Raw genomic sequence first — 144179 nt, 5'->3', positions numbered from 1 at the left:
AGAAAAATTTCCCCAATCTCCCAGACCAGGTATAGTACCCTTCTCATTGCTCCTATGGCAACATGTACATACCTTTACCTTATTTGTTGGAATTTCTATTCATGTCTTTGTCCAACCCAGTAGATTCTTCCAAGGCAGCACAGCACAAAACTTGGCATATAACAGGTGCTTAACAAATGTTTGCTGAACTGAACTGAAGTTATTATAATAAATTCCATTGGGAGATGTAAGTATTAATCAGTGGTTAATTAATATATTTGATATAGACATTGTAAAATTATTAAATGATTTGTCCCTCAAATAAAAATGATTGGAGAGTCAAGTGGTTTGAACAGCATATTTCCCAGTCTATTTAATTGCTCTCCCAGCTAAGAATTCTAATATATTCTCTTCTTCTGAAGTGATTGATATAGTCACATAGTGGAAATTATGTGATTTCAAGAACAGCTATTATTATAACATTAAAAATACAAGACCTGATCTATTAAAAATTGTTCTGCTAGCAATATTAAAATTCAGAGTACTTAAAGATTCTGATAAATTCTAACATAGATAAAGTGATGGACTAGGTAGATGCCGGCAAAGAAAATTAAATTGAAGGGTTTTCCCTTTGCTGCCATCTTTTGGTTAAACAACAGTATATCTTAACAACAAAGCAAGGGAAGAAACTTAATCTTAATCAACACATATTTCATGCCAGGCACTGGCTTAGACTTCACACTTGTTATTTCATTTTATACTTATAGCAATATTCCACAAGTGATATCCTCCTTTTGGTAAGAGAAAAAACTGAGTGTACCAGACACTGTTGTCACTTTCCCAAACCAGATTATGTTCATCATGCAGACAAATCCTTCAGAGGAGTCTCAGCACCTTCTTAGACTAGGAGATAAATTTTAACTGGCCTGAGCAATCATGGAGTTGTCATCTTGCTTGCCAAGTTACTGGTTTGAGCAGGAACATGGAATGAAATTTTAGGCAATGAAGCTTCAGTGTGTGGGCTGGTGCTTTTAGAAAGGTTATCTTCTCTCTTTAAAAGAGAGTCAAGAAGACATATATCCTTTTTCCTGCCTCTGAACATTATTATTGATATGTGACCATGAAACTGTGGTGGCCATCTTGGGATTACATGGGAAGCCAGCCTAAGGCAGCAAACCAATATGTTGAGAATGGCACAGTGGAAAGATGGGAAGAACCTGGTTTCTGATGACATCACTGGGCAGCTGTTCTAATGGTAGACTTATTTTTAGTTGAGATATTAAAGGTAATTGTGTAAGTCATTTTTATTTTGGATTTTCTATCACTTGCAACCAAAAGCATCTTAACTGATTCACTGAGGTTTGGTAAAATTAAATAATTTACAAGTGTAAAGATTTGAATATAGCACATCATGCTATTATCTACCTGTTCTTGCATACAGAAAAAAAAAAAAAAGCAGAAACTCTGAGATTAAAAATGTAACCTTTTACCTAGCCAATGGAAGGTCCAAATTCCTAAAGAAGGAATGTATAATCCTTAATTGGATCTTGAAGCAAAAAGAAAAAAGAAAACCATAAAGGACATTATTAAGACTATTGGCAAATTTGAATACAGACCATATATTAGAAATTTAGGATAGCTTACTGTATAAATTCTATTTTTTTAAGTAATCTCTACACCCAGCATGGGTCTCAAACTCATGATCCCAAGATCAAAAGTCACATTCGCAATTGACTGAGCCAGCCAGGCATCCCTAAATTCTAAGTTTTCTGAGTCAGATAATTATATTTAGATGTGTAGAATGCCCTCATACTTAACATGTAAACTAAAATGTTTATTTAAAAAAAAGGTTAGAGAAAGGATTCATAATCACTAAGTTTTCTCACAGAAATGATCTTCTTTAAGAAGGGGAGAAGCAAAAGTTTTCTTTCCCTTCTGTCTTGGCCACTGGGGAAATTCATTTAAAAATTTTATCTTTACAAGGATGGATGGAGTGAGAGAAAGCTAACGCAAATGTAGTAAAAATTTAATGATTGAATCTAGTAAGTGGCATAAGGGTGTTCACGGTAGTATTACAACTTTCTAAAGGTGTGAATTTTTCTAGATAAAAAATTAAGAAATACAAAGGTATTCAAATACTTAAAAACATGACTCCCAGATGAATACAAAGTGAAAAAGTATTGAAGGTTAATCCAGGCTACAGGTTTACTTAACTTATTAATGAAGGGACCAAGAGGGTAGAAAAACTGGTTCAAAGGTGAATTTGAGAGACTAAATATATATAATCACTGGGGAAAAAAGAGAATGCCAGCATGTTTGCTAAATTACATACAAAACTGTTTAAAATAAAAAGAAAATTGTTACCCTTTGGGGTAATCATTTCTACTGGACAGAAAACATTTACATTGTACTGAAAAAAAGTATCATTTGAAAATTATCCATCCAGGGGCACCTGGGTCGTTCAGTTGTTTAAAAGTCAGACTTTGACTCAGGTCATGATCTTGAGGTTTGCAGGTTCAAGCCTTAGGCTCTCTGCTGTCAGTGAGGAGCCTGCTTCGGATCCTCTGTCTCCCTCTCTCTCTGTCCCTCTCTGGCTCATTCTCTCTCTCTCAAAAACAAATAAACATTAAAAAAAAGAAAAGTATTCATCCATTTAATATTTAACTTCAAAGTCTGGGTCCTATATTGATTGTACAAGCTCCTACTCTCAAAGTGTCATGTGGAAACCCTTGGGGATGGGGCAAGGGGACAGCTAAAATGCTTCTTAAGAGGTGAGCAAGGTCAAATTACTTTCATAATACTAAGATAAATATATACTTTTTAAGATAAATATACTTTTTCATTCTCATCCTCTCATGAGTACACAGTGGAGTTTTCCAGAGTCTACATGTGATATTGCAGTAGATTGACTACAGAAACAGATACGAGAATCTATGTGTCTTCTATTAAGCCAGAAATTAAAGAGATTTCTAAAACTGTACAACAATGCCATTCTACTCACTAATTTATTTTTGGAAAATATAGCTATATTTTAAAAATATATATAATTTATGTTCATATGTAATGAGTTATTTTTAAATGAGTTAATGAATATTTTTAAATATTTGTCAGAATTTTTGTTTGTTTTATTTTTTTATTTTAACTTGTTTTATTTTTTATTTTTTTAAATTTACATCCAAGTTAGTTAGCATATAGTGCAACAGTGATTTCAGGAGTAGATGCCTTAGTGTCCCTTGCCCATTTAACCCATCCCCCCTCCCACAACCCCTCCTGTAACCCTCAGTTTGTTCTCCATATTTATGAGTCTCTTATATTTTGTCCCCCTCCTTGTTTTTATATTATTTTTGTTTCCTTTCCCTTATGTTCATCTGTTTTGTCTCTTAAAGTCCTCATATGAGTGAAGTCATATGATTTTTGTCTTTCTCTGACTAATTTCACTTAGCATAATACCCTCCAGTTCCATCCACATAGTTGCAAATGGCAAGATTTCATTCTTTTTGATTGCCGAGTAATACTCCATTATGTATATATACCACATCTTTATCCATTCATCCATCAATGGACATTTGGGCTCTTTCCATACTTTGGCTATTGTCAATAGTGCTGCTATAAACATGAGGGTGCATGTGTCCCTTCAAAACAGCACACCTGTATCCCTTGGATAAATGCCTAGTAGTGCAATTGCTGAGTCATAGGGTAGTCCTATTTTCAGTTTTCTGAGGAACGTCCATACTGTTTTCCAGAGTGGCTGCACCAGCTTGCATTCCCATGTCAAAATTTTTAATACACTAAATACTGATTGATATTCCCCACCTAAACAAAAGTTCTTTGAAGTCCTGAATAATCTTTAGCATGTATGGGGGTTCTAAGGTCAACAAGTTTCAGAATCATTGCCCCCCAAAATTACAAAACACTTGACAGAACTTCTAGTATGACTTTGATAGTATACATGGTATAATTTTTCCTTATTTTCAAGTTGCAGATAATTCTTCTTGACAGAAAAAAGTTGTTAAATGAAATAGAAAAGAATTAATTGAATTTATTTTCACTGTAAAAAGTAAAACCTGGTAAAAAATAGTATCTAGACCTTGAATAGCCAAAGCAATCTTGAGAAAGAAAAAAGTTTGAGGCATCACGTTGCCTAATTTCAAACTATATTATAGAGGAATAGTGATCAAAACAGTATGGTATTGGCATAAAAGCTGGCACACAGACCAATAGAACAGAATAGAGAAATGAGAAATAAACTCATGCATACGGTCAATAAATTCACAACAAAGAAACCAAGCATACACAATGGGGAAAGGATAGTCTCTTCAATAAATGGTGTTGGGGAAACTGGACGGCCACATGCAAAAGAAGGAACTGGACCACTTTCTTACACCATACACAAAAATAAACTCAAAATGGGTTAAAGACTTGAATATAAAACCTGAAATTATAAAAGTCATAGAAGAAAACACAAGGGATAAGCTCCTTAACACCAGTCTTAGAAATGTGTTTTTGGATTTGACATCAAAAGAATAGGTGAAAAGGTGGCTCAGTCAGTTAAGCATCTGACTCTTGATTTCGACTCGGGTCATGATCTATCTCACGATTCCTAAGATCAAACCCCACATTGGGTTCTGGGTGGACAGTGTGAAGTTTGCTTGGGATTCTTTCTCTCCCTCTCTCTGCCCCTCCCCCGCTTGTGGGCTCTCTTGCTCGCTCATTCTTTCTTTCTCAAAAATAAATAAATAAACTTAAAAAAAAAGTATAGGCAACAAAAGCAAAAATAAACGGAACTACATCAAATTCAAAAACTTCCATACAGCAAAAGAAACCACAAACAAAATGAAAAGGCAAACTATAGAATGGGAGAATATATTTACAAATCATATGTCTGAAAAGGGGTTAATATCTGAAATACATAAGAACTTGTGCACCTGGGTGGCTCAGTTGGCTAAGCGTCCAACTTCAGCTCAGGTCATGATCTCACGGTTCATGAGTTCAAGCTCTGTGTTGGGCTCTGTGCTGACAGCTCAGAGCCTGGAGCCTGTTTCAGATTCTGTGTCTCCCTCTCCTGCCCCTCTCCTGCTCAGGCTCTCTTTCTCTCTCAAAGAATAAATAAACATTAAAAAAATTTTTTAATACACAAGAACTCATACAACTCAATAGTAAAAAAAAACCTAAATAATTCCATTAAAAATGGGCACAGTATATGGAATATTGTTTACCATTAAAAAAGAGAAGGAAATACTGCCATTTGTGGCAACATGGAAGGATCTTGAGGGCCTTATGTTAAGTGAAAGAAGTCAGACAGAGAAAGACGAATCAGACAAATACTGTATGATATCACTTATATGTGGAAACAAAGAGCAAAGCAAAATAAAAACAAAAACCCAAACCCAAACTCATAGCTACAGAGAATAGATTGGTGGTTGTCAGGAGCAGGGAGTAGGGTGGGGTGGGGAGTGAACTGATATAAACTTTTGTTGTAAAATTAATAAGTCAGGGGGCAGCCAAGATGGCGGAAGAGCATGGAAGTTTTTTGTGTGTCTTGTGCCCATAAGAAACAGCCAGATCAACATTAAACCATCCTGCACACCTAGAAAACTTGTCTGAGGATTAACACAACAATCTGCACAACCTGAACCACAGAATTCACTACGTACACAGTGTGGAGAGGTGAACTTGGGGAGAGAGAAGGCGTGGAGGGGAGGGAGTTGCTTTTTCATGTGGAGACAGGGGGTGGGGAGAGAATATGGGAAAGCACCCCTCCCCAAAAGCAGCTGGAGAGAAAGTAGAAAATTGGAAACAGCTGCAGGGACTGAACTAAAAAGAGATAAAGGAGAAAGGAGAGGATTTAAATTCCATTAAGACTATAAACAGGGGGAGTGCAGAGTCTGAAACTCCGCAGCTCGATATCTAGCGGTGCTCTGGTGGGAAGGGCAAACCCGAGGAACAGAGTGGGGTCCAGGAGGTTCTCAGGACCCATGGGGAGAAGCGGTTCCACTGCTGGAAGGACATTTGGTAGAGGTTGTGAGGCCACCTGGTCCCTGCAGACCTCAGAGAACAGCCACATTCACTGGTGCTGGAACAAGGTCATTAAGGGTGAAGCCTAGTGCCAGATGTGTGTTGTGATTTTGCATAATCCCTGAAACACTGCTGCTACACTATCTTGCAAACTTTTTCTAGGGAGGGCTGGCACCTGGCTGCAATCTCTGGGCATCGGCAGCAGCACAGTCCCACAAACTTTCCTGGGTGTGGCCAGCATTCAGCCATTGCTGAGATAAAAGGAGTAAAAACTAGTCAGGATGAAGTAAAAAAATGATATAACTGAGCTGCAATCACGAATGGATGCCACAGTGTCAAGGATGGATGAGGCAGAACAGATAATCAGCGATATAGGGGACAAATTTATGAAGAATAATGAAGTAGAAAAAAAGAAGGAGATTAAGGGAAAAGAGCACGATTTAAGAATTAGAGAAATCAGTCACTCATTAAAAAGGAACAACACCAGAATCATAGGGGTCCCAGAAGAGGAAGAGAGAGAAATAGGGGTAGAAGTGTTATGTGAGCAACTCATAGCGGAAAACTTTCCTAACCTGGGGGAAAACACAGACATCAAAATCCAGGAAGCACAGAGGACCCCCCATTAGATTCAACAAAAACCGACCATCAACAAGGCATATCATACTCAAATTCACAAAAAACTCAGGCAAGGAGAAAATCATGAAAGCAGCAAGGGAAAAAAAGTCCCTAACATACAAGGGAAGACAGATCAGGTTTGCAGCAGACCTATCCACAGAAACTTGTCAGGCCAGAAAGGAGTGGCAGGATATATTCAATGTGCTGAATCAGAAAAACATGCAGCCAAGAATTTTTTATCCAACAAGGCTGTCATTCAAAATAGAAGGAGAGATTAAAAGTTTCCCAGACAAACAAAAATTAAAGGAGTTTGTGACCACTAAACCAGCCCTGCAAGAAATTTTAGGGAGGACTTTCTGAGGGGAGAAAAGACAAAGACAAAAACAAAAACAAAAACAAAAACAAAAACAAAAACAACACAGATTAGAAAAGAACAGAGAACACCACCAGAAACTCCAACTCTACAAGCATCATAATGCAAATAAATTCATATCTTTCAGTACTCATTCTAAATGTCAATGGACTCAATGCTCCATTCAAAAGACATAGGGTAACAGAATGGATAAGAAAACAAGATCCATCTATATGCTATTTACAAGAGACCCACTTTATACCTAAAGACACTTTCAGATTGAAAGTAAGGGGATGGAGAACCATCTATTATGCTAATGGTCAACAAAAGAAAGCCGGAGTAGCCAAACTTATATCAGACAATCTAGACTTTAAAATAAAGACTGTATCAAGAGATGAAGAAGGGCATTATATCATAATTAAAGGGCCTATCCACCAAGAAGACCTAACAATTGTAAATATTTATATGTCAAATGTGAAAGCACCCAAATATATAAATCAGTTAATCACAAACATAAACTCATTGATAGTAATACCATAATAGTAGGAGACTTGAACACCCCACTCACAGCAATAGACAGATCATCTAATCAAAAAAATCAACAAGGAAACAATGGCTTTGAATGATACACTGGACCATATGGACTTAACAGATATATTCAGAACATTTCATCCTAAAGCAGCAGAATACACATTCTTCTCCAGTGCACATGGAACGTTCTCCAGAATAGACCATATACTGGGACACAAATCAGCCCTCAGCAAGTACAAAAAGATTGAGATCGTACCGTGCATATTTTCAGACCACAACCCTATGAAATTCGAAATCAACCACAAGAAAAAATTTGGAAAGGTAACAAATACTTGGAGACTGAAGAACATACTACTAAAGAATTAATGGGCTAACCCATTTATTAACAAGAAGTTAAAGAGGAAATTAAAAAGTTCACGGAAGCCAATGAAAATGATAACACAACAACCTAAAACCTCTGGGACGCAGGAAAGGCGGTCATAAGACAAAAGTATATAGCAATCCAGGCCTTCCTAAAGAAGGAAGAAACAACCTAAACTTATGCCTTAAAGAGCTGGAAAAAGAACAGCAGATAAAACCCAAAAACAGTAGAAGACAGGAAATAATAAAGATTAGAGCAGAAATTAATGCTATTGAAACCAAAAAAAACCAGTAGAACAGATCAATGAAACCAGAAGCTGGTTCTTTGAAAGAATTAACAAAATCAATAAACCACTAGCCAGTTTGATCAAAAAGAAAAAGGAAAGGACAGAAATAAATGATATCAGGAATGAAAGAAGGGAGATCCCAATCAACACAGCAGAAATAAAAACAATAATAAGAGAATATTATGAGCAATTTTATGCCAATAAAATGGGCAATCTGGAAGAAATGGACAAATTCCTAGAAACATATACTCTACCAAAACTGAAACAGGAAGAAATAGAAAATTTGAACAGACCCATAACCAGTAAAAAAAAATCGAATTAGTAATCAAAAATCTGCCAAAAACCAAGAGTCCAGGGCCAGATGGCTTTCCAGGGCAATTCTACCAAACACTCAAGGAAGAGTTAACACCTATTCTCTTGAAGCTCTTCCAAAAAATAGAAATGGAAGGAAAACTTGCAAACTCATTCTATGAAGCCAGCATTACCTTGATTCCAAAACCAGAGACCCCACTAAAAAGAAGAACTATAGACCTATTTCCCTGATGAACATGGACACAAAAATCCTCAACAAGATATTAGCCAACTGGATCCAACAATACATTAAAAAAATTATTCACCACAACAAGTGGGATTTATACCTGGGATGCAGGGCTGGTTCAATATCTGCAAAACAATTAACATGATTCATCACATCAATAAAAGAAAGGACAAGAACCTTATGGTCCTCTCAGTAGATGCAGAGAAAGCATTTGACAAAACACAGCATCCTTCTTGATAAAAACCCTCAAGAAAGTAGGGATTAAAGGAGCATACCTCAAGATCATAAAAGCCATATATGAACCACCCAACGCTAATATCATCCTCAATGGAGAAAAACTGAGAGCTAAGGCCTAAGGCCAGGAACAAGACAGGGATGTCCACTCTCGCCAGTGTTATTCAACATAGTATTGGAAATCTTAGCCTCTGCAATCAGACAACATAAAGAAATAAAGGCATCCAAATCGTCCAGGAGGAGGTCAAACTTTCACTCTTCGCAGATGACATGATAGTCTATATGGAAAACCTTAAAGATTCCACCAAAAACTGCTAGAACTGATTCATGAATTTAGCAAAGTTGTAGGATATAAAATCAATGCACAGAAATCGGTTGCACTCCTATACACCAACAATGAAGCAACAGAAAGTGAAATCAAGGGATCGATCCCATTTACAGTTGCACAAAAAAACCATAAAATACCTAGGAATAAATCTAACCAAAGAGGTGAAAAATCTATACACTGAAAACTATAGACAGCTTATAAAAGAAACTGAAGAAGACACAAAAAATTGGAAAAAGAGTCCATGCTCCTGGACAGGAAGAACAAATATTGTTAAAACGTTGATACTACCCAAAGCAATGTACATATTCAATATAATCCCTATCAAAATAACACCAGCATTCTGCACAGAGCTAGAACAAACAATCCTAAAGTTTGTATGGAACCAGAAAAGACCCCGAATAGCCAAAGCAATCTTGAAAAAGAAAACCAAAGCAGGAGGCATCACAATCCCAGACTTCAAGCTATACTACAAAGCTATAATCATCAAGACAGTATGGTACTGGCACAAGAACAGACACTCAGATCAATGGAACAGAATAGAGAACCCAGAAACGGACCCACAAACGTATGGCCAACTAATCTTTGACAAAGCAGGAAAGAATATCCAATGGAATAAGTCTCTTCAGCAAGTGGTGCTGGGAAAACTGGTCAGCAACATGCAGAAGAATGAACTTGGACTACTTTCTTACACCATACACAAAAATATACTCAAAATGGATGAAAGACCGAAATGTAAGACAGGAAGCCGTCAAAATCCTCAAGGAGAAAGCAGGCAAACACCTCTTTGATCTTGGCCGCAGCAACTTCTTATTCAACATGTCTCCAGAGGCAAGGGAAACAAAAGCAAAAATGAACTACTGGGACCTCATCAAAACAAAAAGCTTCTACACAGTGAAGGAAATAATCAGCAAAACCAAAAGGCAATCGACAGAATGGGAGAAGATATTTGCAAATGACATATCAGATAAAGGGTTAGCATCCAAAATCTATACAGAACTTCTCAAACTCAACACCCAAAAAACAAATAATCCAGTGAAGAAATGGGCAAAAGACATGAATAGACACTTCTCCAAAGAAGACATCCAGATGGCCAACTGATACATGAAAAAAATGCTCAACATCACTCATCATCAATGAAATACAAATCAAAACCACAATAAGATACCACCTGACACCTGTCAGAATGGCTAACATTAATAACTCAGGCAACAACAGATGTTGACGAGGATGTGGAGAAAGAGGATCTCTTTTGCACTGCTGGTGGGAATGCAAGCTGGTGCAGCCACTCTGGAAAACAGCATGGAGATTCCTCAAAAAACTAAAAATAGAACTATCCTACGACCCAGGAAATGCACTACTAGGTATTTATGCAAGGGATACAGGTGTGCTGTTTTGAAGGGACACATGCACCTCCATGTTTATAGGAGCATTATCAACAACAGCCAAAGTATGGAAAGAGCCCAAATGTCCATCAATGGATGAATGGATAAAGAGGTGTTATATATACACAATGGAGTATTACTTGGCAATCAAAAAGAATGAAATCTTGCCATTTGCAACTACGTGGAAGGAACTGGAGGGTATTACGCTAAGTGAAATTAGTCAGAGAAAGACAAAAATCATATGACTTCACTCCTATGAGGATTTAAGAGACAAAACATGAACATAAGAGAAGGGAAGCAAAAATAATATAAAAACTGGAAGGGGGACAAAACATAAGAGACTCTTAAATATGGAGAAAAAAACAGGGTTACTGGAGGGGGTGTGGGAGGGGGCATGGGCTAAAGTGGTAAGGGGCATTAAGGAATCTACTCCTGAAATCATTGTTCCACTATATGCTAACTAATTTGGATGTAAGTTAAAAAAATAAAGTTAATAAAATAAAGTAAATCAAATAAATAAAAAAATAAAAATGAAAGTAAAGTACTATTTAAAAAATAATAAAAAATAAAATTAATAAGTCATAGGGATGAGTGTTTAGCATGGTGACTATAGTTCACAATACTGTATTGTATTTTGAAAGTTGCTAAGAGACTAAATCTCAAAAATTGTTATCACAAGAAAATCTCAAAAATTCTCATCATAAGAAAAACTTTTCAACTTATATGGTGATGGATGTTAACTAAACTCACTGTGGTAATCATTTTACAATATATACATAAATCAAATTATTATGTCATACACCTAAAACTAATACAATGTTATATGTCAGTTATATCTCACTTCAAAAATCATAATAAAGAAAACAGCACTGGGGCACCTGGGTGGTTCAGTCGATTAAGTGGCCGCCTTCAGCTCGGGTCATTATCTCATGGTTCGTGGGTATGAGCCCTGCGGGAGGCCCCTTCTTATAAGAAGGGAGGCCCCTTCTTATGCTCTGTCTCTCCCTCAAAATAATAAATAAACATTTAAAAATTTTTAAAAAATAAAATTAATATTAAAAAAGAAAAGGAAACAGTAAAAGTAAATAAGTCTTTAAAAACTCATATAATAAATATACAGCATGGGACATTTACTAAATTGTAAAATTTTAAATTAGCATTTTCTTCACTCTGACAAAAAATAACGTAAGCCAAAATAATCATAACCCAGCTATCTAGTGGTAAAACATTTTAGTTATTCTTCTCTGATTAAGAAAGTAACCCAGGGGCACCTGGGTGGCTCAGTCGGTTAAGCATCCGACTTCAGCTCAGGTCATGATCTCGCAGTTGGTGAGTTCGAGCCCCGCGTCGGGCTCTGGGCTGATGGCTCAGAGCCTGGAGCCTGCTTCCGATTCTGTGTCTCCCTCTCTCTCTGACCCTCCCCCGTTCATGCTCTGTCTCTCTCTGTCTCAAAAATAAATAAACGTTAAAAAAAAAAAAAAAGAAAGTAACACATTTGGGGCACCTGGTTGGCTCAGTCAGTTGAGCATCTGGCTTCAGCTCAGGTCATGATCTCACGGTTTGTGAGTTCGAGCCCTGCATCGGGCTCTGTGCTGACAGCTCAGAGCCTGGAGCCTGCTTCGGATTCTGTGTCTGCTTCTCTCTCTGTTCCTCTCCTGCTTGCGCTCTCTTTCTCTCTCTCAAAAATAAACAAAAAAGAAAAAAGTTTTTTTTAAAGATTCTAGAAGTGAAATTACTAAGAAAAGAGGTATGAATATTTTCTAGTAGAGAACATTCTCCATTTTTTATTTGCTGTTCATCTAGATTCTTTTGTATTTTTTACTGTTATCATGAACATAATTTTTTAAGTTTCTCTGATTCTCTCCTTTAGATAAGATTCTAGGGCCACCTGGGTGGCTCAGTCAGGTAAGTGTCTTACTTCAGCTCAGGTCATGATCTCACAGCTCATGAGTTCAAGCCCTGTGTCGGTCTCTGTGGTGATAGCTCAGAGCCTGGAGCCTGCTTCGGATTCTGTGTCTGCTTCTCTCTCTGTTCCTCTCCTGCTTGCGCTCTGTCTCTTTCTCTCTCTCAAAAATAAACAAAAAAGAAAAAAGTTTTTTTTAAAGATTCTAGAAGTGAAATTACTAAGAAAAGAGGTATGAATATTTTCTAGTAGAGAACATTCTCCATTTTTTATTTGGTTAAGCCATTCATCATTTAAAAAATATTTATTGGCATGCCTGGATGGCTCAGTCAGTTAAGTGTCTGACCTTGGCTCAGGTCATGATCTCACAGTTTGTGGTGACAGCATCAGGCTCTGTGCTGACAGCTCAGAGCCCGGAGCCCGCTTCAGATTCTGTGTCTCCCTCTCTCTCTCTGCCCCTCCCACCGCCCACACTCTGTCTCTTTCTCAAAAATAAATAAATATTAAAAAAATATATTTATTGAGCATCTACCATATGCCAGATGTTGGAGACACAGAGGTGAAAGTGACACTAGTTGCTTCACAGAGATTACAGAATTTGGTGATGATACAGACAACCCAAACTGTGATAGTGTAGAGAGCAAAATGAAGTTATTCATGTCGGGCAGAGCCCCGTGTCAATCACTGACTCAAGCAGCCAAGGATAATGCAGCTACCAGATATGGCCAAGACCCGAGCCAGCTGATGACATCCCAGAACTGATAACTCACAGAAGCAAAGAGGTCTGCAGGGGTCCAAGACTGATAAAATCCCATTTAAAAGGGAGGATTTTTGCAGGAAATTGTCAGACTCTTCAGACACTGACCCCTCTGTGTCTGACCATTTCAAGAAGGCAGCTGCTGCTAAAGGTTTTGCCCAGTTCATCTCCAAACAGAACTGAGATAATTCATTGTTTGAGCATAATAAGCAGTAAGAGCTGCAAGCTGACCAGGCTGGACTGAGGCCTTACCTCAACTGCTTGCCCACAGGCTGACTTTGGGTTTGGTTTATTAACTTCCTACCCCCTCTTGTATTTTGTTGGTTGTGTGGCTGGTCTTGTGCTTCACTTTATGTACCGTGTAAGAAGCCAAGTTAAACACGTGGGTGAAATATCATTGAATTTGGAATTGTGAACCTGTGTTATAATTATGTTAACCTTGCTTTAAGATTGAATAAAGCTGACATTGTAGAAAGACACAATTCATGTGTGTACCTTCATAGCACGCTCATGACAGATAGGAAGTACAGGGTGCCTCCCGTGTGGAGGACTGGAGATACAGGAAAAGTTCCTGAGTATCTGAGATCTGGGGGTCAGAAAGCCTTCCTAAAGAAATTACCAGCCAACCTGGTGCCTGAAGAATGTACAGAAGTTAGCCAGAAATATGTGGGATTTGAGGGGAGGCAGTTTCAGGTAGAAAGAACAGCACGAGCAGAGGTTCTCCTGCTGGAACAAATGAAGGGGGTCTCTTTGGCAGAGAGAGTGTCTATGTATTGGAAGTGGGGAGGAAGCAAGAGATGAGATTGTGATGGGGTTTTGGGGTGATGGTGGGGTTCAGAGCTGATGGCCAAACAAGAATTCTTGAAGACACCTTTGTGCAAAAAGGTGATTTTATTAAAGCACGGGGACAGGGTGCCTGGGTGGCTCAATCAGTTAAGTGTCCCTTCAGCTCAGGCCGTGATCTCACGATTGGTGAGTTCAAGTCCCACAACCGGCTCTATGCTGATAGCTCAGAGCCTGGAGCCTGCTTCAGATTCTGTGTCTCCTCTCTGACTCTGCCCCGCTCACACACACTCTCTCTGTCTCTCTCTCTCTCTGTCTCTAAAACAAATAAACATTAAAAAAATAAATAAAAGTACCAGGACAGGACCCATGGGCAGAAAGAGCTGCATTGGGGTTGTGATGGGTAATTGATTTTATACTTTCAAATTAGGAGGGGTTTAGGGATAGAGTAAGTCTCTAAAGGTATTTTGGAAGCAAGGTTTCCAGGACCCTGAGGGGCTAGCTGTTGTTAGGAAAACACCATTTATTACCGTTTAGTAAAACCTCAGTCATGAGACCCTTCCGATGTGTATCAGGGGCCACAAGCTTGGAGTATGATTGCCAGCATATATCTTGGGAGAGCTGAGATAAAGGAAGTTTCCAAAGGAATTTTTATATGTGAAAGTAAACTTACAGGATCCTGAGGGGTCAGGATAATGTTAGGCCAAGATTCCCTTTTGCCCCTAGCACAGCTCACACAGGCAGCTGAGTAACTAGAGGACGATCACTCTGCCAGTTTCAAGGATGTCAATGGGCTGTAGACAGTAAAGGAATTTAATTTTTAATTTGCCTTTTTTCACACATCACCATGACAAGAACTTAAACCCCCTTACATCTTGATGAGGGTGATATTAGGTCTCTAGGAAACAGAATCTATAGGTTTTTAGAGATGAGGGTATGGATAAGATCGCCTTTTTCTTGCAGTTATACATGAACTGAAGGAGACTCCTGTCCTGCATAACTGTGATCTCTACCAAGTCAACCATTTGGTTTCTTTCCTTTCTTCTGTTCTTGGGCAGCCAGGAGTGTCTGAGGAATATCACACATACCCCACGTTGGGGTGGGGTGCTGTTAGCTTGTACTTTGCCCTCAGCTTGCCCTCCAGTTGTCCAGCCCTCAACTGGAACATAAAGACAGGCAAGATCATACACAGATTTGTAAGCAAAAGTAAGGGATTTCGGCTCTACCCTAAAAGTCTTGGAAGTTTTAAGAAATAAAGTGACTATACAGAAAGCAGGAAGACCAACTAGGATGGGGATATGAATTGAAGTGATTTAAGACTGACAAAATTCTCAGTTTTGCTAAGGTTACTGGATTGATAGAGAACAGTATCTGGATTGGCAGAAAACAGTAGTAAATTCATCTACCCAGCATACTTTGAGTTTGCCTGAGCATTTCTAGACTAGGTAGAGAAATAGATTGAATATCATCAGGTAGTGTAGATTCTAGAGCAAGACTATCCAGGTTCAAACCCCAGCTCTACCACTGAATAGTTTTATGAAGCTGGACGTAGGTAAGATCATGAGAACAACTCACCTCATAGACTTGCCATGAATATTAAGTGAGCGAATCCTTATAAAGCCCTAGAATGATGCCTGGAACATAATTAGAGCTCTCTGTGCCTGCCAGTATAATTTCACAAGAAAACTCACACACTTACATTTATCATGCTATCAGTTTCTTCAAATATCACTTTCTCTGAAAGGTAAATAGGGTTTCATGGTCACATAAGTTTAAACAATACTGAAGAAGAAAAAAAGAAAAAAAGATACCTAATTGAAACCTGATATCACACGTGGCTTTCTGTGGGTTGTGGTCATGACTTAGGAGGTCACCCTACTATGAAAGTCCCTATACCCCCTGTAATTTTCAGATTCCAGAATAACCACTAATAGTATTTCAGTTTATATTCTTTCAATTCTATTTCTGTACACATCAAATTTATAGTTATGTTGTTCTTAAGGACATTCTTCAAGGCCAATGAATTGATCTACTTCATTTTTTAAAAAATGTTTTTTTATTTTTGAGAGAGAGAGAGCACTTGAGAGCACCAGCGGGGGAGGGGCAGAGAAAGAGGGAGACAATCTGAAGCAGGCTCTGTGCTGACAGCAAAGAGCCCGATGGAGGGCTCATACTCACGAGTTTTGAGATCATGACCTGAGCTGAAGTTGGACAGTTAACTGACTGACACACCCAGGTGCCCCTGATTTATCTCATTTTTTAAAAATGGCTACAATGCTATTCCATTTTATGCAGGTGCCACAGGATTTTGTTTGTTTTTCTTTGTTTGTTTAATCTACTCTCCTCTTTGTGGACATTTATTTATTGCCTGTACTTTTTCTACAGTACAAACAACATGATGAATATGTGTGTGTATACATACGATATACATATCTGTACATTTACATACATACATGTCGATATACATGGATATCTCTGCATTTATTCTATCATATTTATAGGGAGGGGTTTTTGACTCCAGCTTTCTACAAGGAAAACTGATCAAGGAAATTTTAAAATGCATGAGAAATGTGTCAAAATTACCTACCCATTCATTTATGTAAAAGCCCTAGTATTGCAGTCTTCCCTGATGGCTAGCAAGAGGGAAAAATTGTTCCTTTGTTTCCACCACTCACCCCCACCCCAAGCCAGCCCCCCAGGCAACAGAATAATGCCACCCTACCTAACCTCACAGGCAAGTGGAAGAAAACAGAGATTTTCAAGTTGTGATTCTCCACAGGAATCAGACTGCCCCCTAGAGGTCAATTTGGAAGTTTCTGAAGCCTTTTTTTTTTTTTTTTTAACTTTTTAAAATGTTTATTTATTTTTGAGAGAGAGACAGAGAACATGAGCGGGGGAGGGGCAGAGAAAGAGAGGGAGACACAGAATCCGCAGCAGGGTCCAGGCTCTGAGCTGTCCACACAGAGCCAGATGTGGGGCTTGAACTCACAAACAGTGTGATCATGACCTGAGCTGAAGTCAGGTGCTTAACCAACTGAGTCACCCAGGCACCCCCTGAAAGTCTTTTTGATTGTCTCAGTTATTGGAATTTGGGATTGGAAGGACTCATATGGACTCTCATTTAGTTTAGTAGGGACCAGGCACACAACAATGTGTAGAATAGTCTCACAATGCAAAATTGTTTCTGAGTATGAATGTCTAGTCCCTCCAAACATTTATAGAGGTTAAAAACCTGTTCATAATTATTTGAGCTTAAACCTATTTTTTTTCACATATAAACAAAACACTTTGCATGCTTTTACTAGACACTGAATTTCCCACAAATGCAACCATTGTGCAAATCTAGGAAAGACTATACTTTACTTGGCCCAGGAGTTTACTGAGTTACTCACCATTTTGGAAAATCATTTCTCTGAAGCCACCTTGGGTTATAGTTTTTGAGTTGGTGATACATTGAAGTGGTTCAGAACAAGCCTCCACAAAATATGCCACTTTGGCCTGTGTACTATTTTGAGGTGAACATGACTGAGGCCCTGCAGGCTTAAGAAAAAGTTAAGAAAAAATTTGCCCTCCATTAACTACCTAGAAGAATCTACATAAGGAGCCTTTCCCACAAGGAGAGTTATTACCAGAGATAAATTTTAACTGAGTGACCAATCTCTATGGCAGGGCAAACATCTAATTATGAAACACCTGCTCTTCTCTTTGCCTGTGAACTGCCCTCCCACCCTCTGAAGCCCCAGTCCTCTAACCCATTTCTTAGCTCAGAATGGCACATATAACTCATTTTACTGCTCTTTTAAAAAAAAATTTTTTTTAATGTTTATTTATTTTTGAGACAGAAGGAGACAGCGAGTGGGGGAGGGGTAGAGAGCGAGGGAGGCACAGAATCTGAAACAGGCTCCAGGCTCTGAGCTGTCAGCACAGAGCCCGATGTGGGGCTTGAACCCACAAACTGTGAGATCATGACTTGAGCTGAAGTGGGATGCTTAACCTACTGAGCCACCCAGGTGCCCCTATTTTACTGCTTTTTGAACCTCTCATGTATGTGGGGTTCCTGTACATACAAAATTAAACTTGATTTTCTCCTGTTAATCTGTCTCATGTCAATTTAAATCTTAGCCAGAAGAAACTTTGAAAGATAGAGGAAAAAATTTCTGTCCAACAAGATTATAACTGTTTCTATATGCATTTGTACCTACTAGATTCTCATTTTTCTATATAGAGGCCCAAGCAACTCACTATTCATTATGCCTTCTAGTATGATCATACCAAACATTTACTTATTAGCTATATATTAATTTTATAGTAATTTTTTATCAATCATTTATATTTCAACTTGAGCATTAAAATTAAAATCATATTGTTTTTTTAAACTGTATATAAAAACAAGTGAATGGTAAAAATGATGTTACACCATATTTATTACTGAAAGGAGACAGATGAGAAGAAATTTTATAATAATGAGCAAAGCACCTATCTTCATCCCAAAATAGAACTTTATTTATTTATTTTTCTTCAGGTTTTCACTTAAATCCCACTTAATTAACATGCAGTGTAATATCAGTTCCAGGTGAAGGATTTAGTGACTCATCACTTACATACAAAACCCAGTGCTCACGTGGATGGAACTGGAGAGTGTGATGCTAAGTGAAATAAGCCATACAGAGAAAGACAGATACCATATGTTTTTACTCTTAGTGGATCCTGAGAAACTTACCAGAAGACCATGGGGGAGGGGAAGGAAAAAAAAAAAAAAAAGAAAGGTTAGAGTGGGAGAGAGCCAAAACATAAGAGACTCTTAAAAACTGAGAACAAGGGTTGATGGGGGGTGGGTGATGGGTATTGAGGAGGGCACCTGTTGGGATGAGCACTGGGTATTGTATGGAAACCAATTTGACAATAAATTTCATATTAAAAAAAAAACAACAACCCAGTGCTCATCACAACACCTGCCCTCCTTAATATCCATCACCTGTTTATCTCACCCCTCCCACACACACTTCCCCTCCAGTAACCCTGTTTGTTCTCTAGAGTCTATTTCCTGGTTTGCCTCTCTTTTTTTCCCCCCTCTCTTAAACTGTTTTGTTTCTTAAATTCCACATATGTGTGAAATCATATGGTATTTGTCTTTCTCTGACTTATTTCACTCAGCATAATAATCTGTAGCTCCATCCACGTTCATTGCAAATGGGAAGATTTCATTTTTTATGGCTGAGTAACATTCCATTGTATATACATATATACCACTTCTTCTTTATCCAACCATCAGTCCATGGACACTATTTCCATATTCCACATTTCCATATTTTGGCTGTTGTAGATAATGCTGTTATAAACATTGGGGTGCATACATCCCTCTGAATTAGTATTTTTGTGTTCTTTGGGTAAAAAGCTAGTAGTGCTATTGCTGGATCATAGGGTAGATTCACTTTAAACTTTTTGAGGAACCTCCATACTGTTTTCCAGAGTGGCTGCACCAGTTTGCATTCCCACCAACAGTGTAAGAGGGTTCCCCATTCTCTGCAGCCTCGCCAACACCTGTTTCCTGTTGTTGATTTTAGCCATTCTGATGGGTATAATATGGTGTGCATTTATATTCCCCTGATGATGAATGATGTTGAGCATCTTTTCACGTGTCTCTTAGCCATCTGTACATCTTCTTTGGAAAAAATGTCTATTCTTGTCTTCTACCCATTTTTAAACTGGATTGTTTTTTGGGTCTTGAGTTTTAGAAATTCTTTACAGGTTTTGGATACTAACCCTTTATCAGATATTTCATTTGCAAATATCTTCTCCCATTCCAAAGTTTGCCTTTTAGTTTTGTTGATTGTTTCCTTTGCTGTGCAGAAGATTTTATTTTGATGAAGTCCCAATTGTTTATTTTTGCTTTGTTTCCCTTGCCTCGAGACATATCTAGTAAGAAGTTGTTATGGCCCATGTCAAAGAGGTTACTGCCTGTGTTCTCCTCTAGAATTTTTGATGATTTTCTGTCTCCTCTAAGGTCTTTTATCCATTTTGAATTTGTTTTTGTGTATGGTGTAAGAAAGTGGTCCAGTTTTATTCTTTTGCATGTTGCTGTCCAGTTTTCCCAACAGCAACTGTTGAAGAGACTGTCTTTTTCCATTTGATATTCTTTCATGCTTTGTGAAAGATTAGTTAACCATATAGCTGTGGGTCCATTTCTAGGTTTTCTACTCTGTTCCATTGATCTATGTGTCTGTTTTTATGCCATTATTTTATTTTATTTTTTTGGTGTTTATTTATTTTTGAGAGAGAGAAAGACAGAGAGGGAGCAGGGGAGGGGCAGAGAGAGACACACACACAGAATATGAAGCAGGCTCCAGGCTCTGAGCCGGACAGCACAGAGCCTGACTCAGGGATCGAACCCAAGAACCGTGAGATCATGACCTGAGCCAAAGTCGGACGCTTAACTGGCTCAGCCACCCAGGTGCCCCTGTGCCCCTATTATACTGTCTTGATCACTACAGCTTTGTAGTGTAACTTGAAGTCCTGAATCGTGATGCCATGCCTCCAGTTTTGCTTTTCTTTTTCAAGAGTGCTTTAGCTACTTCAGGACTTTTGTGCCTCCATACAAATTTTAGGATTGTTTTTCGGAGCTCTGTGAAAAATGCTGGTGGTATTTTATAGGGGTTGCATTAAATGTGTAGATTGCTTTGGTAGTATAAACATTTTAACAATATTTCCTCTTCCAATCCACGAGCATGGAATGTTTTTCCATTTCTTTGTGTCCTCTTCGATTTCTTTCATCACTGTTTTTTTTTTTAATTTTTTAATGTTTCTTTATTTTTGAAAGAGAGAGAGAGACAGAGCATGAGCAGGGGAGGAACAGAGAGAGAAGGAGACACAGAATCCAAAGCAGGCTCCAGGCTCTGAGGTGTCAGCACAGAGCTTGATATGGGGCTCGAACCCACGGAGTATGAGATCATGACCTGAGCCGAAGTCGGACGCTCAACCAACTGAACCACCCAGGTGCCTCTCATCAGTGTTTTATAGTTTTCAGAATACAGATCTTTTACCTCTTTGGTTAGATTTATTCCTCTATATCCTATGGGTTTTGATGTAATCGTAAATGGGATTGATTCCTTAATTTCTCATTCTGCTACTTTATTATTGGTGTATAGAAATGCAACAGATTTCTGTACTTTGATTTTGTACCTGACGCTATTGAACTCATGTATCAGTTCCAGCAATTTTTTGGCGGAGTCTTTCAGGTTTTCTATATAAAGTATCATGTTGTCTGCAAATAGTGAAAGTTTTACTTCTTCCTTGCTGGTTTGGATGCCTTTCATTTCTTCTGTTGTCTGATTGCTGACACTGGGACTTCCGGTACTATGTTAAATAACAAAAGTGAGAGGGGCACCTGGATGGCTCAGTCAGTTAAGCGTCTTACTCTTGACTTCAGCTCAGGTCATGATCTCACAGTTCATGAGTCTGAGCCCCATATCAGGCTCTCCGCTGTCAGTGTAGAGCCCACTTTAGATCCTTGGTCCCTCTTCCCTTTTGCCTATCCCCTGCTGGTGCTATCGCTCTCTGTCTCTCAAAAATAAATACGCATTAAAAAAATTAAATAACAAAGGTGATAGTGGACATCCCTGTCTTGTTCCTGACTATACAGCAAAAGCTCTCAGTTTTTCCCCATTGAGAATGATATTAGTGGTGGGTTTCACTAATAATAAAGGGTGGCCTTTCACATAATGAAGGGTGGCCTTTATTATGTTGAGGTATGTTCCCTGTCTCCCTATTTTGTTGAGGGTTTTTATCATGAATAGATGTTGTGTTTTGTCAAATACTTTATCTGCATCTATGAGAGGATCACATGATTCTTATCCTTTCTTTTAATAATGTGGTGTATCACACTGATTTGTGATTATTGAACCAAACTTGCAACCCATGAATAAATCCCACTTGATCATGGTGAATGATTCTTTTAATGTACTGTTGGATTCGGTTTGCTAGTTTTTTGCTGAGAAGTTTTGCATCCATGTTCATCAGGAATATTGGCCTATAGTTCTGTTTTTTAGTGGAGTCTTTGTCTGATTTTGGAATCAGAGGAAGGCTGGCTTCATAGAATGAGTTTGGAAATTTTACTTTCATTTCTATTTTTTTGGAAAAGTTTGAGAAGAATAGGTACTAACTCTTCTTTAAATGTTTGGTAGAATTCCCCTGGGAATTCATCTGGCCCTGGACTTTTGTTTGTGGGAGATTTTTGATTAGTGATTCCATTTCTTTTGCTGCTTATTTTGTTTCTTCCTGCTTCAGTTTTGTTAGTTTATCTAGGAATTTGTCCATTTCTTCCAGATTATCTGATTTGTTGGCACATCATTTTTCATAATATTCTCATAATTGTTTGTGTTCTGTAGTGTTGATTATTATTTCTGTTCTCTTGTTTGTGATTTTATTTTTGGGTCCTTTCTCTTTTCTTTTTTGGTAAGTCTGGCTAAAGGTTTATCAATTTTATTGATTTTTTCAAAGAACTAGCTCCTGGTTTCATTGATCTGTTCTACTGTTTTTTTAGTTTCTATATCACTTATTTCTGCTCTAATCTTTATTATTTCCTTCCTTTTATTGACTTTAGGTTTCATTTGTTCTGTCTCTAGCTCCTTTAGGTGGAAACTTAGGTTATTTATTTGAGATTTTTCTAGCCTCTTGAAATTGGCCTGCATTGCTATATACTTCCCTCTTATGACCACTTTTGTTGATTCCTAAAAGTTTTGGACCATTGTGTTTTCATTTTTATTTGCTTCCTTGTATTTTTATATTTCTTCTTTAATTTCCTGGTTTACCCATTCATTCTTTAGTACCATGCTGTTTAACCTCCATATATTTGTGGTCTTTCCATATTTTTTCTATTGATTGATCTCAAGTTTCATAGCGTATCGTCAGAAAATATTCATGGCATGCTCTCAATCTTTTTGTACTTGTTGAGGCCTGATTTGTGACTTAATATGTGATCTATTCTGGATAATGTTCTATGTGCACTCTAAAACACTCTCAAAGTCTTTTGACTTCCATTTGCATGATAAATGTTTCTCCATCCCCTCACTTTCAATCTGCAGATACCTTTAGGTCTAAAATGCATCTCTTCTAGGCAGCATATAGATGGTTCTTGGGTTTTTTTTGTTTTTGTCTTTTACCCATCTGGCAAGCTATGTCTTTTGGTTGAGGCATTTAGTCCATTTACATTCAGAGTAATTATTGATAGATATGTATTTAGTGTCATTTTTTACTTGTTTTGTCATTGTTTCTGGAAATTTTCTCTGTTCCTCTTTAATCTTTGCCACTTTTAGTCTTCCCTTCTGACTCAGAGAGTCCCCTTTTATATTTCTTGCAGGGCTGGTTTAGTGGCCATGAACTTTTTTAGTTTTTGTTTGGGAAATTCTTTATCCCTCCTTTCTATTCTGAATGATAGCCTTCTTGGCAGAGTACTCTTGGCTACAGATTTTTCCCATTTAGCATATTGAATATATTACACCACTCTCTTCTGGCTTGCCAAGTTTCTGTGGACAGATCTGCAGCTAGCCTTATAGGTCTTCCTTTGTAAGTTATGGACTTCTTTCATCTTATTGCTTTTAGGGATTTTTCTTTATCACTATATTTTGCAAATTTACCTACAATATGTCTTGGTATTGGCCTGCCATTGTTGATTTTGATGGGAAATCTCTCAACCTCCTGGATTTGAATGTTTGTTTCCTTCCCCAAGTTTAGTGGGGTTTTCAGCTATTATTTCCTCAAATTAACCTCCTGCCCCCTTTTCTCTCTCTTCTTTTTTGGGGACTCCTATGATATGAATGTTATTACATTTGATGGAGTCACTGAGCTCCCTAAGTCTATTCTTGTGGTCCATAGTTCTGCTTTTTCTGTTTTGATCACCTTCATTATTTTCCATTATTCTATCTTCTATATCACTTATTTGTTCCTCTGCTTCTTCCCTCCTTGTGGTCATTACATCCAGATAGTTTTGAATCTCAGTTATTGCATTTTTAATTTCAGAATGGATATTTTTTTACTCTTGTATCTCTGTGGTAAGGGACTCCATAATCTCTTCCATGCTTTTCTCAAGCTCAGAGAGTATCCTTATGATTGCTGCTTTAAATTCTCCATCAGGTGTATTATATCTGTTTCACTTAGATCTCTGACCATAACCTTTTCTTCTTTCTTTTGGAATGAATTCCTCTATCTTTTTCTGTGTCTTAGAAAAGTCTATTATATTTCCTGCTCTTGAGAGTAATAGCTTTATGAAGAGGTCATATGATGTCAAGGGTCTGGTGTTTCAGGGAGTGTCTCTGGTGTGTGCTGTATGCATTGTGCTGCTGTATTGGCTGCTTTATCCCTCAGGTCAGTTGCCTGTGAAGTTCTCCTTGCCTATAGTGGGCTGTGTCTGGACCTTAGCCAGGGTGGGGCAAGTTTTGACTAGACATGCTCTGGTCTACTTGTTAAATGAGACCTGATGCTACTTCCACTAGAACAGAAGAATTGCAGAACTCCATGGTCAGTAGACATGGTATGTGCAGAGATTTCTGCTGGTCTTCTGGGGAAGGGGCCCACTGCACTACTCCTTAGGCACACTTGTCAGAGAAAAGCAGTACCAGCAGAGCACAGGGGGGTAGGACTTCCTATAAGGAGGTTAGGCAGCCAGTGTTGGCCTTGTGCTATGTACTGAAGTTGGTTTATGCTAAGGGGTGGGGGGAGGAAAATGGCACCAATCAGTTCCTTTGTCCTAGCAGAGAGGAGTCCATGCTTGCTGCTCTCAGGAAGGCCCTCCCAGAAGAGCAAATAATTTCCCCTTGTGTATCCCAGGTGTTTTTCAGAGCTCTGTTTTCATGCTATTGTCTCCGTCTCCGGGTTGCTTGCCTGCCTGAAACAGTGCGGTGCACTTTGGGCTCTATTCCAGCCAAGACTACTGACTTTTAAAACATCAAACATTAGGGATGTGCTGTGGCAAGGGCTTGCACTGGTCTTCTGGGGGGAGGGTCTCACTGCGCTGGGACCAATGCAGATTTGACTGAGAATGGCAGTCACAGCAGAATGCAGGGGCATGGGGTTTGGAACAAAGCAGGCTAGACAGCCAGTATCTGGGTCAGCTGCCCTCAGCAGGTTTCTGTGCACCTATGCTGAGGGCCACAGGAGGGAAATGGTGCCTGCCTGCTTTTTTGTCTCCAGAGAGGTGATTCTGTGAATGCCACCTCTCACAAATGCACCCCAAGAAGAGCAGTCTCTCCCCATGCACCTTAGGTAATTCTCAGATCACTCCCTCTGCTCCAGGGTTGCTTGCCTGCCTTCTCTCTATGAGTAGAGCAGTGCCCTCAGAACTCTGTCCCAGCCAAGCCCACAGACCTTTAACACTCCAGTCTCTAAGCCCCTTTGGTTGCAAGAACTCACAAAAATCAGCCCCTTCCCCCAGCCAATGGCTTTGGGGAAGTGTTCTCCTTGTGCTCATCCCTGCGTGCTCCACTCTCTCTCACCTTTCTCTCTGACTAGGGCTCCCTCCCCTCAGCAGCACCCATGATCCATTTCTCTTAAACCACATCTCCACATACTTCCTACCTTCCTCCTTCCTACCTTCTGTCCCTCTAGTTGTGCAGCTTGTTCTGTCAGTCCTCAGGTCAATTTCTTGGGTATTCAGAATGATTTGATAGTTATCTACCTGTTTGAGGGACAAGAATAGCCCAGGTTCCTCCTATTGCACTGCTATCTTAGCTTCCCCCAAATAGGACTTTAATCTTACTTTCCCTTAATCACAAGTTCCCTTCTAAAAACCAAGGAGATCCCAAAGTCCTTTAGCAACCATTAACTGTGTCTCATTTCCACCCCTGCTTTCAGGCTTCGCATACCTAGGACATCTTTCTCAGACAGGACTCAGATTTTACCTCTTAGAGAGAACACCTTTACCACTACACATCTGTGTTTCTCACTAAACTGAAAGTGACACAGCCAGGTTCTATTCATTGCAGTATCTGGCACATAGTGTGTGTTCAATAAACATTGGTTAGATTAAAACTTAGGGAATTTGGAGTTTCCAAGTTGGTGAACACGTGGAGATTTGGGGAGAATGGTGTGCCCAGAGAACATGACAGTCCTGCACTCTTTCCCAAAGACCTTGCCCTGTGCATCTCTTCCATCTGGCTATTCCTGAGTTATATACCCTTTTACATTTTACTAGTGACCTAGATCAAACATTAAAGAATACGTGGTGAGGCACCTGGGTGGCTCAGTCAGTTAAGCGTCCAACTTCAGCTCAGGTCATGATCTCACAGTTGGTGGGTCCGAGCCCCCCATCGGGCTCTGTGCTGACAGCTCAGAGCCTGGAGCCTTCTTCGGATTCTGTGTGTCTCTCTCTGTTCCTCCCCTGCTTGTGCTTGTGCTCTCTCTCTCTCTCTCTCTCTTGAAAATAAACAAACATTAAAAAATTTTTTTTAATAAAAAAATGTTAAAAAAGTACATGAATACAAATATTTGCTTAAGGATGAGTGAAGAGAACACAAGACAGAAAGAAAAAAAAGCTGGTGGAGCTAGGTATATAAATTAAGATAAAAGGGGTGCCTGGGTGGCTTAGTCCAGCTTTGGCTCAGGTCATGATCTCACGGTCTGTGGGTTTGAGACCTGCATCGCGCTCTGTGCTGACAGCTCAGAGCTTGGAGCCTGCTTCAGATTCTGGGTCTCCCTCTCTGTGCCCCTCTCCAACTCATGTTCTGTCTCTCTCTGTCTCTCAAAAATAAATGGTTAAATAAATAAATAAATAAATAAATAAAGTTAATGCTATCGCTGAACACATTTTGACTACCTAAATAAAAGTGACACTGTAAAAAAAAAAATAAACTGGGGAAGAGGCTTGTGGAAAGTACAATTACAAAAGAAATCCACATGGTGACTGAAGGAAAAATGAGAGAAATGAATGGTAGACCATGGAATACTTACAGACACATGATTAGAGTAAATTTGAGAAAGCATACCAAATGAAATGTTAAAGATAATATCAAATATGAAAGAAAATGTTACTGAAATGAAGACAGTGCAGATGGGTGGTCTCATTGTCCTCCAAGAAAATGACATTCACAACTACAACAATATATATCATGATGTGGTCAATTAAACTTCACAGTAAAAATGCAACACTTTATACTTTAAGAAATGCTGTAGTTAATTTACAAGGATAAAAATAAATGCCGTCTGAGTTACTTGTAATTAATAAAACAACATAAAAGAAAATAAATATCTAGAACATTCTGAAGGGAAAAATAAAATAAAACAGGAAATTTGCACCAAAAGACTTACCTGAAGATAACGAAAAGAGATAAACTATGTATTGAGGGTTTTCAAGTAGCTGTCAAGAAAGTTATCCAAAACTTGGAAATAAGGCAGAAAAGGTGAGTAGCCCATCCTTTCTGCATCATGTGGGGATAAAACCCACCCAAGTATTGACAAGGACAAGTTGCCAACAAATTGTTAAGGTCTAGATAGTAAATATGTTAGGCTTTGTGGGCGTTAGCACTCTTGAGTACTCAGGTCTTCCACTGTAACACAAAAGCAGTCATAGGCAGTAAGGAATGACCTTGCTGAGTTCTAATAAAACTTTATTTATAAAACACATGGGCTAGAGGTGCTTGGGTGGTTCAGTGATTAAGTGTCCGACTTCGGCTCAGGTCATGATCTCAGGGTTCATGGGTTCAACCTCCGTGTTGAGCTCTGAGCTGACAGCTCAGAACCTGGAGCCTGCTTCAGATTTGGTGTCTCCCTCTCTTTCTGCCCCTCCTCCTACCCCTGCTCATTTTCTGTCTCTGTCTGTCAAAAATAAACAAAACAAAACAAATCACATGGGCTAAATTTGGCCAGAGGATCATAGTAATGTAAAGTTTACCTCATTATTTACTATTGATTAAAGGTCCCAGAATTAGGATATTACTTGTGTTAAACAAGAAACATGACCAAAATGGAGTCACTTATGTTAAATCCCACCAAGCTTTACCGCCTAACCTAAATGCAGTTTGAGTCTCTCACAAGAGTGGAATTTTAAACCAATTGGTCTGGAAATTTCTGATCAGCACTAACGAGGTCATCTTATAAGAAGACCTGAAACAATCCTTTCTTTTCCCTCCCTAATAGCTTCCTTGCCCCACCCTCCTTCCTATAAAAACTTTCCATTTTGCACAATTCCTCAGAGCATCTACTTGCTAGAGGGGATGCTGCCCATCTATGAATCCTTGAGTAAAGCCAATTAGTTCTTCAAATTTACTCAGTTGAATATCTGTTCTTTAACACTTGTTAACTTGAAGATTTTTGTCTGCAAGAGATGCAAATAACTTCTGTCAGTGGAACTGATAATTCCAAAGATTTATGGCCAATTGAGTATTTTATATTTCATACATCTTATTCTATAAATGTCCTTGCTTCTTTAAATTTGTCATAATATCTTGGCTCGTTCCTTCATTAATTAATGCATTAAATGAAATCTTTGAAATGTGCTCATTTTGTATTTGCTAGACAGTCGTGACTTTACCTTTTTGAACATTATACTCTAACATATATCGTAAGGGGGCAAACAGTCACAGGTCTTTTCTGCTATAACAGGGAAAGGGCCAGTGGTTATACATGCTGCCTTTCCACAAGTTTTGAAAAGGCTGATTAACACTATAAAATAGAGATGTAAATAACTGGCTCTAACTTCAGTTTATTTCAAATCTTGATGGACAGGTAGCTGTAATAGCCAAAACAGATATCTTATGAAACCTCTTCATACACAACAATTGGGGTGAAGTTTGTTTTAACAATACTTGGGGCACCTGGGTGGCTCAGTCTGTTGAGCATCTGACTCTTGATTTCGGCTCAGGTCATGATCTCACAGATTGTGAGTTTGAGCCCAGCATAGGGCGTTGTTCTGACAGCTGAGCCTGCTTGAGATTCTGTCTCTCTCCCTGTCTCTCTGCCCCTCCCCTACTCATGCTCTCCTTCTCTCTCTCAAAATAAATAAACATTAAAAAATAGTTAAAGTAAATCCATATTTCAAATAGGGTTGATCATTTTGAATTTTTGACCAGCTTCTTGTAAAATATGCTATATTCTTGGGGTTTTTTCTTTTTAAGTAGCTGACAAAGATCTTCTAGCACTGTAAGAGTATTTGTCAGTGCTCCCATGGATTCCTATTTGATGGCACATACATTATTTTTTAAACCAACAATTTCTCAGTAGGAGTCTTTTAAAGTCACTTGTCCATGTGTAAGGACAAATTTAACTGAAACTAGATATTATCTGCCCTTTAATCAGGCACTCATAATCTGCACTATATTACTACACTCTAAAGAGGTTCAGAGAAGGAAGTTACCACTATGTGAAGCTTCTGTTCTTCCCCAAGAAAGTGACATGTGACATAAATTCAGGGTGAGAAACCCAGTGTAAAATAGTATGTTAAATCCTAGTACTAAGTTTAAATTCTTGCTTGCTTTTTTGATAAAAATAAAATGAAGCAGAAATTCTGTTTTTTAATTCCTGCATCCCAGTGGTTTTTCTTGCACTCTCCTAGGGTACACGTAGCCCCCGTAGAGTCTGAAAAAAGGATGTCATTACTTTGCAAGTCTGAGGTTTGGCAGTCACTAAGTGGGTACCACCACTTGGTGGCAGCAGTGTCCCACAACTGTGGGATCTGTTTTGCAAGGATAAACCTTTTCTTAAAAGATTAAGTGTAAATAATTAATAGCAAACAATGACAATGTGCATTCAGCCCTACACAGGCCCTTCCTCATGACTGTTGACAGTGCTGAAGTTTACCTAAGTCCTGTGCTTCTGGAAAGCAGTGATGGTAAAGAACACCTCCCCCAATATTTTGCTTTCCCGAAATCTCCCCCATTCCTTTGTGTTCTAGGAAAGGGCTTACTCAAACAGTCACCCTTACCCATTTGGCTTAGATAAACCTCACTGTCCACCCTTTCTTATGACCCCCTGAATTCTCACAGATGATTTCTCTGTTTAACTGTAACCAGGCCAAATGCAGATCTTTTCCTCCCTTTTCAGAACGTGATGACCAGAGCAGGCACAGATCTTCCAACTTCCCCTTCTTTGTTGTAATTGATGAGCTAAGATTAGAACTATTTGTTCTCCCTGAAACTAGCTAACCACAGAGAAAAATATTTCGTATTCAGCTACCTCACTGAGACTTCTGCTTACATAACAACCCAACTCTAAATCATCCCACTCATTGTCTGCTTACTCCTCCCTATATAAATCTAAGGCAATACCCCTCCCCCAGAGGCACCCTGATAGCCCAAATAAAAGCAATCTCCTTACTTGTCTGGTTTTGCTTTGACACATCCACCAACTCATCCTTAAAAAGCTTCACCCTCACCAAACCTAAGCCAATTACTACTTTTCCTGTACAATGTCTCTTAGATAAGTCTTCTCCCAAAAGAGATACCTCTTCATATTTAATACTGAGATAGGGAAACTGAAGGGACTCCATTTTAGAAAGGCTCTATTTCCACCATTTCTCTGCTAAATCCCATTTATTCATGTTCTATATTTTGCATCTGAGTAAACCAAAGAAGATATGTTCCTATTCTAGAGGGGAAGCAAGAAAGTTGATCATTCTCTGAGTTTCGTCTTAGGCCCCCAAACACCTGATAACATCTCAAAAGAACTGGATCCCAAACATGTTCCAGGAGATCAGCTTCAAACAAATCTTGATTGACACTGCATCAATACCTTTAGTGGTGCCTTTGGTGATTTATGGAATAACATCTATCGTTTACCTGACACTCACCTGTGATTGCACCCCATCCTAGATTCCTGAAGGAATACATACCCTGGACCTCTTTCCAGTATAAATCCTTCACCTCAAGCAAAGGAGAGATTCACTTCTCCTTTTCCAAGTCTTCCAGAGCTTCCATCTGCTATAGTCTATCACTTAACACTATTCAATAAACTCTCTTCTCACTTGCTCCTGGCTTGCATTTGATTTCTATCCTGCACAAAGCCAAGGACCTTCTTGGCTGGTCCTGCGGGACCCACTCTGGGCCCTTGGACCTGGTCTGCCTACATCAATACCCAAACTTCATAGAACATACTTATCTCTCAATATAACATTTCCAGCCAACATTTACATAGAAAAATCTTCTATTTGTGTCTTAACCATAATACAATATTTTTAACAAAATAATATAGAAAAATGTCTTTCATTCTAAATACTATTGATGTTTCTTCAGAGTCAGTTGTGGGTTGCATTATGTGTCCCTCCCCCCTCCCAGTATATTGTAATTCTAACCCCTGGTACTTGTGAATGTGACCTTATTTGGAAATAGGGTCTTTGCAGATGTAATTAAAATGTAAGTTTAGGGGCACCTGGGTGTCTCGGTCAGTTAAGCAACTGACTCTATGTTTTAGCTCAGGTCATGATCTCATGGTTTGTGGGTTCAGGCCCCACATTGGGCTCTGTGCTGGTGGTGTGGAGCCTCCTTAGGATTCTCTGTCTCTCTCTCTCTCTCTCTCAAAAAAAAATTTTTTTTTAAGTTAAAATGAGGTCATACTAAAGTGGTATGGGCCCATGATCCAATATGACTGGTTTCCTTTTAAGAAGAAAAGACACAGGGACAGACACACACAGGGAGAATGCAACGTGAACATGTAAGCAGTGATTGCAATGATGCATCTGCAAGTCAAGGAACATTAAGGATTACTGGCAACACCAAAAGCCAAGAGAAAGGCATGAAACTGATTCTTTCTTAGAGCCTTCACAAAGAGCCTGGCTGTTAACCACTTTGATTTGGGGCTTCTGGCTTCCAGATTAGTAAAAGAATAAACTTCTAGGTTTTTTTAAACTTTCCAATTTATGGTGATTTGTCATGGCAGCCCTAGGAAACTAACAAAGATCCTGTTCAAATTTTTGAAAATGGTGGAATTGAGTGTCTTGAAAAGGAGTGTAGTACAGGACCATTGGTGGTATGAAAGCAAAAATTTCACTGGAGAAAGTTAAACTGGTGCAGGAGACTTTATCTGAGGCTACTGCAATAGGAGAGAGGCCAGCACGAAGTCTGAACTCAACTCCACAGCAGCAGACTGGGCAGGGCTGTTTATGGGCTGGGGTGAGTTAGTGGAAAAGTACTGGAGGATGTTAGGGGGACATCACAGGCCATCTGTATTTGCTAATGGGCTTTATCCAAAGAAAAAATAAATGTCTCTTATCTTTACGACAAGAAATAGTTTTGTAACTTGGAGCAAGAAACCTTGGAGTTGGCTCCTATCCCGCCATGGAAGCTGAGAGATAGGGGTGTTATATCCTTTGCTAATTAAATTTCAAAGAGATGGTTCCTGAGATTTTCCTGGGTTGTAAAACTGATCAGAGGCTTTTAATAGATTTATATCTCAGAGGGGTAGAGAAAGAATTTACAAGTTTTCTAAAGTAAATATTCTAAGAAAAGGGAGTTGAGGCGCCTAGAGTCAGAAAGAAGCCTGTTTAAATGAAGTCAAGTTAAAGAAAACATTAAACCATCTTGGTCAGTGGCCTTTGTACAAAATCTGCTGTTACTGATTATATTAATTATTTGGTGAAAAAGAAATAATATCTTAAGCACTTCACACCTAAAAAGATGGTTTGGATTTTTAAACATTATATATAGGTATATTACCACACTTTAGTTGCCTGTTTAAGAAATTGGTTGAGGGCTTGGGGTTGACATAACATGTTTTCCTACCTAAATAAATGAGAAATAGGCTCCAGATTAGCATTTGCATGCAGAACACCTGGTTTTCAGTAACAGATTACTGATGGACAGCAGAAGATGACTACATTTCTGAATTATTTATTTTTTTAAGAAATTTTTGAATCATAGACCCAAATCTCTTTTAAAGCACCACCTCACATAGTGATTCAGTGCATACCCACCACATTCTAAATCCTAGAACAAGACCATGTTTAATGAGCTTTCTCCCTGTACCCCCCACTTCTGCCCCCACTCTCATCAAGATCCAGGACAGATGGGCCATCAACTCAAAGACCAACAGCAGGACAGGCCCACTGGCACATTGCCTAGAAAGCTTGGGAGGGAATAACAAACATCTGTTCTAAAATCCGCAACACAGATCCAAGAAGGAGACAGCTGCTAGCCATATTCCTTCTTTCCCAAGGCAATACTTTTAAATTGCTGTTGGAAGCTAAGAATTAAAAAACAAAAACATATACAATAGAAAATAACAATGCATTAGGTGTTATAAGGCTAAGTATTGGTTCAGTCAGGTAGGTATATATGTAAGTAGATATGTATGTATGTATATATGTCCTCGGTAATAATATAAGGTGCATTCCTTGGAGAACTCTTCTAGGAAGTCCCCAGTAGTTACTTGAAGGGAAGGGAAACCCAGTTAATACTAAATGTTGTAGACATCAATAGGCCAGGATTTGAGATCTTATCTCACACTTTCAACTCACCTACCAACTTATATTACTGGTAGCCCAAATCAGTCGAATTTTCAGCTGTCCTAAGTTTGGCATTTGAAACCCAAAGCTCATTGCATTACCACTGTCCTCTGGTTTCTCTAGCCTCCTGGCAAGCAGCTTCTTTCACGTGCTTCTGGTAGACCAGTAAAGAACAAAACCAGGCAGATAATTTTTTTTTTTAAAGTCAGGGCAATCTTATTTCTGTAAATAGATAGACAGATAAAGACAAAAATAATCTCAGAGGACTCTTGAAAACATCTTAAATCAAGCTCCATCATTTTTATAAATGAGAAATAGTTAATGCCATTGACATGAAGTGATGTACTTGAGATCACATAGCAACATGGCGATAGAGTGAGAACCTCGGTCTTCAAATTTCCCAACCAGGGTTCTCCCTGCTAACTCCATGCCTGCTGATGGAGAGGAGAGTACTCAGGTGTGGATAGGTGGCATTCTTCTCCATTCTTCCTGCATATACCTGGAGTAAAAATGCCTTGAGGGAGGACCCTGAATGCGTTAATTTGAGTTGAATGTCAATAACCATACAGCAGTTACTTAAGGTACTGGAGGATGGGACAACCAGGAGTCTTGTGAGTAGTGAGTTTCTGTATCTGTGGCTTACTGATGACTATTTATCTACAGTTTATTAAAACACCCAAAGAGAAAACAAAACTACAAATGGTTTGAAACTTAAAATTTTTCTAAATATATAAATAAATAAAATTTTCTAGTTATACCTCATTAAGGCAGAACTGACAAAAGAGGAATTTTCTTACCCTGACTTCGAAGACAAAATTCTATAAGGTGAAAGCTCTAATGAAAGTTTGGGAATATTTCTGCCATTTTTCATTGTTCAATAGATACAATCCTAATTCATTGCATTATTATTTTTTTTAATTGTGAAAGGATTCCCACCATCTAGTTAATTAATGCATCCATCCTTATATATACATTTTTAATGAGAACATTTAAATTCTACTTCCTTGGCTAATTACAGTTATATAATAAAGTGTCATCAACTATAGTCACCATGTTTTACATTAGATTCACAGACCTTATTCACCTTATAGCTGAAAGTTTGTACCTTTTACCAACCTCTTTATTTCTCCCACTCCTCAGCCCCTGGCAACCACCTTTCTACTGTCTTTTCCCATGAGTTTGACCTTTTTTTAAGATTCCATATAGAAGTGATATCATGTAGGGCACCTGGGTGGCTTAGTCAGTTAAACATCTGATTTCAGCTCAGGTCATGATCTCACAGTCCATGAGTTTGAGCCCCACATCGGGCTCTGTGCTGACAGCTCAGAGCCTGGAGTCTGCTTCAGATTCTTTGTCTCCCTCTCTCTCTGCCCCTCTCCCACTCATGTTCTGTCCCTCTCTCTCTCCAAAATAAACAAACACTAAAAAAATAAGTGATATCATGCAGTATGTCTTTCTCTCTTGGTTTATTTCACTTAGCATAATGCCCTCAAAGTCCATTCATGTTGTCACAAACGTTAGGATTGCCTTCTTTCTCACGGCCAAATAATATTCCATTGTATGTCTATACCACCTTTTTTTTTCTTTTTTTTTTCCATCTTTTTTTTTTCAATATATGAAATTTATTGTCAAATTGGTATACCAACTTCTTTATCATTCATCTGTTGATGGACACTTAGGTTGTTTCATACTTTGGCTATTGTGAACAGTTTGGTAATAAACATGGGAGTGCAGATATCTCTTCAGTATTCGGTTTTAATTTCCTTTGAATACATACCCAGAAATGGGATTGTTGGATTATACAGTAGTTCTATTTCTAATTTTTGGAAGAAGCTCCATACTGTTTCCCATAGTGGCTCTACCAATTGACATTCCCATCAAGAGTGCACAAGTGTTCCCTTTTCTCCACATCCTTGTCTTCTCTTGTCTTCTTTATAATAGCCATTATAACAAGCATGAGGTGCTATCATTGCAATTTTGATTTGCATTTCCCTGATGATTGGTATGTTGGGCACCTTTTCATGTACATGTTGGTCGTTTGTGTGTTTTCTCTGGAAAAATATCTATTCAGAACCTTTGCCCATTTTGACTGGATTAATAAATACATTATGTTATAAGATAATAAATAAATCTTAACTAATTTTAAAAGCGGTTTTTGAGAAAGAGAGCACAAGTCGGGGGAGAGGGGCAGAGGGAAAGACAGGGAATCTTAAGCAGGCTCCATGTTCAGTGCAAAGCCCAATGCAGGGCTCAATCCCACAACCCTGGAATCATGACCTGACCTGAAATCAAGAGTCAGATGCTCAAGTGACTGATCCATCCAGGCACCCCAATCTTAACAAATTTTAAATAAGCTATACATGTAATTTCTAACATTCCTTTTTTTGACCCAAGTCAAAAAAAGCATGACTGCACAGAGTTCAGATCCTAATATTTATGGCCAGCCCAATGTAAAGTTGGCAGGTGGCTCCTGTCAAAATCCAGAAACTGTTAAAAATAAAATCAATAATTTGTACTTAGTAAGAGTTTATAGTACACAGAAGAACAGTTTGCAAACTGGGAGTCTACAAACCAACAGTGACTTGAAGCCTAGAGACATGTTATAGGCAGCTTATATAGTAAACACATGGGAACTATTTCATCTTTATAATGACTGGTTACAGCATTGGGATTTTTCCAAGCAACAGGGAATTGGTTAAAAGTGGTCTTCTTGGGGCGCCTGGGTGGTGCAGTCGGTTAAGCGTCCGACTTCAGCCAGGTCACGATCTCGCGGTCCGTGAGTTCGAGCCCCGCGTCAGGCTATGGGCTGATGGCTCGGAGCCTGGAGCCTGTTTCCGATTCTGTGTCTCCCTCTCTCTCTGCCCCTCCCCCGTTCATGCTCTGTCTCTCTCTGTCCCAAAAATAAATAAAAAACGTTGAAAAAAAAAAAAATGGTCTTCTTATGCCATTTTTGGAAAAAAATTTCAGAGGCATTTCCAAGGAACAATCCAAGTTGTTTTGCTTATGTTGCAGAATAAGTTATATTAGGTTTTGCTTACATGGTGTAACTTGTTCTGTCCATTCAGGGAATTTTCAAGTTTGGTCTCCATTTTGTATTTATTTTAACTCATATAAAAAGGTGTTCACTTGAGATATTAACATAAGTTTTTCTCTTACGCAACAAGCAATTAAGATAAGACACTAATAGGTTCTGGGTAGACAAAAGAAACAAGACAGATAAGGTCCCAGTCCTTGCCAAACTTACAGACCAGTGGGAAAACAAACCACAAAAACTGAACAAGGAAAATTGGTCCTAACAAATTCCATTAAAAGCTATAAAAAAATAATAATAATAACAAGGTACTTTGCGTGAGAATAAAAGAACTACCTAAAACAGGTTGGGTGGTTAAGAAAGGTTTCTTAGAAGAGATGACATTTAAGTAGAAAACTAAATGAGAAAGCCTGCTATGGTTGGTTGAAGGAGAAACTTCAGGAAGACAGAGAGCATGTAAAATCTTGGGATAGGAAAGAACCTGTGTATTCCGGGACTGAAGAGAGGTCTGGATATTTGGAGTTTAGTGAGTAAAGGGTATAGTTTGCTTTGTCGTTAGCTTCAACCCTCTGTCCTAAAAGGAAAGTATATTGCACCCTGGTAAATAAAACAGATGAAGGCATAACTTCTTGGATCAAAAAGGTTAATAAAACACCATCTACATGAATGCCTTAGCATGTGAAATACTTAGAACTATGCTTGGCTCATAGTAAATGCTCAACAAATGTTGGCTTTTTTTTTTAAGTGTTTATTTTTGAGAGAGATAGAGTGTGAGCAGGAGAGGGGCAGAGAGAGAGAGAGGGAGACACAGAATCTGAAGCAGGCTCTAGGCTCTGACCTGTCAGCATAGCTAAAGTCAGACGCTTAGCCAGCTGGGCCACCCAGGCACTCCAAATGTTGGCTTTTTTAAAAGACAAGTGTAGAGAGTTTTATTCCTCGTTTTCCAACCTTCCAGGTGCCCCAGAAGGGCACTCAAAGAAATGCCTAGAATTCCAAGAACAGAATTTGATAATCATTACACTGTTGCTGCTGCATCACAGAGGAATAAGAATTTCTGAAACCATGTTGTTTATAAAATCAACTTAATACAAAGAGCCTTTCTGGACACTTGATTAGTGAGGAATTCTGATTAAAACTTACACCTGGTGCCGGAAGCTGCGCTGTCCAACCAGCCTGATGGCGGGGCCCAGGCGGTGGACGCATCGGGACTGCAGGGCAGCCCAACGACAGTGAAGCTTCTTGTACTCCCGCTTTTATGTAGTTTGGCCTTAATAAAAGTACCTGGGGAATTGTCTGTTGAGGAATCGCCCTTGACAGGCCCCCTGGGCAAAGAACCATTGGGGAAAGAAAATAAGGTTCCGCAAGGAAATTGTGCAGCCCTACATTAGCCCTTGCCACCCCCTATAAAGACTCCTCTACCTAAAGGAAGGATAGCCTCATACATTTGCCAGCAAAGGAGGAATAAATGGATTTGAAAGCCCCACTCCGGCGACAAAGGAGTGTATCTACAGGCACAAATTACTCCAAGCCCTAGGCCCACTTGGCCCCCAGGAGGCATTCCAGATGATGACTGAACCTAGTCGGTTAAGGTACAGAATGGTTCATTAGTTCCTAGGTGCATTGTCTCTCTGGGAATGCATAAGGTGTGGGTTCCTAAGGCCCTCTTGGCCCCCTCCTGGCACCTCAGACCGAGGCGAACACTTTTGTTCCTCAAGCCACAAGTGGTTCAGGGAAACAACCAAGAGGTCATGTCCCTGTAACTGTTCCACTTGAGGTGTTGAGAGATAGATGAACTTTCATGAAAACGGCAAAGCAAATGCTCTATAGATTGTAGATAAACGTAGATACATAATGAAAATAATGTAAGAAATTAATCAATAAGCAAAGGGCAGGAGGGAACGTTATGAGAAAATAACCATGTTATTCCTTAAAGGGTGATTACACATAGGAACATTTTTAGAATTAGATAATGCCAGAAAACGTAGATGACGTATGCTACAAGGAAATTGCTAACAAATATAATGCCACGTTTGCCACAATAAAGCGGCCAGTTCAACACACTGCTGTTGTCTGTGTCCATTTTTATTTTATTTTATTTTTTTTCACTTTTTTGCCGATACCATTCATCCTTCGGGAACCCCTGGAACTGCTGGAGCTGGACTCCAGAAACCTGGGTCTTGATTTATGGAGACTCTTTTACAAAACATAATACTAAGAAATAAACAATGTAGAGAGTTTCAGATAATTTATTCAGTCAATTGTGCTTTAAGTAGCAAAAGAGGGCCATCAAGAAAAGAGAGATGGCAAAATGTGATCTGGTCCAGTGCTTCTCAAACATTCACACTTAAGGATCATGTGAAAAATGTTAGAACAACACTAGGGCTTCTGATCTGGCAGTTTCAAGGTGGGTTTTGAGAATCTGCATTTCTAACAAGTTCCTAGAGGATGCTGGTGTTGCTATCTTGGCGACTGCACTTTGAGAACCCCTCTAGATCCTGCAAATCAGGAAAAAATTAAAAGGAGCCAGATTGAGGGGGCAGGTCATGCCCAAGTATGCAGTTCTTTTAGGCCAAAATAGTCATCTCTCATAGTTAGAGGTGGGTGAGGTTTAGCCGCTCATTGGCACCCTCCCTACCAGGTCATGGTGAAGGCAAGTCTGAAGCACACAGACATTCATTTGCAAATAGATACAAAACAATTCAGAAACCCTGTACTGTTCAACAAAGACCTGCTATCTGTCCCTTCAGGTTCTTGGAACACATCTAGCCTAACAAGTTCAGGCAGTTAATCAGGATGAGAGTCAGCCTTAGAGGCTCCAAATCCTCTGAACCCATGGCAGGATGCAAGATGTTTAGGGATTAAGATCTGGATGCCATCCTTAGGGCTATAGGCCTCCAGAACTCTGAATTCTTTGACAAGGTTCATGCAAGAATGGAAGCATTGCTAAAAATCTTTCAGCCAATCCATATTTCTTGATTTATCACTAATGTCATCCATAAACACTCATTTCTAATATTCATTTTGATAATTGTAAAGTTTCTGGGGTTCCAGAAATAAAGATAACTTGAACTTTGTGGTGGCTACTTCTAGACTGTGATCTTTCTAATTAATTAGCCCTGTTGGTACACCACTGAACTACCCCAACAAGACACCTGCTTGATAGAACACGGTTTATGCTAATATTTGTAAATCACAATTACTTTGCAAAAGTCACAAGATACAGTAAAACTTCAAAAGTGAAAAATGATTTTTGATAAATTTGAGGAAAGACATAACATTCACAGATTTACTAGAAAGTAGAGTGTACTCCGATTTGGGTTGGCACGTGGTTGTGGCTTAACAATGATCCAGAGAAGGGGCACCTGGGTGGTTCAGTTGGTTAAGCGTCCAAGTTCAGCTCAGATTATGATCTCACAGTTCGTGGGTTCAAGCCCTGCATTGGGCTCTGTGCTGACCACTCAGAGCCTGGAGTCTGCTTCGGATTCTGTGTCTCCCTCTCTCTCCTCTCGCTCTGCCATTCCCTGCTCATACTCTGTCTCTTTCTCTCTCAAAAATAAACATGAAAAGAAAGAAAGAAAGAAAGAAAGAAAGAAAGAAAAGAATTGTACCACAATAATGTCTGCTCCTATTCTTCTTCCCTCCTTTCTCATCCTCCTTGCTCCTCCTTTGTAAGACATCTTCTTTTAATGACTCATGATGTATTTGTTTGTGCTATTTTTGGTCCTTTATCCTGAGCCAGATAAGAGTGAAGAGCCAGTTAGGCAAAACCCCAGAGCACAAATCTGTGAATAGAGAGGATTATCATATAATTTATCTTCCAAATAGTGAAATTTTGGATCAAAAGGAGGTGCCAAAAGTAATCATAATCCTAGAATTTTTGATATATTTGTTTATTGACCAACAAATTGGTTTTGTTATTTTGGTGGATTTATAAAATAATTTAATTGCAAAACTATTTAAAAAATAATGTTCTAAGAAAATAAAAATAAGATCGATCTACATCTCTTAAACCAAAATTTAAAACCTTTATGTTTTGGGAAGATGGCGGCGTAGGAGGACGCTGGGCTCCCCACGCATCCTGCTGATCACTTAGATTCCACCTACACCTGCCTAAATAACCCAGAAAACTGCCAGAGGATTAGCAGAACGGAGTCTCCAGAGCCAAGCGAAGATGAGAGGCCCACGGAAGAGGGTAGGAAGGGCGGCGAGGCAGTGCGCGCTCCACGGACTGGCGGGAGGGAGCCGGGGCGGAGGGGCGGCTCGCCGGCCAAGCAGAGCCCCCGAGTCTGGCTGGCAAAAGCGGAGGGGCTGGATGGAGTGTGTTCCGACAGCAAGCACGACTTAGCATCTGGGAGGTCATAAGCTAACAGCTCTGCTCAGAAAGTGGGAAGGCTGGAGGACAAAGGGAGGGAGAGTTGCTGAGCCCCCGGATGACAGAGCTCAGTTTGGTAGGGAACAAAGGTGCTCGCCAGCGCCATCTCCCTTGCCCATCCCCCAGCCAAAATCCCAAAGGGAACCAGTTCCTGCCAGGGAACTTGCTCCCTCCGCGCAAACACCCAACTCTGTGCTTCTGCGGAGCCAAACCTCCGGCAGCGGATCTGACTCCCTCCCGCTGCCACAGGGCCCTTCCTGAAGTGGATCACTTAAGGAGAAGCGAGCTAAGCCTGCCCCTCCTGCCCCCGTGCACCTTGCCTACGCACCCCAGCTAATACGCCAGATCCCCAGCACCACAAGCCTGGCAGTGTGCAAGTAGCCCAGACGGGCCACGCCAACCCACAGGGAATCCCGCCCCTAGGAGAGGGGAAGAGAAGGCACACACCAGTCTGACTGTGGCCCCAGCGGTGGGCTGGGGGCAGACATCAGGACTGACTGCGGCCCCGCCCACCAACTCCAGTTATACACCACAGCACAGGGGAAGTGCCCTGCAGGTCCCCACCACTCCAGGGACTATCCAAAATGACAAACGGAAGAATTCCCCTCAGAAGAATCTCCAGGAAATAACAACAGCTAATGAACTGATCAAAAAGGATTTAAATAATATAACAGAAAGTGAATTTAGAATAATAGTCATAAAATTAATCACTGGGCTTGAAAACAGTATAGAGGACAGCAGAGAATCTACTGCTACAGAGATCAAGGGACTAAGGAACAGTCAGGAGGAGCTGAAAAACGCTTTAAACGAGATGCAAAATAAAATGGAAACGACCACGGCTCGGATTGAAGAGGCAGAGGAGAGAATAGGTGAACTAGAAGATAAAATTATGGAAAAAGAGGAAGCTGAGAGAAAGAGAGATAAAAAAATCCAGGAGTATGAGGGGAAAATTAGAGAACTAAGTGATACACTAAAAAGAAATAATATACGCATAATTGGTATCCCAGAGGAGGAAGAGAGAGGGAAAGGTGCTGAAGGTGTACTTGAAGAAATAATAGCTGAGAACTTCCCTGAACTGGGGAAGGAAAAAGGCATTGAAATCCAAGAGGCACAGAGAACTCCCTTCAGACGTAACTTGAATCGATCTTCTGCACGACATATCATAGTGAAACTGGCAAAATACAAGGATAAAGAGAAAATTCTGAAAGCAGCAAGGGATAAACGTGCCCTCACATATAAAGGGAGGCCTATAAGACTTGTGACTGATCTCTCTTTTGAAACTTGGCAGGCCAGAAAGGATTGGCAGGAGATCTTCAATGTGTTGAACAGAAAAAATATGCAGCCGAGAATCCTTTATCCAGCAAGTCTGTCATTTAGAATAGAAGGAGAGATAAAGGTCTTCCCAAACAAACAAAAACTGAAGGAATTCGTCACCACTAAACCAGCCCTACAAGAGATCCTAAGGGGGACCCTGTGAGACAAAGTACCAGAGACATCACTACAAGCATAAAACATACAGACATCACAATGACTCTAAACCCGTATCTTTCTATAATAACACTGAATGTAAATGGATTAAATGCGCCAACCAAAAGACATAGGGTATCAGAATGGATAAAAAAACAAGACCCATCTATTTGCTGTCTACAAGAGACTCATTTTAGATCTGAGGACACCTTTAGATTGAGAGTGAGGGGATGGAGAACTATTTATCATGCTACTGGAAGCCAAAAGAAAGCTGGAGCAGCCATACTTATATCAGACAAACTAGACTTTAAATTAAAGGCTGTAACAAGAGATGAAGAAGGGCATTATATAATAATTACAGGGTCTTTCCATCAGGAAGAGCTAACAATTATAAATGTCTATGCGCCGAATACCGGAGCCCCCAAATATATAAAACAATTACTCATAAACATAAACAACCTTATTGATAAGAATGTGGTCATTGCAGGGGACTTTAACACTCCACTTACAGAAATGGATAGATCATCTAGACACACAGTCAATAAAGAAACAAGGGCCTTGAATGATACATTGGATCAGATGGACTTGACAGATGTATTTAGAACTCTGCATCCCAAAGCAACAGAATATACTTTCTTCTCGAGTGCACATGGAACATTCTCCAAGATAGATCATATACTGGGTCACAAAACAGCCCTTCATAAGTATACAAGAATTGAAATTATACCATGCATACTTTCAGACCACAATGCTATGAAGCTTGAAATCAACCACAGGAAAAAGTCTGGAAAACCTCCAAAAGCATTGAGGTTAAAGAACACCCTACTAAAGAATGAGTGGGTCAACCAGGCAATTAGAGAAGAAATTAAAAAATATATGGAAACAAACGAAAATGAAAATACAACAATCCAAACGCTTTGGGATGCAGCGAAGGCAGTCCTGAGAGGAAAATACATTGCAATCCAGGCCTATCTCAAGAAACAAGAAATAGCCCAAATACAAAATCTAACAGCACACCTAAAGGAAATAGAAGCAGAATAGCAAAGGCAGCCTAAACCCAGCAGAGGAAGAGAAATAATAAAGAGCAGAGCAGAAATAAACAATATAGAATCTAAAAAAATGGTAGAACCGATCAATGAAACCAAGAGTTGGTTTTTTGAGAAAATAAACAAAATTGACAAACCTCTAGCCAGGCTTCTCAAAAAGAAAAGGGAGATGACCCAAATAGATAAAATCATGAATGAAAATGGAATTATTACAACCAATCCCTCAGAGATACAAGCAATTATCAGGGAACACTATGAAAAATTATATGCCAACAAATTGGACAACGTGGAAGAGATAGACAAATTCCTAAACACCCACACTCTTCCAAAACTCAATCAGGAGGAAATAGAAAGCTTGAACAGACCCATAACCAGTGAAGAAATTGAATCGGTTATCAAAAATCTCCCAACAAATAAGAGTCCAGGACCAGATGGCTTCCCAGGGGAGTTCTACCAGACGTTTAAAGCAGAGATAATACCTATCCTTCTCAAGCTATTCCAAGAAATAGAAAGGGAAGGAAAACTTCCAGACTCATTCTATGAAGCCAGTATAACTTTGATTCCTAAACCAGACAGAGACCCAGTAAAAAAAGAGAACTACAGGCCAATATCCCTGATGAATATGGATGCAAAAATTCTCAATAAGATACTAGCAAATCGAATTCAACGGCATATAAAAAGAATTATTCACCATGATCAAGTGGGATTCATTTCTGGGATGCAGGGCAGGTTCAACATTCGCAAATCAATCAACGTGATACATCACATTAATAAAAAAAAAAGAGAAGAACCATAGGAACCTGTCAATCGATGCAGAAAAGGCCTTTGACAAAATCCAGCACCCTTTCTTAATAAAAACCCTTGAGAAAGTCGGGATAGAAGGAACATACTTAAAGATCATAAAAGCCATTTATGAAAAGCCCACAGCTAACATCATCTTCAATGGGGAAAAACTGAGAGCTTTTTCCCTGAGATCAGGAACACGACAGGGATGCCCACTCTCACCGCTGTTGTTTAACATAGTGCTGGAAGTTCTAGCATCAGCAATCAGACAACAAAAGGAAATCAAAGGCATCCACATTGGCAACGATGAAGTCAAGCTTTCGCTTTGTGCAGATGACATGATATTATACATGGAAAACCCGATAGACTCCACCAAAAGTCTGCTAGAACTGATACATGAATTCAGCAAAGTCGCAGGATACAAAATCAATGTACAGAAATCAGTTGCATTCTTACACACTAACAATGAAGCAAAAGAAAGACAAATAAAGAAACTGATCCCATTCAGAATTGCACCAAGAAGCATAAAATACTTAGGAATAAATCTAACCAAAGATGTAAAAGATCTGTATGCTGAAAACTATAGAAAGCTTATGAAGGACATTGAAGAAGATACAAAGAAATGGAAAGACATTCCCTGCTCATGGGTTGGAAGAATAAATATTGTCAAAATGTCAATACTACCCAAAGCTATCTACACATTCAATGCAATCCCAATCAAAATTGCACCAGCATTCTTCTCGAAACTAGAACAAGCAATCCTAAAATTCATATGGAACCACAAAAGGCCCCGAATAGCCAAAGTAATTTTGAAGAAGAAGACCAAAGCAGGAGGCATCACAATCCCAGACTTTAGCCTCTACTACAAAGCTGTCATCATCAAGACAGCATGGTATTGGCACAAAAACAGACACATAGACCAATGGAATAGAATGGAAACCCCAGAACTAGACCCACAAACGTATGGCCAACTCATCTTTGACAAAGCAGGAAAGAACATCCAATGGAAAAAGGACAGTCTCTTTAACAAATGGTGCTGGGAGAACTGGACAGCAACATGCAGAAGGTTGAAACTAGACCACTTTCTCACACCATTCACAAAAATAAACTCAAAATGGATAAAGGACCTGAATGTGAGACAGGAAACCATCAAAACCTTAGAGGAGGAAGCAGGAAAAGACCTCTCTGACCTCAGCCGTAGCAATCTCTTACTCGACACATCCCCAAAGGCAAGGGAATTAAAAGCAAAAGTGAATTACTGGGACTTTATGAAGATAAAAAGCTTCTGCACAGCAAAGGAAACAACCAACAAAACTAAAAGGCAACCAACAGAATGAGAAAAGATATTTGCAAATGACATATCGGACAAAGGGCTACTATCCAAAATCTATAAAGAGCTCACCAAACTCCACACCCAAAAAACAAATAATCCAGTGAAGAAATGGGCAGAAAACATGAATAGACACTTCTCTAAAAAAGACATCCGGATGGCAAATAGGCACATGAAAAGATGCTCAATGTCGCTCCTTATCAGGGAAATACAAATCAAAACCACACTCAGATATCACCTCTCGCCAGTCAAAGTGGCCAAAATGAACAAATCAGGAGACTATAGATGCTGGAGAGGATGTGGAGAAATGGGAACCCTCTTGCACTGTTGGCGGGAATGCAAATTGGTGCAGCCGCTCTGGAAAGCAGTGTGGAGGTTCCTCAGAAAATTAAAAATAGACCTACCCTATGACCCAGCAATAGCACTGCTAGGAATTTACCCAAGGGATACAAGAGTACCGATGCATAGGGGCACTTGTACCCCAATGTTTATAGCAGCACTCTCAACAATAGCCAAATTATGGAAAGAGCCTAAATGTCCATCAACTGATGAATGGATAAAGAAATTGTGGTTTATATACACAATGGAATACTACGTGGCAATAAGAATGAAATATGGCCTTTTGTAGCAACGTGGATGGAACTGGAGAGTGTGATGCTAAGTGAAATAAGCCATACAGAGAAAGACAGATACCATATGGTTTCACTCTTATGTGGATCCTGAGAAACTTAACAGAAACCCATGGGGGAGGGGAAAGAAAAAAAAAAAAAGAGGTTAGAGTGGGAGAGAGCCAAAGCATAAGAGACTGTTAAAAACTGAGAACAAACTGAGGGTTGATGGGTGGTGGGAAGGAGAGGAGGGTGGGTGATGGGTATTGAGGAGGGCACCTTTTGGGATGAGCACTGGGTGTTGTATGGAAACCAATTTGACAATAAATTTCATATATTGAAAAAAATAAAAAATAAAAAATAAAACCAGGAAAGCCCTGAGCAAGCACTGGTGATAGGTGGCCACCCTCTACATAGCTGTTATAACAATTATCATTAGACATTAGGCATAGAGAGACATAGGCAGAAATACATAAGTATGTGTATATAGTAGTTCAGTATATGCATATTTTCTGTATACTGTAGATATGTTATAATGTTGAGAACAGTTTAGAGACTTTCCTGTTATAGGCACATCTTTGTCAGTTCCCATTGCCTGTAATACAAAGTACTATCATCCTGATAGACAAAATGTGAGATTTGTATTTTTGAGCTTGAACGATTTTTCTTATGTTTTTGATTATGTGTCTTTCTTTATTTTTTATTAAATTGACTATTCCCATTTTTTAAGTTTATTTATTTAAGTATTGACTACAACTCAACCTGAGGCTCAACCTCACAACCCCGAGATCAAGAGTCACATGTTATACCAACTGAGCAAGGTGCCTCTACTCCTTCCCATTTTTTAAAAATTTGTATTGGTCCAGCTGTCTTACTAATAAGAACTCTTTTCATAATAATACTATTAGCCTGTCTTCTAGCAGACATTGAACTTTTTTCTCCCAGATAGTGCTTTGTCTGGCTTGCCATGTAGAAGATTTTATTTGAGGAATTTTTGTTCCTTTCTAGTAGTAAAAAGAATTTAGGATTTATTTATCAAAAAAATAAAAAAAAATAAAACCTTTATGTTTTTATACCAATATTAAAAAACAACATAGAAAAATTATTTTAGGTACATATTCACATACTTTTTTTTTTCCACCAGTATCGAGGTGTAGCTGACAAATAAAATTTACATTTAAAGTGTACATATGCTTTGTGAAATGATTACCACAATGAGGTTATTTAACACTTCCATTACCTCTGGTAGTTACAATATGATGTCAAACACATAAATTGTTGGTTAAGGAGAGAGAGATTAACAATACAGAGTGTGTTCAAACTAAAGCAATCATCAACTTAAAATAGACTGCTATATGAATAGAATGTTACATATGAACCTCGTGGTAACCACAAACCAAAAAACTATAATAGCTACACAAAAAATAAAGAGAAAGGAATGTAAGCTTAACACTAAAGAAAGTCATCAAATCACAAGGGAAGAGAGTGAGAGAAGAAAACAAGAGAACAATAAAACAAACAAGAATAATGAACAAAACGGCAATAAGTACATACCTGTCAATAATTCTTTTAATTTTTTTTTTTTTCAACGTTTTTAATTTTATTTTTGGGACAGAGAGAGACAGAGCATGAATGGGGGAGGGGCAGAGAGAGAGGGAGACACAGAATCGGAAACAGGCTCCGAGCCATCAGCCCAGAGCCTGACGCGGGGCTCAAACTCACGGACCGCGAGATCGTGACCTGGCTGAAGTCGGACGCTTAACCGACTGCGCCACCCAGGCGCCCCTCAATAATTCTTTTAAATGTAAATGGACTGAAGGCTTAACTCAAAAGACATAGGGTAACTGAAATAAAACAAGACACATCTATATGCCCCCTACAAAAGGCTCACTTCAGACTTAAGGACACATGCAGTCTGCAAGTGAAGGGATAGAAAAATATATTCCATACAAACAGAAACAGAAAGAAAGCTGGGGTAACAATATTTACATCAGACAAAATACTTTAAAACAAACACTGTAATAAGAGAAAAAGAAGGATATTACCTAATGATAAAAGGACCAATCCGACAAGAGGATATAATAATTGTATACATATTCATGCACCCAAAAAGAAGCACCTAAATATATAAAGCAAATATGAATAGACATAAAAGGAGAAATTGACAATAATAGAATAAAAATAGAGAACTTCAACACCCCGTTTACATCAGTGGATAGATCATCCAGACAGAAAATCAATAGGAAACACTGGCTTTGAATGACACATTAGACCAGATGGACTTAACAGATACATATAGAACAATCCATCCAAAAACAACAGATTATCCTCTCTTTTCAAATGCACATGGAACATTCTCCAGAATATATTAAGCCACAGAACACATCTCAATAGATTTAAGAAGAATGAAATAATATCAAGCATCTTTTCTGACCACAACACTATGAAACTAGAAATTAATTACAAGGAAAAACCAAAGCACACAAAGTCTAAACAACATGCTACTAAACAACCAATAGGTTAACAACAACAACAAAAAATACCTTGAGACAAATGGAAATGGAAACACAATGTCCCAAAATTTGGGGGACACAGCAAAAGTAGTTCTAAAAAGGAAATTCATTCTAACATAGGCCTATCTCAAAACAAGAAAAATCTCAAACAAAAAAATCTAACTTTATACCTAAATTAAAAAGAAAAAAGAGAACAAGTAAAGCTCAAAACTAGTAAAAGGAAGGAAATAATAAAGATCAGAGCAGAAATAAGTGAAATAGAAAGTGAAAAAGCAATAGAAGAGATCAAAAAAACTAGGAGCTTGTTCTTTGAAAAGATTAACAAAATTGATAAACCTTTAGCCAGACTTATCAAGAAAAAAAGATGAGGACTCAAATAAAATCAGAAATGTTAGTTACAACTAACACCACAGAAATACAAAAGATTATGAGATTACCATGAAAAATGTTATGCCCACAAACTGGACAACCTAGAAGAAACTAATAAATTCTTAGAAACATACAATCTTCCAAGACTAATTCAGGAATAAATAGAAAGCCAGACAGATTACTGGTAATGAAACTTAATCAGTAATCAAAAAACTCCCAACAAACAGAAGTCCAGGACCATATGGCTTCACAGGTGAATTCTAAGCAACATTCAAAGAGGAGTTAATATCTGTCCTTCCCAAACTATTTCAAAAATTGAAGAGGAAGTAAGGCTTCCAAATTTATTCTATGAGGTAATTCATTACACTGACACCAAAACCAAAGACACTACAAAAAATAAAATTATACACCAATATCCCTGAGAAACATAGATACAAAAATCTTGAAGAAAATTTTAGCAAGCTGAATTCTTTATTTTAAAAGGATCATTCACTATGACAAGTAAAATTTATTCCAGGGAAGCAAGGATGGTTCAATATCTGCAAATCAATCAAAGTGATACACCACTTGAACAGAATAAAGGGTTAAAATCACATGATTATCTTAATAGATCAAAAAAAGTATTTGTCAAATTCAGTATCTATTCATGATAAAAACTCTCAATAGAGCAGGTATGAGGGAACATACATCAACATAATAAAGGCCACATATTACAAACCTACAGCTAACACCATACTCAACTAAAAAGTTGAAAGCCTTTCTCTGAGATCAGGAACAAAACAAAGATGTTCACTTTTATTCAACATAATACTGGGTATATGAGCTACAGCAATCAGAAAAGAAAAAGAAATAAAAGATATCCAAGTTTGGTAAGAATGAAGTAAAATTATCACTATTTGCAGCTGATGACACTATACGTGGAAAACCCTAAAGACGCCACAAAAAAAAACCTATTAGAATAAATAAATTCAGTAAGTTGCAGGATACAAAAATCAGAAAATTTGTAAATTATAGAAATCTGTTGCATATCTGTACACTAATAATGAACCAGCAGAAAGAGAAATTAAGAAAACAATCTCATTTACAATTCCATCAAAAGGAATAAAATACCTAGGAATAAACTTAACCAAGGAGGTGAAAGACTTGTATTCTGAAAACGGTAATACATTGATGAAAGAAATTGAAGACACAAATAAATGGAAAGATATTTCATGCTCATGGATTAGGAGAATTAATTTCAAATGTTCATACTACCCAAGGCAATCTATAGATTTAATGCAATCCCTATCAAAATGCCAACAGCATTTTTCACAAAACTGGGACAAATAATACTAGAATTTATGTGGAACTACAAAAGACCCCAAATAGTCAAAGCAATGTTGAGAAAGAAGAATCAAGCTGGAGGTATTTCACTCCCAGATTTCAACAAATTTACTACAAAGCTATAGTAATTAAAACAGTATGGTCCTGGCACAAAAATAGATCTATAGATCAAGAGAACAGAATAGAGAAATAAATCCATGCTTATATGGTGACTAAGTCTGTCAAAAAGAAAGCAAGAATATATCATGGAGAAAAGGCAGTAATACATGGTGCTGGGAAAATTGGACAGCTACCTGCAAAATAATAAAACTCGACTACTTTCTCACATTACACATAAAATAAACTCAAAATGAATTAAAGACCTAAGTGTAAGTCTTTAAACCATAAAACTCTTAAAACATAGGTAGTAATCTCTTAGATGTCAGTCTTAGCAAGATGTTGTTGGATCCGTTTCCTCAGGTAAGGGCAACAAAAGCAAAAATAAACAATTGGGACCACATTGAAATAAAAACCTTTTACACAGTGAAGGAAACCACCAATAAAACAAACAGGCAATCTACTGAATGAAGGAAGATATTTGTAAGTGGCATATCTGATAAAGAGTTAATACCCAATATATATAAAGATCTTATACAACTCAACACACAAAAACAAAAAACAACTTATTAAAAAATGAGAAGAGGGGCGCCTGGGTGGCTCAGTCGGTTAAGCGGCCAACTTCGGCTCAGGTCATGATCTTGCGGTCCGTGAGTTCGAGCCCCGCATCGGGCTCTGTGCTGACAGCTCAGAGACTGGAGCCTGTTTCAGATTCTGTGTCTCCCTCTCTCTGACCCTCCCCCGTTCATGCTCTGTCTCTCTCTGTCTCAAAAATAAATAAACGTTAAAAAAAATTTTTTTTAAAAAATGAGCAGGGACCTGAATAGACATTTTTCCAAAGAAGGCATGCAGATGGCCAACAGGCACATAAGAAGATGCTCAACATCACTCATCAACAGCAAAATGCATATCAAAAAAAAAAAAAAATGAGATATCACCTCACATGTGTGAGAATGGCTAGCATCAAAAAGATAAGAAATGACAAATATTGGTGAGGATATGGAAAAAAAGAAACCCTCATGTACTGTTGGGAATGTAAATTGGTACAGCCACTATGGAAAACAGTTTAGAGGTTCCTCAAAAAATTAAAGATAGAAATACCATGTAATACAGTAATTCTACTTCTAGGTTTTATCTGAGGAAAATGAAAATGAAAACACTAATTCAGAAAGATATATGCACCCCTATGTTCACTGTGTCACTGTGGTTCACTGTGCCAAGATAATGGATAATGCAACCTAAGTGTCCATCATATTTATAGGAGTAAATTTCAGTATCTTCCTATTTGCAAATTTTGAATTCAATAATTACAAGTTGCTAAAACCTTTGGTAGCTGGATTTCGCGGGGTACTTCATTTCTTAAATACTTTGATTAAAGGTTTCTATCTCATTTTATACCCAATGCATTCATACAGGACTTCCTGACCAAAAGGCTCACTGCTATTATAGGACACTTGGGTTTACTTGCTTCTTTTTGAGTCTCAGATACTTAAAGAATTTAATTAATAATAGTTCTTATTTAAATTCAAATTAGCTTCACTAAAATTTGGTACTTTAATGAATCTGTGTATATTAAAAAATTATAAATTTTTATAATTATAGCTTTTATTTACATTAGTAAATTATTACTACACTTTTTTAAATGATTATGAATTATGCATGCATCTCAATCAATCCCAAGAATATTTTTGGATCCATGGGTTTCTTAATTTAATAAGAACATTGTTTTTCCATAAAGCTGTACTCCTTCAAAATTTACATTTCTATTATCAAAGAAAACCAAATCCTTTTACTTTGATGTGGAACTTTTTAAACTGAAACTACAATAGTATTCACAAATGAAGTTAGATTCTTTGACGGAATGAGCTTCTAAAAACTTGAATCGGATGAAAAGAAATCAAACCATTATTGTAATTAATTTATTTGATGACACCAATATAAAACCAACATTATCGAACTGGGTGCAAAGTTTAAAAAGCCAACACATTAACAGATATCATTTTACTTTTCACCTGTGCACAAGAAAATTTAGACTTGAAAGTGAACAAAAGTACTTTAGAAAAGCCATCATTTGCTCTAAGTGAGAATCATGCTTCTCAGCTAAGAAAATACACCTATGCATCTGCATGTGTTACACAGTCATTTTCAGGCACAGTCTTCTTTAAAAAATTCCTAACTAGGGGCTCCTGGGTGGCTTAGTCAGTTGGGTGTCCGACTTCGGTTCAGGTCTTGATCTCACGGTTGGTGAGTTCGAGCCCCGCATTGGGTTCTGTGCTGACTGCTTTGGATTCTGTGTCTCCCTCTGTCTCTGCCCCTCCCCAACTCGCATTCTGTCTTGCTCTCAAAAAAATAGACATTAAAAAAAAAATTCCTAACGAACGTTTGAAGTAGATGCGGATTTTTCTTCAGCAAATTTGAATCTTCTACTTTTCACTTAGTGATATCACTAGAGACTCCTTACTACTAGAGCCAGCCTTATTACTGGCCGTGGTAAATGTTGATAATTACTCTGTGCAATTTACACATTCATCATGAACTTCATTGAGAAACCAAAATTTGGATTTAATTTTTCATTCTATAAGAACTTTTAAAAGCTTATTCTTGCTGAAAGAGACGATGGGGGGAAACTAACTAGGGTATAAGAAGTAGTTGTAGATTTACACTATATATGCATATATATTACACATATATTTACACATATCTATTTATATAATATATAATAAAACCACTAAAGCAAGAGTAACCAGACACAGTGTGGCAGGACTGCTTGGTCTATTTTCTCCACTTATTTCATACACAACTTACCCATAATTAGGTGGCCTGGAAGTTCGTGCAGTTCTTCCCCGGAAGCATGGGCCATGGCATATATATATAGCAAGTGGTCAGCCCCAGCTGCATCCAATCCTTCCACCATCACCAGACCTGAGTTAGTTGCCCCTAGCCACCTGTGTGGGAGCATACTTCATTTGACAGTAAGCACTCTGCCTCTGCCTGCGTTTCTTGAAGAGGAAGGTATTGCTTAGAGAAGGTGTGATGAGACCTGAAAAGAGCAAGAGACATTGTCCTTCCCATTGAAAATGAGATCCCTGCTTGTGGCACATGTGCCTCACATGCTGCTTCATGAGACCATCGCAGAAGTTACAAGTGCAAGGAGCAAGTCAACCAAACCCAGCCCCTGCTTATTTTAATAAGTCTATTCATAAAGATGTTTTAATATTTTTTATTATTTTTTACTGTTTTTTTTTTTAATTTTTTTTATTAACGTTTATTTATTTTTGAGACAGAGACAGAGCATGAACGGGGGAGAGTCAGAGAGAGAGGGAGACACAGAATCCGAAACAGGCTCCAGGCTCTGAGCTGTCAGCACGGAGCCCGATGTGGGGCTCGAACTCACAGACTATGAGATCATGACCTGAGCCCAAGTCGGACATCAACCGACTGAGCCACCCAGGCGCCCCTTTTACTGTTTTTTTTTTTTAATGTTTTACTGTTATTTTTTTAATGAGAGAGAGAGTGTGTGTGTGTGAGTAGGGAGGGGCTGAGAGAGAGGGAGACAGAGAATCTGAAGCAGCCTCCAGGCTCTCAGCTGTCAGCATAGAGCCCAACGCGGGGCTCAACCCACCAACCATGAGATCACAACCTGAGCTGAAGTCAGGTGCTTAACCGAATGACCCACACAGGTGCCCTTAAATATGTTTTTTTAAATGGGACAAGGGTGAGCCGTGGCTGTTCGGTGCAAATTTCTAGGGACCTATGTAAAAGAACTTGGAGGACAATTTATTTATCAGTTCTTTTAAGGATAACCTGTTTGGTTAGAAGCTGTCTTCTCTGAACTGCTTGAGGTAGCCCAGTAATAAGGTCCCCTAGAGGTCATACTCAAATGACCCTAACTAGTCTCAAAGGAGCAAAAATTTGGTAACTAGGAGCCACCTGTTTAGCTGAGTTTGGGGTCTCCGAGGAACACATCTCCTTCTAGACAAATGTTGAACACATATTTAAACAATATTGGTTTGATGATGGACTAAATAACCACAGTGTTGTGTTTCTGCCTCCATCTCTGGTATTAACACTAAATGAATCTCAAAATATTTACCTCTCCCTTTGGCATATCTGATAATTTCTTCCTTAATACCTCAGTCATGAAAGGGAAGGCAGCTGATTTTCAGTATTCTTTGTGTGTGTTAGGAGAAGGGAATTTATATGTTATTATATTGGATTGTCTCAACAATGATTTTAAATGTATTTTACTCGGGGCACCTGGGTGGCAGAGTCGGTTGAGTGTCCGACTTCGGCTCAGGTCATGATCTTGTGGTTTGTGAGTTCGGCCCCGCGTTGGGCTCTGTGCTGACAGCTCAGAGCCTGCAGCCTGCTACAAATTCTGTGTCTCCCTCTCTCTCTGCCCCTCCCTTGCTCACACTTTGCCTCTCTCTGTCTCTCAAAAATAAATAAATGTTTAAAAAAACATTAAAAAAAATGTATTTTACTCTTCGCTTAATTCTCTCCCCACCCCCCCGCCCACCAGCTTTATTGAGGTATGATTGACAAATAAAACTGTACATATTTAAGGTGTACAACATAATGGTTTTAAAAAAGTAATCTCTCTGACCAGTGTGGGGCTTGAACTCATGACCCTGAAATCAAGAGTCACATGTTCTGGGGTGCCTGGGTAATTCAGTCATTTAACCATCCTACTCTTGATTTTGGCTCAGGTCATGATCTCATGGTTTGTGAGACTGAGCCACAAGTCAGGCTTTGTGCTGACGTGCAGAGCCTGCTTAGGATTCTCTCCTGCTTGCTCTCTCTCTCTGTTGCACTCAAAACAAACAAACAAACAAACAAAAAGATCTTGCTCTAAAAAAAAAAAAAAGTCACATGTTCCACTGACTGAGCCAGCCAGGTGCCCCCACAATGTTTTGACATATGTAGACATTGTGAAATGATGAGTACTAACAAAGTAATTAATATATTACATCATATAGTCGCTTTTGTTTTTGTATGTGGTGAGAAACCTGAGCTCTACACTGTTAGCAAATTTCAAGTATAGAATACCTTGCTCTTAACTATAGTCACCATGGTGCACTTTATGTCTCCAGAACTTATTGATCTTATAATTGAAGGGTTGTATCCTTTGACCAGCATTTCCCTTTTTCACCTACCCTCCGGCCTCTGGTAATGATCATTCTACTCTCTGTTACTATGAGATGTCTTTTTTTTTTTTAATTTTTATTTAAATTCTAGTTGGTTAACATAGTGTAGTATTGGTCTCATAAGTAGAATTTAGTGAATTATCACTTACATACAACACCCAGTGCTCATCACAATAAGTGCCCTCCTTAATGCCCATAACCTATTGAGCCCAAACCCCCACCCACCTCTCTCCATCAACCCTCAGTTTGTTCTCTATTGTTAAGAGCCTCTTATGGTTTGTTCCACTCTTTTTTCTTTCCCTTCCCATATGTTCATCTGTTTTGTTTCTTAAATTACACCTATGAGTAAAACCATATGTATTTGTCTTTCTTTGACTGACTTATTTCACCTAACATAATGCTCTCTAGCTCCATCCACATCATTGCAAATGACAAGATTTCTTTTTTTGATGGCTGAGTAATATTCCATTGTGTATATATACCATATCTTCTTTTTTTTTTTAATGTTTATTTTTGAGAGAGAGAGAGAGAATGTAAGCGGGGAGGGGCAGAGAGAGAGGGAGAGAGAGAGAATCCCAACCAGGCTCTGTGCTAGTCAGCACAGAGCCCAATGTGGGGCTCAAACCCATGAATTGTGAGATCATGACCTGAGCCAAAATCAAGAGTCAGACACTTAACTGACTGAGCCACCCAGGCACCCCTACCACATCGTCTCTATCCATTGATCAGTCCATGGACATTTGGGCCTTTTTCATAATTTGGCTATTGTTGATAATGCTTCTGTAAACATCAGGGTGTGTGTATCCCTTCAAATCAGTATTTTTGTGTCCTTTGGGTAAATATCTATTCATGAAATTGCTGGATTATAGGATAATTCTATTTTAAGCTCTTTGAGGTACCTCCATACTGTTTTCCAGAGTGGCTGCACCAGTTTGCATTTCCACCAACAGTGCAATAGAGTTCCCCCTTGGGGCGCCTGCATGGCCCAGTCAGTTAAGTGTCTGACTTCGGCTCAGGTCATGATCTCATAGTTCATGAGTTCAAGCTCCACATCGGGCTCTTGCTGACAGCTTAGAGTCTAGACCCTGCTTCAGATTCTGTATCTCCCTCTCTCTGTGCTCCTGTCCTGCTCACACTCTTTCTCTCTCTAAAAAATAAACATTAGAAAAAAAAAGAGTTCTCCCTTCACTACATCCTCACCAACATCTATTGTTTCCTGTATTATTAATTTTAGTCATTCTGAAAGGTGTGAGATGGTATCTCATCATGGTTTTGATTTGTATTTCCTACTGATGAGTGATGTTGGGCATCTTTTTGTGTGCCTATTAGCTGTCTGTATGTCTTTTTGGAAAAATGTCTATTCATGTCTTCTTCCCATTTCTTAATTGGATTATTATTATTAATTTTTTGGGTGTTGAGTTGATAAGTTCTTTATAGATTTTGGATACTAACTTTATCAGATACGTCATTTGCAAAAATCTTCTCCCATTCTGTAGGCTGCCTTTTAGTTTTGTTGATTGTTTCCTTCACTTTGCAGAAGGTTTTTATCTTGATGAAGCCCCAATAGTTCATTTTTGCTTTTGCTTCCATTGTCTCTGACAACATGTCTAGTAAGAAGTTGCTATGGCAGAGGTCCAAGAGGTGGCTAACATTGTTCTCCTCTAGGATTTTGATGATTTTCTGTCTCACATTTAGATCTTTCAACCATTTTGAATCTATTTTTGTATATGGTGTAAGAAAGTAATCCAGTTTCATTCTTCTGCATGTTGCTGTCCATTTTATCCAACATCTTTTGTTGAAGAGACTATCTTCCTTCCGTTGGATATTCTTTCCTGCTTTGTCGAAGATTAGTTGACCATATAGTAATGGTTCATTTCTGGGTTTTTTATTCTGTTCTACTGATCTATGTGTCTGTTTCTGTGCCAGTACATACTGTCTTGATCACTACAGCTTTGTAATACAGCTTGAAGTCTGGAATTGTGATGCCTCCAGCTTTGCTTTTCTTTTTCAAGATTGCTTGGCTATTTGAGGATTTTTGTGGTTCCTTACAAATTTTAGGATTGTTTGTTCTAGCTCTGTGAAACATGGTGGTGGTATTTTGATGGGGATTTATATTAATGTGAAGTTTGCTTTGGTAGTGTAGACATTTTAACAATATTTGTTCTTCCAATCCATGAGCATGGAATGTTTTTCCATTTCTTAGTGTCCTCTTCAATTTCTTTCATTAAGTGTTCTATAGTTTTGAGAGTACAGTTCATTTACCTCTTTGGTTAGGCTTATTCCTAGATTTCATTTTCTGCTACTTCATTATTGGTGCATAGAAATGCAACAGATTTCTTTTTTTTTAATTTTTTTAATGTTTGTTCACTTTTTGAGAGACAGAGACAGAGTGTGAGCAGGGCAGGGGGCAGAGAGAGAGGGAGACACAAAATTGGAAGCAGGCTCCAGGCTCTGAGCTGTCAGCACAGAGCCTGATGTGGGGCTTGAACTCACAGACTGTGAGATCATGACCTTAGCTGAAGTTGGACGCTCAACCAACTGAGCCACCCAGGTGCCCCTCTTTTTTTTTAATGTTTTATTTTTTGAGAGAGAGAGAGAGAGAGTGCATGCGCATGTGTGAGCAGGGTAGGGGCGGGGGGGGGGGGTAGAGGATCCAAATAGGACTCAGTGCTGACAGCAAAGAGCCCAACGTGGGGCTCGAACCCACAAACTGTGAGACCATGACCTGAGCCAATGTCAGATGTTTAACTGACTGAGCCACCCAGGTACCCTGACACAGATTTCTGTACATTGATTTGATATTCTGTGACTTTGCTGAATTTATGTATTAGTTCTAGAAATTTTTTGGTGAAGTCTTTTGGGTTTTCTACATAGAATATCATGTCGTCTGCAAACAGTGAAAGTTTGACTTCTTCCTTGACAATTTGATACCTTTTATTTCTTTTTATTGTCTGATTGCTGAAGCTAAGACTTCCAGTACTATGTAAAATAGTAATGGTGAGAGTGGACATCCCTGTCTTGTTCCTGACCATACAGCAAAAGCTCTCAGTTTTTCCCCATTGAGGATGATATTAGCTGTGGGTCTTTCACATATGGCCTTTATGATGTTGAGCAATGATCTATCTATACCTACTTCGTTGAGGTTTTTTATAAAGAATATATGATGTACTTTGTCAAATGCTTTTTCTGCCACTATTGAGAGTATCATATGGTTTTTATACTTTCTTTTATCAATGTGGTATATCACATTGATTGATTTGTGAATAGTGAACCACCCCTCAAGCCCAGGAATAAATCCCACTTGATCCTGGTGAATGATTTTTTTAACGTACTGTTGGATTCGATTTACTAGTATCTTGCTGAGAATTTTTGCATCCATGTTCATCAGGGATATTGACCTATAATTCTCCTTTTTAGTGGGGTCTTTGGTTTTGGAATCACAGTAAGCTGGCCTCGTAGAACAATTTGGAAGTTTTCCTTCCATTTCTTTTCTTTCTTTCTTTCTTTTTTTCTTTGAAAAATACTGAGAAGAATTGGTATTTTTTTAAGTTTATTTATTTATTGTGAAAGAGAGAGAGAGAATGAGCAGGGGAGGAGCAGAGAGAGAATCCCAAGCAGGTTTACTGTCAGTGCAGAGCCCGATGTGGGGCTCGAACTCACAAACTGAGATCATGACCTGACCTGAAAGCAAGAGTCAGATGTTTAACTGATTGAACCTCCCAGGCACCCTGAGAAGAATAGATATAAATTCTTCTTTAAATGTCTGGTAGCATTCCCTTGTGAAGCCATCTGGCACTGGACTTTGTTGAGAGATTTTTGATTATTGATTCAATTTCTTGGCTGATTATGGATCTGTTCACATTTTCTATTTCTTCCTGTGTCAGTTTTGGTAGTTTGTATGTTTCTAGGAATTTGTCCATTTCTTCCAGATTGCCCAGTTTGTTGGAATCTAATTTTTCATAATATTCTCTTGTAATTGTTTGTATTCCTGTGATGTTGATTATTATTTCTCCTTTCTCATTTGTAATTTTATTTATTTGCATCCTTTCTCTTTTCTTTTTGATAAGTCTGACTAGGGGCTTATCAATTTTATTAATTCTTTTAAAGAACCAGCTCTTAGTTTTGTTGATCTGCTCTACTGGGTTTTTGTTTGTTTCTATATTGTCGACCTCAATGGGCCGTGGACCTGGAGCAGTGAAGGAACTGAGAAAAAGAGATGATAGTAGAGTGAGGCACAGGACACCCCGAGCCAACAGCCCAAGGTACTGAGGTTTACTGTACATCTTCTTATACACGTTTTCAGGAAAAACAGATCAGCAATGATTAACAACAGAAGCTTAGCAAAGCCTGTAAACAATGTACATCTGATTCAGCTATTGTATGTGTCTTGTGTATGAGAGCAGATGCATATGTTCCAATAAGAATCTTTATGATAGAAGCAAAGACAAAGGGAGTGAATGCACTGTGCTATATACAGCTGGCTTCCTTTAAGCAAAACATCTCTATCTGTGGTACTAAAGAACAGACCACATTTCCCAAGGGCATTTCACTCAAGTCCTTTCAGGTTATTTTTAACCCTATGATCTTGAGTTTTCTCAGAGGTCTTGGAGCCTGAACAAATATGCGCCTGTGGTCATTGTGGTGTTCTGTTTCCCACACTATATCATTTATTTCTGCTCTAATCTTTTTAGAAATTTTTTTCAACGTTTATTTTTAAGAGAGAGAGACAGAGCATGAGCAAGAGAGGGGCAAAGAGTGAGGGAGACACAGAATCCGAAGCAGGCTCCAGGCTCTGAGCTGTCAGCACAGAGCCTGACACAGGGCTAGAACTCGTGAACCATGAGATCATGACCTGAGCAGAAGTTGGACACTTAACCGACTCAGCCACCCAGGCGCCCTTCTGCTCTAATCTTTACTATTTCCCTTCTTCTGCTGGCTTTAGGCTTTATTTGCTGTTCTCTTTCTAGCTCCTTTAGGTGTAAAGGTATGTTGTATAATTGAGACTTTTCTTGCTTCTTAAGGTAGACCTGTATTGCAATATACTTCCCTCTTAGGATCACCTTTACTGCATCCCAAAGGTTTTGAACCATCATGTTTTCATTTTCATTTGTTTCCATGTATTTTTATTTTTTTAATTTCCTGGTTAACCCAGGAAATTCTTCAGTAGTATGTTCTTTAGCCTCCATGTATTTGGAAAATTAAAAAAATTTCCAAATTTTTTCTTGTGATGTACTTCAAGTTTCTAGTGTTGTAGTCAGAAAATATGCATGGTATGATCTCAGTCTTTTTGTACTTGTTGAGGGCTGATTTGTGACCCAGTATGTGATCTATTCTGAAGAATGTCCCATGTGCACTACTGTGAACCTTTTGGTTTGTTTGTTTTCAGATTCCACATGTAAGTGAGATCATAAATATTTGTCTTTCCACAAGAACCATATGATCCTCCCAAAAGATGCAGAGAAAGCATTTGACAAAATACAGCATCCTTTCTTGATAAAAACCCTCAAGAAAGTAGGGATAGAAGGAGCATACCTCAAGTTCATAAAAGCCATATATGAACCACCCAACGCTAATATCATCCTCAATGGGGGAAGATCTGAGAGCTTTCCCCCTAAGGTCAGGAACAAGGCAGGGATGTCCACTCTCGCCACTGTTCTTCAACATAGTATTGGAAGTCTTAGCCTCCAATCAGACAACACAAAGACATAAAAGGCATCCAAATCGGCCAGGAGGAAGTCAAACTTTCACTCTTCACAGATGATATGATACTCTATATGGAAAACCCAAAAGATTCCACCAAAAAACTGCTAGAATTGATTCATGAATTTAGCAAAGATGCAGGATATAAAATCAATGCACAGAAATCGGTTGCATTCCTATACATCAACAATGATGCAACAGAAAGAGAAATCAAGGGATCGATCCCATTTACAGTTGCACAAAAAAACCATAAAATACCTAGGAATAAATCTAACCAAAGAGGTGAAAAATCTATACACTGAAAACTATAGAAAGCTTATGAAAGAAATTGAAGAAGACACACAAAAAAGGAAAAGGATTCCATGCTCCTGGACAGGAAGAACAAATATTGTTAAAACGCTGATACTACCCAAAGCAATGTACATATTCAATATAATCCCTATCAAAATAACACCAGCATTCTGCACAGAGCTAGAACAAACAATCCTAAAGTTTGTATGGAACCAGAAAAGACCCTGAATAGCCAAAGCAATCTTGAAAAAGAAAACCAAAGCAGGAGGCATCACAATCCCGGACTTCAAGCTATACTACAAAGCTATAATCATCAAGACAGTATGGTACTGGCACAAGAACAGACACTCAGATCAATGGAACAGAGTAGAGAATCCAGAAATGGACCCACAAACATATGGCCAACTAATCTTTGACAAAGCAGGAAAGAATATCCAGTGGAATAAAGACAGTCTCTTCAGCAAGTGGTGCTGGGAAAACTGGACAGCAACATGCAGAAGAATGAACCTGGACTACTTTCTCACACCATACACAAAAATAAACTCAAAATGGATGAAAGACCTCAATGTAAGACAGGAAGCCATCAAAATCCTCTAGGAGAAAGCAGGCAAAACTTCTTTGATCTTGGCCGCAGCAACTTCTTACTCAACATATCTCCAGAGGCAAGGGAAACAAAAGCAAAAATGAACTACTAGGACCTCATCAAAATAAAAAACTACTGACAGCAAAGGAAACAATCAGCAAAACTAAAAGGCAACCGACAGAGTGGGAGAAGATATCTGCAAACAACATATCAGATAAAGGGGTAGTATCCAAAATCTATACAGAACTTCTCAAACTCAACACCCAAAAAACAAATAATCCAGTGAAGAAATGGGCAAAAGACATGAATAGACACTTCTACAAAGAAGACATCCAGATGGCCAACCGACACATGAAAACATGCTCAACATCACTCATCATCAGGGAAATACAAATCAAAAACAGAATGAGATACCACTTTTCACCTGTCAGAATGGCTAACATTAACAACTCAGGCAACAACAGATGTTGGTGAGGATGTGGAGAAAGAGGATCTCTTTTGCATTGTTGGTGGGAATGCACGCTGATACAGCCACTCTGGAAAACAGTATGGACGTTCCTCAAAAAAATTAAAAATAAAACTACCCTACGACCCAGCAATTGCACTATTAGGCATTTAGCCACGGGATACAGGTGTGCTGTTTCAAAGGGACACATGCACCCCCATGTTTATAGGATCATTATCAACAACAGCCAAAGTATGGAAAGAGCCCAAATGTCTATCGATGGATGAATGGATAAAGAAGATGTGGTATATATATACTATGGAGTATTACTCGGCAATCAAAAAGAATGAAATCTTGCCATTTGCAACTATGTGGATGGAACTGAAGGGTATTATGCTAAGCGAAATTAGAGAAAGACAAAAATCATATGACTTCACTCATATGAGTACTTTAAGAGACAAAACTTTAAGAGACAAAACAGATGAACATATAAGGGAAGGGAAACAAAAACAATATAAAAACAGGAAGGGGGACAAAGCATAAGAGACTCATAAATATGGAGAACAAACTGAGGGTTATGGGAGGGGTTATGGGAGGGGGGATGGGCTAAATGGGTAAGGAGCACTAAGGAATCTACTCCTGAAATCATTGTTGCACTATATGCTAACTATTTTGGATGTAAATTTAAAAACATAAAAAATAAGTTAATAAAAAAAATATTTGTCTTTCCATGTTTGGCTTATTTTATTTAGCACAATGTCCTCCAGTTATTGCAAATGGCAGTGTTTCCTCCTTTTCTTTTTTATGTTTATTTATTTTAGAGAGAGAGCACATGCAAGGTGGGGAGGAGCAGAGACAGAAGGAAAGAGACAGAATCCCAAGAATGCTCTCCACAGTCCACACAGAACCCAATGCAGGGCTTAAACCCACAAACCATGAGATCATGACCTGAGCCGAAATCAAGAGTCATATGCTAAACAGACTGAGCCACGCAGGTGTGCCAGCATTTCCTCATTTTCTTCTTTTTAAAGAGTGTGTGTGTGTGTGTATCACATCTTCTTTATCCATTCATCTGTTGATTAACACTTAGGTTGTTTCCGTATCTTGGCTATTGTGAATATGCTGCAGTGAACATGGGAATGCAGATATCTTTTCAAGATACTGATTTCATTTTCTTTGACTATATACCCAGAAGTAGAATTGCTGGATCATATAGCAGTTCCATTTTTAATTTTTTGATAAACAGCCACACTATTTTCCATGGTGGCTATACCAATTTATATCCCACCAACAGTGTACAATGGTTCCCTTTTATCCACAGCCTTCCCAGCACTTGTTACCTGTTTACTTCTTTTTTAGCCTTCCATTTTTTCTTTTTAAGTAAGCTCTATGGGGGTTGAACTCATGACCCTGAGATCAAGATTCAGAGGCTCTACTGACTGAGACAGCCAGGCTCCCCCGTTGACTTTTTGATAATAGCCCTCCTAACAAGTGTGAGATGATAGCTCATTATGGTTTTGATTTAAATTTCTTTTTGCTTTCTTTCTTTCTTTCTTTCTTTCTTTCTTTCTTTCTTTCTTTCTTCTTTAGAGAGAGAGAGAGAGAGAATGTGCATGAGCAGGGGAGGGGAAAAGAGGGACAGAGAAAAAGAGAGGTGGGGGAGGGAGAGAGAGGGAGGGAGAGAATCTTAAGCAGGCTCCACAGTCAGCACAGACCCCAATGGAGGGCTCAATTCCATGATCCTGGGGTCATGACCTGAGCTAAAATCAAGTCAGACCCTCAACTGACTGAGCCACTCAGGTGCCCCTGATCTACATTTCTTGATGATTAGTGATGTGGAGCATCTTTTCATGTACCTGTTGGCTTCTTGCATGTTTTCTTTAGACAAATGTCCATTCATATCTTCTACTCACTTTTTAATTTAGTGATTTGGTTTCTTGCTATTGATTTGTATGAATTCCTTATATGTTTTGGAAGTTAACTTCCTGTCAGATATTTACTTTACTCAAAGTGATATACAGATACAATGCAATCCCTCTCAAAATGCCAATGGAATTTTCACCAAAATAGAAAAAATAATCCTAAAATTCATACAGAGCCACAAAAGACCCAGACTTCAAACTTCCTGACTTCAAACTATATTACAAATCTATAGTAATCAAAAGCAGCATGGTACTGGCATAAAAACAGACATACAGAATACTGGGACAGAATAGACAGCCCAGAAATAAACCAATTCACATATATAGAGTGAACTAATTTTCAACAAAGGCACCAAAAATACCTAATGGGGAAAGGATAGTGTCTTCAAAAAATGCTGTTGAGAAAACTGGATATCCACATCCACCATATACGAAAATCAACTCAAAATATATTAAAGACCTAAACATAAGACCCAAATCTGTAAAACTCCTAGAGGAAGATGTAGAGGAGGCCTCCTTGACATTAGTCTTGGCAATGATTTTTTGGATTTGACACCAAAAGCTCAGGCAACAAAAGCAGAAATAAACAAGTGAGACTACATCAAACTACATCAAAAGGTTTTGCACAGCAAAAGACATAATCAGCAAAATGAAAAGGTAACCTACAGGATGGGAGAAAACATATATGAACCAAATGAATTCTTTTTAAATGAAAAAGGACCTTGAAAGGGGAAGATGGCAATAACAGATTTGTTGAGTTTAAATATGTTTTCAATGAGGTAGATTAAAAGCTAAATAAAATACATATTTTGAGGTTCAAAGGAATTGGTTAGCTAGTAAAATTAATTAGACGGCAACCAATCAATCACCCCCTTCCCTTTACCTTTGGTTTGGAGTAGAAATTTAATTCAACTTCATTTCACAAACATTTACTGCGCATTTTCTAAGTGTGAAGAGCCACATAAAGAGAGAAACTGATGCACCCTAATCTAAAGGAGTTCCCACTTTCTCAGGGGATACAGACACTGCCTGAAAATCTATGGCTATAACAGGGTTTGAAAGGTTATGCTAATAGCATGAATAAAGTGTAATAAGATCTCAGAAGTGGAGGGGCGCCTGGGTGGCTCAGTCCATTAAGCAGCTAACTTCAGCTCAGGTCATGGTCTCAAGGTTCACAAGTTCGAGCCCCACATCAGGCTCTGTGCTGACAGTTCAGAGCCTGGAACCTGCTTCATGTTCTGTGTTTCTGTTTCTTTCTGCCCCTCCCCTGCTCTGTCTCTCTCAAACATAAATTTTAAAAACGTTAAAAAATTTTATAAAAAAGATCTCAGAAGTGGAGCTCAACTGATTCTCCCTGAAAGGGTTAGGAAATGCTTTATAAAGCATGAAGTGATTTTGAGATGGGATTAGGAGTAGGAGTAGGATCTGTTCCATCAACTGGAGAACCAGTGAAAGGATTTTCTAGATAGAGGAGTATAGAAGTGGTGACACCATTGACTCCATCTTTGGCCCTCCATCTTGTTCATGCCCACAGAATGACCTCCCTTGGGGCTACATATTCCAGGCTCCATGGAAGTTAATGTGTGCCCTGACTGGAACGTAGGAAGGCTTGCTCTGATCTTCCCTAATGTGGCACACAGAAGACGCCACTTTATATTTTTTAAGTTTATTTTGAGAGACAGAAAGAGAGAGAGAGAGAGAGAGAGCGAGCAACTGTGGGGGGGGGGGGGCGGGGAGCAGAGAGAGAAGGGGAGACAGAATCTCAAGCAGCCTCCATACTGTCAGCGCAGAGCCTGACACGGGGCTCAAACTCACAAACCATGAGATCATGCCTGGAGCTGAAATCAAGAGTCAGATGCCTAACGACTGAGCCACCCAGGAGCCCCAGAGGGTACCACTTTAGCTAATTAGTAGAGATGACTGGCACACAGATGGTGCCATTTTAGACAACTACCCTTTGACTGCAACATAATGATCTCCTTGCTCTATAGAAGCTGTGAATTAAGGTCCAAACTTAATTCAGAGAACAAAGACAAACACAGAGAATAGCTGTGTAGTGAATTATTGCCCATCCAATTCCTCCCCCATCAGTAAGATACCCTGAATAAAAACTCTGCAAATGGTATGGAGTGACTTGCTTTGTTTTTCGGTCTCAAAGTGCATTCTCAGTCTGGAGGATACTTTTACTATCCCTCCTCTGCCTTCTAGAAAGGAGACATAACAATATGAGCAATGGCAGGCAGCTCCTACATGCCAAAGTCTGGTGCATTTATCTGGGGAAAGTGGGATGTTTAATATGGCTGGCACAAAGAAAATATAAGATAGGAATATGGGCCTAAAGTAAAAATAGTTTGGTCTGTGGAAATACAGATAAACCAAAAGACCAACCATATGCCCCAATGTCCAAGCTTTGGTTAATAACTGCAAGCTTCCCTAAATTTTGCCCTGGTTTCCAACTAGGGACCAACTGAGAAAGCCAAATATGTTCCCCTAACCAAGACACAGGATGTTCCATTTCCAGTTAGCCTACCAGCTTCCCCATGCCAACAACCTCTAATCAGACATATCCAAAGACTTCCATTTTCCCACTACCAAGTTTTCCCACTCTTCTGCCTGCCTTAAGTCTCCATTAAAATATAAAGGACAGCAGCTGTCTCCCTTGCCATAGCATACTCTGAACAAATAGCCTTTGTTTTCATTCAGGTGGTCTTTAATTCCACACAATCAAGTCTACACTGCCATCTAGATCACCTCAAGTCTTCCTATTCTACTCATACCTTTTCCAATGATATTAACTGATACCAACTATCGAAATCTTCCAAAACACACAAAATAATAAAGTGTTTATGATGAAAAGCTTTGCATCATGTTTGTAGCTGCCACTGTCAGTGCCCCATCCATGCTCCTGACTCTGTAGTATGCTCAGCTGATTTCCAACCCTGAGGGTTTTCTCCAGTGGCCTGAATATAAGCATTCCCCCAGCTGTACATAACCAATGACTGAAGACAGCTGGTATATAAATACCCCAGTTTCTTCACTTCTCTGGTAGGATGATGGGAGGCTTGCTTTCTACACTGACTCCCAGAGTTCTCCAGCAGGATTAAGCTACAGTTGCTCACAATTTCCTTACCACCTTCCTTCCCATTCTTGTGTTCTCCATCCCCAACCAGTGTTTCCTAGGATGACCCTCAAATAAATAACTTGCTGTCAAATTCTTTCCTCAGGGTCTGCTTCAGTGGGAACTCAAATGAGTACAGTGTTAGAATTGGAAATAACCCAAACCACATTTATTATAATAACTAGCCACTGCAGAGAGTAGACCAGCCTGTCCCATAGGTTTTTCACTGATAAATATGTTTTAGAAAAATAAAGAAAAGAAAAAGAAAAAAAAGTAATGCCATTTACAATTTAAAGAATAACAGGCATCTGGTTCATTAGCAAACAATTTTTAGTAATAAATTATATCAGTCTACATAATAATTTAAAACTTTTGAATTAACAGAAAACTAGATGTAAAAGATTTCAATGCAAAAGGTTAGAGCAAAATCAATAGTAAAATCATATGATAAAAGAGTCTAATTTTTTATCATGAAATGAAAGAAAACCCAACCAGAAATCTCTCATTTATGGTAGATGGGGGAATTTTACCATTAGTTAAACAAGCAAATGTTTTAGCAGCAGTTCTCAAATGTTTTGGGCTCAGGACACATTTATACTCTTTAAAATTATTGGGGCGCCTGGGTGGCTCAGTTTGGCATCCAGCTTTGGGTCGGGTCATGAACTCACGGTTCATGACTTTCAGCTCCGCATCAGTCTCTGTGCTGACAGCTCAGAGCCTGGAGACTGCTTCAGATTCTGTGTCTCCCGCTCTTTCTGCCCCTCCCCCACTCACACTTTGTCTCTCAAAAATAAATAAACATCAAAAAAATTTTTTTTAATTATTGAAACTCCAATGACCTTTTATTTATGCATAGTTGGCCACTGAACAATGTAAAGGTTAGAGGCACCAACCCTGGCCACAGTCAAAAATCTGCATATAACTTTTGACTCCCCAAAAACTCAGTTACTAAAAGCCTACTGTTGACATTTACAGTTGATTGACATATATTTTGTATGTTATATGCATTATATACTGCATTCTTATAATAAAGTAAGCTAGAGAAAATAACATATTAAGAAAATCATTAGAAAAAATACATTTACAGTACTATACTGTAAAAAATCAGCATACAAATGGACCCATGCAGTTCAGACCCATGTTGTTCAAGAATCATCTGTAGTTTAATTTATCAATATTTACTGCATTACAAATTAAAACTAAGAACTTAAAAATATGTATTAATTACTTTTTAAAATAGCAGTCATAATCATGAATAACACATTTTAAAAAATCTAAGACAATTTTCTCCGAGAGGCATTGTTTTACATTTTTGCAAATCTCTTCGGTATGTAGCCAACTAGAAGACAGCTGGGTTCTCATATCTGCTATAGATTCAATCTGTTATGATACCACGTGCCATGTAGTCTCTAGAAAATTCCATTTTACATTTGTGAGAGAATGAAAGTGGAATAAAAAATGATGGCTTAGTATTTTTGAAAAGTTTTGACCTTGTGGAATCCCTGAAAGGATTCTGGGGATCCCCAGGGTTTCTGGACTACACTGGAGAAATTGTTGCATTAAAGGATATACAAATCATGTAGCAGACAGTACACATTCCACTGAACGTGGGCTACAACATAGGTAGATGTTGAGGCACCTAGTCTTTTTGATCTTGGCCTTAGGCATCTTTCTAACCTGGGGCACCATGTCATGATATCCTTATATGGAAGTAACACTCTGTCGCTAATTGACAAGTCTCCAGCACCTGTTGCCCATATTCTTCATATTGCTATTTATTGCTGCTGTACACGCACCCAGTGCCCAAGGATAGGGACTTTCCAGCTTCTAAAGCACAGAGGCTTGGGGGAAGGTGGAAGGGGAGATATGCTAGCAATCGGCACAGACCTGACCTAGACACAATCTTCAGAGCATAACCAATTTTCACGTGACTTAGCACTTAGCTGCACCTTGATCAGTCAGTTGACCACATTCTTTGTTTGGAGCACTGAAGGAGAGCCAAGCTTCTTTATCAGCTCAGAACAAGACTTTGGGCACAGCATACATGCAAAGCACAGGCATATTAAATCCAGGGAGCACTCCTCTTTGTCAGGCACTTCATCTATTGTTCTTTTTAATCCAGGCTGGACAATAGGGAAGCGATTCTGTTTATATTCCATATTTTTTCACTACAAAAGAGAGACTTTCTTTTCTTTTTCTTTTTCAAATAAACATTGTATATATTTAAGGCATATGAGATGATTTGATATACATAATAAAAGCACCACTACAGTCAAGCTAATTAAAATACCATCTCCTCATAGTTATCTTCTTTGTGTGTAATAAGAGCACCTGAAATCTACTCTCTTAGCAGTTTTCCAGTATTCAATAAATATTAACTATATTCACTGCACTAGATCTCTAGGTTTATTCATTCTATATACTGCAACATTGTATCCATAGATCAACATCTCCTTTTTCCCCCTACCTCTCTGCCCCTCATAAAACTAAAACTACAGCTACCAGATGATCCAACAATCCATCTTCTGGATATATATCCAAAGAAAATAAAATCAGCGCACCCATAGTCATTGCAGCATGACTCACAACAGCCAAGATATGTAAAAAACCTAAGTATCTGTTGACGGATGGAAGGATAAAGAGCATGTGGTGTGTATATCCAGTGGAATATTATTCAGCCTTAAAAATGAAGGAAATACTGCCATTTGCAACAACATGATGACCCTGGTGACAGTATGCTAAGTGAAAGAGGCTAGACACAGAAGGAAAAATACTTCATTATCTCACTTATATGTGGAATCTAAAAAAGCCAAACAGATAGAAGCAGCACGTAAAAGAGGCATTTTCTAATTACAAATTGTAAAAGTAAACAAAGCGCTATTACCACAATTGGAAGGAAGCACACCAAATATAGAGTAGTGGCGGCTTCAAAGGAGAGAGCAAGAGAGATGGAGGGTGGGGAAGGCACAGAAAGAATTTTAGCCTCCATATTTTTTCTTTTATTAAAAAAAATGTGGAATGCCTGGGTGGCTCAGTCACTTAAGCATCCAACTTCAGCTCAGGTCATGATCTCGTAGTTTGTGAGTTCGAGCCCTGCATCAGGCTCTGTGCCGACAGCTTGGAACCTGGAACCTGCTTCAGATTCTGTGTCTCCCTCTCCCTCTGCCCTTCCCCTGCTCCCACTCTGTCTCTCTCAATAATAAAAAACGTCAAAAAATTTTTTATAAAAAAAATGTGAAGCAAACATAATTAACTGTTAGTACTTATTACTTGTATGTGGTGGGCATTTGGGTGTGTAAGGGAAAATAAAAATTAAAACTTAAAGGCTTAATTCTGTTAAAAATGAAGGAAGAGACTCCTCCCTTTTCTTAGAGCATTTTCTTTAGAAAACTTTTATGTTTGAGATGTAAATCCTTTTTAAGGCTTTTTTGCCAGATTTATAACCCAGGAATATTTTTCTCAAGGAGCTGGGGGCCATCTCCTTGAAATGTAAATGTCAAGGGAGATAGCACCCACCCCTACTTGCCAGTTCCCATGGGAGACTAGGAGAGTAATTTTGGTGGGCATCTGGCTCCAAACTGCAAAACTACCTGCTCTCATAAAGATATGAAAATTGGTTTTTCCTTCATTGTAAAGCCAACCAGGGGTGCCTGGTGGCTCCGTTGGTTAAGTGTCGACTTCCGTTCAGGTTGTGTGAGTTCGAGCCCCACATCGGGCTCTGTGCTGACAGCTCAGAGCCTGGAACCTACTTCAGATTCTGCGTCTCCCTCACTTTCTGCCCCTCCCCTGCTCGCACTCTGTCTCTGTCTCTGTCTTGAAAATAAATAAACATTAAAAATAAATAAATAAAGCCAACTAACACACATGGTTACTCCAAATTCCAAGTGAATTTAGGAGGAACTATATGTGACAAATGATGTTCTCAAATTCTCCTACTTGAGAACTAGTTTTGTTGTTTATCTTGAGAACATATATACAGTGGGTTGTATCTGCCTGGCTATATAAAAACTGTGAGATTTATTTCTGTGTAATTTGTTAGCAGAATACCTGTAATGAATATCAAGTTCTAGTTTAATTTTTATGCAAATGATAAAAACTATTCTCTTTCTCTTCTACCTTTGTGGAGAGGTTTATTGGGTTGGGAGATTTTTGTTTTTAATTATATTTCCCCATCAGGTGTTTGTTATACTATTCTTTGTAATGAAACGCCCAGAGTCCAAGAGACCCCAAAAACGAACCACCAGAGTCCAGAGTCAAAGCTAAGCAGCAAGGGTCATTTATTGCAGGTTCGAACCTGGACCTCTGCGCACTCGTTGCCGGTGATGCTAAGAGGCCGTGAGAGAGGTTTTTACAGCCCTTTTATAGACGGGTACAAACAAGTCATGGGGAAATCAGGGATTTTCCACAATTACAGAGCTGCGATTGGTTGATGTTTAAAGTTGGACACTTAGCAGTATTCGATTGGTTCCTGCCTTTAGGTCAGACCACAACTGGGGGTACAGGTATCTCAATGATTGATCAGGAATACACGGGTGCGCCAAGCAACGATTGATCAGGAATACACGGGCGCGCCAACCAATTGTACAGAAGCGGAACAAGCTGGTTAGGCTTGGTTAGGTTTCAGTTTCCCATAACTTAAGCTTTTAAGTTTCAGTTTTCTCAGGCCTCTCATTCCCCCCTTTCTCAAGTACCTGAGGAACCAATCTTGGGTCCTACAGTGTTACCTAATCAAGCCCGCTTTCCATGTCTAGGAGCTGATACTGTGGCCTAAGGACCATAACCTGAATGGTGTTTAGTCTGTCCCTGATAAAGTTCATTATTTTGTTGATTATAATAGGGCCGAAGGTAAAAAGGAGGAGGAGGCATAGTAGGGGGCCCAAAAGGGGAAGAAGGTAAGGGAGAAACCTGTGGAGTGCTGACCACAGTGGGTTTTCGGCTAGTTCTTTTCGTCGGCGTGCGAGATCCTCTTGGAGCTGTTTAATTTTGGTCCGAACTATTCCTGATTTATTGGCATAAAAGCAACATTTTTCCTGTAGGGCTAAGCATATGCCGCCTTGTTCTGCGGTTAGTAGATCTAACCCTCTTCTATTCTGTAACACCACTTCTGCTAGGGAATCTAGCTGATCTTGCAGATCCTGGATTGTCCCTGACAAGGCCTCAACATTGTTAATTAGTTGCCGAGAGAGTCGCAGATAGGAGTGTATGGAGACTCCTAATCCTGCTGTCCCGGTAGTTAATGCGCCTGTAATTCCTAGGCCTGCCAGGAGGGGGATAACAGCCACAGCTCGTTTGGATCTGCCAGTTGCAAAATCTAGACTAGGGATGGGCATGGGGGTTTTTCCTGCAACTAAGTCAATATCTGGCAGTAAGGTGGCCAGGATACATACTCCAGTCCAATTATGAGGTAGATAAGTGTAGGCTAGGTTATCCAGCGGACGGCTTCTCCAACTGAGCCACGGCAGCCAGCTTGAAGTTGCATATTATTATCAGTAGCTTTTGCTGCCCTGTTACTCTGTAGGATAGCTGTAAAGTAGGTAGTGGAGTTGTCTGGCCCTATACATTGCTGATAGGAGTCATAACAAGAGCTATGCATCGACTCCTGGAAAGTAGAGCAAGGGCATTCTGCTGTTGGGGGGCAGGGGCTTAGGTTTGTCAACACATAACCACTGCTGTTTTTGGAGTCCTGTGATGTCATAGGTCTGGGTTAAGTGAGCAATTGTGGTCCCACAGTCTTGGGTTTGAGTGTATCTTCACTGATAGTGACCACCCCTTCCTACAGAGCTGGCTACTAGTCTGTTACCATGTGGCAGGGTAAGGGTTCTAACTGCACCACCTCTGCAATCACAGGGCCTTCCATACAGAGCTTCGTACAATTTCTGTTTGTCAACGGGGGCATTTAGTCCTCCCTCCAGGAGTTTGAGGTTGAGGGCTAGTAGGACAAGGGTCACTATCCTGTACATGTTTAGGGGAGGCACGGTGCAAGGTTAGTTTGAGGGGGTTTTTCTTACTCTGGTCTACAGTCCAAGTAGTATTTTATCAGTGTGTCCCACGAGGTCAGACAGCGGGTCGACAGGCTTCACGTGGGTGTGGTGTATCCAGGTGGGGAGGTTATCTACCTTGATGGCGGTGGGAGTCGTCAGGATGATTTGGTAAGGTCCTTTCCACCTGGGTTCAAGGTTCTCCTGCCGGTGTCGCTTGACGAGGACCCAGTCTCCTGGATGATACTGATGAGGAGTGGGTGGGGGCCCCGTCTCATACACTTCTTTTAGTTTAGGCCACACGGCCTCATGAACCCGCTGTAGAGCCCTGAGAGAAGACAAGAGGCTGTTATCTTGGTCTAATTGAATGAGGTTTGACTTAAGATTAGGTATGATAGATGTGGGTCTGCCAAACATGATTTCATGGGGTGTAAGGCCCAACTTGTATGGGGAGTTGCGAACCCTGTACAGAGCATAGGGGAGTAACTCTACCCAATTAGCACCAGTCTCCATAGTCAATTTAGTAAGGGTCTCTTTTAATGTTCTATTCATTCTTTCTACTTGTCCTGAGCTTTGGGGCTGGTAGGCACAATGTAATTTCCAATCTGCCCCAAGTACGGAAGCCAATCCCTGACTTACCTTAGAGACGAATGCAGGTCCATTGTCTGACCCTATCATGACTGGAAAACCATACCTGGGCAGGATTTCTTCTAGGATCTTTTTGGCTACTATCTGCGCCGTTTCCTTCTTGGTTGGAAAGGCTTCAGTCCATCCTGAAAAAGTGTCTACGAACACTAGTAAGTATTTATAGCCGTATTTGCCGGGCTTTACCTCGGTGAAGTCCACTTCCTAGTGGGCTCCTGGTATGGTTCCTCTTTTTCGGTGGCCTTGGGCTGTGGCGTGTGGGTGCGCGTTTTGGAGTTGACATGCAGTACAGGCTGTCACAACCCTTTCCGTCTGGTCAGAGATGTTTCTTAATACCAGTTTGGATTGTCTGAGGAGATCCTGAAGTCTTCGGGGCCCCAAATGGGTAGAGTGGTGTATTTTTGTCAGGATTGCGTGGCCCAATTTTTCGGGAAGGATAAGGCGGTCTCTGGAGTCCCTCCACCATCCATCTGTAACTTGGGTCATGGGGAGCTTGCGCATCCAGATAAGATCATCTTCTGAGTATTCAGGCTGTGGGGGTAAATCTTGGGGCCCTGGGTCTGGTAGCTGCGCAGGTAGTACTTGGATGGGTTTTTGCGCTACCTGGCGTGCAGTTTGGTCAGCTAGATTATTTCCTCGAGAGATTGGATCAGTTATTTTTTGGTGACCTGGGCAATGTACTATGGCCAGTTTCTTAGGGGCCCAAATAGCGGTCAATAGGGCCAGAATTTCATCTTTATTTTTGATGTCTTTGCCTTCAGCAGTGAGTAGTCCCCTCTCACGGTATATTGCCCCATGTATGTGGGCCGTGGCAAAGGCATACCGGCTGTCTGTATATACAGTCACTTTGCGGTCCCGCCCCATTCTTAATGCTTGGGTCAATGCAATTAGTTCTGCCCTTTGGGCAGAAGTCCCTGGGGGCAGAGCCTCTGCCCCCTCACTGCTGCCCCCGCATACCTCTGTCCTTGATGGACGAAGCTGCTTCCATCAGTGAACCAGGTGACCTCAGCATCAGGTAACGGCCGGTCCTGTAGGTCTTCCCTTGTTCCATGAGGGCTAGTGAGTACTGAATGCTGTGCTCCTGTGTCCACGAGGAATTGCACAGGGGTCCCCTCCACTTGTAGGATTACCCTGGGCTCGGGGAGGGGGTCCGAACCCCATCTCCCCTATTCTGAGTTCTGGGTAAATAGGATGGGGGCCGCTTTGGTTTGCCATGGCTCTGACCCCGAGCGCAGTTGCTTTTTTTTTGGGACAGTCATGAATCCTTTTTCTTTACAGTAGGCACATTGGTCTTTGTCTAGGGGGCGCCTAGGGGGGTGAGTTTTCTGTTCTCCTGTGGGCCCTTGATTTTTCTGAACTATGGCGGCTAAGACTTTAGTCATTTCCCTGGTAGCTTTGAGCTGCTTATCCTCTGGAGCGTCCCAATTATTATATACCCGCTGAGCAATGCGGAGTAAATCCTGGATCTGTTTTCCTTCTAAATCCTCTAATTTTTGGAGTTTCTTTTTGATGTCAGGGGCAGCCTGGTTTACAAAAGACATTATAACAGCGGCCTGATTTTCAGGGGCCTCAGGGTCCATGGGAGTGTACTGCCTAAAGGCTTCCATTAATCTTTCTAAAAAGTTGGCAGGGCTCTCTGTCTTACCTTGTATTACCGAGTACACCTTGGCCAAATTGGTGGGCTTGCGTGCTGCAGCCCGGAGACCCGCCATTAGAGTCTGGCGATATATGAGCAGTCGTCCCCTACCTTCTGCCGTGTTGTAGTCCCAATTAGGCCGAGTCAGGGGAAAGGCAGCATTAATGAGGTCAGGGTTAACAGTGGGTCGACCATCTTCCCCGGGGACCAGCTTCCGCGCTTCAAGTTGAATTCTCTCCCTTTCTTCCGTGGTGAACAGGATTCGCAAAAGCTGTTGGCAGTCATCCCAGGTAGGCTGGTGGGTGAACATTATGCTCTCTAGGAGGGCTATAAGATTTCTAGGGTTATCAGAAAACCGAGCATTTTGGGTTTTCTAATTATATAGGTCACTGGTGGAGAAGGGCCAATACTGGAGTCGGGGAGGCGAGAGCTTGGCTCACGCTGGGTGCGCCCTCGAGTTTGGCCAGCTGGCCCTTCACGGTTGGTTTCATTTTCAATAGGGCTTGGCGAGGCTGCTGCCTGTAGCCTCCCTAGTTCTGGCACAGCTGCTGCTTCCCGCCCCCCCAGTTCCCCTTGAGGGGCAACCAGCGGGGCAACTGGTGGGGCGGCCGCTGCAGGCAGGGCCTGGGGTGCAAGGGGAGGGGGAAGATAGGATGGAGGGTCCAGGGATAGTAGGTCCTGACTATTGGGCAATATGGGACTTAGGGGTGCTGAGGGGGTTCGCGGCTTGGTTGGGTCAGTGGAGCGGGCCGCGAGAATCTTACAGGACCCTGAGGAAAGAAAGGGGGACATCCAGGGTGGAGGGTTTTCAACAAGATCTTGCCAGACAAGGATGTAGGGAACCTGGTCTGGGTGGCCCTCTTCTCCTGGCAGGAGGGTTTTGGCCCTGACCTTGGCAACTATAGGCAAACAAAAAGTGCCCTCAGTAGGCCAGCCCACCCCGAAAGTGGGCCACTCAGACCGGCAGAAAGTGATGAGTCTCGACCGGCGGATGTCCAGGCTTAGGTTATGGCCTCTAGCCTGGACATCCTTGAAATTAGCTAGAAGAAGGGAGAGAGGTGTACTCTGGTTCTGTCCCATAGTCTGTATAGGAAAAAATAAATGGGCCAAGTTAGTTTATGTTCCGGGAGCGAGCCGGATATACCTGCAGAGGAGAGGAGACAAGTTAAATCGCAAGCGCGGCGGCAAACAGAAAGTGCCTTGGAGAAGAGACCAGATACAGGACGGGTGTCCGTAACCCGAACAAAGAGTTCTTATGGGCCAAAATGGTGCCCCAGACGGGTGCCAGAGGACGTCTCCTACTGGTCCTGACTGACTGCCCTATAGGGCGTCCGCCAGGGCTAGGTCAGTCACTGATACAGATCCTGCGCTGGAGAGCCAGAAACGAACAGACAAACAGAAACAGACAGAGCCGGCTCACTTACCGATCGGTCTCAGAAATGACCTGTTGACTTGGGGTCTGGTGGGTTTGGGGGGCTATCCCGGACGAGCCCCCAGTGAAATGCCCAGAGTCCAAGAGACCCCAAAAACGAACCACCAGAGTCCAGAGTCAAAGCTAAGCAGCAAGGGTCATTTATTGCAGGTTCGAACCTGGACCTCTGCGCACTCGTTGCCGGTGACGCTAAGAGGCCCCAAGAGAGGTTTTTACAGCCCTTTTATAGACGGGTACAAACAAGTCATGGGGAAATCAGGGATTTTTCCACAGTTACAGAGCTGCGATTGGTTGATGTTTAAAGTTGGACACTTAGCAGTATTCGATTGGTTCCTGCCTTTAGGTCAGACCACAACTGGGGGTACGGGTATCTCAATGATTGATCAGGAATACACAGGCACGCCAAGCAACAATGATTGATCAGGAATACACGGGCACGCCAAGCAATTGTACAGAAGCGGAACAAGCTGGTTAGGCTTGGTTAGGTTTCAGTTTCCTGTAACTTAAGCTTTTAAGTTTCAGTTTTCTCAGTCCTCTCAGTAATTTCTGTATTTTTCAAATTAGGAAGAAAAGATATGATTCATGGACAATTTCTCAAAAAAATTGTCTACTTTCCTATACTGCTTTTACCTATAAGCAAACTTCATTATTTTAGTAAATAAGCCATTTTTCACCCTGGCCTTCACTTATGACAGGGGTTTTTGTATTTAAATGTCTGGAAAACTGTATTGAAATCTCAGTATTGAATGCATTAAAAAAAAATAAGAGGTTGGGGCGCCTGGGTGGCTCAGTCGGTTGAGCGTCCGACTTCAGCCCGGGTCACGATCTCGCGGTCCGTGAGTTCGAGCCCCGCGTCGAGCTCTGGGCTGATGGCTCAGAGCCTGGAGCCTGCTTCCGATTCTGTGTCTCCCTCTCTCCCTGCCCCTCCCCCATTCATGCTCTATCTCTGTCTCAAAAATAAATAAACGTTAAAAAAAAATTAAAAAAAAAATAAGAGGCTTCAGAAAAAGAGTTTATTTTTTTAAGTAATCCCTACATGCAACGTGGGGCTCAAACTCACAACCCTGAGATCAAGAGTTGCATATTCTTCTGACTGAGCCAGCCAGAAGAGTTTAAAATCTAAAACACTAAAATGGAATTCATAGAGGATTTGCATTTTCCCATAAAAATATCTTTAAAATATAATATGATTTATTTTTTCTAGCTTTATTGAGGTATAATTGACAAATAAAAAGTGTATATATTTAAAGTATACAATGTCATGCTTTGATATATATGCATTATGAAATAATTACTGCAGTCAAGCCAATTAACATACCTATCACCTCACATTGCCACCTTCTGTGTGTGTGTGTGTGTGTGTGTGTGTGTGTGTGTGTGTTGTGAGAATGATGTGATTTAAATTTTTTAAAAAACACCACCTGTCGGGGGCGCCTGGGTGGCTCAGTCGGTTAAGCGGCCGACTTCAACTCAGGTCACGATCTCGCGGTCCGTGAGTTCAAGCCCCGCGTCGGGCTCTGGGCTGATGGCTCAGAGCCTGGAGCCTGCTTCCGATTCTGTGTCTCCCTCTCTCTCTGCCCCTCCCCCGTTCATGCTCTGTCTCTCTCTGTCTCAAAAATAAATAAAACGTTAAAAAAAAAATTAAAAAAAAAAAAAAACACCACCTGTCTCTCCTGACAAATTTTAACTTCTCTAAGATCAGGGTCATTGTCTTATTTGCTGTTGTCCTTTAATACAGTGCTCCTAAAACAGTGATAAGTACATACAAGATGTCTACTAGGGGCACCTGGCTGGCTTAGTCAATTGAGTATCTGACTCTTAATTTCAGCTCAGGTCATGATCTCACAGCCATCAGACTGAGCCCCACATCGGGCTCCTCTCTGGGTGTGGAGCCTGCTTAGAGTCTCTCTCTCCCTCTCCCTCTGCCTCTCTCCTGCTCATGAGCTCTCTCTCATTCTGGCTCACTTAAAAAAAAAAATAGTAAAGACTTCTAGGTTCTGGTTCTGCATGTTAGGAGACTGGAAGTCTCCGCTCTGTCCCAGCAAGAAGTAAAAACCTTAAAAGACTGAAGAATCAATTACTCTTCTTGGATCCAACTCTTCTTGGACAGCAACCCGCTGTTCCCAAGATTGGAGAGACCTACAGGTAAATACAGGGAGCAGAGACTCAAATGGAAACCACCATGAGAAACTTCCAGGATTGGAAACCCAATCTGCAACTGACAAATTGTTAGAGGCTCAACATGGACAAATATGAGAGTTAAAAACTCCAGAAGAACTCAGACATACAAAGGCCACTATACTTTTGTGAGTTATACCTCCAGGAGCTCTACATATCTCAGTTCTCACTGAGATCTACATATTACAGTTCTCACTGTAAATATTGGGAAAAAATCTCTTTGTGCTTCTGGTAGGAGGAGATGAAAAGGAACCAATTTGAAATATACCAGAGCACTGTGTTAAGAACAAGGTCTGCCTTCAGGGGTAACTGTTAACCAGAGCCTAACTAGTTAACCAGAGCCTAACTGAATTGCAAGATGGAAAATATCCAACTCCAGCCCACTCTAGCCATCCTGTCCCACCTAAGCTGGGAGAAAAAAACACAAAAATACTTGTAAATTTCAAAATCCAGAGAAATAGGTTCACCAAGATTGAGACCTAATCACAGGACTATAGAACGCTTCCCCTACTGCCACACTTTTTCACCACATTACTAAAGGCACCACATTACAGCAGGTTTTGTTTTTTTTTTTTAACCTGGTACATCCTGTCAAACTATCAAGAAAAATTGTAAGGCACAATAAAAGGCAAAAAACACAATTTGAAGAGATAGAGCAAGCATCAGAATCAGACATGGCAGGGATGTTGACATTATCAAACTGGAACTTAAAATAACTATGATTATATTTGCTGATGGCATGATACTGTATAGAGAAAACCCAAAGACTCCACCAAAAAACTACCAGAACTGCTAAATGAATTCAGTAAAATAGCAGGATACAAAATTGATAGGCAGAAATCTGCAGCATATCTATACTCTAATACTGAAGTAGCAGAAAGAGAAATTAAGGAAACAGTCCCACTTACAATTGCATCAAAAAGAATAAAACGTCTAGGTAAAGACTTAATCAAGGACTTTCTGCTGATGGACAGTGCCGAGGAAGCATCGTTAAAGTCTCCCCTCCCACCACCAGCATGTCTAAGTCAGAGTCTCCCAAAGAGCCTTCATCAGAGTTTTGAGCTTTGAGACAACCCATGAGAGTCTAAGGAGTCATTTTGAGCAATGGGGAATGCTCAAACAAGGGATCCAAACACCAAGCACTCCAGAGACTTTGGGTTTGTCACATGTGCCACTGTGGAGGAGGTGGATGCAGCATGAATGCAGGGTCACACAAGGTGGATGGAAGAGTTGTGCCCAAGAGGGCTGTTTCAAGAGAAGATTCTCAAAGACCTGGTGCCCACTTAACTGTGAAAAAGATGTCGGTGGCATTAAAGAAGACACTGAAGAACATCATCTAAGAGATTATTTTGAAAAGTATGGGGAAACTGAAGTGATTGAAATCATGACTGACCGAGGCAGTGGCAAAAAGAGAGGCTTTGCTTTTGTAACATTTGATGACCATGATCTAGACAAGATGTCATTCAAAAATGCCATACTGTGAATGGCCACAACTGTGAAGTAAGGAAAGTCCTATCTAAGCAAGAAATGGCCAGTTGTTCATCCAGCCAAAGAGGTCAAAGTGGTTCTTTCTGGAAATTGGAGGTGGTTTTGGTGGGAATGACAACTTTGGTCGTGGAGGAAACTTCAGTGGGCAAAGTGGCTTTGGTGGCAGTTCAGGTGGTGGTGGATATGGTGGCCGTGGGGATGGCTATAACAGATTTGGTGGATGGAAGCAACTTTGGAGGTGGTGGAAAAGCTATAATGATTTTGGCAATTACAACAATCAATCTTCATATTTTGGACCCATGAAAGGAGGAAATTTTGGAGGCAGAAGCTTTAGCCCCTATGGTGGTAGAGGCCAATACTTTGCTAAACCATGAAACCAAGGTGGCTATGGAGGTTTCAGCAGCAGCAGCAGTAGCTATGGCAATGGCAGAAGGTTTTAATCACTGCCAGAAAACAAAGGTTAGCAGGAGAGAAGATCCAGAGAAGTGACAGGGAAGCTACAGGTTACAACAGATTTGTGAACTCAGCCACGCACAGTAGTGGCAGGGCCTAGCTCCTACAAAGACATGTTTTAGACAATACTCATGTGTATGGGCAAAAAACTTGAGGACTGTATTTGTGACTAATTGTATAAGATATTATTGTAGTTTCTGTTCGTGGAAAGTGTAAAGCATGCCAACAAAGGGTTTTAATGTAGATTTTTTTTTTGCACCCATGCTGTTGATTGCTAAATGTAATAGTCTCATCATGATGCTGAATAAATGTGTCTTAAAAAAAAAAAAAAACTTAATCAAGGAAGTGAAAGACCTATACTTCAAAAACTATAAAATACTAATGAAAGAAACTGAAGATGACACAAGCAAATGGAAATATATTTCATGTTCATGGGTTGGGAGAACCAATGTTAAAATGTCTATACTACCCAAAGCAATCTACAGATTTAATGCAATCCCTATCAAAATACCAACAGCACTGTTCACAAAACCAGAAAAAATAATCCTAAAATTTGTATGGAACCACCAAAGACCCCGAAGAGCCAAAGTTATCTTGAGAAAGAAGAACAAAGCTAGAAGTATCACATTCCCAGATTTCAAGATATATTACACAACTATAGTAATCAAGACAATATGTGGTACTAGAATGAAAATAGACACATAGGTCAATTGAATAGAATAGAGAGTTCATAAATAAACCCACACTTACATGGTTAACAAATCTATGACAAAGGAGGTAAGAATATGCATTGGGAAAAAGACAGCCTCTTCAACAAATGGTGCTAGAAAACTGGAAAGCTACATGGAAAAGAATGAAACTGAACCACTTTCTTACATCACACACACACACACACACACACACACACACACACACACACACACAAACTTAAAATGGATTAGGAGCTAAATGTGAGAGCTGCAACCATAAAACTCTTAGAAGAAAACATAGGCAGTAATTTCTTTAGCACTAGCTGTAGAAACATTTTTCTAGATGTGTCTCCTCAGGCAAGGGCAATAAGAGCAAACATAAACTGTTGGGACTGCACCAAAATAAAAAGCTTTGCACAGCAAAGGAAACCACAAACAAAACAAATAAGCAATAGGGGGGCCTAGGTGGCTCAGTTGGTTAACCACCCAACTCTTGTTTTCAGCTCAGGTCATGATCTCACAGTTTGTGAGTTCGAGCCTCACATCTGGCTCTGTGCTGACAGCACGGAGCCTGCTTGGGATCCTCTGTCTCCCTCTCTCTCTTCCCCTCCCCCACTTGCTCTCTCTCTCTCTCTCTCTCTCTCTCTTAAAATAAATAAACTTTAAAAAAATATTTTAAAAAATAGGCAATATACTGAATGGGAGAAGATATTTGCAAATGACATATTTAACAGGGGATTAATATCCAAAATATATAAAGAACTTACACAGTTCAACACCAAAAAACCAAACAATCTGATTAAAAAATGAGCAGAGGACTTTAATAGACATTTCTTCAAAAAATCATACAGATGGCCAACAGACACATGAGAAGATGCATAACATTACTCATCATCAGGGAAATGCAAATCAAAACCACCAAGAAATATCACTTCACACCTGTCAGAAAGGCTAAAATAAAAAACATAAGAAACAACACGTGTTGGTGAGGATTTGGAGAAAAACGAAACCTTGAGCACTGTTGATGCGAATGCAAATTGGTGTAGCCACTGTGGAAAACAGTACGGAGTTTCCTCAAAAAAAATTAGAAATAGAAACACCACATGGGGGTGCCTGGATGGCTCAGTTGGTTGAGCATCTGACTCTTGATTTTGGCTCAGGTCATGATCTCACGATTTGTGAGATTGAATCCTGCATTGGGCTCTCACTGACAGCATGGAGCCTGCTTGGGATTCTCTCTCTCATCTCTCTCTGCCCCTCCCCCAACTTGTGCACTCTCTCTCTCTCTCAAAAATAAATAAATAAACTTAAAAAAAAAGAATGTCTAAATTTGACACCAAGAAACACCATATGATCTAGTAATTTCACTACTGGCTATTTATCCAAAGAAAACAAAAACACTAATTCAAAAAAGATATATGCAACACTATGGTTATTGCAGCATTATTTACAATAACCAAAATATGGAAGCATCAGTGTCTATCAATACATGAATGGATAAAGAAGATGTGAGATACACACACACACACACACACACACACACACACACATATATATGTATACATACATACACACAATGGAATATTACTCAGCCATAGAAAATAAGATCTTGCCATTGGGAACAACATGGATGGTGTGGGGCACTCCGATCAGGTGGGGGCCAGCAGCATGGGCAGTGAAAGAATTCACTCAAGGCAAAACAAAAGAGATAAAGCTTATTGAATATACTGCAAGGGGGCACCAGGCAGGGACAGCAAGGCAGTGCCTGCTATCTGCCACAAGGCAGTGGTAAGGGGTCACAGTTATAGAGTGGACTAAGGGAGTATGGGGGCATATGGGATTTTCCCTTTTTTGGTAATCTTAGGAACTGTGCCTGGTTGTAAGTAGCTCATTGGTCATTTAGGGCCTGTGGCCATTTCAAGGTGGGTCACTTAATGAGCCTGCTTGTATTTAGCTTGGTGGTCACTATGGGCCTTTTTGCCTTGCTCAGGTTTCCATTGCTCAAGCCTATTGCCTAAAAACAGCCCTGACATTGCCCCACCCCTGACAGATCAATAATGACAGATCTTTGGCATGTGGGAGGAGGTCTCATCTTCAGTAGCTTCTTCCTGCTCAATGAGGGGCATAGAGATATCCCTACCTTTGGGTCAACATTGGTCAGTTGGGAATTTATATGTAAGAATTACAAAGGACAGAGGCAGCCAAATCCAAGGTAGACAGCATGCATGAATCTCCCTGATTAAGAAAGGATCATCTGTCAGCTTGAATATATGACAGTGAAGGAATCTTGGAACCAGGCAGAGAGACTTCAGAAAAGACAGTAAGATTATTACTATTATGAGAAAGAATAGCCCGAATAAAAGACCTTTGGTGGTTGACAAAAATCTTCCTCCAGTCCAGAAGTTTAACCAAGTAAAGGAGAGAGATAATTTAAAATGCCAATTTGAGTATTCATGTCTTTTAGTATCCCTGTCACAATTTTGTGGGAATCTAGAGTATATAACTAACACTGCTTTACTAGAGTTTCCTCCTTGAGCTACAGTCAGGATATCAAGGGCCATTTGGTTTTAGAGGGCCACCTTTTGAATTTGTAGGTGACTATGTGTTGGGCTTGGTGAAAGGTTAAAGGTTTGGCAAAAAACTCTATTTGTAACTTTGCATCAACAGAGGCCGTTCCTAAGACAGATACAGCTAAGGGATGACACCACCAAGAAGCCCTTTTTGTCTGATGTCTAACCTTAACAAATATCCTAATTATGAGGAATCACTGGCAAGTGGGAGAAGACTTCTCTGGGGATATGGGCATCCCCAAGTGTATCCTCTATTTAATCATAAGGAAAGTGGGGCCATCCACTATTTCTATCATAAGCCCATAATTAACCTTATGGAGTGGGGTACATTCCAGCTTTTGAGGAACAATTTTGTCATTTCAGCCACACAGAATTGGCCAAGGTGATATCTGAGTTATACAGCTGTTGGGCAGTCCATCCCATTTTATAGCTGTTCAAATAATCATATGTCCATGGGGTTCTGTTATTATCAAGAACGAAGATTGTCTATACATGAGCTATTGTGGCAAATTCTCTGAAGGCTACTTAAGCCTTGTCTAGCTTAAGCAAACAACAAACATTCAAAGACAATCAGAAATTGAATTTAACATCCACAAAGGTGTGTTATTGAAACACAATTGTTCTCTCTAAAATCATCCTCATTTCAAATCAAGACTGATTCATTTGAAAAACAAGTTCAATTTCAACAAACTTGGCCTAATTATTTACATAAGCTTAGTAAGAATAGTGATTGACCATATGGATTCTTTAAAACCTGTTTTGCTGGAACTTTTCAAAAGGAATCTCTAGATTGAACTTTTAATAGACTCTCGAGGTCAGAAGTCAAGCCAAATACTTGCCATCAGACATGCCTGCAATACCTGGAGATTTGGCTGAATTTCTCTTCTCGAGGTTCCCAAAATATCCTCAGTTTCCTGCACCTGCCAGAAAGTGATATTCTTTACTCACCTGGTAACACTGCTGGGAACTCTGTAAGAAAGGTATCAGGCCAACATTTCCAAGGAGCTTCATTGGCTCCATAAAGTCAACCATAGTTCCTTAATGCTGTCTGGTCATATCTGAATCTAGGCATGTCTCTCTCAAACATGATATTTCAGTCAAAGCCCTGGTAATATAGCCAATATTTCCAATGGTGTCCTGTTGCAAGGAGAACAGATTCTCATTGAACTTATGCAAATAATTACAATTGCCATGGAAGAAAGAATACTCACTAAGAATTTCTGAATATCAGAGGGTTCAACTAGGGAGAAAAGTAAAATATGTTTCAATTTGTTCACAAAAAGGATATTTAATCACATTTCTGTAAGTCATACATATTTTATTTAATTTTTATTTTTTTTCAATATATGAAATTTATTGTCAAATTGGTTTCCATACAACACCCAGTGCTTTTCCCGACAGGTGCCCTCCTCAATACCCATCACCCACCCTCCCCCCCCTCCCTCCCCCCATCAACCCTCAGTTTGTTCTCAGTTTTTAAGAGTCTCTTATGCTTTGTCTCTCTCCCACTCTAACCTCTTTTTTTTTTCCTACCCCTCCCCCATGGGTTTCTGTTAAGTTTCTCAGGATCCAAAAAAGAGTGAAAACATATGGTATCTGTCTTTCTCTGTATGGCTTATTTCACTTAGCATAACACTCTCCACTTCCATTCATGTTGCTACAAAGGGCCATATTTCATTCTTTCTCATTGCCATGTAGTGCTCCATTGTGTATATAAACCACAATTTTTTATCCATTCATCAGTTGATGGACATTTAGGCTCTTTCCATAATTTGGCTATTGTTGAGAGTGCCGCTATAAACATTGGGGTACAAGTGCCCCTGTGCATCAGAACTCCTGTATCCCTTGGGTAAATTCTTATCAGTGCTACTGCTGGGTCATAGGGTAGGTCTATTTTTAATTTTTTGAGGAACCTCCACACTGTTTTCCAGAGTGGCTGCACCAGTTTGCATTCCCACCAACAGTGCAAGAGTGCAAGACTGTTTCTCCACATCCTCTCCAGCATCTATAGCCTCCTGATTTGTTCATTTTGGCCACTCTGGCGTGAGGTGATATCTCAGTGTGGTTTGGATTTCTATTTCCCTGATGAGGAATGACATTGAGCATCTTTTCATGTGCCTATTTGCCATCCGGATGTCTTCTTTAGAGAAGTGTCTATTCATGTTTTCTGCCCATTTCTTCACTGGGTTATTTGTTTTTCAGGTGTGGAGTTTGGTGAGCTCTTTATAGATTTTGGATAGTAGCCCTTTGTCCGATATGTCATTTGCAAATATCTTTTCGCATTCTGTTGGTTGCCTTTTAGTTTTGTTGGTTGTTTCCTTTGCTGTGCAGAAGCTTTTTATCTTCATAAGGTCCCAGTAGTTCATTTTTGCTTTTAATTCCCTTGCCTTTGGGGACGTGTCAAGTAAGAAATTGCTGCGGCTGAGGTCAGAGAGGTCTTTTCCTGCTTTCTCCTCTAGGGTTTTGATGGTTTCCTGTCTCACATTCAGGTCCTTTATCCATTTTGAGTTTATTTTTGTGAATGGTGTGAGAAAGTGGTCTAGTTTCAACCTTCTGCATGTTGCTGTCCAGTTCTCCCAGCACCATTTGTTAAAGAGACTGTCCTTTTTCCATTGGATGTTCTGTCCTGCTTTGTCAAAGATGAGTTGGCCATACCTTTGTGGGTCTAGTTCTGGGGTTTCTATTCTATTCCATTGGTCTATGTGTCTGTTTTTGTGCCAATACCATGCTGTCTTGATGATGACAGCTTTGTAGTAGAGGCTAAAGTCTGGGATTGTGATGCCTCCTGCTTTGGTCTTCTTCTTCAAAATTACTTTGGCTATTCGGGGCCTTTTGTGGTTCCATATGAATTTTAGGATTGCTTGTTCTAGCTTCGAGAAGAATGCTGGTGCAATTTTGATTGGGATTGCATTGAATGTGTAGATAGCTTTGGGTAGTATTGACATTTTGGCAATATTTATTCTTCCAACCCATGAGCACGGAATGTTTTTCCATTTCTTAATATCTTCTTCAATGTCCTTCATAAGCTTTCTATAGTTTTCAGCATACCGATCTTTTACATCTTTGTTTAGATTTATCCCTAGGTATTTTATGCTTCTTGGTGCAATTGTGAATGGGATCAGTTTCTTTATTTGTCTTTCTGTTGCTTCATTGTTAGTGTATAAGAATGCAACTGATTTCTGTACATTGATTTTGTATCCTGCGACTTTGCTAAATTCATGTATCAGTTCTAGCAGACTTTTGGTGGAGTCTATCGGATTTTCCATGTATAATATCATGTCATCTGCAAAAAGTGAAAGCTTGACTTCATCTTCGCCAATTTTGATGCCTTTGATTTCCTTTTGTTGTTTGATTGCTGATGCTAGAACTTCCAACACTATGTTAAACAACAGCGGTGAGAGTGGGCACCCCTGTCATGTTCCTGATCTCAGGGAAAAAGCTCTCAGTTTTTCCCCATTGAGGATGATGTTAGCTGTGGGCTTTTCAGAAATGGCTTTTATGATGTTTAAGTATGTTCCTTCTATCCCGACTTTCTCGAGGGTTTTTATTAAGAAAAGTTGCTGAATTTTGTCAAATGCCTTTTCTGCATCGATTGACAGGATCCTATGGTTCTTATCTTTTCTTTTATTAATGTGATGTATCATGTTGATTGATTTGCGAATGTTGAACCAGCCCTTCCTCCCAGGAATGGATCCCACTTGATCATGGTGAATAATTCTTTTTGTATGCTGTTGAATTCGATTTGCTAGTACCTTATTGAGAATTTTTGCATCCATATTCATCAAGGATATTGGCCTGTAGTTCTCTTTTTTTACTGGGTCTCTGTCTGGTTTAGGAATCAAAGTAATACTGGCTTCATAGAATGAGTCTGGAAGTTTTCCTTCCCTTTCTATTTTTTGGAATAGCTTGAGAAGGATAGGTATTATTTCTGCTTTAAACGTCTGGTAGAACTCCCCTGGGAAGCCATCTGGTCCTGGACTCTTATTTGTCAGGAGATTTTTGATTACTGATTCAATTTCTTCGCTGGATATGGGTCTGTTCAAGCTTTCTATTGCCTCCTGATTGAGTTTTGGAAGTGTGTGGGTGTTTAGGAATTTGTCCATTTCTTCCAGGTTGTCCAGTTTGTTGGCATATAGTTTTTCATAGTATTCCCTGATAATTGTTTGTATCTCTGAGGGATTGGTTGTAATAATTCCATTTTCATTCATGATTTTATCTATTTGGATCATCTCCCTTTTCTTTTTGAGAAGCCTGGCTAGAGGTTTGTTAATTTTGTTTATTTTCTCAAAAAACCAACTCTTGGTTTCATTGATCTGCTCTACAGTTTTTTTAGATTCTATATTGTTTATTTCTGCTCTAATCTTTATTATTGCTCTTCTTCTGCTGGGTTTGGGGTGTCTTTGCTGTTCTGCTTCTATTTCCTTTAGGTGTGCTGTTAGATTTTGTATTTGGGCTATTTCTTGTTTCTTGAGATAGGCCTGGATTACAATGTATTTTCCTCTCAGGACTGCCTTCGCTGTATCCCAAAGCGTTTGGATTGTTGTATTTTCATTTTCTTTTGTTTCCATATATTTTTTAATTTCTTCTCTAATTGCCTGGTTGACCCACTCATTCTTTAGTAGGGTGTTCTTTAACCTCCATGCTTTTGGAGGCTTTCCAGACTTTTTCCTGTGGTTGATTTCAAGCTTCATAGCATTGTGGTCTGAAAATATGCATGGTATGATCTCAATTCTTGTATACTTATGAAGGGTTTTTTTGTGACCCAGTATGTGATCTATCTTGGAGAATGTTCCATGTGCACTCGAGAAGAAAGTATATTCTGTTGCTTTGGGATGCAGAGTTCTAAATACATCTGTCAAGTCCATCTGATCCAATGTATCATTCAGGGCCCTTGTTTCTTTATTGACTGTGTGTCTAGATGATCTATCCATTTCTGTAAGTGGAGTGTTAAAGTCCCCTGCAATTACCCCATTCTTATCAATAAGGTTGCTTATGTTTGTGAGTAATTGTTTTATATATTTAGGGGCTCCCGTATTTGGTGCACAGACATTTATAATTGTTAGCTCTTCCTGATGGATAGACCCTGTAATTATTATATAATGCCCTTCTTCATCTCTTGTTACAGCCTTTAATTTAAAGTCTAGTTTGTCTAAGTATGGCTACTACAGCTTTTTTTTTACTTCCAGTAGCATGATAGATAGTTCTCCATCCCCTCATTTTCAATCTGAAGGTGTCCTCCAGTCTAAAATGAGTCTCTTGTAGACAGCAAATAGACGGGTCTTGTTTTTTTATCCATTCTGATACCCTATGTCTTTTGGTTGGCACATTTAGTCCATTTACGTTCAGTGTTATTATAGAAAGATATGGGTTTAGAGTCATTGTGATGTCTGTAGGTTTCATGCTTGTAGCGATGTCTCTGGTACTTTGTCTCACAGGATCCCCTTTAGGATCTCTTGTAGGGCTGGTTTAGTGGTGATGAATTCCTTCAGCTTTTGTTTGTTTGGGAAGACCTTTATCTCTCCTTCTATTCTAAATGACAGATTTGCTGGATAAAGGATTCTCGGCTGCATATTTTTTCTGTTCATCACATGGAAGATTTCCTGCCATTCCTTTCTGGCCTGCCAAGTTTCAGTAGAGAATCGGTCACGAGTCTTATAGGTCTCCCTTTACATGTTAGAGCACGTTTATCCCTAGCTGCTTTCAGAATTTCCTCCTTATCCTTGTATTTTGCCAGTTTCACTATGATATGTCATGCAAAAGATCGATTCAAGTTACGTCTAAAGGGAGTTCTCTGTGCCTCTTGGATTTCAATGCCTTTTTCCTTCCCCAGATCAGGGAAGTTCTCAGGTATGATTTATTCAAGTATAGCTTCAGCATATTTCCCTCTCTCTTCCTCCTCTGGAATACCAATTATGTGTAGATTATTTCTCTTTAGTGCATCACTTAGTGTTCTCTAATTTTCCCCTCATACTCCTGGAATTTTTAATCTTTTTCTCAGTTTCCTCTTTTTCCATAATTTTATCTTCTAGATCACCTATTCTCTCCTCTGCCTCTTCAATCTGTGCCATGGTTGTCTCCATTTGATTTTGCAGCTCGTTTATAGCATTTTTTAGCTCCTTCTGACTGTTCCTTAGTCCCTTGATCTCTGTAGCAATAGATTTTCTGCTGTCCTCTATACTGTTTTCAAGCTGAGCGATTAATTTTATGACTATTATTCTAAATTCACTTTCTGTTATATTATTTAAATCCTTTTTGATCAGTTCGTTAGCTGTTGTTATTTCCTGGAGATTCTTTTGAGGGGAATTCTTCCGTTTTGTCATTTTGGATAGTCCCTGGAGTGGTGCTGAACTGCAGGGCACCTCCCCTGTGCTGTCTTGAATAACTTGCGTTGGTGGGGGGGGGCCACAGTCAGACCTGATGTCTGCCCCCAGCCAGACCTGATGTCTGCCCCCAGCCCACCTCTGGGGCCACAGTCAGACTGGTGTGTGCCTTCTCTTCCCCCCTCCTAGGGGCGGGGTTCACTGTGGGGTGGCGTGGCCTGTCTGGGCTACTAGCACACTGCCAGGCTTTGGTGCTGGGGATCTGAGGTATTAGCTGGAGTCGATTGGCAAGGTGCACAGGGGTGGGAGGGGCAGACTCAGCTCACTTATCCTTGGGTGATCCTCTTCGGGAGGGGCCCTGTGGCCCCGGGAGAGAGTCAGACCCGCTGCCAGAGGGATGGATCCGCAGAAGCACAGTGCTGGGTGTTTGCGCGGTGCAAGCAAGTTCCCTGGGAGGAACTGGTTCCCTTTGAGATTTTGGCTGGGGGATGGGCGAGGGAGATGGTGCTGGTGAGCGCCTTTGTTCCCCACCAAACTGAGCTCTGTCGTCTGGGGGCTCAACAACTCTCCCTCCCTTTGTCCTCCAGCCTTCCCGCTTTCTGAGCAGAGCTGTTAACTTATAACCTTCCAGATGTTAAGTCCCGCTTGCTGTCTGAACACATTCCATCCGGCCCCTTCGTTTTTGCAAGCCAGACTCGGGGTCTCCCCTTGGCCAGCGGGCTGCCCCTCTGTCCCGGCTCCCTCCCGCCAGTCCGTGGAGCGTGTACTGCCTCTCCGCCCTTCCTACCCTCTTCCATGGGCCTCTCGTCTGCGCTTGGCTCTGGAGACTCCGTTCTGCTAGTCTTCTGGCAGTTTTCTGGGTTATTTAGGCAGGTGTAGGTGGAATCTAAGTGATCAGCAGGACGCGGTGAGCCCAGCGTCCTCTTACACCGCCATCTTCTCTCTGACCAGTCACAGATATTTTAACAGAAAATTTTCTCAATCTAGAAGAGCGAACATTATAGAACCTGTAATGTTTCAACCAAGAGTCACAAAAACTATAATCATCTTTCTCAATTCATTCAGACCCACATTACCAATTCTAATTGTTTGGTTGCAGCTTTTTTGCTAGTTCTGGAAATTCTCACCAGTTCAATTTTATGATCTTAAAGACATCAAATACCTGTATTAATTAAAAAAAAGAAAAAAGTCCTTTTCATGACTTTCCTTGATGACAAAACTCATTTGCAAAAGCATCAGACATGGAAATCTGGTTATTTCTGTGACACATAACACCTCAATAATCAGAATATCAAGCAATGACCTTATACCAGAACATAAGATACCAAATAAACAAGACTAATTAGTCAAAAAAAAAAAAAAAAAAAGGACTTCATTTATAATTAAAATCTCAGGGAAGTTTGTTAACAACCTTAGAAAATTAAAAAAAATAATAATGTTTATTTTTGAGAGAGAGTGCAAGTGGGGCAGGGGCAGAGAGAGAGGGACAGCAGTGAGCCCAATGCAGGGTTCATACTCCTGAGCTGAGAAGTTATGCCCTGAGCCGACGTCACTCAACCAACTGAGCCACCCAGGCGCCTCAAAAACCTTAGAAATTTTAAAAGCACATGCCTAAATAGGATTACTTACACATAATGAAGGTGGCAATAAGAGATTCTCCAGGAAGCCACACAATTCTTACCAAAACTTAGCTCCTTTAACATTGAGAGGTTTTAACTGTCTTAAGTAATCAAAGGCCTGATAAAGACAAAGCATAGAAGCTTTGGTTTTCTGCACAGATAAATAAACCCCTTTGTTTACATTTTCTTATCAAGAGCAGACCAACAATCCAAGAAAACATTGTCTTTTGAACAGAGGGTAAAGAGTTTCAATCTTATACCAGTGTATGTTTTTTAAAATATTTTATTTATTAATTTTAATGTTTATTTATTTTTGAGAGAGAGAGAGAGACACACACACAGAGTGTGAGCGGGGGAGGGGCAGAGAAAGAGAGGGAGACGGAAATCTGAAGCAGGCTCCAGGCTCTGAGCTGTCAGCACAGAACCCAACACGGGGCTAGAAACCACGAGCCATGAGATCTTGACCTGATCACGACCTAAGTCGGACACTTAACCGACTGAGCCAACCAAGTGCCTCACCAGTGTATTTTTAAAATCCACTCATTTCAATCTTAGTCTGTCCTGACCACACATAAAATTCTTTTCTAAAGATTTCCATTCACAAACCTACAACTTTCTTTTGCATTCCGATTTTGTCCTAAGCCTTTTCTCTCTAAATAACCCACCTCATTTTAGGACAAAATTGTCTTCTTCCCTCAACACAAATGTATTCACATTCCTTCTATCCTCCTTATACATCTCCTGCTTTCCCACCTACAGAGTTGCTTTCCTTATCATCTCCATCAGTCTTAATGACATTTAGCAGGAGTTTAACTCTTAGAAACCTTCGTCTCCACTGAAAAGTAAGTAGTAACCAACTGTGAACTGTCTATTACATTAGGATTGTACACTAGCATATTACACTAGGTAGATTTTTGAATACATTTCATAATTTTTAGGAACATACATTTATCATAGTACAAATTTTCAGTAAGGCACAAAGCACATTTTCCAATACATCCAAGTATCTTTAGTTTCTCTGAAATAAGAAGTCAAAAGTAGATCAACCTTATGTTTAGTAATTAATGTTTCAGTATATTATCTTACTTGGAAAAGACTTAGATTTCCAATGAATCCAACCCAATTTATCATTTAACTTAGCAAAACCTCAAAGTTTCAGGTTACCAAAGATTTTGAAAGCTATCTTAACAATTACCCATGAGAACTTTGAGACAGACAAAATTAACCATTATTTTAAGCCATTTTTTTTTTGCTAACAAATTGCAACAGAGATAACATGAGCTCATTTAACCTTTAGTAAACCCTGGTACAATAGAAGTTTTATATTTAATGTCGATAACTCTAAAGACCGATCTATTTTAGTTAAACCAACAAACTATAGTTTGCTTTAAATATCAACTATGTTGCATCTGTGTCCACTAAAATCCATCAGTTTGTTCTCCATTGGCAATTTTTACCTAGGAAACCTATAGGGAAATCTAATGTGGGTGGTTTGAGTCCATGTGCCTTCAGGGGAGGGGAAAGATGGTGGAGTAAAAGAGAGGTCATCTAGAAGGTCTGCAGTGTCAGATGAGCCATGAAACCAAGCAAGACACATTCTGCATGTTTTGCGAAGGTTGGGATTTGGGGGACAAAGCCATAAAGGTCTGAATATGTGGGAACTCTGACCATCTAGAGGAGTTCCAGCAAAAGAGGTCAAGCTGGAAAGTAAATTATAAGAAAGGTTTCCATGAATGTCCACACCTCTTGATCTGGGAGTTTGTATTGAGGCCAGGAAACATTATATTAAAAGATGAGACATTTTTCCTTAAAACTTGGGGGTCAAATGTGTTCCCATTTTTAAGAATACAGCCCAAGGGCAGGTCCAAGGAATACACATACAGAATCTGAAATAGAGGGGGTGTGCTCATAGTGGGAAAGTCTGGCTGCTGGTTTCCAAAGGGGTGGCCCACCAAAGGGAACAGAGCTCCAACTTGTGGTCACGATTTCAGTCAGGGCATCCCACTGATCTGAAAAAGGACCAGACCTTATACAGGACAACTGACTCTACTAGGGTGTCCCAAGGAGAGGGTCAGAGTAAAGGGCAATTTTAATCCTTGCTGGGGCATCCCCTGCAACACAGAAAGCTGAACACCAGGTGGCCAAATTGGGTTGGAGAAAGGATGGGGAGGACTTACCATTCAGACACGTCAGAATGTGTTTTGCCTATAGATCAAGATGGCAGCTGGATCTCCAGGAAGGAAGGAAATGTGGGGGGCGTGGTGAAAGAAACACAGCAGTTGAGAGTCAGCCAGTGTCATGAAAGTGTCCCAACTGGGTCCGTAGAGTGTGCAGACTCACCCTAAACAAGTTACAGATGGAGTGTCAGAGGAGGGGAAAGCAGTCCTTTGCCCTCACACGCCTGGGCAGTCTGACCTGTTGCCTCAGACTTTGGACCACATGAGGGAGATGACCCGGCCAGAACTTCAGAAGTCTGAGGAATACTAGGGTTACACTGTGGAAATGCCAAAGAAAGAAAGGAGAGGGAGGGAAGAATCCCTCTGAAGGGCAAAGAGGGAAATCCCTCACCCTTCTAGGAAAGAATGGTCTGGTGGGTTCCCCCTGGATCTTCGGATCCTTACTGAGGGGTAACCTCACTGGAGTTTGTCAGTTCCCCAAAGAGTACTAGAGTCGGTTCACTGAGGGAAAGTCCCAAGATATTCCTGGAGAATCTGGGGACAGTCCCAGGCTAACAAAGGGTCCCAATACGGGCCACCAAATGTGGGGCGCTCTGATTGGGTGGGGGCTGGCAGCACGGGTAGTGAAAGAATTCATCCAAGACAGAATGAAAGAGACACAAGTTTATTGAATACACTGCAAGAAAGTAGCGGGCAGGACAGCAAAGGAGAGATTGTCTGCCACAAGGCAGTGGCGAGGGTCCATAGTTAAAGAGCTGAGTAAGGGAGTATGGGGACATATGGAATCTTCCCTTTTTTGGTAATCTTAGGAACTGTGACTAGTTGTAAGCAGTCCATTGGTCATTTAGGGCCTGTGGCCATTTCAAGGTGGGTCACTTAATAAGCCTGTTTGTATTCAGCTTGGTGGTCACCATGGGCCCTTTGCCTTGCTCACCTCTCCTTTGTTCAAGCCTGTTGCCTACCAGTGGCCCTCACAGATAGACCTAGAGGGTATAGAGCTAAATGAAATAATTCATGTGGGACCCAAGGAATTTAACAAAAATCCCCTACCCCTGGACAAGCAGAGCAAGACTAACTCCATTTTGTGCTACACCCACCATCTCATATATAACCCCCACATGACCTACTTGTTGCTCAAGACACTTCCCCACCCTAGTTAAGCCACTGAGCACACCCTTACTGGAGACCGGCTCATATAGGAATACGGAACCACTAACCACCAAAGAATGTAAACCCCGCCTTTTGCCCGCCAAACTTGCGCGCCAATTCTGACCAGAGTGATAGGCTAGTTCAAACAGTTACTATAGGGTAAATTGTAATTCAATTGGCCACCTGTGTGTGGACTAACATGATTATGCAACTTTCTGTGTGTGTTACAATCTCATTGGCCACCGGCCCCTATAAAACTGCTACGCCTTTTAACGTAGGGGTCCAAGTCCCTGCTCTGCTGTGTCGGGTATACTTGGGCCCAAGCTCAAGCTTGCAAATAAACCCTCGTGCGTTTGCATCAGTATCGGCTCCTTGGTGGTCTCTTGGATTTGAAATCGGGGGCATTACAATTCAGAGAAAGACAAAGGCTGTATGATTTCATTCATATGTGGAATTTAAGAAGCAAATGAACAAAGACAAAAAAGAGACAAACAAAAAAATATACTCTTAAACACAGAGAACACACTTGTGGTTGCCAGAGCAGTGGTGGGTGGAAGGATGAACCTAACAGATAAAGAGGATTAAGCACAACAGATAAATAAACTGTGAATAACATTTTAAACAGCTTTATTGAAGTATAATTCACATATCATCCAATTTACCCTTTTAAAGTGTGCAATTCAGGGGTGCCGGGCCGGTTCAGTCAGTAGTAGAGCATGGGATTTGTAATCTCAGGGTCGTGAGTTCACAACCCACGTCAGATGTGGAGCCTACTTTAAAAAAAAATTAAATTAAATTAAAAAGTAAAGTGTGCAATTCAATGGTTTTAGTGTATTCAATTATGCTCCCATCATCACAATCAATTTTAGAACATTTTCATCACCTCAAATAGAAACCACGTAGTCTTTACCTATGACCCCCCCCTCCCCTGCCCCAATCCCTCCACACTTTGTGGAGTACTTTGTGACTGGCTTCTTTCATTTAGCATAATCTTTTCAAGGTTCTTTCAGGTTATATAAGCACTTCATTACTTTTTACTGATGAATAACATTCCATAGTACAAATTTACCACAAGTTGTTTGTTTTGCTTTGTCTATTCACCAGATGAAGAACATTTGCGTTGTTCCTCCAGTTCTATTTAGCATATGAAAGCCTAGTCCTCTGAGATTACCTTTCAATTCCCAAGCAGTTTTTGAGCACAGGTATTTTTATCATTTTTATCACAGCTCCAAATTACTTCTTGGTTGGCTCATGAATGCAATCCTTGCTGAAATATATTCTGAAAACCCATAATAAAATTAAAGGATTTTGTTTTGTTTTAAAATCAGTTTATAAGACTTTTCAGAAATGTTTCTGGCAATATAGTTGCTCTTTTATTTTCTTTTGTAAAATTATATGAATAAAATATTTTTTAACATCAAGAGTAAACTGACTCACAAACACGGGGAAAAGAAATCAAAAGCCATATTCGGATGAAAAGGAACTTTTTTCCAGGAGACATAACAATGCAGCTTATGGAATTAGAACATTCTTGCCTCTCTTTTGAATCCTTCCTCAGTATAAAATTGCTGAAGAATGGGGCATCCAACTTTAGCTCAGGTTCATGATCTCGTAGTTCATGAGTTCCAGCCCCATGTCCTGCTCTGTGCTGACAGCTGGGAGCCTGGAGCCCGCTTTGGATTCTGTCTTCCTCTCCCTGCCCATCTGCCACTTGCGTTCTGTTTCTCTCTCAAATATAAACGTTAAAAAAAAGAAGAAGAAGAAGAAGTAGAAGAGTAAAAAGAAGAAGAGTGAAAAAGAGTAGAAGAGTAAAAAAGAGAAGAGTAAAAAAAAGAAGTAAAGAGTAAAAAGTTAATCAAGTTAGGAGGCATCTATCTTTACTCATGACTCGAAAATACAAAGCAGCAGTGTAGGGCAGTGTTCATCTTGATGCCCGTGTTCATGTTCTGTTGCTGCCATTTGCCATCCATGTGTTTTCGGGACAAATTACACACCCCCTCGTCATCTCAAGAGTCCTCATCTGTAACTAAGGATTATAAGACAAGTTTTCTGTGGGAATCTTACTGCGCAATGGAATGTTTCACAAAATATGGGTATAAATATGAGGGGAAAAAAAAGAAATCACACTGCGCGACAGTATCTTTCAATTTTCTTCAACTTCATGCAATTAACTTAAGAAGAGTCTTGGTTTGAGCCAGTAGGGCTCTTCCTTAACACCTGTCTAAAACATTTGCAAGACAGAGAGAGCAGGTAGTTACCTAACTAAAATTTTAAAATGTTGTTGGCTTTAGCATTTAGTAATTTGAGTAAAGTATTTATTAATGCCACCCTCCTGAAGGCCCTTAACCCTGAAATTTGCTCCACTGTCTAGACTTCATGCCAGGCTCAAGGACAAGGAGTCACTTACATTTTCTTATCTTCTGCCTCTTTAAACAAATGGAATTGTCCTTGGCCCCAGGGTAAACAAAATCAAGCTATAAAGTGAGTACAGCTCACTAATAAAAGATTCCCAGTGATTTGGTAGAAAACTTAAAGAAGGGAATAGGGAAAGGACAGGGAATGTAAAAGCCACATATTTTTCATTTTCTGTAAGTGTGAAATCATCCAAAACGGGGCAACCGTTTGGTTGAGTGTTTACAATGTCCTCTCCATTGCCGCCACTGGGGAAGCAGAACAAGGTAAGACTCACACTGTGAACTGTAACAGCTCAAACTCTTGGTTTTGTGGCTCAGGTTATTTATTCTTTCTTGTTTTCTCCCTGGCTGTCCCCTGTGGGTCCTCCACCTTCCAGAATTCCCAGTGAAGTACCTTCTCCTTAGGGTCTTACTTCTAGGACAGTAAATGTGCTTCTCTTGACTGGCAGGAGTATTGCTAACGGGGAGCACCCCAGGCAAAACGTTGTTTTATATGTTCCAGTTTTACTTTAAATTTTTGTGTTGGTTTGCATTGTGTGCCAACATTCACTCCTGCTTGTTTTCATTTTATATTTATTTACCTTCAGAAGAGAAAACTTAAACTTTTTTTTCCAAATCTTTTGATCTGATTCATATGCTAGAATGATGCCCCCGCCAATGGTCTGTGATCCCAGATTTAGTAGGAGTCAAAGAATACACTAGGATTTAGAATCAGAGAGCAGTGATTTCATCCTGACCTTCCAACTAGCTGATAGTCAGGTTGTGACTATCTGAGAGAGACAATGTCGGCCCTGAAATACAGAATTCAGAGATGCAGTTTTTGCCTTGAAACAAAATACTAGCCTGAACCTGTGCAAAGAAAAATCATAGGAAAGCATTTTTCATCCAACTAGCATTTATTGAATACCTACTATAATGCCTGGCACTGTTCTACATAGCATACAATCATGGTCAAAAGTACAGACTCTAGAATCAGACTTAATCAGTTCAAATCTCAGTTCTGCCACTTACTAGTCGTGTGACCTTGGACTATGTACTTTACTAATCTGTGCTTCCATTTCTCCATCTATAAAAGGAGGATAGTGAGAAGTACCTACCCCAGAACATTATTATGAGGACAAAATGAGTTCATATTTTTAAAGCACTCATGGTAGTGCATTTTAAAGCACTTATTTCCTAGCATATAGAAAATGGTATATAAGTTTTTGTTAAAGAAATAAAAATAGGCACCAAGAAACAAGGCAAAGCCCTGTTTGCAGAGATTTAAATTCTAGCAGGGAGAGAAACAATAAGCTAATAAACATATCATATAACAAAACACTGTGATAGACACTAGGAGGAAAAATAAATCAGCCCCAAGGATGAGGGTGTACTTTGGATAGTGTGGCCTAGGAAAGTGTCTCTGAAAAGTGACTGTAATAGTCAGGGTTTTCCAGAGAAACAGAAGCAGGATGGATGGATGGATGGATGGATGGATGGATGGATAGGAAGAGAGAGAGAATGAGAGAGAGATTTATTATACGGTATTAATTAGCTCATATGATTGTGGAGGCCGAGAAGTCCCAAGATCTGATGTGTACAATCTGGAGATGCACAAAAGCTAATGGTACAGCTCTATAGCCTGACAGCCAACACACGATGGTAGATTCCAGTCCAAGTCTGAAGACCTGAGAACTAAGGAGCAGCAGAGGCAGGAGATCAATGTCCCAGCTCATGAAGTCAGGCAGAAAGCTAATTCAACTTTCCTTCTACTTTTTGTTTTAATAAGGCCCTTCACAGATTAGATAATACTCACCTACACTGAGAAGGGCAAACCACTTTACTCAGTTCCCCAATTCAAATGCTAATCTCTCCTGGAAACACCCTCACAGACATACCCAAAAATAGTTTAATCAGATATCTGAGCATCCCATGATCTAGTCAAACCGACATAAATTTTAACTATCGCAGTGACATCTGAGTGCCTATACAAAGAGGGTCGGGGAATGTACCATGTAGCTATCTGAGGAGATATTTTTCCAGGCAGAAAGAACAGTAAGTACAAAGGCCCTGGGGTAGAGTATTTCTAACATTCAAGGAGCTACAAAAAAGCCACTGAGACTGGAGTGAAGTAAACTTATAAGGATGTTCACTGAGCCCAAAACTGCATCTTAGAGCTCTGGAAGTAGCCCTACACACAAGCTATTTGAAATAACCCAAGAATTGATCATTGTCACCTATAGATAGTGGGATTTGAGGTCATTTTAAATTTCTTTTGAATTTTCCCAATTTGCCTCTATAGACTTACTCTCTTTAGAATCAGGGAATAAAAAAAAAAAACTTTAAAACTTATGGAGTTAAATCTGTCGTTTTGTTTTTTTTTTTTTTTTTTTAATAGTTGAAGAAACTGAAGGAAGAGAACTTATATCTCCAGATGCTGCAGAAACTTAAATCTTGGTTGTTTTATTCCTACTTCTGGGAGTCTTGGCACCAGCATGCTCAAACTGATAAGCCTCCCTTACTTCATGAAGGTTCTAACTGGTGAAGTACTGGACTCTTACCATGAGCAGGCAGCCAGGAACTAGAGGACATTGGTTAGGGGAGCAAGTCACCAAAAGTGATAACCCAAGAAAACAGGAAGCCACTCAATCTTCTCACCCAGCGGGACTTCCAGACTTTGATCTTGTATGAAAGGTCCACAAAAGTGGAACTCCTTCAAGTCATTCTACCTAATATAGTCATAGCTAAGTTGTAACTATAATTTGCCTAAAATTTAGCAAAAAAAAACTTAGCAAAAAAAAATTATTTTACTTAGCATACTTTCCCATATTGAAAGAATAATTATGTAGAAAAGTGAGTTTTAAAAATTGATTCATCAGGGCGCCTGGGTGGCACAGTTAGTTGAGCATTCAACTCTTTTTTTTTTAATATTGTATTTATTTTTGAGAGAGAAGACACCAGTGGGGGAGGGGCAGAGGGGGTAGGAGGGGATAGAGGATCTGAAGTGGGCTCCTCGCTGACAGCAGAGAACCCGATGCGGGGCTTGAACCCACAAACCATGAGATCATGACCTGAGCTGAAGTCGGATGCTCAACCAACTGAGCCACCCAGGCACCCAAGCATTCAACTCTTGATTTCAGCTCAGGTCATGATCTCATGGTCATGAGATCAAGCTCTGAGAGTTTATTGTTTCTCTCCCATGCCCAGTGTGGAGCCTGCTTAAGATTCTCTCTCCCTCTCTTCTTTCTGCCCCTCTCTTGCTTGCGCTCTCTCTCTAAAAAACATAAAAATAAAAATTGATTCATCTGTTCCACAAGCATCTATGGAGGGACTCCTAGGAGAAAGGCACTGTGCTGTACAGTAAACAAAGTGCCTCAGAGAACTTAGAGCCCAGTGGGAGACACAACATGGAATAAGCATGCAAATGGTTATATCCTTACAGCTGAGGTTTGCGCTAGGAAGGAAAAGGTGGATTGCAAAGAAGACTATGACTAAGACTATCCCATCTAGACTGGGATGCCTTGGGATGCATCCCAGGAAGTGCTATTTAAGTTGACATCTAAAAGATGAGACCTAGAGGAGCAGAAAGAAATGTTGAAGACAAGGGGAATGTTCCAGGAAATAGAACTGCAAATGTGATGGCCTTGAATGTCAGAGGAATTGGGGGTGTTCAAAGAAAGGAGGGAACCTTGGGTGTTGGGAAACAGTGAGAGAGATGGGGAGTGTTGAGACCTGAAAATTGACACTACAGCAAGAGCCAATGCAGTGCCTTTCACTTGGATGAAGAACATTGAAATTACCTTCGGAGCAATGCCAAGTCAATGAAGACTTTATGCAGAGGGTTGATAATATTTTAACTCTAATATTTTATCTAAAGATATCACTCTGTGGCACCTGAGTGGCTCCGTTGGTTAAGCACCCAACTTTGGCTCAGGTCATGATCTCGAGGTTTGTTAGTTTGAGCCCCACATCAGCCTATCTGATGTCAGCGTGGAGCCCACTTTGGATCCTCTGTCCCCCTCTTTCTCTGCCCCTCGCCTGTTCACTTATTCTTTCTCCCTCAAAAATAAATCAATATTGGGGTGCCTGGGTGGCTCAGTTGGTTAAACGTCTGACTTTGGCTCAGATCATGATCTCTAGTTTGTAAGTTCGAGCCCCACATTGGGCTCCGTGCTGACAGCTTGGAAACTGAAGCCTGCTTTGAATTCTGTCTGTCTGTCTGTCTGTCTCTCTCTCTCTCTTCCCTTCCCCCACTCACACACTCTCTCTCTCAAAAATAAACATTAAAAAAATATTTTAAAACACCACTCTGAAGATTCAAAGTGTAACAAACACAACCACATTTTATTTCCCATAAATTACCACATTAAGCTAAAGGAACTAGATATACTGTAGATGCAAAATCAGAGGTAACTGCGTAGCTTCTGTACTTAGAAGATACAAGTCTTAATATTGATTAAAAATATTTACCCTGTATTGACAGCCTACTAATAATTACGTGGGAAAATAAAAATCTGATTTTAACAACGTCCACAGATCTTTATTATTTTGGTTGGCTCAAAACAAGTATTGTCATTTTAATCTGGTTTAGATAAGTGAGCAGTTAGAGGTACCTAGCTGGCTTGGTAGAGTATGAGACTCCTGATCTCGGGGTTGTGAGTTCAAGCCCCATGTTGAGTGTAGAGATTATAAATAAATAAACTTAAAAAAAAATAGGTAAGTGAACTAAGAAAAAAATGAAAGTAAGATGTGAAACTAAGATTAGATCATAGAGTCTGTTTGACAAGAGAATTTTGTTTACCTACAAATTGTAAAAAATGCCCAGTCATTGTCATTTTTGTCAAATTTTGTCAACTTTGCATAAGACCACCAGAGAAATCTACTCAAAGTTGAGAGTTGAGTTTATTAAATTTACTGCAGGAGAGGACAGTGCCACCTTGACTCAATTGTGACTGGGAAGGAGGGGAGGAGGGTGGATTAAGGAAGGGTTAAGGATTAAGGCTTTGAAGGTCTAGACTTTAGTGGTTTAAAGAAGATCCTTCTAGACAGAGACCTGGTTGGAACTGGCAAAGTTTATGACAGCAAAGTGAGGATTTAAAGTAATTTTCGATAAGTAAACTGTTGTCAGAGAAGCAAGCTTTTTTCCAGGTGAGCAAGCTGTTATCTTAATAGCAAATGTTCCTACAGATGATCTTCCCAGATACACTGACTGGCAAGCACATCCTAAAGCAAATAGTGAAGTTATGTATTCTTTATATTCCTGGGCAAGATTATCCTGGAACAAAGAATTAAAGCAAATAGCCTCAATTTCCACTTTTCCTTTAAAGAATTCTCCTTTTAAAATCCACTAATGCAAGAGATCAATGAGCTATAGTTCAGAAAAATAATTGCTTAGTTGGTGGAGAATGCAACTTTTGATCTCAGAGTTGTGAGTTTAAGCCCCGTGAGCATAGAGCTTACTTAAAAAAAAAAAACAAAAAACAGATAAAAGTGAAAGGCCATACAATGGAATATCATTTAGCCATAAAAAGGAATAAAGTACTGATACATTCTCCATGAATGAACCTTTAAAACATCATACCAAATGAAAGGAGCTAGCTACAAAGGCCACATATTATATATCATTTCATTCATAAGAAATATGCAGGATAGGCAAACCCAGAGGCAGAAAGTAGATGAGTGATTACCTAGGGCTCGGAGGAAGGGAAATGGAGGGACACCACTAAGGGTACAGGCTTTCTTTTAAGGATAATGACAATGTTCTGGAATCAGATAGTGGTGATGGTTGCACAACTTTGTGAATATATTTTAAAGAAAATCACTTCATGGTGTCGTACCTGGGTGCCTCAGTCAGTTGAATGTCAGTTGAGTGACTCTTGTGGGATCGAGTCCCATGTTGGACTCTGCACTGGGCATGAAGCCTGCTTGGGATTCTCTCTCTCTCTCCCTCTGACCCTTTCCCCTGCTTGTTCTCTCTCTCTCTCTCTCAAAAATATAATTAATTAATTGTACACTATGTAAATGTGCATTACACCTCAATTTTTATTTACTTACATTTAAATATTTATTTATGTTTGAGAGAGAGAGCACAAGTAGGTGAGAGACAGAGACAGAAGGGAACAGAGGATCTGAAGCAGGCTCCATGCTGACAGCAGAGAGCCCAATGCAGGGCTCGAAAGTGAGATCATGACCTGAGCAGAAGTTGGATACTTAACAAACTGAGGCACCCAGGTGCCCCACATCTCAATTTTTAAAAGACAAGGAAAAGACTGAATATGACCATCCCTGACCTCCACCCCTTGGTTCCTGGGCTCATATATTTAGCTACGAGGGAAAGGTATAGTTGCTGTCTACTGATTTAAGTCAATTATTCATCCTGTAAAACAGCATCTCAATCCTGTAAGGTAATTTTCTTTCCGCTAATGTAGTAACTGGATTTTTAGCAGGCCAATCTACCATTTTGTCAAGCCAGATGCTTTTGGGTTGTTGGAGCTTGTGATAATGTTGGTGTATCCTGAGTGTAATTCCATTCTATTATGTCCTTCCATATAAACAAGTTCCTTGGTCTGAAGTGATTTGTATGGAACATAAATGGCAATGAGTATGGTCTTCTGTTTAGTGCTGGTGGAGCGCTTGGGGCAGGAAAAGATTAATTCATTTCTGAAATATGTTTCTATGCCCAGGAGAACAAACTGCTGCTCCTTCCATGATGCAAAGTGTCCAATGTACTCACCTGCCTCCAAGTAGCTCATCAGTTCCTTGGAGAATGGCGTGCTCTGTCTGGAACTCAGCATGGCTTTGACTCACAGCACACGGGTACCCAGCAGAGGCAGAAGTGAGGGGAGGTCCACGCAGAGCCTACTTCCCTGCTGCCATCTCACTTTATAGATAGGCCTAGTAAGCAAACACCAGGGTGGCTGGTGAAAGAGGTTGACTGACACCCACAGTACTGGATATACTGTTTCTGACCAGCAAGTCAACCCATTAGCCCCTGTCCATGAATCAATGTTAATTCATACATCAGGATACCTATCCACCAAAGTCCAAAGTTGATAACCAGATGCAATGGCTCATCAGTCACTCTCCTACTTGCTTAATAGGTTTATCAAACCAGATAGGGAATTCTGTTCTGATAGTTATTTATTGTTGTTTTTGTTGCCTGTTTAGACTAGTCAGTTTGTAGATGCTATAAAGGTGAATGAACCAGTACTTTATCTCTGCTTCACTTTAATCACATCCAAGAATCTGCTCTTATAAAGGCCGTGGGGTATTTCAGTATAAGTAACTCAAAAGTCATTTAAAAGAACTACTCTCATCTGTTCCTGGTGGCAGGCTATAACAAGGTTGGCTTTATCACTGTCATTTAGTATCATTTCTAAGTAGGGCTATAAAATAGTTCTGGCTGGAGTCAGCATACTAAACAAACCCAGTTCATAAACCAGGACCCTACTTTCTTTCTTTTCATTCACTCCTCATGCAGCCATATGTGTGGACTGAGGTATGACAGAACACTGAGGTGACTTGCTTATATATTCTAATTATGCCTTAAGAGCTGCTTGGGGCGCCTGAGGGGCTCAGTCGGTTGGGTGTCCGACTTCGGCTCAGGTCATGATCTCATGGTTTGTGAGTTCGAGCCCCACATCGGGCTCTGTGCTGACAGCTCAGAGCCTGGAGCCTGCTTCGGATTCTATGTCTCCTCCTCTCTCTGCGTCTCCCAAACTTGTGCTCTGTCTCTCTCTGTCTCTCAAAAATAAATAAATGTAAAAAAGCATTAAAAAAAAAAAAAGAGCTGCTTGGACTGGCCATGTATATACTGTTTCCTGTAACAATGAAATGCTACTGCACCAACCCAATTATATAGTTTTGTGAATCAGAGAATACCCCATTCATGATGGACAGTTCAGCATAGTCAATTTATGTCCTAAGAACAGGGCCTGGTAGCAATCTAGGAACTCTTTTTCCAAATGGAGAATACTTGTCAACAAAAGAGGGCATGATGCTAGGGGTTTTTGCTAGAATTCCCCTTTAAAATAAAGGCGGGGGGGGGGGGGGGGCGGGGTTTGGAGAGGATTCATACAGCACCAAAACTCCCTGTACCATTGGACTCCCTGGGCCATTAGGCCAGAGGGGAAGATGGCTTGCACCATAGCCTGAGCATGGTATAGAGCCTTCTCTTGCTTGTGGCCTCATATAAAGGTGGAGTTGTGTGAATTACTTTATAAATTACTTAGGGCAACACATCCATTTATGGTGTATGTTACCCACGACCCCAAAGAGGTTCATCAAACACTGTGCCTCTTTGTGGTGAGTGGTACAACTTGTGCGCCAGACTATAGTCAGACCCCCAAAATCTCACTAATGTGGCAGTCCTTGAATTTTTTTACATTTATTTCCCATCCTCTGGCATGTGTGTGTTTTATTAAGTCTTACAGAATGCTTACTTTTTTTCCTATTTGTCAGGTCTATCTCGTTAGCATAATATCATCAAAGAAATGGACCAAAGTTCCACAGGATATCAAGATGAAAAATCTTACTCTATAAAAGAAAGGAAATTGTTCAAAGGCAGATGTCTAAGCTACACGTAGATATACTCATTGTTATATGTCCATGTCCTAGAGGTAGAAAGAATTATCGTCAGGAGGCAAGAGGGCAACTAGGTGCTGAATCAGCCCACAGGGGAACTCAGATAAGGCCTCAGACAGGCTCTACCAGGGTGCCACTGATAACTCCCACAAGCCTATGGGGATCCCAGTGACAGAGAGACACATCTGTGGAAATCTTCCACCCACCCTGTAACACTGTATTATCCAAGAAGAAACATGTGGTCAAATAGTCACATGTAGCTATTTAACTTTAAATTCATTAAAATTAAGTAAAATTAAAAATTCAGTTCCTCAATAGACACAGGTGGCCAGCAGCTGCAGTTAGACCATGTAGATACAGAACTATTGGCCAGTGCTGCTATACAAAGCCAGAGTAGGGGTAGCTGGTGATATTTCCCTGACTAACCAGTAAACAAGGTTCCTAAAAGCCTATAGAACCAAATAGGGCAATCCCTACACAGATTCTGCTAGTCATTTAGTATTGGTTTGGACCTGTCTGGACTATGCCAGTTTGTAGCTGCTACACAGGTGAATGAACAGTCCCTCTCTATCTGCTTCACATTTAATCATATCCAAGAATTTGCTCATGAAAGGAAGGTCTGTGGGATATTGAAGTATACTAATTCAAAGGCTATTTAAAGAGTTATTCTCTGGGAAAAGACAGTCTCTTCAATAAATGATGCTAGGGAAACTGGAAGCTACCTACAAAAGAATGAAACTGGGCCACTCTCTTATACCATACACATAAATAAACTCAAAATTGATAAAAGATCCAAATGTGAAATCTGACACCATAAAACATCTGGAAGAAAACCATAGGCAGTAATCTGACACTGGCCTTAGCAACATTTTTCTAGATATGTCTCCTCAGGCAAGTGAAATGAAAGCAAAAATAAACTATTGGGACTACACCAAAATACAATGCTTTTGCATAGCAAAGGAAACCATCAACAAAACTAAAGGGCAACCTATTGAATGGGAGATGACACTTGTAAATGATATACCCAATAAGGGATTAATATCCAAAATATATAAAGAACTTATACAACTCAACACACACACACACACACACACACACACACACACACACACACACATACACATTAGATTAAAAAATGGACAGAGGACCTGAATAGACGTTTTTCCAAAGAAGTCACACAGATGGCCAAGAGACACATGAAAAGATGCTTAACATCACTCATCATCACGGAAATGTAAATGAAAACCTTCAGAGGATACCACCTCACATTTGTTAGAATGGCTAAAATAAAAAACACAAGAAACAACTAGTGTTGGTGAGGACGTAGAAAAAAGGGAACCCTTGTGTACTATTGTCAGAAATGCAAATTGGTATAGCCACTGTGGAAGACAATATGGAGGTTCCTAAAAAATTAAAAATAGGGGCACCTGGGTGGCTCAGTTGGTTGAGTGTCTGACTCTTGATTTTGGTTTAGGTCATGCTCCCAGGGTTGTGGGATCAAGCCTCATGGAAGGCTCGGTGTTGGGCATGGAGCCTAAGATTCTCTCTCTGTCTCTTTGTCTCTCTCTCTCTCCCTCTGCCCCCTTTCCTCCACTTGTGCACTCTAAGAAATAAACAAATTTAAAAATAAATAAATAAATAAATAAATAAAAATAGAATTACCATATGATCCATTTCCATTATTATTTACCCAAAGAAAAAGTAAAAAAGATATATGTGTTCCTATGGTTATTGCAGCATTATTTACAATAATCAAAATATGGAAGCAGCAGTGTCCATCAATAAATGAATAAAGATGTCATACACACACACACACACACACACACACACACACACACACACAGAGCCCAATATTACTCAGCCATAAAAAAGAATAAGATCTTGCCATTTGTGACATGTATGGACCTAGAAGGTGAAATAAATGAAATAAAATGAAATAAGAAAAATAAAGACAAATACTGTATTATTTCACTTATATGTGGTATCTAAAAACCAAAACAAAGGAACAAACAGACTCATAAATATAGAGAACTAATGGTTGCCAGAGGGGCAGTGGTTGGGGGGAATGGGTGAAATGGGTGAAGGGGAGTGGGAGGTACAGGCTTTCCAGTCATGGGATGAATAAGTCATGGGGATAAAAGGTACAGCATAGGGAATATAGTCAGTGGTATTTATAATAGAGTTGTATGGTGATACACTTACAACCATACACAAGATGGGAGCTACACTTTTGATTGTAACGTAATGTATGCACTTGTCAAATCACTATGTTGTACACCTGAAACTAATTTGACATTGTGTGTCAACTATACTTCAACTAAAAAATAGATAAAAATAAGAGTTATTCTCATCTGTTTCTAGTGGCATGATATACACAATAAGGTTGGCTGCAATAAGAATTCATTTTTTGTTAGTCATTGACATAACACAAGTGTCTTTTAACATATTTTTCCTAATAACCACACTTTTAAACAGTTTCTGACAGATAATTTAGTTATTCAACAAGTGCTTCACATAAGTGATACATGCTGGATTCTTGTATTTTGGGTAGAGTTCCAGGTTCTTATTAATTTGCTCCTTATTAATTAACGTATCAGTTCTTTCACCTGTCCATAGAGGAAGTATAGCAGGAGAGTGAAGAGCCCATGGATGAAGTCAGAGAGCTGGGTTTGAGACTGTCACTCACTTTTGAACATTTAAGCCTAAATGTTCACTCATCAATAGTCATTCATTTATTCATAAAATAAATATCTTAAAAATAAGCCAGGAATTGGGTATACAATGGTGGAAAAAAACCAGTTTTCTGTTTAACACTGAGAATAATGATACCTGTGTCTCAAGGTTGTATGTGTATTGAGATAATATATGCTAAGTGTCAAGGAATAAGCTGGCATAGCAATTGGTAAATTCTAAAAAAATAAGTACCTCTTATGTACCTAGAGATACTTGAACACCTTTTATGTGCTAACATGTCCTGACTGTCCCATTCAGTGGTGACAGGCTACACATGACTATTGAGAATCTGAAATGCTAATCTGATTAGGATGTACTGTAAATATAAAATAAACACTAAAATTCAAAATCTCAATATCAAAAGAAAAGAAATATCTCAGTAATTTTCATATTACATGTTGATAATATAGTTTAAATATATTGGTTAGATGAAACACATTATTAAAATTAATTTTACCAATTTTTTTACCCTTAAAAATTTTTACTTATTTTGAGACAGAAAGAGAGAGAACAGGGGAGGGGCAGAGAGAGAGAGGAGGAGAGAGCATCCCAAGCAGGCTCCATACTGTCAATGCAGTGACGTTTTTTTACACTTTTTAATTGGACTACTAGAAAACTTAAAATTACATATGTGGCCCATATTTCATTGCTATTGCACAGCATTGTGCTAGACAATAGGCAATGTGAATATAAATAAAATTAAGCCAGAGTCCCTGCATTCAAGCTCCTAATCTGTCTAGGGATTGAGATTAATTGTAATATAACATGATAAGCATTCCTACAGCAACATAAAAATTCAGCAAGCTGGTTTTATATAAAGAAACAATAGGGAACAGTGGCATGGGCAGCAGGATAGAAAGAGGTCTTCCCCTCACAGAAAAACTGACCTTAGGGAAAGGCATTTGAGGAGGTTCTTCATAGCCCCATGGGTTATTTGACTAATGCTGGGAGTTTCCACAGCCACCTGGATGCTGTTGGGATTCAGACACAGTGGCTATATCTGAAGTGCACAGTGTGGGGACAGACCAGCCTAACTGCAATGATCACATGGGACTGGATCACTCAAAGGGATGATGTGACTCCAGGGGATATGCTTATATAAGGCTTTAGTAAAATTAAAGGATACAGTACAGGAAGGAAAGCACAGGCAGATAGAGATCGGAGGCTTCAGGGCACAGCTCCCAGGGCCCTTGGTTAATCACACAGAACATACTTTGTCTTTGCAGTATGAACTACCAAGATAGGAGCAAGATATTATAATCTCAGGGATGCTGAGGCATGAGTTTACTGAGGGGTTTTATACTATATACCAGGGAGTTAAAACCAGGTTAGGTAACCATTTAACTATATGCATCATCGTCTATTCTTATTTTGGCCAAGAAGCCAGACTTCCATTCCAGGCTTCCCTGGAATAAACACAAAGCTACCTAAATCTAACAGAAAGGTCATGCTTCCATTCCCATACAACAAAAGAATTAAGGGCTTAATGTAGTAAAGACTGTGGTAGGGAGCCTCTAGGATGGTCCCTAGTGACCTCTAAACCCCTTTTCCTTGAATGTGGGCTGGAAATTTGTGACTCACTTCTAAAAAATGAATATAACAAAACAACAGGATGTCATTTCTGAAATTAAGTAACAAAAAGACTGTGACTTTCCTCTTGCCTGCTCTTTCTCACACTCATGTTCTATTGCTTTGAGGAAAGTCAGCTGCCATGTTGTAGGTTGCCTTATCGAGAAACCAGCATGGCAAAGAATTGAAGGAAGCTGCAGGCCAATGCTGGCAAGGAACAGAAGCACTCAGTCTAAAAGCCTGAAACACCTGAACCCTGACAACAATCACATGCATGAGTTTGGAAGTGGATCCTTCCTCAGTCAAGCCTTCAGATGAAACTACAGTCCCAACCAACAACCATGATTCAGCCTGTGAGAGACCTGAAGGAGGCACTCAGCCCAGCACACCCAGATCTCTGAAACTTATGAACTGTGACATAATGTTTTAAGCCTTACATAGTGTCAGTACCTGATGGAGGAATCTAACAATGAGTTTCAGTCTGCAAAAGGATAAACACATGATAGTATGTTCCAAATCTATGAAGTTGGTATATAGTACTAAATCACAAATGAAGGGAAGAGTAAGGGAAGTTAAGGTCACACTGACACAAGGTGAAGCGGGGGGGGGGGGGGGGGGGGGAGCACAAGGCCTCTAGTAATTTTAAGTGCAAAGCCAAACAGAGGTGGAAACTGAAGGGCCGTCTGTGGGAGTAGTATATTGGGATTACATAGCAGACATATTCAAGCAAATTAATCCAGCACTTCTAATAATGGAGAAAGGGCAAATGTTCGTAACTATCATGTAATGAAACGTTCCTTGGTAAGGAATGTATTGTAATCACCGACTTTGGTGTTTTGGACCAAATTAGAAGTTCTTTGATGACTACATTAATTCTTAGGTGCTCCTTTATTACTTTAAAGCTGTTTGACCTTATTTCTCTGTAACTCAGTTTTCTTATATGTATAACAAGGACAATATAACTTCCTGGTTTACTATGCATACTAAATAATCATTCATGACAGGCAGTGAGTAAAGGTCTAAAGGGCATACTTGAGTATGAGCACAAAACTTAACTATTCACACATTTTGTTTCCTACAAGATTCTTTGAAGCATCCAAAAGGAACGGAGTTAATTCTCCCCATGCATAGGAAGTTAATATTTTGCTCAGCCCATTCAGTCATGAGTAAGTATACGTTTTACATTTGATATGAGGTCTTAAAAATAATTAAAAGTGTTTGGGGTCCAGAAAATAATAACAACGTAGGAGCCACATTTTGGATATGCAATTCAAAGCAATCAGAGCAGGCAAATTCCCAATGACCAATGGAATTTAACACATCTAAAATGTTCCCAAAGTGACAGGAACAGTTCTGATCATCAAATCCCCACAATTACAACAGCCTAGACTCTCAAACATTATCAACATGTAGTTACAGAGAGATCAGATAATAGAAGACAGAAAGGAAGTGACTGAAAAGGACTTAGAAAAGAAAATGCTCAATTTCCTTTCCTGCTCCTTCCAACTCTTTCAATTCAGGTCAATGGTCTGTTTCTTGCTATTAAAAACAACAATTATCTCATAGACAAATCCATTCTACTTAGGCAAAGCAAAAGTTGGGAGAAACTACAAAGATTTCAAATTAAACCTCAATTTGTTTTATGAAATTTACCCTGAAATATCAGCTATGAAAATAATCATGTCTGTGAAAATGGTGTTCAGAGTACAAGTCCATTCCTTTCTAAAAGTTATGCTGAGTTGACTCAACCACTAAGAGGTGTGGGTTAATTTATTCAAGACTGTTGCCTTGCAGGCTGGCCTCCAAGTAAAAGCTCTATGGAAACTGGACACAGGCTTAACGTAATCAATTCCTGGTCAGCCTAAAGACTTCAACTCCCTAGTTACACAGGCAAGGCAGGCCTCTCTACCTACTCAGTGGCACAATCTAGAAAAAACATTACTCCCTCTTGTTCTCCCTTACCCAATCTACCATCAAGTTCCACTGGCTCTTCCTTTGGAACATAGGTTCAAACTGTCTAGTGCATTTTATATTCTAGTGCTCAATACAGACACATATGGCTAATGGCTACCATTTTGAACAATTAAGCTCATTGATTACCTTCTGGTTACCTGTATCTACAGCAGGTTTACTAGGATTACTAGGTTTACTAGGACTATCGAAATGCTATCAGCTTGTATCACTTAACCTTCCTCAGCAAAGCTTTCTTCAAGGTGTATTCACACCCTTTTCAGGGCACCTTCCCAATCTTGATGTAAAATAATCTGACATTCAGTCTCAAGCTTTGCTTTCTTGACTATTTCAGAAGCCTTTCGAGTCCTGATGGCTGTTTGATGTGATAGTCTTCATTTAACTATAGTTTCGCTGCAGTCCTGATTCATACTCCATAATCTCTGCTCTGTAGTCTAAACTTGATATAGGAGAGTTTTGAACACTTCTGGGTTCTATTTTTAAACATCTAGAGTTGGAAGAAAATGAACCTTGAATGCACTCCTTTAAACCTGGAAATAGTAACAAACCAACATTATTTATGCTTCTACTGTAATAACAACATATTATTTGTGCTCCTTTCTCTGGACCTTTATCTTGAAAAGAAACTCAGATAAAAATTAATTGGGAAGACTAGTAGTTTTGGCCACTTCCATCTAGATAAAGGCAAGAGAAGGTACTAACCTGGCTGTGGTAAGGTAATATAAGGCATTCCAAAGTAAGAAAATTTCTGTAATTGTATTTCATCTTTTGTTAACATTTATGCCCCTCATAAGTATCAACTGACATTTGGACACTTGCTTTTTCTCATCTTCCAGATTGGAAATTCCTTAGAAAAACTTGTTTTACTCCTCTTTGCAGCTTCTGTTGTAGTACCATACTTTCCACAGAGCTTCATACATTATAGGTATTTAACACTTGCAAATTTCCATTTCCAGGAACTAAGGTATATGTAACATGCTGCCCAATGTTACCAGTCAGATGGATTTTTTGTTTTTTCCTTTAAAATCAGTTTTATTAATGCTTTCTTTCTGTAGTCATTCTTTAGATGAATATCTGATTTCTTTGACCTTTCACTCTTGCATCTCACTTCTATTTTCAGTTCCCTTCTTCCTGAAGAAATTTCATTGGTCTTTCTTTCATTGAGGGTTTGTCTTTTGCTGTATCATGCATAAAGAATATTTTAGACACACTGCTCAGAGCTTCAAACACCTAAAAGACTGAATTTATCTTTTTACTAATTTTAGTGGTTTATGCAGGCTACTCTCTCCTGTCCTTTGAAAATTCATTGTCATAGAATGTTCATTGGTACCTATAATAAGGTTCTAGCCTTAACATTGTAAAAGGCACTCCTAATATGAAAAGTATTAAAGAATAACAAAAGCAGCCATTCAACATTGTTACATGCAACCTTATATACAACCCTGTTTTACACTATACTAGTTTTTTGAAATATTTGAAAGTTAGTGTTGACTTTTGGGAATGATGCAAGTCTGAATACATTCAGGGTGCCTGGGGGTCTCAGTGGTTAAGCGTCCTACTTTTGGTTTCGGCTCAGGTCATGATCTAAGGTTCATGGGTTCGAGCAGCACATCAGGCTCTGTGCTGACAGCATGGAACCTGCTTGGGATTCTGTCTCCCTCTCTCTCTGCCCCTACCCCACTCATGCTCAAAAAAAAAAAAAATTTTAAAAAAGACTAACCATATCCATCTGTGCTTGCTCCTTAATCACCACTGTAATCACTGATTTTTTAAACCATCTTAAAAAACTGAGGAATTGAGATATGTCAATATTTATTCCATGAAAAATTCAAACATTTAACAAGTGTTTTTGTTTAAAAGTAAACCTATTACATGGTTACATAAATAGCATTTTTATGGAAAATATATATCCAAACAAAATTATGAAAAGTCTGGCCTTGTTTTACATTTCTGCCAATCTCTTTAATGTCTGACTTGATAGAAGACCCTTGAATTTCCTACCTACTTGTGCATTCAGCTTGTTGTTGAGCCATGCCATGGTTTAAGTGTATTAGGAAATCCCATCTCACACACATAGATGGCTTATGTGCACAAGAGCTTTCTTCCAGCTTTTTCAGATAATCGCATTATACTCTTCTTGGACACTGCACCAAAAGCTGACAGTGTTCCCTAAAGGTTAGTTGCAACATGGAAGCTTGACATGATAGGTATCTTTTTGCATTCTTCTATCGAAATCCATTTGGTCTACCTGGCATTTTCAATAATCTCTTATCAACATGCATCGGTCATCAGAAAACATTGGTTCACTAAGTTATGCAGATCTTCCAAATATTGACATACATCAAGAATTACATTCAGGGGTGCCTGGCTGGATGAGTCAGTTCAGCATGTGACTCTTGATCTCAGGGTTGAGTTCAAGCCCCCCTTTGGGCATGGAGCCTACTGTAAAAATTTTTTTTAAATGATCAAACTCATTTTCACTGAGCTGACCAGAGGTCTATTAGTAAGATGCTATGAAACTCCGTCTGATAGAAGTTTTCCAAAATCTGAATTTTTTTAGAAAGCTCATTTTATCATTGGTAATAAATATCTTTTTTTTCATGGAAATGTTAGGAGGGCAGTTTTCAGAAAAATGTCAATGATTCCTTCAAGTAAAAATGACATCCTAAGGTTGAGTTAGTTCCCAAGTCAAAATGTTACATTTTTCCTCAATGACCAATGTATCATTATTGCTTATAATCTCTGCTTCAGATTGTTCTGAAATGCAGTTTCTGTACTTGCTATTTCACCACTTAGAATATTTAAAAGACGTGTACTCAAGGGTTGAGATTTAATTATATTAGCAATTTTCACTACTTTTTCAAAGACATTAAGACTTAAAAAAAAATATGGTGCCAGCAGTTTTCCCAACCACTGCTTTTCTAACTGAATCTTATCATTGACATGAAACCATCAAATAGTCAAAATGAGCACAGCTGCTTAGTATTTTATGAAAAGCCCAGTCTTCTGTAGTCTTCGGAACATAGTTTTTAAACTTGTAATAAAATACACACAAAAGTTACTATCTTAAGGACTTTTTTTTTAGTAAAAAAGATTTTTTTTAATGTTTATTTTTCAGAGAGACAGAGATAGAGTATGAGTGAGTTAGGTGCAGAGAGAGAGGGAGACACAGAATCTGAAGCAGGCTCCAGGCTGTCAGCACAGAGCCCAATGTGGGGCTCGACCTCACAAGCTGTGAGAACATGACCTGAGCTGAAGTCAGATGCTCAATCAACTGAGCCACCCAAGTGCCCCTCTTAAGGATTTTTAAGTGTGCAGTTCAGTGATGTTAAGGATATTCACAATAGCAAAACTGAAACTATACTCCCCTTAAACTCCCCATTTCTCCCTACTCCCAGAAATGTGGTTAAGTATGAACCATATATATATATATATATATATATATATATATATATATATATATATATAAAATTTGTTATTTTATGTATTATATATAATTTATACATAATATATAATTTATTATATTTTCATAAAATCTCAGTGCCATATATTATATATAACATATATAATATATACAATTTATAAATATATATAAATATAATATATATGGCATTGAGATTTTATGAAACTAACCAACACATTTCTAGGAGTCATAAAGTAAAACCCAGAAACGTTATTTTGCCTTCTTTCTTCCAATTTCCTGACCCCAGTAAAATGTTTGCTCTTCTTCTGAATGCAACCTAAAAATATTTACTTCTGACAGCTTAATTTAACATTTCTCCTTTTAAAAACACCCTTCTAAAATGTGTCCTGTTGTGAGGGTAGAAAACGAAACACAATCCATTATGACTTCACATATATATTTTTAAAAAATAAATGTTTATTTCAAGTATGAAAAGTAATGTTTAAACATTATCCAAAAATTATGTTCAGCTTAACAAGTACAAAACAAGACTTCTGACAAAGTTTACAATTAGGTATAAAATACTTAAGAATATACTTTGACGTTCACAGTGAGCATTTTTGAAAAATAAGTTTTGCTAATAAGCTTTAGAAATAAAAATATATTTACAGTCCCAGCTAAAATAAACAAGTCCTTAACTGAGAACAACAGTCCTCCCTCAGGATCGATAGTTAGCATTTCAAAATAAACAATGGTAAACTTTGTTCAGTAATGTCAAAATTCAATACCTTATGGTTTTGCTGACAAATACCATCTATCTCTTATGTCTGGTACCCACAAGCAAGGTTCTCAAGCCACTTAATTGATTTCGCAGATGTATAAAACTTATGTAGTATCCAAACTCTCTTGACATTTTTTACAATTCTGAGCATTTTCAGCAAAATATTCTAAAAAGAAACTGGCAGAAACTTCCTGGTGCCCATTACAGAACCATCAAAAAAATTAGCCTTGAAGTTATTTTAAAGGACTACTACCAAGGCTTCTGCTTCTCTTTTCCATATACATCTTTTTGTAGGTTTGAAACATTGCTTTTGAATCTTTTGCTGGATTTTGTAGTGTTTCAAATCCATCTGCACTGAAGCTTCTCTTGGAGAGTCTTGCATTAGCCAAAACATTATCATCTAAGGAAACAGAAATTTTGTTTACTTTATTATTCAGTGTTTGTGACCAATATACAATCAATTAAAATGGAGAGGGTAACCCTGCACTCTTCTCTGGGATAAAATTAGGACAAGGAGTTGGACAAACTATGGCTTTTTACCTACAGAATTATAAATTACACACACAGGACATCTTGCCTCTTTTGGGGACTCTCTTCTACTCTCATCCCATCTTCACATCCCACAGCTATCCTGTTCTATCATTTGCACACTATTATAAATGTGACCTTTTTAACAGCTATCTAAACTAGCAATATAAAGAGCACAAACCAGCCAGTTTCAACCAGTGAATGGAAAAGTTCTTGTATTCTAAGACATGTCTATAGTTTTCTGTTGTCAGACCATTTCAGCGTTATATTAGCCTATCTTTTTGATGGGTCCAGCTTTTCCTACCTCCTGCATTTCTAGATGTGGCTGTACTTCTCAGTAGCCAATTCCCCTAGTCTAGAATAGAATTCCCTTGGTTTTCATTCCTGCTATAGCCATTCCTTTCTGCATAATAGTCTTGTTTTACTTTTTTTTTTTTTTTTTTGCCTAGGAACTCACACATTCTATCCTCTTAGTTTCAAATTCTTGTACATCCTCATTAGCTTTCTTCTATGACACTGATATCTGAGATGGGTTCCTAAGTCATTTTTCACTGGATTCTGTTACTCCCTCTTCTCTGTACCTTACCTTGACTTGATAGTTTCACAACTTGCTCCATCTACACTCAAACCTTTGCTATCAAATGTAGATGTATAATTATCTAAACTGTTTCTTTGATCTGTTTGGGAGTTTGCAGCATTTGTTTTTTGTCTCATTTCCCGCTGGTTCATGTTCTCCACCTCTTCATCTTGGTATTTGTTCTTTCACGCTTTTCCTTCATCTCCAGACCTTTTTTTTTTTTGGATTGTAAGTATTATTTGCTTTTATTTTTTAATTGAAGTATAGCTGACATACAATATCACGTGAGTTTCGGGTACAACATAGTGATTCATCTCACACTTCGCATCTTGGCTATTCCTTACCCTGCTGCAGATCTCCTTGAGCTTGTGCCCCAGTCTGTGTTTTTTTTATCACGATTCTCAGCACTGATGTTTACTCAACTTCAGTTTATTGCTCATCTTATTTGTGGCTGTCTTTATGTCTCTCATTTAGCTCATGCTTATATCTGGTCAATTTGCGCAGGCATCTATGAGTATTTTCAGATTCAGATTTCAATTATGTCTCTTACCTTCTCTATGGAGTAACATCTCTCCTATTTCCAAGGACCTTTCTTATCCAATCTCAATGCCCATTTCCATTTTTCTCACTTTTGAATTCCTGTGTTCCAACTTTAAAAGTATGCTTTCCACTCTTACGACTTTTAAAATTCATTTTGCCCTGTTTCAGCTGTTTTCTTGTTCTGACGAACAGTGCAGTTCTTCTTTAAGACTTTAAATCAATTTAGTTTTTTCCTATGTGTACCTTTACTGTGCAGGACTCAATTTCTGCAAGCCTGCTTACGTATATTTGTTTTAAACTCTCTTTTCCACTTCATCACTTCCTCTCTTTTAAGAAATGTGCTTCTTTATTTTTCATGGTGAAATTCTGCTTCTACCCATTTTCAATGAGTTCCAAACACTTGTCTTTTCATAGTCAATTAACCAAAACTAAGATAAAACTCCTGAACCCTAGCTTCTAGTTCTCAATGCAAAACCCTAAAAACAAAGTGCATTCATTCCACTAAGTAAGATACTGAAAGCTCTGGTTTTTCTGGTTGGCACTCAGCCTAAATCCCTCCCATACAAAGAGAAATAAATTTTAACTAGGAGACTCAGTCTCTTATCATCAAAATAACTCAAATTCCACACTGAATTAACTTTGAAAAGAGGGGACAAAGTTCAAGTCCCTATTTGGTTATTAGTCATGGAATTTCTAATGACCTTACCTCCCACTGATAAAATGGGACATGCTCATCTACCTGGTTTTGAGAATTAAATGAATTAAACTTGCTAATCACCCCACCTAGGAGCTAGCAAACAGGGTATAGCTAACCGTCTAGCCCAATGTGGTAAATAAAGTTTAACTGAAGTATAGCCTATACTCAAGTATAGCCTATACTCATTCATTTATTATTCTACTGCCATTTTCTCACTATAGTCTCGGAGTTGAGTATTCAGGAAACCTTACGATCTGCAAAACCTAGTATTTAATGCATAATCCTGTACAGAAAAGTTACCTAACTCATCAAGAGGAGAAATATTTTCTTGTTAACAGGAAACAGACCACTGCTCCCCTCTCCACAGTATGACAGAAAATATCAGAAATTATCTTCCTACCATACACTGAATCATTCAAAAAATATGGATAAAAATCAAACTTCACAATAGTTTCATAACTATAATCCAGCTTCTGTGTGACCAAGTGCCCAATACGTAAAAATTTAAATACATGAGGATTTTACCTATTTTTTGGTTGGCTTCTGGCATCCTTTTCTCCTCAGTTACACCTCTTAACCAGTCTTCTTTTGTACTTTTTATTCCTGAAACTAAATATTCATTTTCAGATCTCTAGAAATTGCTATTCATCTTTTAGTACTTTAATGAAGGAAAGTCATATAAACATAAAATAAATCTTAGAAGGCATTAAATATATTCACATATACTGCAAGTCTAAAAGAAGCCTCAAAAATCCTTCCATTTCAAGTGTCTGAGTATCTTATAAATGAAAAATGGGTTGCATTTAAAGTTTATCTTCACTATGGAATTGTTTCTCCCACTTAGGCTGAACACCAACAAATTCCAAGGTATTTAAGGGTACATGAGACAAAGAAAGCCCCTCCCATTGCCCCCACCTACTTCCAATGTTCTTGTTACACACATGCCTCAGATACATTTATATGGCCAAGTGAAATCACCAATACTTTACAACATAAATTTTATAGTCTATTTTTACCATACATCCCTATATCCTTCCAAGAAAATGTACCTTATATTTACATTGTAACTTTCTGTGCCCAGATACCATCTGAAGAACACAGGAGAAAAGAAGATTGCCATTCAAATCCTTTACTTTTCCAATCTGAATTTCTCAACACAATGTTTTATAAGTAATATTCACAACACTTAAATGTTTCCTGACTACCAAATAATTAGTCCTCTATTTTCTCCTTCCCTCCTGGCACTACACTGAGAATTCTATCATTCAGCCAAATGACAGTCATGCTTCCTTCTGGCCTTGGTAACTTAACACTGGACAAGACTGCTTCCGTTGCCCTCCCATTTCAAGAGCAGACTACAGGACAGTGCTTTAACTTTCGTGATAACACAGTTAACAACTACTTCAAAGATAATAATAAATCAAACCATTTCCATATGTATAAAAAGTTTTCACAAATATGTAATGATTATTTCCTCATATTTAGACCAAAGCTTCAAATTCACAGAGCTTTGAAATCACAAGTACAAATGAGAATCAACAAAAGACTGAGGGGCGCCTGGGTGGCTCAGTCGGTTAAGCGGCCGACTTCGGCTCAGGTCATGATTTCACGGTCCGTGAGTTCGAGCCCCACGTCGGGCTCTGTGCTGACAGCTCAGAGCCTGGAGCCTGTTTCAGATTCTCTGTCTCCCTCTCTCTGACCCTCCCCTGTTCATGCTCTGTCTCAAAAATAAATAAACATTAAAAAAAAATTTTAAAAAAGATTGAAATAATGTATAACTAACACTCTTCTAACTTAGCACAAAAACATTTTTCATAATATCGGCTTCTTGGTGCAAAACGAAATCTTTGTATTTGGCAAACCTTACAATTCCATACACCTGTCATCAAGTACAAATTGAGTACAATTTACAGTAAGGGGAAGATAAAGTTAAAACCATGCCTTACAATGTTGTAGACATCATCAAAAAAATCATACCAGACCTTGCACAGGTGCTTGCTCCTTGCTAGGACAAGGCTGCAGATCCTTCCGGTTGTCATCAGAATTTGTATTCTTAATCAGTCCATCTGGACATAATTTAAACTCCAGCATGTTTGGTCTTTCTGTGGCATCTTTCACAGGTAAGAAGCTCTGAGGTTTATTTTCTGGTCTCCTCTCTTTAATAAGCTTCATGGGCGAACTGTCTAATTTTGTGAGACAAATGCTCTCACGTTCTGTGCATTTAAATGCAACTCTGTTCAGATATAGTTTCCTTTGATCCTTTGATTGGGGAGACATTTGGCCGAGTTCAACTTCATTGTCTGTACTGTTCAAATTTTTGTCTAATCTGGTTTTATCAATCCACATTTTATCAAGTTGCTTTCCACCAACTATCCCTTTAACATTCCTTGAAATACACATTTTAGATTCCTCAGAATGGTGAAATTTGAGGTTTTTAGCATGGCTTAAAGAAGTATTTAATGATTCTTTAGAAGCCTGTACACTATTGTGTCTCTCATTTGATTTCCCACAACTCCCTGCTTGCATGGAAAGTTTACTGGACTTCATGTACTGAGAATCACACGTTATATTTCTCACATGGCTTTTCTTTGATGTGTTGCTACCCATCGCTTCTTTGTGCTTCTGCCTTTGTAAATACTCCTTCGGTGTCAGAACTCTACTCATTTTGGATGAAACATCCTTGGAGCCTGAGGACTTAGCATTTGATACTGTCTTTTCTTTAACTCTGGCTCTTTCATTTGCGAGTGACAAAAAATTACACAACTTAAATGTACCATCTCCCATATTTTTATTATGCTCTCGTTTATCATATTTCTTCCTCTTTATCTTTGAATCAAGTATGCCCCCATCATCTAACTTCCTTTTTTCCAAAACTTTTTGTCTCAAGCCACCTGCTTTCAATTTTATTTTCTCTGGGGATACTGACTGTACCAAAGAACCATTCTTCATACACAGATCTTTATTTTTATTTGTCAAAAAACCCACCTTTGGTTTTAGTGGACGTAAGTTTTGTGCCATGAGCTTCTGGTGCAGGCTCTCTTGAGAAAATTTTGTCATTTTATTACTGCTATGAAAAGTTATCTCATGAAACTTCAGTTTTCCTTTCCTTTTGTGACTTTGCAAGGAATCTAGTTTTTTATCACCTTTAGATAAAAACTGACCTGATAATTCTTGTTCTGTCCTCAGTGATTTGTGATGTTTTGTTTTGGGCTTATTTATACTTTTGCTTTCTTCTATTTCAGGAAGATGATTTTTTGTATCTGGACAAGTCAAAGGAATCTCCGGATTGTTATTTAGAGGACTATTACATTCAACAGGGGCATTTCTATCAGTTTTCTCTCCTTGTTTACAACTGTTGATCTTCAAAGGAGAACATTTATCTTCCCCTTCTTTCTCTGAAGCTGACTTCTTGATGGAATTGCACGGGCACTGGGGTACTCCTTCATAAACCATAGATAGCCATCCCAGTGCACAGCAACGGACATCATCTTTCTCTGAATCCATTACAGAATCATGACTCTTTTCATCTGTATCTGTTTGTGGGTCACACTGGCCCCCTTCTTTGTTTACAGGTTCTTCTTTCTGATGTTCTCCCAACTTGTCTACCTCACAGAGTTGATCTTCATGTTCAGGAAATAATTCTTTCATTTGCTCTGAGTTTAATATTGTAATTTGTATTTGGTCTGTTGAGTCTTTGGAGTCACAACCAGTTTTATCACAAGTTTGACCTTTTGGGATTTGGTTTGTTATTTGTTGGGCCACAGAACCTTCATGTGTGTTCACAGCTTCAATGCCATAGGGAAATTCTTTTAAAAGTTCTGACAGCTGATCATGTAGGTATAAGATGGATGCCTTATCATATAGAATCTCATTTCTTGTAGGATCTTGGGCAGTGTAATTGCAAACTGCATCAGCTTCCTGAGGGCAACTGCCCTGTTGGATAGCTCCCGATGAACACATATCATTAGCCATGCTTTCTTTTTTAGTGATATGTTCCAAATCACTTTCCTCTAAAATTCCACTATTAGCTTTAACATGCTTCAAAGATGATTCTGGAGGTTGAGGTGATTCTGCCTGGTCAGTTATTTTATGTGAAGCATCTGTGCACTTTAAAAAATCATCACTTTGTAAACCAAAGTCTTTATTTTCAGTGACATTGTCTGTATGTTCTTTTTGTTGTCCACTACTAATCACCTGTTGCTTAGGGAGAGAAGATTTCTGTGGCTCAACTCTTTTCAAAGGCGGCAAGTTGAATATCTCCGCTATTTGGGAATTATAAGACATATCACCTTCAACAAGAGAACAAATATTCTCAATATGTAACATATCACCACTAGCAATATCACTTTTCCTTGGCTTGTATGAAGCTTGCTGTTCACTCACAGTATAATGGGTATCTGGTTCTGATTTGATATGCTTTCCTTGATTGCCATGAGGTGTGTCTGCTGCATTAGTTGACTCATTTTGCTCTTCCTTCTGAATTGGTAAGAACATCTTGGTGTCTGTCGTAGCACCTGCTACTGGTTCATCAACATTAGCTTTCAAAGCAGCAGTAATACTTGTATTTTCTGCCAACTGATTCTGTAAGCTACAAACACTGCCTTCTTTAATAACTGGATACATTGTTTCAGATAAAGCTTCAGGTGTTATTCCTTTGACAGACAAGGTTTTGACATCTGAAAGAATTAGTGGTGACACTACAGCAACCTGAAGTTCTGTTCCTTTTGTGTTGGTTGTGCCTGAAGACTCAGAATTCTGTACTACCATTGACAAAGTTGTTTCTTGTGAGCTGTTTAACACCTTATTCTGAGAATTTCCCACAACTGAAAATGGACTCTTATCACAGGTTTCCACAGGCTTGGAAACTCCAACTGCTGTTCTATTTTTTCTTGACTCATTACACTGTTTTTCTTCGGTAGGTTCTGAAGGTTGCTTTTTCCACAGAGAAAGACATGTTGCTAGCAATTCCATGGAAAAGTGACTGTCACTTTTAGAAGGCATTCCACTTGTTGAGGATTTATGCTCAAGGCAAAAAGAGTTATCTAAAATCTTGGGATTTGTGTTACAAGTACTTGGAGCTTCCACTGTTTTCAAATTTAGCTGGTTACCAGTGATTTGGGTACTTGGATTAACTTCATAACTATGTGGTTTAGAACCCTGAATAGTTTCACAAGCATTTTTAAACAACTTCTCCTGAGGTTTATCTCTACACGTAAGTAAACTGAGAATTAGCGTATTTTTATTTGGATATTTTGAAACATATTCCTCAAAGGACGCAGACTGAGGAACGTAAGTTGTTTCAGAATTTGTCGGCACATTTAGTTCAACATTGACATTTCCTGATGAAATCTGGGTGTTATTTAAGGTTGCCTGGGTAATCTCAACAGTCGATGCCTTTAAAGAAGTCCTAACTTTCAAATCTTGTAACTGGTCTGGCATTGGAAACTTTTCTGAACAGACAGAATTTAGTAAAACAGAATTCACTTGGTTAAAATTTCCACAATTGGGGTCCTGAATGTTGGAATTCATTGTACTGTATGCTCTATTTGTTTCTTTTGCAGATTCCATAACTGTTGGTGGTTTATTCTCTGGAGTCACTAGGGTTACCTGTGGTCCAGACCGGATTTGGGCAGTTTGTTTCAGAGACAATCCAGAATTTGGAGCTAATTCACTATAAGGGGTATCAGTTGTTTTAATACAACCTGCTGCCATCAAAAGATTTTTATTAATCTTGATTTTCCTTGCAAGTTCCGAAAACTTCTTTTTTATTTCTACTAATGTTTTAATATCCCTCACTAACTTTTCTTTTGTGACACTTGTGTCCAATACTTGATTTGAAGTTAGATCACAAGAGTCTGTTCTCCTCTCTTGATTATTTTGAGCAAGAGTCTGAACACCATCCACAGAAGATCTAACAGGTTCATTAAAAGGCTGAATGACACTGCTATTTACTTTCAAGTTACAGGAATTTCCAACTGTGCTGACATTTTCATTAAGGTTTTGCCAATGCTGTTGAAAACTTCTAGAAAAGTCTTTCCTCATTTCAGGTAAGTGCATTTCTTGACTCTGAGGAACTTCCAAAGAAGCCTGTTTAATAACATGCTGAGTACTTTGCAAAGGCTGGCTTGCGTATCTACAGTCATAAGGAGGAGGAGGCCTTTTGTCAGTTTGAGGAACTGCGTATCGATAGGAATGTACAGTTGCAGTCTGCTTTGACTGTAAAGTCTGTGGAGGATCTGGAGGGTGACTATTTTTAATTTGCAATGATGCAGATGGCATAGGGTTTTGTTTCTGAAGGGAAAGATCTTGCAAAGAGCTTCGTGATGTGTAACTATATTGCTTTGGAAGAGGTCTGTAATCTGGATAAGTCAGTCCACTGGATGTATACTGTTGCGCCCAGTCAACCTGTCGTTCTGATACAGATGGGTTAAGCCTTGGGGTCCACTGATAAGTTACAGGAACTCTTGGAGAATTGGAGGGGATCATTTGTAGTTGCACAGAACAGGTATCTGAAGTTACAAATTGATTCTGTAGTGCATGTACATTAGGTGTATTAGTTCCGAAACTAGTTTGATGAGATACAGTTGCCCCTGTATGAGAATGCACAGAATTCTTCATTGGTGAGTTCAACCATACATTTTGGGTAACGCCTGAAGACATCTGCAAATTGTGATTTAGTTGTTTGGATCCTTTAACATTTGCATATGTTATTCTTTCTACTGACGTTTGTGAGGCCACAACTGTCCCGGTATGTATATCAGAAATAGGGATTTGCTGAGGAGCTATATAATTTCTCATGTTTAGCAGTGGCTGTGAAACTGGATTTGAATTTCCAAGAAACATACATGCTTCTTGGTTACTTCCAGGATAGCTTAAAGAACTTTGAGATGTTGTGTTAAATGGATTTATTAAAGCCTGCTCCAAAAAAGATGACGGCTTTTTAGGATAATGTGGTGGTAAGGTGACATTCTCTGGTTTTGCATTGCAATTCATTGTTGATTTGATGTAGTAGCAGAGTGTTAAAAGTCAGTTGTTTTGAATGTCAGGAATCTGTAGGAAATAAAGATCTTTCATTAAAAATTTGTTTTGTCTGCATAAAACTTCAAGAAAATTAGTTTACCTTAACACCAATGCTATGGTCTATTAGAATTCCAGAAACCTCTGACCAGTCAAAACTTCATCTTTAATTTGGGGAAGAGATACAAAGAAAAGAGCAAAGAAGGATGTAACAATAAATATGGCAAGCATCAATAAAATCTCTGGGGTGTTTTATAGGAATTCTACACAATATAGTATTTTGCTTGCTCCATTTAAGTGGCAATTACTTTGATCTTAACAGGCTCTTTATTCTAAGTAACCCATGTTCATTGAAACAAAACAAACAAAAAACTTCAAACACATGGCAAATAGTCCTTATTGTCTATCCCCATTGTCTAATTCCCCAGAGGTATCTATTGTTACCTCCTCTTACAGAAAATTTTATAGGTAAAAAACAAATACATAAAGGAAACCTCATCTTTTTGCCTCATTTTCATTACTATACCTAGGATACCTTATTATTTCACTACAAATATATTATCCTCATTGCCTGCAGAACATACACTTTCTGAGTATATATTACCATTTAACCAGTCCTTTATTGGCAGACAAAGTTTTTGCACTTGTAAACTATCCTAAGGATTCTTATATTTATACTTTACATTTTTGGCTAAATGTTTCTGGAAATTCCTAGAAGTGAAATCAATGTGTCAAAGAACATTAAAATTATCTTCACGAACAATGACAAACTGCCCTCCAAAAAGGTTAAAACAACTTACACTCTCACCCACAGCTACTGGCAAATCTAAAAATGGTCAATTCTACAATAGTAAATGAGGAAAGACCAATTAAAATAAAATAAAACCAACTTCACTTAAACATATTAATACTACACCCTAAATGCAGAATATACATTCTTCCCAAGTGCACATGGAATTTTTACCAACATGACCATCTAGCTGAGCCATAAGCACATCTCAATTTTCAAAGTATTCAATTATACAGATTAATTTACGGCGGAATCAATCTAGAAATTATAGAAAACAAAGTAAATAGAAAATTGCCAAATAATTGAGAAATAAAGAATACACTTTACACTTACAGACAGAGAGAGAGAGAGCGCGCGCGCGAAGGCTCTCTGGTGCCTCTTTCCTCTACTTATGACATCAGTCCTATTGGATTAGAGCCCCACCCTTATGACCTTATTTAACCTTAATTACCTATAAAGGTCTCACCTCCAAATACAGTTACATTAGGCGTTAGGGCTTCAACATACAAATGGGAGAAGAGAAGACACACAATTCAGTCCATAACATGTTCCTATCCCCATGTTCACGTAACACATAACACTAATTTAGAGCATAAATAAATATGTTAAAGAGACTGGGAGGGGTGCCTAGTTGGCTCTGTCGGTAGAGCTTGTGACTCTTAATCTCAGGGAGTTTGAGCCCCACCCTGGGCATAGAGATAACTTAAAAACATTCATTCACTCATGCATTCATTCATAAATAAATGAATGAATAAATAACCAAGAAACAATCTTTGTATTTATCACAAGACTAATAAGTTAACCCAAGGAAAGAAATGATGACAGACTGAAATAAAATGAATAAAAATGTAGAAATTCAGCTAGTCACAAGTTGATTCTTTCAAAAGAATAAAAATCATTAAGCCTCTGACAATACCGATCATGAAACTTTAAAAGCACAATATTGGGAATAGAGGCTACCACTAGACCCTATAGACACTAAAATAAGTATTTATTCCAATACATTTCAAATTTAGGAGTAATAGACAAATTCTTTGAAAAATACATATAACCAGGACTAACACAGTAAGAATACCCTATCTCTTTAAAGAACTTACATTGATAATTAAGTATCTTTTCACAAAGAAAATGCCAGGCCTATATGGCTTTGCTGGAGTATTCCAACAATCATTCATGAAAGAAAACAATCCCCATACAGCTTCTTTAAAAGGATAAAGAGAGAACACTTCAGAGCTCATTCACTGAGGCTGTCCTCCAAATGCTGAAAAGAAGGAAAATTAATAATTTCTTTCAGAAATGTAAATGAACAAATCCTAAACAAAATGTCAGCAAACCAAATGGGGTGACCTATGGAAAGGATAACCCATCATGATCAAACTGGCTTTACTTCAAAAATAAAAAGTTTGTCATTTGAAAATTAACCAAAGTAATCACAGGACAATAATTTATTTATCTAACAGAGAAAGCAAGCAAGCACAAGCAGGGGAGGGGTAGAGAGGGAGAGAGAGAATCCCAAGCAGGCTCCACAATGTCAATGCAGAGCCCAACACGGGATTTGAACTCACAAACCATGAGATCATGGCCTGAGCCAAAATCAAGAGTAGGACATTCAACCAAATGAGTCACTCAGGTGCCCCAGATGATAAATTTTCAACAGATACAAAAGCTCTTGATAAAATTCAATATCCATTTATTAGAAGATCATATCAAACCAACAATAGAAATTTCCTTAATTTTGATAAATATCAGCTTCAAACATTTATATTGACAATAAAATGAAAACGCCACTATTACCCCTTCTTTTCGCCATGGTACTAGAGATCTGGAAAGCATAAGAATTGGGAAGGAAAACATAAAACTGACTGTTCACAGAGTTTATGTAGACAATCTAAATCAGGGGCACCTGGGTGGCTCAGTTGATTAAACGTCCGACTTCACTCAGGTCATGCTCTCATGGTTCGAGAGTTCAAGCCCTGTGTAAGGCTCTGTGCTGACAGCTCAGAGCCTGAAGCCTGTTTAGGATGCTGTCTCTCTGCCTCTCTGTGCCCCTCCCCTGCTCAGGATCTGTCTGTAGGATGCTGTCTCTCTGCCTCTCTGTGCCCCTCCCCTGCTCAGGATGTGTCTGTCTGTCTGTCTGTCTGTCTGTCTCTCTCTCTCTCTCTCAAAAATAAATATTTTAAAAAAATTTTTAAATCCAAAACAATCTACAGATCTTTTACATCTATCAAGTCTTGGGTCATAGTGTTTTCACTAAAAAGAAAAACAAGATTGAAGAAGGTATGTATGCTTTTGAATTAAAAACGAATCCCCAAAAGAGAGAGATCTGTATATTCCTTACATGCCTTCTCTCAGGAAAGCTCCTTAATAATACAACTGACTAGGGATACCTGGCTGACTCAGTTGCTAAAGCATGCAACTCCTGGTCTCAGGGCTGTGAGTTCAAATCCCATGTTAAGAGCAGTTTACTTAAAAAAGAAAAAAATAAATAAAGGCCAAAGCATAATACAAACTGGCTTTTCTACTAGAGTTAATGATGCCTAATAAATTCCCCTTACTTCTTGTATGTACTTGGGGGTGGGATGCTGTTATGAACTAAATTGTATTATTCCCCCTACCAATTTCAAATGTTGAGGTCCTAATCCCCAGTGTGACTATATTTGAAAACAGGCCTTTAAGGGAGGTAATTAAGTCTAAATGAGGTGAGAAGGATAGGACCACAATCCAACAGGACAACAATGCACACAGTGCATATGCACACAGTGGGGGGGAGAGAGACCATGTGACATCACATAGGAGGAGGCTGACCACAAGCCAAGAAGGGAGAGGCCTCAGGAGAAACCATAACCCTGATCTTGGACTTCCAGCCTCTAAAACTGTGAGAAATAGGGCACCTGGGTGGCTCTGTAATTAAACATCTGACTTCAGCTCAGGTCATGATCCCACTGTTAGTGAGTTCAAGCCCCACATTGGGCTCTACGCTGACAGTGCAGAGCCTGCTTGGGATTCTCTCTCTCCCTCCCTCTCTCTCTCTCTGCCCCCATCCCCTGCTCGCTCACTTTCAAAACATAAACTTAAAAAAAGAAAAATTTTCAACCCAGCAACTTTATTTGTAGTTTACCCTTATTACAGAAATTTCAAAGTAAAAAAATAACCTAAAAATCACAGCTTGTGGAAGAATAGTAATATTAGTATCTATTTTAAACACAATCACACACACCCATGAACAGAACTCTACGAAAACGGACTGGTAACATTATGATCTGCCTACTACAGGTCAGATGAAATTGTAAGAAATAGAACAGGACAAACAGAGCCACATCAAGAACTGTTTTATATACAAGGGTGACTGTTAATTTGTCAAAGAAACTGGAACATTATTAAAATGAAAGATAATGCTATTAATAGACAAGATGATAGGCATAAAAAAAGACTGTCTCAGAGCAGCCCAAAAGATGCAAACCTAGACAATGTCCAGCAGGCTTCAATAAATGTTTGTTAAATGAGTAAACATAATCTGTAAGTACTGAACACCAAGTTAAAAAGAAGTCCCTATTTAAACTTCCAGATGGGAAAAAGTCCCCACTTCTCCTTTCAGATTCGTGTCAGCCATAAACATCACATGATTTCAATACTTCAAAAATATAGAACTTCTTAAAAAATATATTAAATACTCTTCTTATACCTGAAAAAAAACATAAAACCCTTCTGGTATTTTTTTTTTTTTTTTTAACATTTATTCATTTTTGAGAGATAAGAATGAGACAGAGCACAAGCAGGGGCGGGGCAGAGAGAGAAGGAAACACAGAATCTGAAGCAGGCTCCAGGCTCTGAGCAACTGTTCAGCACAGAACCTGACACGGAGCTTGACCCACAAACCGCAAGATCGTGACCTGAGCCAAAGTCGGTCACCTAACCAATTGGGCCACCCATGCACCCCCCCATTCTGGTATTTTATTTTATTTTATTTTATTTTATTAATTTAATTTATTATTTTTTTTTTAATTTTTTAATGTTGTTTATTCTTGAGAGAGAGAGAGAGAGAGCATAAGCAGGGGAGGGGCAGAGAGAGAGGGAGACACAGAATCCGAAGCAGGCTCCAGGTTCCGAGCTGTCAGCACAGAGCCTGATGCAGGGCTTGAACTCACGGACCATGAGATGATGACCTGAGCCACTCAGGCGCCCCTCCCCCCCATTCTGGTATTTTAAAGTGAAACTTTCCCTTATGGCTTAAGTTTGACATCTAATGTGTTCCACAAACCAAAGTTTATTTGGAGTGTCAGCTGATGTGGTAAAAATGAGGAAAGCCACTATTTTCCACTGAAAAACTGATTTACGTTAGCAAAAGCTATAGATGCTTCTGTAACATCAACAAAACCATCAATACCAACACTTCAATGTAAAATGCACTTTTCAGAAATTCGAAAAGTATCATGATTTTCTCAACCTATTATTCTAGCTCTGGCTGTTCGTATCCTTAGTCATAGAAGAAATTAGGCTATCAATCCTTGAATTAGGCTTTCAAGAATATTCTAAATTTTGCATTATTTATAATACAATTCTATAAATAACAGCTAACATTTGAGAGTTTACCATATGTTAAGAACTGCACTGAATGCTTTAAATACATGATCACAGGTAACTGTCACAACAAATGAATGAAGCCAGGCAATAGTGCAAGGCTAGCAAGGCTAGAAATCCCACTATCAGAGCTGTCCACATTGTCAGAGACAGAAAGGAGACAAGAATATAACTTCACATACAAATTTATTACTTACCCACACAGAAAAAAATAACATCAGTGTCCCTATTCCCAGAGGGTGATCCCAAGGTGTTTGAGAACACAGGTTGCCAAAAAGCCAACTCTAAACTGCAGCCATTTTATAGCTGGCAACTATATAATCCAAGGATAAGGGAGGTGGTAAAGTCCTGTGCTCAACAGGAAAAAAAAAAAACATCCCTGTGGCTATTTCTCACAAGGGTTCTTATCAACTTTTGTTCCAGAAGGGCCTACTGGGTGTCCTGCCAAGGTAGGAGTCAGACAGAGATTAGGCTTTGCCTATTTGGCCCATGAATAGACAAAGGTCATCAGAGTACAATGGAGAAGTTGCCCCCTACATCTCTACCCTCCACCCTACATGTGTCCTGCTACAAATTCTATTCAGAAGCACAGGACACTCAAATACCCTAACGAACTGTACTTCTTCTTAGGCAACACTGGAAAAGAGTGACTTGACCCTGACCCCTGGCAGAATGATCAGGCCGTTTGTGGAGGTCAGGCCACAAGCTCCCCATACGGAGCCATGTAACGTCCCAGGTATCATCAAGGGTCACCAGTAAGAGTCACATGGCTTTCTCTTTGGAAGAACAAGGGAGTGGGAAATAAATTGCTCTAATTTTGCTCACTGATTAATCTAAGCAGAGCGTAGGATGCTGGCAATCACACATACCCATCATGACTGGCCAGTAGGAAGTTCAGAGCAATGCGTCTATCATTCAGGCTAGAAAGTTTACGCTTATGTCTTCAGAGCAGAGGTCAGAGACAAATTTCAAACTAACTTTAGAGTTGTACTATTCCCTAAAATGGGAATTAAATATCAGAGAGCACACATGAAAAAGTCAGTTATCCCTCCTGGGAGTTCTGCCTAGCAACTCATTTTAGAACCCTCCAGGTACCCACCACCTTAAGCAAACAAGATTCATTAGAAGGGTGGTGGTCTCAAATATCTAGAAATTCCTGACAAGTGCCTCAAATACAGAGGAGTAGTTTGCCAGTATAAGCTACCTAAGATGCAATATGCTGTTGGAGTATAAAGTGTATTAGGAGGATAAATACCACTATTACAACAGGAATGAGCCAATTCTGTGCCTCTTGAGATGGATAAACTCTTTGAACAGAACCAAACAGTTGCCATAAAAGCAGGCTCAACTGCCTTGAAGAGAAATCTGAAAACTGTTACATCCAGTTAGTTACCTTCGTCATTATAGACCATACTCTAGTGTTTACTCTGGTTGTACCAGGTTTTGTTTGGAGGACTGCAAGAACACAGGCATTTTGTTGGCATTCCATTAAGATCCAGGTTTTATAAAACTAAAGGTTAAGACTAATGACGCAAGGGGACCTGAAGTACCAGAAGAGACCTATAGGATAGAATCTACTTTCTTATTATCAGGGTCAGGTAGGGGATGACAGATCCAGTTAAATTCAGAACCATAACTATAGTCTAGAAGATACAGACAAGAGAATTCTGCTTTCCCTCAATCAGGAAACCAATGGAAATCATGACTAACAGCATAAATTACACAAGTCTTGGCCCAAAGGACACCACTCCCAAGAGCATTCATTCCCCAAAAATTAGCAACTGCTGAGGGTTTCTAAGAGTCCTTAAGATTAAGATCTTCCACTGGCCAGCAGTATGTTGACGAAGAGTAGTAGGCAGCCACAAGCCTGAGGTAAATTAGATTACTAGTTTCTGCCTACTCCTCCAACCCTTATCCCCTGGGTCTATGGTCTTCCTTCTCCAACTAGCATAGAGGACCTCTGCAAGTTATGGTGGGTGAGAAGGAATGGCAATCACTCAACTGTGAACTCATCACTTCCATGCTCTAAGCCACCTTACCCACAACACCTTGTATAGTAGCATGGTCATGTGGAAGGAAAATGTAAAAACCAACAGAAGTTGTGGCAGTGAATCTTTATGGCCATAATGAAAGTGACCTACTTGAGATAAATTTCTGACCTCCAATAAACACCCTCAACTACTTCAACTAAAATAACACATGGCAAGAAACTAAATGCAGAAGAAGATTTGATATAACCTACATAAATATTCTTCAGGGTCCTAAAGAATTTCTAACGTATGAGAGGCAGGGAGCCTGAGTGGCTCAGTCGGTTAAATGTGACTGGTTACATGTGACTCTAGGTTTCCGCTCAGGTCTCCTGATTAGTGAGACCAATGTCAGGCTCTATGATATCAACTTGGGATCCTGTCTCCCTCTCTCTGCCCCTCCTCGACTCACTAGTGTGCTCAAAAATAAACAGTAAAAAAAAAAAGATTTCTGGGGCGCTGGGGTGGCTCAGGTCATGATCTCGCTGTTCATGTTCAAGCCCTACGTCGAGCTCTGTGCTGACAGCTCAGAGCCTGGAGCCTGTTTCCGATTCTGTGTTTCCCTCTCTCTCTCTCTCTCTCTCTCTCTCTCTCTCTGCCCCTCCCCCACTCACACTCTCTCAAAAGTAAATTTAAAAAAAATTTTTTTTTAAGAATTTCTAATGTATATAAATGCTTCCTGACTTGATCTGTCCCTGCTGACTGTAGCTAGAGATGGCACGCCCATTCAGTACTCATGGAAGAACCTGGAAGCACGTACCTCACATCCACAGACTTTGCCTATGCATCTCTTTTCTGTTAGTCCTATATTGTATCCTTTGCTGTCATAAACTTTAGTCATGAGAATATAGAGAAAAGGAACAAAACCACAACTTGGGTCCTTGAAAAGATCAACGAAACTAATAAACCTTTACCTAAACTGACCAAAAAAAAGTCTCAAATTACTAAAATAAGGAAATAGAGACACTACTACCAACCTTTCATTGAAAACAAAAAAAGAATACTATGAACAACCACATGCCAATATATTCGATAATCTGAAAGAAAAGAACAAGCTCCCTGTGATATTGTAATTTATACAAAGAAATATATATTTGATCTTTGTCCCTATTTCTCACACAGAATTCCTAAAATCCTGAGGTTTTCCCAAGTGTTGAGTGAAAAAGGTGCCTTTTGTTAGGTTAATGAGGTGACTTTTAGACTGCACCAAAAGGTGGGGGCGGGCAGGAAAACCATCCATGTGAAAAGGGGGTTGGATCTTTTAGCCCTCCCCCACCTCCAGGGAGGGATGGAGAGTTGGAGGTTAAATCAATGGCTAATGTTTTTAATCAGTCATGACTGTGTAATAAAGCCTCTATAAAAACTCAAAAGGACAGGATTCAGAGGGCTTCTGGGTTTGTGAACACATGAAGATTTGGGGACTTTGGCATACCCAGAGGGAGCACAGAAGTTCCACACAACTTCCCACATACCTCATTCTATCAGCTCTTCTAGACTGTTGATTCATATTCTTTAAATTCCTTTGCAATAAACCAGTAACCTAGTAAGTAAAATGATTCTCCGAGTTTCATTGGCCTTTCTACCAAATTAAGATTCCAACGAAGGGGTTGGGGAAACCTCCAATCAACAGCCAGTTAGACACAAGTACAGGCAACAAACAATCTAGACTTGCGACTCATATCTCAAGTCCAAGGAGGGGAGTTATAAAAACCTCCAATCCGTAACCTGTTCGTCAGAAGCACAAGGAATAACCTGGGTTTGTGATTGGTGTCTCAAGTATGGATGAAGGCAGTCTTGTGGGACTAAGCCCTCAACCTGTAGAATCTGATGCTACCCCCAGGTATATAGTGTCAGAATTGTAGGAGACCCAGCTGGTGTCCCCAGAGAACTGCTTGTTGTTGGTGTGAGGGGAACCTCCCCACACACATACAGTGGAATTCAGTGAAGAACCCCAAAAAACTCCAAAAGACACTGACTGAAACTGACTCGAGATACAGAAAATCTAACTAGGCCTATGAAGAGATTGAATTAGTAACCAGAAGATTACCCAAAAAGAAATGGTTAGGCCCAAATGGCACTCCGGACAATCATACCAAAAACAGTATTATAATATTATAAACCAATATTATAAACCAATTCTACAAACGTTTTTAAAACACAAAAGAGGGAATACTTCCCAAGTTAATTCTAAGAGGCCAAGATTACTCCATAGCAAAACCAGAAAAGAAATCACAATACAACTACAGACCAATCTGTTATGAATATGGATGCAAAAATTCTCAAAAAAGAACTAGCAAACCAAATACAGCAGCATATAAAAATAATTATATACCACAACAAAGTGGGACTTATCCCTGAAATGCAAGATTGATTTAAAAAAATCAATGTTATATAAAATATCAATACAATAAAGGACAAAAACCACATGATCATCTCAGTAGATTCAGAAGAAGGACCTAACAGGATGGAAATTCAATGCATCTTCAAATCCAACTCTTTTTCATGGTAAAAACACTCAAACTAGAAAAAGAAGGGAACTTCTTTGATTTGATAAAAGGCATCTGCAAAAAACCCACAGCTTACATCATAATAGTTAAAGACTGAATGTTTATCCTCTAAGAAACCAGGGAAAAAACAGAGATGCCTGTTCTTGCTACTTCTAATCCATATTGTACTAGAGGTTCTAGCCATGGCAGTTCAGAAAAAAGAAAGAAAAGAAAGAAATAAAAGGCATCCCGATTGGAAAAGAAGAAGTAAAACTATCTCTACTTGCAGATGATGTGATCTTGTATATAGAAAACTTTTAAGGAATCCACTAAAAAACTAACATAATTAATTAACTAGTTTAGCTCAGTTGCCTACTACAAGCTCAGTATACAGAAGCCAAATGTATTTCTAAACAACACTTACTCTGGAAATCAATCTCAATACAGTAACATTAAAAAGAATCAAACACTTTGAATAAGTTTAACAAAAGTGAAAAATTTATAAAACATTGCTGTAAGAAATTAAAGACCAAGGGCACCTGGCTGGCTCAGGTGGAAGAGCATGCAACTCTTGACCTCAGGGTTTCGAGTTAGAGCGAGCCCCACGCTGAATGCAGAGATAGAAAAGAAAAGAGGAGGGGAGGGGAGGGGAGAAGAGAAAATTAAAGACCTAAAAAAAAGGGATAACATCCCACGTTCGATGGATTAAAGGATTTAATACTGTTAAAGTAGAAACACCACCCAAATTCATCTACAGAGTCAGTACAACCCTTACCAAAATCCCAGATGTCTTCTTTCTAGAAATCGAGAACCTGATCCTGAAATTCATTTTGAAAAGAGTAAAGTTGGAGGACTTACACTTTCCAACTTCAAGACTTACTACAAAACTATAACAAAACCATGTGGCACTGACACAGGATAGACACTGATCAGTGGAACAGAATCCAAAAATAAACCCTCACATTTACAATAAGGAACTAGAATTCAAAAAAGGACTCTTGCAACTCAACAATACAAAGACAACTCAAATTGAAAGTTTTTCCAAAGATATATAGTCAATATGCACATGAAAAGATGTTTAACATCATTAACCATCAGGAGAATGCAATCAAAAATATGGTGTGGCAGGGGCATCTGTATGGCTCAGTGGGTGGAGCATTTGACTTCAGCTCAGGTCATGATCTCCGGGTTCGTGGGTTCAAGCCCTGCGTTGACAGCTCGGAGCCAGGAACCTGCTTTGGATTCTGTGTCTGTCTGTCTGTCTCTCTGCCCCTCCCCAACTCATGCTCTCTCTCAAAAATGAGTATTTTTAAAATCTTTAAAAAATAAATATACATTTAAAAAAGCAAAAAAAAAAAAAAAAAATCTACAGTAGCATACCACAAAAAGACAAGTGTTTGCCCTGGATGTGGACATACTGGAACTCTTATGCCTTGCTGTTGAGAATCTAAATATAAATATAAATATATATAAATACTCTGAATAACACTCTGGCAGTTTCTCAAAAGACCAAGTAGTTATATGATGGAGCAATTCTATTCCTAGGTACATACCCAAAGGAATTAAAAATGTATGTCTACACAAACACTTGCACATGAACGCTCACAGGGGCATTATTCATAGTAGCTAAAAAGTGGTAACAATCCAAATGTCTGCTGATTAAAGGATAAACAAAATGTGGCATATCCATGCAATGGACTATTACTTGACAATAAAAAGCAGTGAAGGACATGGATAAACCTTGAAAACAAAATGCTAGGTGAGAGACGTCATAAAAGATCACATATTATTAATCCATCTGTACGAAATGTACACACACATCTAGAGACAGAAACTAGATTAATAGTTGCCTGGGAATGTTTGGGTTGGGGAAAAGGGGGAGTGATCTGTGAAAGAAGATTCCGAAACAGAGTAAGCATTGCTAAGAGAGTCACTCTAAATAGAGTCAGATGAATATCGAAAGTAGGGTCGAGGCTTGTCTCCAGTTTTAATTTTTTTTTCCCAGTTTTAATTTTCAAAACATCACAAAATTCTGACTTTTGTCAGTTACAACTGGACCACCTCCTGGAATGCATCGTCCTACTTTGGCTAAATAGCCAAAGGCTACAAATAGCCAAACACGTATTACAGTTAGTTTCAACTCTGCTAGCACCCATCAACCAATCATTATTCATCCAAAACAAGTTATGTAACCTTGTGCCTTCTGCTTATGTAAGCTTGCACTCCCCACTTGTCGCAGCACTTTACTTTGGATTTTGTCAACTCTGTGTGTCTCAGATTGCAATCCCTAAGGGTCTAAATAAACCTTTTTGGTTGCTGTGCAGATTCAACACCTTCAGGATCAACACCATTAATGAGCATGGAGATTGTTTTGGGAGTAAAGAAACTGTTCTAATTGACTGCAGTGATGGTTGCACACCACGTGAACATAACTTAAAACCACTGTACATTGTAGTGGGTGCCTGAGTGGCTCAGTTGGTTACGTGTCTTGACTCCTGATTGGTTAAGTTACCAGGGTCTTGGGATCAAGCCCCATACATCTGGCTCCAAGCAAGTAGTGGAGCCTGCTAAAGATTCTCTCTCCCTCTCCCTCTGCCCCACTCACGCAGACACACAAGGGCACACTCTCTCCACAATTTAAAAAAAAAAAACACTGTACACTGTAAATGGACAAACTGAATTTTATAAATACGGCATATGAATTATATCCCTAAACTGTGGTTTAAAAACTAAACATAGTTATTTCCCTGTCAATAGCACCGACATGGGTACATGACCCAAAGAAAGCCAATGAAATTATAGACTTTTGGTAGAGCAACCATACAAAAGGCCTGTCTGTTTAAGTTCAAGCTGATTGGATACATACCTGGAGATGCTAGAGCCACTCAAGGAAGAAAGGTGTGCCTGCGAATGGAGTCAATGCTGAAGAACAGAGCTCAAAGATGGAGGGTCTTAAAGTTTTTCTTTCTTTATATTCAGATACTGGATCCAGCCAAACATGAAGGTTGAACTATTTGAACTTCTTAATGATGTGATCCAGTAAATTATCTTTTAGGGCTTAAAAAAAATAATTTGCTTATGATTTGTTTCTTAAAACATAGGGTAGACAATATAATTTCTTATAATACTTTGCAATCTTAACCATAAATTAAAGATTTAATTTACAGTGAAGTCATATAATTTAATACATCTCAGGAGAATCTTAGTGATTGTCATTAAATCTTTGCAGTCATTAGAACTATGAGCAAATGTCTCACGACATTTACCTCAAAAGGCCAGCCTCTAACACTGCCCTTCAATTTACAAGTACACTTAGGATCTCAAGAATATACACACTACAATGCTGCCTCCCAACAAAGCATTTAGAATTTCTCAAAGTTCCCAGTTAGTTCTTTCTTTACAAGACTTATTACAAAGTAAATTTTAACTTGCATTCTAGAGACAGAGTTGGTAAATGTTGTCTCTTTATCTCAAATTGAATGCTTTCCATGTCTGTTTCAATGGGAGGGATGGGGCAGGAGGGTAGAGAAGGCCTGCTTACACACACACAAAACCCTTGAAATTCACCTTTATAAATACCTTTTCAAACAACAAGATCAATTCCCTAAACATTTAGGTTCCTATTTATACAAGACATCGATAACCTAAATGGTAAGGGAGTCCTGTATATCACACAGTAATATGGAAAAACGAGGCTCTGGGGCAAATATGCCCTGAATTAAGAATTTAACAGAGGGGCGCCTGGGTGGCTCAGTCGGTTGAGCGGCCGACCTCAGCCCAGGTCATGATCTCGCGGTCTGTGAGTTCAAGCCCTGCGTTGGGCTCTGTGCTGACAGGAGCCTACTTCAGATTCTGTGTCTCCCTCTCTCTCTGCCCCTCCCCGGCTCATGCTCTGTCTCTGTCAAAAATAAAACATTCAAAAAAAAATTTTTTTTTAAAAAGGAGAATTTAATGGAGATATTCTTGATTTCAAATTAAGCCTAGAGGTAAAAACCAGAGTTGTGTCTAGTACTTCCCTACAGAAACATAACCTACAACAGGATCTATAGTAAAGGGTTTAATCAACACGAAACTGATTAACGTAGAGCTGATAAACTTAGACCTTAAAGGAGCAAACTGAATTTCCTATTAGATACAATGTTGTCTGAGGCCATAAAATATCTTTCCTCTAACAGGACAACAACTAAAATTTACTGAGCTCTTATCACTCACAGACAGGGGCTGTCCCACGTGTGTTGTATGACTAAAATTCATATAATTTGGGGCACCTGGGTGGCTCAGCCGGTTAAGCTTCCAACTCTTGATTTTGGCTCAGGTCATGATCTCATGGTTTGTGAGATCAAGCCCCACGTCGGGCTCTGCACTGACAGCAAGGAGCCTGCTTGGGATCTCGGTCTCCCTCTCTTTCTCTCTCTCAAAAACAAATAAATAAAATAAAATAAACTTACAAAAATTCTAAAAAATAGAGCAATCCTAAGTAGACCTCTGCCTGAGTAACCTGAACCAGTCACCTCCCATAATCTACTCTTTCTTGCAAAGACTAACAACTAAATTCTCTATGCTATGTCAACCATATATTTCTCCTCAAGCTCTGTCATCAAATCCATCGTGCCCTACTGTTTAATATTTAACCAACGCCCATTCGTTTAATTAACAATTTAATTCCATAATAAATTAGAGCAGGCTACTTGGAGGTAACATACTTACTTTTAAGTACAATGTTAGTCTTTTACTACTATGTTCCCATTTCCCTCCAAGCATGTCAGTCCCCCTTCACACAGTGTTTATTATACTTCTTTGGTCCTAGGAAGAGCAAGAAACATTTTATAATTAGTAATAATTTAATATCAACTGCATTTTTTTTTTTTATTCATAGGAAACTTACTTTACGATAAAAGCACATGCTATTCTGTTTGCTAGATAGGACATTGCTGTGCCAAACTGTGTTCCTTTAAGGTTGCACCAAAAACATACTAAGTTTACAGAATTCTCATTAGGTGTGGAAAGTAACAAATAGAAACTAGGTGTGGCCTAAAATACCATTCACTGTTTAAGTTAGAATTCAAGTTGGTCCTCCAGGATCACTACTGCCCTACCATTCCAAAACAGAAATACTTTATCTTAGCAGCTTTCCTCACTGGAACAGTAAGAGAATCCGACTGTACAGGGGGAAAAGTAACTAAAACCTTAACATTCGTGAATCCTAACAATGACTAAAACATACAATTTACAAGCACCGTTAAGCAGAAAAGTCCCCAAACAAGCTCTGCGACCCACCTATTCAATTGCACCCCAAGCTGAATCGTATCATGGGCTGTTCTCTTTATTTTGAAGGTAGGCTCCTTAAAGTATTACAAATAAATTGTTTTCACTGAAACGATTCTCCTCAAAAGGTTGCTGCTGAACTCAAGATCCTAAGGACCTTTGCTTAGAGCATTCGCCTCCCTCGAAAACACCTAAAATCGGTATGCGTTTGTGCATTTAAAAATGCCTCGAGGAACTAACTACTGCTGAGGAACAGAAAGCATCTGCGGAACAGAGGCGTTCGCGGGCCACTTGGAGATACAAGCCGAGCAATTCTGTTTCGGGAGGGTCAGCATAATGGAGGTGGGGAGGAAGGCAACGCTCGAGAAACCGTAAATGCAAAACAAAGATTTTTTTTTTTTCCACGCCACCGACAGGAAATAATTAAAAACATAAGGTACTCTCACACCCACCACCTCGTAGTTCAACAAAATGCGTACTCGCTCTCTCCACCCCGACCTCCACCGCAAGGAGTGAGGCAATTTAAAGAAAACACCCATGAGGCGCCGCCCTCCGGCTCGGGCTCGGCGTCCGCGGCTGGCCCCGGCCGGCCCCGCGCGGCAGGCAGGGCCACGAGCGAAGGGGCCGGCACGCGGTGGGGCGCGCGAGTCGCGGGGCCGAGGCCCGGAGACGCCCGAGCTCCCGCGACCCCGAGACTCCGTCCTCGCCTCAGAACAAAAGCGCCCGCCGCCTCGCGCGCGGCGCCTGCCCGCGGGCGCCTGGGCTCCTGACGGCCAGCGCCGCGCCTGGGACCTGAGGAGAGCGAGGGGCAGCGGGCTCCCCGGCCCCACACTTACCGACGGGCGCCGAGCCCAGCGCGGGTAAGCGGGGAGGACGCTCAGGGCCTCCCGGGCCCCTGAGTTTAAGTCAACTCGGTCCGCCTTCAGGGGCGGGTCGATCAGCGAGGCCCAGGCTCCCCGAACAGCTAGGCCCCGCCCCCGGCCGTGAGCGGCAGCGGTGAGCCCTGCACCGCCCGGGTCCTAGTGCCACACGTATACAAAGGCTGTGGCCAGCCCCGCCCTCCAGTCCCTGGCGGCGAGATTTGCAAAGGCAGGTTTACTTGTCCTATGGAGAAAACGTCTCCATCAGTGGTACTTTACGTTTCACTTGCGTCGGAATCGTCCAAAGGATTGAAGAGCACCACCTGCAAAACCAATTCAGTAGGGCTAAAGTGTACTGAAAATGTAGATTTCTAACAAGTTCCCAGGATAGGCTGTTGCAGCTGGTCTCAGAACCAATGATGTAGAGAATGGGGTTGGCAAACTTTCCATAAAGCATGTGAAAGAAAGCACACAAAGTGAAGCTAAGGAGATGTTTTTTTCCCCCCAGCCAATGGAATAGGGAGAACGTCCATTAATGCAGAGGAAGCTTCTCCAAATAAATAAATAAATAAATAAATAAATAAATAAAATAAATCAATGTTTTCTATACAAGGATTTTTATAATATGAAGTAAATAAGGGAGTCCCATCTGAGTGGTTAAGAATAAGAAAGGGCAGAGGTGGTTAGTTTTTGCCAAAGGGTGGGCAGGGAATTCCTTTGACCTAAGATTTGGATCTTGGCTCTGCCACTCCCACTCACTAGATCTACAACCTTGGGAAAATCACTTAACCTGTCTCTGCTCAGTTTTCTCACCTATAAAAGGAGAATAACAGGAATGCAGGTTTCTCCTGCTATCCAAAAGTAGAGAATTTCGATGAAAACTTTGCTAATCCAAAATAGTGTAGTGATGCAGCAATTACCATTACTTTATATGGGAACATTTTTTAATATTCCCAGACCCCCAAAACTGAAAAGAACAGCCCTGCCTTAGTTTAAAGCTAAGTTCTCTTTTCTGCTTATTATGGATCTTTGATAAGAAATACAATTGCTGAGAAGTCTGTTTTGCTTGCTGTTTGCTACGAGCATTGTGAAACCTTTCCTGAATGTAACTCACTATGTAATAGAGTAAGTTGTGAAACTTCCTAAATGTAGTCTGGTGTGTAATAGAATAAGTGACTGTACATGAACTAACCGGCATTTCTCGCTTCTGTAAACCTGCTTGCTTAACACATCCCTTCCCCCTTCCCCCTTTTTCCTCCCGCCACGAGTAACGGACAAAGCCTTCCCGCCAAAGGACAGACAAAGGACGCCCAATCAGAGAACAACAAATGTCCTTACTTTAAAACCAACTAATCAGGCCCCTCATAATTTGAAACCTCCCCTGTGCTATTTGTCTCTGTCTATAAAAACGTTGTACCA

At 39.4% G+C, this 144179-nt stretch overlaps 1 protein-coding gene across 5 annotated transcripts; it reads right to left on the bottom strand.

Moving 5' to 3' along the window:
- Window positions 1-94762: 94762 nt before the first annotated feature.
- On the bottom strand, window positions 94763-142866 carry RESF1 (retroelement silencing factor 1). Of its 5 annotated transcripts, XR_013556795.2 has the most exons (7): window positions 142737-142866; window positions 141343-141438; window positions 139502-139692; window positions 121720-126787; window positions 105089-105249; window positions 96625-96735; window positions 94763-94977 (listed from the first exon to the last, which is right to left on the bottom strand). XR_013556795.2 is itself a non-coding variant. In XM_060657983.3 (6 exons), exons 4-6 carry the CDS (start codon window positions 126728-126730, stop codon window positions 117629-117631), a joined length of 5262 nt encoding a protein of 1753 aa, XP_060513966.3. In that variant the 5' UTR covers window positions 126731-126787; window positions 139502-139692; window positions 141343-141438; window positions 142737-142866; the 3' UTR covers window positions 117070-117628. The 5 variants fall into 5 exon arrangements, 4 of the variants coding, with proteins under 4 accessions (XP_078306080.2, XP_060513966.3, XP_060513967.3 ...); XM_060657983.3 differs by lacking the exons at window positions 94763-94977; window positions 96625-96735; window positions 105089-105249 and adding exons at window positions 117070-117795; window positions 120263-120346; XM_060657984.3 differs by lacking the exons at window positions 94763-94977; window positions 96625-96735; window positions 105089-105249; window positions 142737-142866 and adding exons at window positions 117070-117795; window positions 120263-120346; window positions 141913-142705.
- Between the last annotated feature and the right edge of the window lie 1313 nt (window positions 142867-144179).

The sequence above is a fragment of the Panthera onca genome, chromosome B4 (assembly GCF_046562875.1).
Source record: "Panthera onca isolate mPanOnc1 chromosome B4, mPanOnc1 haplotype 2, whole genome shotgun sequence".
Classification (NCBI taxonomy): Eukaryota; Metazoa; Chordata; class Mammalia; order Carnivora; family Felidae; genus Panthera; species Panthera onca.
This window is presented reverse-complemented; position numbering and strand designations above follow the sequence as displayed.

Bases quoted from the DNA above. Each gene is read 5' to 3' on its own strand.
- RESF1 (XM_060657983.3), bottom strand. From the start codon at position 126,730: ATGAATTGCAATGCAAAACCAGAGAATGTCACCTTACCACCACATTAT. The intron at 120,347-121,719 runs GTCTGGTATGAT...ATGAATATTTAG, and splicing joins GGAGCAAGCACCTGTGCAAG to TTTCAGGAATAAAAAGTACA. The intron at 117,796-120,262 runs GTAAAATCCTCA...CTGTTTCCTTAG, and splicing joins AGAAGCCAACCAAAAAATAG to ATGATAATGTTTTGGCTAAT.